Here is a 110,469-nt window from a genome sequence, read left to right on the forward strand (position 1 = left end):
GTAGTAGTTGTGTGTGTGTAAGTATATGTGTATGTATGTATGTATGTGTGTGTGTATGTATGTGTGTATGTATGTATGTATGTGTGTATGTGTACGTATGTGTGTATGTGTGTGTATGTATGTGTGTGTATGTGTGTATATATTTGTTTATGTGTATGTATGTATGTGTGTGCATGTATGTGTGGGTATGTGTGTATGTATGTGTGGGTATGTGTGTGTATGTATGTGTGTGTATGTGTGTGTGTGTGTGTGTGTATATATATGTATGTATGTGTGTTATGATGTTCTAAACATGTATCCCAGGACCTCAGTTACATTCAGTGAGTTCTCTAGTCATATAGGAAAATCTTTCTATTGATTTCAGTCTGTGGCATGACAGAGCTAACTCTACTTCAAGTTCAAATCAGTTGACTTGATCTCCAGTCTAGGGCAGAGCAAACTTGGATCAAAGAGATACAGTGAGGATAAAGGCTGAGGGCACAGTGATGCATCCACAAACTGAGAGACACCAGAACTCCCCCAGAAAATCACCAGAAGCAAAGTGAGGGGCAGGGGAGAGAGGACCCCCTCACAGCCCTCAGAAACTGCCAACACCTCTCCCAGAGAGGCCTTGAAACCAGAGAATTGTATAGCTGTTGATGCTGTGAGACACCATATCACGGCTGCTTGCCTGTCAGTGGAGCACAGAGTTAGGAAAGCAGAAGTTAGGAAGATAAAGATGGACTGGACTCTGAGAATGTTGCCTTTCCTCGGTAAGATCTCAGTTTTCTGGGGCTATTGTACCATGTGCTACAAGCTGACTATCTTCGATGGAGTCTTACTAGGTAGCCCTAGCTGTCCTGGAACTTGCTATGTAGATCAGGCTGACCTTAGACTTTTGCCTCTGTTCCTCGTGTTCTGGAACTAAAGGCGTGCAACACTACATACTGTCAACCAGGGCATCTTAAACAACAAGAATGCCTTGCTCCCACTGCAAGCAGTTCACTGTTGAAATCTGCAGGTTTGGTGGCTTCTGAGGGCTCCAAGGGAGGCTCCGTTCCCTGCCCTCCTCTTGCTTCAGGTTTCTGTAGATGTATCACTCTGTGCCCTCTCTTTGTGCCGGCTGCATCTCTTTTCAAGTTCCCCCTGACCTCTATTGGGACTGTCCTAAGGATCTCATTTTTAGGTCTATTTTCTATTAAAAACGGTTTGCAAATAAGGCCACACACACAGGCACTCCACCCTGTGACATTCTCTGTGGCTGAGAGCCTTCTGCATTTAGTTCTCTAAAGCAAAGCCTGTGTTTTAGAGAAAGCCAAAGAAAGGGTGGGAAGTTCCACTATCTTGAACACGATCTTTCCATAAGACAGGAAGCTGGAGACCAGAAACAGAACAGAGTGGATGTGGAGGGAAGATAGCATGACACTTGTCTCTGTGTACACACACAGTTCCAGCAGTCCCTGTGCAGAGTTCATTTCCTTCCTTGGCACCTTCCCTGACTGATGGTCCAGGCACCTATTGGGTGCCTGCGCTTTTTTCAGTTGTTTTTTTTGTGAGACGATCAAAGACCAGTTATTCTAGGGTAGTGATTCTCAACCCGTGGGTTGCAATCCCTTTTCGTGTCCCATATCAGATATCCTGCATATCAGATATTAACGTTATGACTCAACAGTAGCAAAATTACAGTTATGAAGCAGCAACAAAATAATGTTATGGTTGGGAGGTCACCACAACAAAAGGAGGAACTGTATCAAAGGGTCGCCATGTTAGAAAGGTTGAGAACCACTGTCCTAGGGGATCAGGGGGCAGCACAGGCTTGCAGATTAAGGGACTTGTTTTCCCTCTAGTTCAGTAGGGAGAAGCCAGCCCTATTTTGCAGAGCTCTGGTCCCACATGGTTTAAGGTGTGGAGAAAGCGTTGATTGCCCTGTTGCTCTCTGGGTTCCAGGTCCCAGCTCCCAGCCTGGCCTCAGAAAATTCTCCATCAAGAAAACTCCAGTTTGTGCTGTTGCACATTAAAACAAATCCCAGACTCAGCTCTGTACCTGGCGAGGGTATGGGTGGCATCCTCGCCACACTAAGGCCTCATCTGAGCCCGTGAGGAGGAGTGAGTATTTGCTAGAGTATGTATAGTTTGAATCTGCCATACCTTCTGAGGGTTCATGGTTTGACTAGCTGGTTCCTTGTACATAGTATTAATTTAATGGTCGGGGTGCTTTAGTGGGTGAGATCTGGATGGTGGAAGGTGCTCATGTAGTTTGGGTCTTTGAAGATTTTTACTTGTTCTTCGTTTTGGTTTTCTTTCTCTTGTTCATGTCTGTTACCATGGGAACAAGCTGACCACCCCATCCTCCTGCTGCCCTGGCCCGAGTTGCCTACCGACAGACCTTCACTGACATAATGGATTGAAACTCGGCTGACACAGGAGCCAGGGTAACCTTTTCCTCTGCTAAGCAGCTCCTCCCAGGTGTGTTGTCAGAGCCAAGAGCTTGTGAGCAAGGGCAGTGTCCACTCTGGTGTCCCTGTCCCCACGTGCTCTCCTCTGGATTTCATTTCAATAGACACTTGTCTGAAAGGCCACAAACCCCAGGAACTGTGGTTTTCAGTTTTTGGCTTTGGTTGCCATGGCTCCCATGCTCCAGACAGTTCTGGTTATTTCCAGTGTTTTAGTACCTGAATCGACATGGACCAAGTGAGCCCCCGTATTCCTTCAGCTGCAGCAGGCTTCACTCATTAAATGGAGCACATACAAAGAAACGTAATGGATGTCTTTATTTGGGGCAGTTTTGAGGCTTTCTAGAAAGAGTTTTAGGCATCAGGCTGGGTGGAAGCTGATTCCTCAGAAGGGAGTTGGGCTTTCAAGAGGATAGAAATGACCTCGGTCCTGTTCCAGAGATGATGGCCCTCAGCTGCTTTCCACCCAAGGTGGAGTGAGGTCTTGTAGAGCTTTGTCTGGGTTGTGGGAAGGTGAAGGGTGGCTTTAGAACCGACTGGGATTTGGAGTTCGGTTCTGCAGCCCTCTGATAGAGTCACCATCTATCAAGATAATCTTTGTAAGGCATTTAGCACAGGGCACACAACACATCTTAAAATAAACGTTAGCTTTTAATATAATTTTATCTGGAAATAAAATAGCTTATGACCGAAGAGGGCAAACAGAGAGTCACATTAGAGTCAATATTTTAAATAATTAGAGATCTCAAAATAGCATTAAAAGGATGTTATATTTGCAACTTAAAAAAAGGCTTAAAAAGGGGGTCATAGATGTCCAGCTCATCACACAATAAAATTAGCTTGCCTGTCTCTCTGTGCCCCATCACCTCCTGCTTCCTATAGCATTGGCCATGGTCTGTATCGACTCTTTTTGGCACCTAAATGGCAATGTTCTATGCTCCAAGACAGGCTCTACATACACAGTAGAATCTAATAGCAAAACTTGTCCCTCTGCGTGGCCTGATAGGCATCCTCAGACCATCCTTTCAGTCGGGACTTGTTTGGGAGTAATTCAGATGTCACCACTGCTCCCTTTAGGAAGGAAGAAGTCAGACACCCCAAGAGGAAAGAGATTTTCCAAAGGCATGGAAGTTTTAAGAGGGCAAGTGGAACTTTGCAGCCTGCTGCTAGTGTGTAGAACAGGGAAACGGAATGCCCAGGCCTAGGAAATACCAGGGAGAGATACTGCGGTTGGAATCACTGCTCTGTGGTGAGTCAGTAGTCAGAGATTTGCTCTATGGGTTAAGTATAGACATCACATGTCCTCTAATGGAGCCAGCAAAGAAAAACACCAAATCTGTCTCCTATGGAAAGCCTGCTAGCTTCAGTCATGGTCTCATCCTGAAGTGACTGATCAGGGGTTATTTCTTGAGTATTTTCTGTGTAAGGCTTTGATGTTCACAAAGGCAAGAGAAGCAGGTTCCTGGAATTACAGAAAACAGAAACGAGAGATTTATGAAAACGTTGTGGTGTGTTTTTAAATTTTTATTTTAAATTTTATTTGCATGTGTCTGAGTGAGTGTAAAATGTGCATGTGTGCTGTGTGTGCATATGTGTGTGCATGTGTGTGTGTGTATGTGCACCTGTAGAGTCCAGAAGAGAATGGTGGATTTCCTGGAGCTGGAATTACAAGAAGTTGTGGATCTCCTGGAGCTGGAATTACAAGAAGTGGTTTCCATGTGGATACTGGAAACCAAACGTGAGTCCCCTGGGAGACTTAACTCTTAACTACTGAGCCCTCTCCAGCCCTTGTGGTGGTATCCTTGATGCTCATTGAAAAAGTAACGCCTACAAAGATATACAAAATGCTTTGCCATATAATGGCATTATTTTACATGAACTATAGGATATCGAGAGATGTTATCATTTAATAACACATGGCAGGAGGGAGGCCAGGCGCAGCACCAGCCCTAGATGAAGCAGTAACTGGGGGGATACTGAGCCACGGCATACACATGTGACCCACTTCAAGATTATGGGATAAGATGAAAAGGGTGTTAGGGAGGCTTCACCGAAGAGGAGGACCGCAGAAGGCTGCATAGAGCCTTGGGAGGGTTCAGACTCTCAGACTCTCAATTCTGAGAATTAGCTCCCCACTTTCTGTCTCTGTTCATGTTCATCCCACTGGGCTCTTTCTACTTCTTAGGCTCTAGTCTAGTCTTGGTGGACAGAAAAAAAAAAGTTCTTTGTTGACTTGCTTCCAGATTTCTTTTTACACTATGGAAGTGATTTGGTTTCTTTGTGGTTTCCTTTGAGCCACTTTACATGAAAAGCATCCTGAGGGAATATGTAGGAAATAAACTAATTACCACTTTAAAAATCCAACACCACGCCTGTGGCCGGGTTGCTGTGTGGAGCATGTGAGAGTGGCATTGAGAGTGGTTGGTGAAGCTGATGAGATGGGAGTCTGCCTTAAGGCGAGGTGTGGGTGCTCTCCATCGGGGAGTAGGTGGTGAGGAGCTTTGTGAAGTGAAGTGGGGCCCAGAGCAAATCTGTGGGTTTGAAAGCATTCCAGCAGGCCTGTGGGGAACCTTCCTTAGTGCTGAGAGGTCAGATGCTGTGGTCATCCCAGATTTAGTTTCCATGTCACAGCCTCTGGCATCACCCATACCAAGAGGGATGCAAGGGAAATGTGAGGTTTTGGAGCAAGAGGAGTGCAGACTTGGAGAGCTGGTTCAAAATGGCGTGGAAGACAGAGTGAAGACAGACTGGAGTTTTTCATGGTGGTTACAGAATACTGCTAAGTCTAGGGAATGGCTATGGGTAGAGGCTTGTGTGGTGCCCCTAAAAAGAGAGCATCCAGGCTTTTTTAATCACCTTGTTGCACTGAGGCAGGAGGACTGGAAGTTCAAGGCCAGCCCAACTACATGGTAGCTCCAGTAAACTGGAGACAACCTTGAGTGCATAGCAAGGTCTGCTTTAATAGATCAACCAACCACTCAACTGACCAACCAGTCAGCCACTGAACCAACTAACCAACCAAGCAGTCAACCAACCCAAAATACATGTTATTTTTCCAGCAGTTTTTGTCAGTCATGTGCCCCTGACTGTGAGATATAGTTCAAGAGATGAATCACTAGATGATTTTGACATTGTATAAATATCACAGAGTGTACTTAATAAAACTAAGATCAGTTATGCTGTAATTAGATGATATTCTATAGAACCACTGCTCTGTGTGCTATTGTTGATTAAAAGTCATGTAGATCATGGCTGTATAGATTATTATGATCACTTTGCAATGTAATGTCAGTAAAACTTGTTTTCTCCATCTAACTGAAATCTTGTACCTTTTGATCTCCCTCTTGCCCCACCCCAGCTACTGGTAAATCACCTTTCTGCTGTTCCTATGAAATTGATATTTATTTATTTTTCAATCTAGGATCATACAGAATATGTTGTTCTGTACTTGACTTAGTTAACACAATGCCTTTCGACTTCATCATTTTGACAAAATTTCTTTCTTTTTAAGGGCTATATAGTAAAGTGTGTATATATGTATGCATGTATGCTGTGTGTAGAAAGGAAATGTGTGTGTGTGTGTGTGTGTGACCACATTTTTTTCTATTGATGGAATCCCAAGGTTGATTCCACATAGTGACTCTTGTGTGCACAGTGCTTTAGTGAATATGGAAGTGCAGCTAACATGACAATTCCAATTCCTTTGATTGGCTTCAGGAGTGAGATTTTTGGGTCATCTGGTTTGGCTTTGAGTTTTTTAAGGATCCTTGTTGTCTCCGCAAATGGCTGTTCTAATGCACATTTTTGTTGGTAGCTTACAAGGCTCTCTTCACCACCATTTGTCAGCTCTCATTTGCCTGTTTGATACTAGCCGTTCCAGCAGTGGGAAGTGTGCTCTCTCTGGGATTTTAATTTTACTTTTTTCATGACTGGAGACGTTAAGTGTATTTCATATCTCTGCTGGTTATTTCTATTCTTTTTTTCTTTCCTCTTCGGATCCCTTGGTCCATTTTTAAGTTATTCTCACTGCAAAAGTAATCAATAGGTGAGTCGATGGACAGTTCAGTTCTTTGGATTTTTGTACAAGTGACACAAATTATCAATGGAAACAAAAAAGTAATTAAATAAAAATGAACAAAAACACAAAGCTCCCCAGATTGTGCTCCAGAGCTAAGGAGCCATTCTTGCTGTCAACTGTGGAAATCTGCATTTGTAACCCACCCCAAGTTATTTGGATGAACATGTCGTGGAAGTGGGAACATGGGGTTGTGACAATGAAAGGAAGGACTGTGAGACAGACGAGAGTCTGAGATCTGAGGAGCTAGGGCTGTCCCCTTAAGGATGCACACCTTTTGGACTGGATGGCATGTGACTGCATAGACACTTTATGGGTTTGGGGAGGAGAAAACAGACTTGGTCGTTCTTGAAATCCATTGCAAGTGACTGTAAGTCTGTCCGGGTGTTTTCCTGTGCATTCCCCACTGTCTGCAGACACACCAGGGAAAACATTCTCTCACTTCCTGGACTCCTCCAGCCTCCTCGCTCTGTGTCTTTCTTTCGAGCTTTCCTGGGAGTGGAAGCTTATAGTCACTTGCCAATGGAAAATGGAATTAATTAGTGAAGAGACAGTCTTGCAAAATAAATGACGTAATGTGTTCCAAAGATAAAAGAACTGCCTAGGAGATTGTCTGTGATTCTGGGTAAGGACACCACAGTGTTCTTTCTGGAGCTGAGAACTAAGGGTTGACCGGGGATGGGCTCTGTCAGGACAGCTTGAAGCTGGGGTGTTTGGTGCATACCCTAGAGAAGTAACAGAGCCCACAAGAAGGGGTGAAGCAGCATGCCTGGGTGGTGCTCTGCTGTTCTCTTATAACTTAGCACCTTCATGGTTTGTCAGGAATCATCTGTGCTCCCAGGTTGATAGTTACACAAGGGAAGACATGACAAGAGAAATAAGCAAACATCATTCTGTAAATTTACCAACTAGCTCCCTATCCAGACAGATGTACACCTAACTAGTTTTAAAAAGGGGTTATGTGTATGTATGTGTATACATGCATGTGCATGTGTGCAAGTATCTGAAGAGTCCAGAGGAGGACATTGAATCCCTTGGAATTTGAGTGATAGGCAATTGTAAGCTGCCCAGTGTGGATGCAAGGAACCAAACGTGGTCCTCTGGAAGAGCATCAGATGTTAAGTGCTGAGCCATCTCTCCAGTCCCAATAGCTAGCTTAAACAATTTTTAACTTAGTATGAAATATAATGTTTTTGTTTGTTTGTTTGTTTGTTTGTTTTGAGACAGGCTCTATGTAGCCTTGGCTATCCTGGAACTGGCTCTGTAGTCCTGGAACTAGGCTAGCCTCAAACTCACAGAAATCCACCTACCTCTGCTGGGATTAAAGGCATGCACTGCCATTGCCCAGTGCAAGATAAACTGTTTTAGTATGTCTACCATTGTTCCTTGCTCTTATCCCTCCCCTCAACTATCCTTGCCATTTCTCCTTCATGTCTCTTGCTGGTCCCCTTCCTCACTCCTGAGTAGTTCTTCTCCTTCTACTTGCATGTTACATATATGAATATGTATACATATATATTTCATACATATATATATGTATATATATCACATATGAGAGAAAACGTGCAATATTTTGCTTCTCTCATTATCTTCATTTCTGTTCCCTTCTCTTTAAGACTCTTCTTTCCCTCATCTGGCCTCCTTTTACCTTCATCTCTCTCACATACTTGATGTGTGTGTGTGTGTGTGTGTGTGTGTGTGTGTGTGTGTGTGTGTGAGAGAGAGAGAGAGAGAGAGAGAGAGAGAGAGAAATGCCATATTTTATATTTGTATTTCTGAGTCTGGCTTATAGTGAGCCCCTGATCACTCCTTTTCCTACAGGTGACATAACTTCCACAGTCACCTGCTGATGGCCCAGTTAACTATCATTGATGTCTTTCATTTATTCTCTTCCATCTTAGCTTTGGCATGTATTAGAACACAGTCCAATAAGTTCTTGAAAAGCCTCATTGAAATAAAATCTTCATCCCATACAACTTTCCAGTTGAACACATACATTTCACTTTTTATGTTTCTAGAGATTGTACAGCCATCATCACAAACAATTTTAGTGTATTTGGGTCACCCCAACATGAACCCCATATCCTTTAACCATCATTTTCTAGCCTTCCTGCCTCCCCTAAGCCCTAGACTCATCTACTCTGAACATTGCATATAAATGGGATCTGAGGCTTTTGGGGGTCACTGGCTTTCACCTAGCCTGATGTTCGTAAGATTTATCCACATGGTACAGAGTAGGACACCAATCCTGCCTTTCCCACAATAATGTGCTGGCGAAGTGGGTAGATTCTGGTGTCAGACTGCCTGCATTCAAATCCAGCTCTGCTTATATGCCCCCGTTGACTGAGCTGGAGCAAACTAGTTTGCCATCTTGGGTTCAGTCTTCTCACTAGAAAACAGAGATAAGAAATCTGTAGCTTATTTCCAGGGTGCCCATGAGAGGCAAATAAAAGCATGGCTGTAAAACTCTTGGCCTGCTGCCTAACCTCTGACAGAGTGTCAATAAGGCTGGCCATGACTGACTTAATTATTTAAAGAGCTGTGGGCCTAGAAGGCACGTGAGTGACTGTGGTAACGTTGTAAGCTCATTGGAGGACTATGGAGGGAGGCCATGGAGACCAGCAGGAACCTCATTTCTGCACGACAGAGTTATTTATTTATTTATTTATTTATTTATTTATTTATTTATTTTTATTTATTTATTTCGATTGCAACTAAAGCCCATGTCCACTATTGATTTTTGCAATACCATTGTCCTTTTCCCAAGACTTTGGAAATTCACTTTAGGCAGATTAAAACCTCTACCATTTCCTAGCGACTCAAACCAGTTTTCTTAGAATATTTATACCATTGCTTTAGGCTCTGTGCTACATGTGGGAAATGACTTTTGACCTAGAGCATATAGGTTAATGCAGAATGTATCAGTCAGGGAAGCAAAGGGTCAGGAGAGGGTTTCATATTTGCTGAACTTACTTCAGAGTGTGCACAGTTACCAGCTGTTTGGTGTCACTTTTGGGGGACTTCTTCCTTCTTGAGGTTAGCTTTTCATAATGGGGAGGCTGTAGTGACGTATGGAACCGTTCCTGTGATGTGCAAAGCCTGCCTTCATCTCTGGTGGTCTTCCACTTCTTCCCCATTAGTTACAGTAGGGACCTGTTTGTACTCTAAGAGCCCTCGTGCACATTTTAAATGCACACTTTAAAGCACATTCCAACACTTAAATGTATACATGTTATACTTCCTTCCACAAGCCAAATATTTTGGACTTTTTTTTCCCCCCAGTGACAAGAATGGGACATTGAACCTCTTGGGCTAGGCAAGAATATGTTTTACCATGGAAACATATTCTCAGTCCTGAAAAATGTTCTTACTAAAAAAATAATAAAAGAAAGCACACATATAAGCTAAAAACAAAGCTCAAATTCATGTGGTTTTATTTGTATTTTCATTTTGATTCCAGAGTTTTCTCAAAGAAATGCAAATATGGAGAGGCCAATACAATGAATCCGTAGGCAGCTTGACCTCCAGAGTTGTCATGTTTTGTCAACTTCCTTCCTTTGTAATCTGCTTTATTTCTATGTAGTCTTTGGGGCTGTAGCCTGTTAAAGCCCATGGCATTTTTCTCTCCCACAGACAGCTTTACATTTTTAGATTAAAGAGGCATAGAATCTCTGTTATGTGAGCATTTTATATTTTAATCACCCCCCCCCGCCTTGATCAGCATGGATATTTCCAGAATCTTGACATTATCTCGCCATCTACAGTGTAGCTTAAGTCTAAGTGGTTAGTTTGAGGTATTCATTCCCTTGATGTTGATGGTCTGGTAGAATTGGTATCTCTTACTGATGCCTCTAACTCCAGCATAGGTTCCCAAAGTTGGTTTCTGTGCATCTTGATAGTTGATTCTGTTCCTGTCTTTAGTTCAGGAAATGCTTACACACTGACTGTAGACTGGAAGGCTCGGGATGAGGAGAGGGAAAGCACTGTGCTGCTTCAGGGGACATTAGGCTCACTTGTGAGCGGCAGAAAACCTGGCTCTCATGGAAGTATCCATCCGCCTATGGTCCAGCGTGAGACTGGCTGGCCCTCGATGTATGGTACAAATGACACCAGCTTCGGCCATTGGGCCTGCATTTCATAAGTGAGAAAGGAAAAGACAACACAAGGCACCCTTGCCCCTGCCTTTAGGAACCTTCCTGAGAGTCGATTCTCACTCACATTTCCATGCTAGATTTTAGTTGTAGGTGGAGGGAGGTGTTTCTGATGCTCTGATCAGAAATCTGTGTGTGAACTTTGAAGGTCCTGTTCCCCAGCTGGTTCTTAATTAATTCATAAAGATGCTAGCAGCCAATGGGTGGAATAGGTGGGACTTTCAGTTTCCCCCACAGGCAGGCTAGCAGATGCAGGGAGGAGAAAAATTTCTCAGCAATTCAGAGAGAGGAGCAGCCACTGCCCATGTGAGCTTTAGGGCAGAGTGGTCATTGGTCACTTCCCTGACTAGGCCTGGGGTAGCAGGCAGGTTATTAGAAACATAATTAAGGGCTGGGGAGATGGCTCAGTGGTTAAGAGCAGCGACTGCTCTTCCAGAGGTCCTGAGTTCATGGTGGCTCACAATCATCTGTAATAGGGAGCCGATGCCCTCTTCTGATGTGTCTGAAGATAGCTACAGTATACTCATATACATAAAATAAAATGAATCTTTTAAAAACAGAAAGGAAGATAATTAAACTGGGAGCAGATTTAGTGGGGCTAAACAAGGAGAAGGTAACTGGGCAAGTAAGTAAAGGTCAGAATTCGAGGTGCTGGGCTGGGAGTGAAAAGAAGGCTGAGATAGCTGAGGAAGGCTTAGAAGAGCCTGGCTATTGAGCTAAAGCATATTAAAATAAGTTAATTCGTGTGTGTGTTTTATCCATGGATCTGAGGGAAGCTGGGCAGGACTGGTAGCATGGTCCACCCAGAGCTTAAAGCAGGGTAGCCAAAACTACACACTACATTGTAGGGATAATGTACTGTGTGTGAAGACACATCTCTATCTTTCTTTGCCTGCCTAAGGCACCCTCTGATTGGATAAAATAAAAAGCTGATGGCCTATAGCAAAGGCAGAAGTAGAAGGTGGGAATTCTGGGAAGAGATAGAAATTCTGGGAAAGAGTCAAGGGCACGAGACTCACCACCTGGACTCCAAGGAAGTCGGATGTATGAAACTGAGAGAGGTAACCAGCCATGTGGCCGAACGTAGATAGTATAAATGGGTTAAAATAAGTTACAAGCTAGTTGGGAACAAGCCTAACTTAAGGACTAAGCATTCGTTTATTAATAAATAACCCTCTGTGTTTATTATTCAGGAGTTGGGGGTGGGGTGGGGCTTAGAAAAGCACCAACAGTTACTCTTAGTTTTAAGCCAGCTGGTGAGGTCCATCTGGGTGTTGTCTTTATTCCAGGTAGCTCTTGAACTCAGCTATAACCAGTCTCCTGCTCTTGGATATTGGGTGCTCAAGACTTAAAGTATTCCCAAGAAAAGGCTGTGAAACAGTTGTGGGATTTATGTAAAATAACCAAGCAACAACGGGGGAAATCTATAGAAAAAAATTGTATTTTTTTCACATCTTCCAAACTTTGTATGAAATCTTGGGACAGCTGTGGACCTTCACAAGGGTGCTGGGAATTGAACCCTGGTCCTCTGCAAGAACACCAATCACCCCTAACCACCAAGCCATCTCTCCAGCCCTCATGTAAAGCTTTGGAAATATGTCTAGGGTCATTCTACTGTTTACATCATATGAGAGTTTGATTGTGTTAAGTTTAAAAGTGCTAAATAAAGCCTCTTGTGATCAATTTTAAAGTGTTTTTGAGTAGATAATGAATATACTCAATTCCTACTTAAGTAGGAATTGTTTGTTGGATAATGAGTAAGTGACCCATGGACAAATATTCACAAGTAACAGTACTTTATGAAGACAGCCTGACAGTATGAGAGCGGTTAGTCTCCTATGGTGCCCAACTTGCAAGTTTAACTGTATCACTAACTGTAGAAAAGAGCAGTGCTAAGCTGGCTGAACACTGCAGATCCTAAGTGCTTGGGAACAAGGAGGGTTTGGGATTTGGGATTTCTGACTTGGAAGTATTTGCATGCATCATGAGGTCTTGGGAATGAGTCTAAGCACAAAGTATGACTGTCCATATACATTGTATGAGGACAGCCTAAAGATAATTCTGTATATCTGCATTTTGACTGCATTTTAACTTTTCACATGAAGTCATGAGTCAAGTTCTCTCCTTGTAACATGTCTTCTCTCAAGAAGTTTCAAGTTTGGGAGCATTTCAAACTTCGGGTTAAGGATGGTCCACCTGTCTTAGTCACTCTTCTATTGCTGTGAAGAGACACCATTATAGGCAACTCTTATAAAAGAAAGGAGGCACCCAAAAGCCTCAGTAGAAGCATGTGGTGAGGCCACATACACAGCATCTGACTTGTGGGGAATTTGCTGCCCACAGAGGAAGGAAAAATGCATCTCCCTGCAGCCAGCAGCCAAAGGCCAGGCAAGCCCTGTGGGAGGCAAACAACTCAGGCTACAGATTTTCTTTTCTTGGTTTGGAGTCTGGCCAGGAGTGACATAGACATGGACCAGCTGAGTGTCATGGCCTCCTAAAGTACTTTGTGCATGGGCAGGCATCTCTCTAGCCTCTCCAGTGGTCTGTCTGTCCTAGGTCCTGTGCCATCTCACATGATCAGTATCTATACTATACTATACTATACTATACTATACTATACTATACTATCTATACTATACAAGCAACTGAGCGTCCTTTACTCTACAGGAGGCTTATGGATAGGGAGTTTGGAAGTTTTGGGGAATCCTATGACAGTTACCTCCCCATCTGTTGTACTTCCAACCAGATCTGTGCTAGACACAGGGATGCCCACCAACTTCCCCAGCCTGGCTGGCTCAACACAAATCCCGCCCTACCCAAAATCTGAGCCTCCCTGCACCTCTTCACATACACCTTCTCACAGGATTCGTACTTCCTCAATGCGAAAAGGGAGGAGCCTGTTAGAAACACTGAGTGAAGACACTCGAGGCTGGAAAGAAGGAGCTCGGTGAATCTGTGGTGTAGCTGATTCAGGCAAAAGCTGATGAAAGAGAAGGCACCACCACTGAGGAGGGACTAGAATCTAGAGGGAGGCAAGAATCCCAGCAGGTAAACAGAATAATCATAAGAGCTCTGCCTGGGCTTTGAGTTGGAGAAGCCAGCATTAGAAAATGGTGATGGTTCTGAGGAAGGCCAGGTACTTGCTTTGCAGACAGATCACGTGCTTGTTTGAGTCTCAGAAGTGCAGCTTCAGATCCCTTCTGGACAAGTTGAGGGTAAGCCTGAGAGCAGAGGAAAAGAAACATGGTCCCATCAAGAAACATTTGACATAAAATTGTGACTAGGGTTAGAGGATTAAAAGCAGAGCTCTCCAGTCTGTCTCCTAAGTGCCGTCCAATGTCTTTGAAGATAAAAATTCTCTCTCCAATTTCTCCCAAAGTACCTTGTTAATGCAACCAATTCTTTGTTTCCACTGCAGGTCTTGGAGCCAGACTATCATGTAGGGTGTGGCTGGGGAGAGGACCTAGTCATATGCACCATTATTGGCTTTCTAGTTGATCTTGGCACAAAGGATTTGAACTCCTGGACTCACTTGTCTTCAGAACTGGTCAGGTCTGGTTCAGAGTAATTTTGTTGGAAGTGAGATTCAAGCCGGTATCTTCTTCATTCTCTGAGTCTGAACACCCCGAATGAGGTCATTTATGCAGAGTGCCTGGTCTTGGACTCTCTGTCTAGGTCAAGGATGGGTTGCCCTAACATTCACCTTTAATGACTATGTCTTCGGCCAGTGAGCTCCCTGAGGAGAAGATTCAGGGCAGGGAAACCTGACAACTGCTGATGTCACAATGCCTCTACTCACCGTGACAGATGCCTGGCTACTGAACCACCTCAGGGGAGCAGCAAGACCATGGCTGACTGCAACAGACAGAGGACAACAAGGGATCTGGGACCTAGAGTTCAGGGGGCTGCAGGATACCAAAAATGATCTCTAGGCCAGAAAGCAGCCTCTCTGGGCTAGAAAGTAGCCAAGAGGTCCAGAAAAAGACGTGGAACCCCAGGAATTATTCAGGTACCATTGATGGGTCCCCTCCTTCCAAGTCAGACACTTGTGTTGACAAAGAGGGAAGGCTAGTCAGGAAGTCAAAGGTACACACCCAAACTCTATGGGTCATGCCCTTTTCAGGACAGTTCTTCCACTTGGTTAAAGGAGTTCAAGATCACAGTTCACATCACCTGTCACCTGAGACTATCCAACACACACTAATGTTTAAGGTCTACCCCTGGGTGTTTTGCCTGTATGTACATGTGAGGATGTCAGATCCCCTGGAACTAGAGTTATAGACAGTTGTAAACTGCTTCAGGGATGCTGAGAATCGAACCCGGGTCCTCTGAAAGAACAGCTAGTGCCCTTAATCACTGAGCCATCTCTCCAGCCTGAGGCTTACAGTTTATAACGATGGCCAAATGAGAGCCAAGTGTGGTGGTACACACCTTTGATCCTGCACTTGGAGTCAGACACAGCCGATCTCTCAGTTTGAAGTCAGTTTGATCTATATAGGGAAATCTAGGCCAGTCAGGGCTATACAACAGACTTTGTCACAAAAACAAAATGTCCAAATGACTGTCCTATATAGTCAGGGTTAACAATGTCATGTAAATATAAGTACATACCAAACCACACAAAAGCATCTATGTATGTATGTATTCCATGGAGGCTGGAGGTAAGGGCTTTTATCATTTAAAAAATATATTTTCTACTCATTTTAAAGTTTTTACTATTATACAAAGAAATGGGTTTATAATAGTGCTTTCATACACATACACATCTATATTTATATCTGTACATTTATATTTATATTGATACCTCATTATATTTTATTGTTCTTTGGAAGGGCATATACTAAGATATCCCACAGATGCATAACTAAGTCTTAACAAAATGGAGAACCTCCAAAATGTCCAATCAGGCCTAGCTCATGTCTTTATTACTAAGTATCTATAAGGTTAGACATGGTGCTATACATCTGTATGCCCAATACTCTGGAGGCAGAGACAGGAGGATTGCCATGAATTTGAGGCTTGCCTTGGCAACACAGTGTGTTCACCAACCAGAGCTATGTAGTTAGAGTTTGAGGCAAGCCTGAGCTACATAGAAGGGAATACTTCCTAATCCTCTATCCCCATCCCCAAAGATAATGAATCTAAAGGAAAAACAAAACAAAACAAAACAAAACAAAACCAAGAGCCAGCTACACATCCAAGAGAGTTTCTTCAAAGGATTAATTAATACCCAGGTTGATTATTTAGGAATTATTTAGAGAAAGGATCAAAAAACACTAAATACTGTTTTCTAATAGTGAGAAACCTTATGATTGACAAGGCACCTTAATATGTAGATCAGGATAGGGAAAGATGAGGGAGAAAAGACTCCCATCTCTACACATAAGGAGACCCACACTTGGGTTAGGTTAAGACAGAGTCTTGTACCCTACTTGAGGGCATGTTTATGTGGGTCCAGAACCTCAGGGTCCCCCAAAGACACATCTCCAGGTTGACAGCTTCTGTTTGTGTGCACTTAAGCTGAGCGTGAGTGTGAGAAGACTGGGAAGTGTTGCTGGCCAAGAGCCTGGGAAGTCAGAGCTCTGGGTTCAAATTCAGATGCTGCAGCTTGTCTGGGAGATGCTTCCAACTGGGTTGGGGTAGACAGGCCCTGGGGTATCCCTTCTTTCTTCCTGCTTGAAGATATAAAGCTGGGGCATCATCCAAGTGCCTGCCCTTTGGTGAGTGCTAAGCCTCCTGTCCTAGGACCTGCGCTGGGCAGGAAGAGGCCTCTCTTCTGAAATACAGAATAATCTGCAGGTCCCATGACACCTTCCCTCCCACGTGCAGACCTGAGATCTTCATTTCCTTCTGTGCTGTGAGCATCTGGGCTTGTGGTCATAGTGAATGGCCTTAAAATTCCCACCTTATCTTCTCCTAGCAAATGGATTAGTGTGTGTGGTGTGGTGTGGTGTGTGTGTATGTGTGTATTCCAGTGTGTGTCTGAATATGGGAGTTCTCTACCTGTCTCTGTGTATATGTGTTTGGTGTGTGTTGGGGTCTGTCCGTAGGTATTTCCGTTTCTGTATCTGTGTATATGTTGTGTGTTTCTAGGTGTGTGTTCATGTTTGTGTGTATCAGGATGTTGGGTGTGTATGATGGTTTGCCTGTGTATGCCCATCTACACTTTTAAAATAGTTCTGGAGACCACATGTTAGACAAGTGCTCTCCCACTGAGCTGAAACCTTGCTACGGTCTCACTAAGTTGGGCAGGAATCCTTCAACTCATACTGTAGTTCCCTTAGCCTTGAATTTGCAATCCTGCCTCAGTCTCCAGACCTGTGCCTGGGATGAAAGGTTGGTTCCCTTCTGAATTTTCCCTCAATGGCCATGCTCTCTGTTTAACTAGTAGCGTGCTATCGACGGGGCCCTGAGGATGGACAGCCGGCATGGAACCTTGCTTGATGACTTTGGCAAAGTTAGCAGGTGGTATCACCCATCCACTAGTGGGTTTTGGGCAGAGAACGGGAAAAAATGGAAAGAAAGCTTGGGATCAGGAGAACGCTTTAGAGGAGATGTGAGTCGAAGGGAGGGTTAAATGCAAAGGCATGGAAATGTTATTGAGAAAACCAGCGGAGAGGGGGCTGGGAGAAGATGAGGATCCTGGGTCAAGAGTGCAGGGAAAAGACACAGAAAATGGATGCTGGTAGCTTCTCCTTTGCCGAGGGCCCTTCCTCAGCCATAATTGGACAATACTGTAAGCTACAGGGCTGCCATTCTGGATAACTCCCATAATCCCAATAGCCCAAGAAGGGACAGAAACTCCTTAGAAAAGCAGCCAGTACTTTAGTAGACTGATGGCACAGAGCACACGCTTATGAATATTCATTCCCTCCTGGGTAACAAGGGCCAAGTTTAGGTCAGGAGGCAGCCTCTGCTTTTGAAAGGCTTAAGATCTCCTTGGGACACAGAGAAATGACTCTCTTAAACCTGCAGGCTTGCTTGGCCTGAGACTTTCAGTCCCCAACCTCCCAAATGCCACCTCCATTTTATCCCTATCCCCACACTCCCTGAGCATGCCACTAGAGAAAAATGAGGACAGTGAGGACAATGCCTTGTCTTAAGGTCACAGAGCTAGTAGACTGAGGACTTGAACCCAGGACCATCTGACAGCAGCATTCCAGCAGGGAACATGTGATGTGTTTGACCTCCGACTCTGGCATGTTTAAGCTTTGAATATGGCTTGGCCTGTTCCTCTCCGACTGTCTCACATGTACATTAGCCAATCAAGCCAGCCGGCTTTGCAACTCAACTTCAACTTTCTGGCTACCTCGCTCCCCCCCCCCCCTCCCCCCCCCCCCCCCCCCCCGTTTGACAGACACACCAATCTTTCAGATGCTTCCCAGTTGTAGTTGTCCTCAGGCCGCTTGTATATCCCCCATGGCAGAACAGTTTAGGAAGGGAAGCACCCAAGTGGAGAGGAGGCATTTCAAGTGGGATGGACTACATGGTCTCTGATGTTCTCCAGTTGCCTCCTCCACAGTGACCTCCCCTGTCACCATCCACTACAGCCCATCGGAAACCATGTGGCCCATTCCACCTTGAGAACTCAGAGGGTGGAGCCATTGTGGAATGTACTGGGAAGTCACTGAGCAGGGAGAAAAAGCAGGGCCAGGTTCCAGCCAGTGCCTGGCTGAAGCCAGACAGCAGGAATGCAGGGCCGGCCAGGCCTATGCTTGCAAAATATTTGCCTACTTAGAATTGGTTTTCATTGTTGATTTATAAAATAAATGTTTGCTTTATCTTTGTAATTGTAAATTTTGGGAGAACATGGAAAAGAATGACTTTGTTTGAGGTTTAGGAATGTACTTTGGGCCTGGGGATCCTTCCATGTCAGTGGCTCATGCATCTTTGGGTCAGTGCAGGTGCCTGTGGCCCATCTGAAATCTTTGTAGTCTCACGTGCCAAGGACCGTCCCTCAACCTGACTCTTTGTCAGTGGCCATGCCTGATCTTCTCCCTACTCCATTCCACGACCTCTGCCTGATGCTAATGAGGCTAGCCGACAACACTAACTCCCACCCCAACCCTGTAACCCCGCTCTAAAGCTGTCATCCTACTCAACAGTGGCTATTCTATACAGTCTTCCATCTCTCTCCTGTTAGCAATTTTTGTTCTATTCTTTTCCACTCCCAGTCTTTTTCCCTTCTCTGCCACCCTTGTATGTTTAAAAGGAAAACATTTTAAATTAAATATATGGCCCAGCAAGATGGCTCAGTAGGTCAAAGCACTTGTTGCTAAGCATGAAGATTTGAGTTTGATCTCTGGGACCCAGGAGGCAGAAGGAAAGAATTTGCTCCCTACTGGGAGCCTCCCAACCTGGAGAGGGTAATGGCAGGGTAAGGAGTGGGGGTGGGGTGGGGGGGGTGGGTGGCGGTGGGGGGGGCACAGAGTAGGACTCTGGTGTGGTTTTAAAGTCTGAGGGTCTCCGGATATTCTAGCTCTCTAACTATACTGAATTGCTGGTGATAACTTCTAAAAAAAGTCCTAGAAACTTTCTTGCTCTTTCTGAGGGTAAAAGGCTGCTAGCTTAGGTGATTGACACCCGTAGCCTAACAACGGGGTGGGGTGGGGTGGGGATGGGGGGATTAAGTAACGTGGCCTTTGTTCTATTTCAGCAGGAACTTCCTGGCTCTAACTTTCAGGCTGCTAGTGGGAAGTCGCAGGAAGAAAAAAAGGAAATTTTGAAAAGTGATTATAGTGTTTATTACTAAGTTGTAAAAAGTTTCCTATTAAAGCTATCTAAGAAAAAGGGGAAAAGCAGAAAGATCCTAAGAGGAGCAAGGGAAAAATTCTACTCTAAGAGGGGAAAGGGAAAACATTTTTCTAAGTGGAAAGGGAAAAAAATATTCTCCTCTAATCTCTTTGTCCTCAGTACTTATACATCTTTCAGAATACACGATCACATGTTAAAAAGTTCATCACACATTTACACAAAAAATCAAATCATAAATTGAAATAGAAGTTTACAATGTAGAATGTTCACATGAATATTCATTAGGAGTAATTATATGGCTAAACATCCATCACCTGAGCAGGTTCATTGAAAGTCAAAAACCATAACTAAATTATTAAGTTAACTAAGTGAAGTTTTGTATATGTAAACCCAGTCAATATTTTATCTTCTGTCCTAGCACCTATACTAAATCATTAATTCCCTTTTTATGACCTTTGGTTAATTGTTTTACAACCTTGGAATGTGCTCTGAGTAGGAGAAAGTCTGGTGACTAAGAGCAATTAACTGGTGACATATCAGAGACTGACAGAGTTCTCATTGCAGTTTTGACTATCAGAAAAGGACCTAATAGCAGTCCCATTATAAAAGAGATTAATAATCACTGTTATAATTTTAGGAATTCTTTAAGGATCATCATTAAGACTTAAGAAGTTATCTATTTGTCTATATAGCATCACTATAAGACAGTACATCTTCATAGAACTGCAGAGATCTGCTCAAAAGGATGAGCTAATACCTAGTAATTGTTATATATGTTTAATAATAACAGGAAAAGCACATTAATAGCAGGAATCTTTGCTAAAGTGAATTCTCTTAGGGCCTTGCCAATAAGAGCAAATCTGTCACGGATTAATCCGAAGGAGACCATCTCAGGAAGATCGCCTGCTAGTTACTAGCTTGTCCTATTATGGCTCCTGACAGCTCCCAAAGTTCAATGAGTTCCTCATGGCTTACATTCTGCTCCTGAGTTGGGGTTAATCTGTCTCTTAAAAGTCTAGAAAAAGCCGGGCGTGGTGGCGCATGCCTTTAATCCCAGCACTCAGGAGGCAGAGGCAGGTGGATTTCTGAGTTCGAGGCCAGCCTGGTCTACAAAGTGAGTTTCAGGACAGCCAGGGCTACACAGAGAAACCTTGCCTCAAAAAACCAGAAAAAAGAAAAATGATGATGATGACAAATTAAACAAAAGAAAAAAAGAAGTCTTGTTTTGTTTGTTTTTCAAGACAGGGTTTCTCTGTTGTAGCCGTGGCTGTCCTGGAACTCACTCTGTAGACCAGGCAAGAAAATACATTTTAAAGTGTGGTCGACTACCTTATAAGAAGGCCAAGAGGGAGCAGCAGAGTGATTGACTCCCTTGGTTCCCTACCTCCTTCCTTCCCCTTAAAATCTGCTGGCTGAGACACTGTCTCAAAAATAAAACAAACAAACAAACAAAAGGAATGAAGAAGACAGTGGAGAAAAGGTTTAGCAGTTAAGAGCCCATACCACCGGGCAGTGGTGGTGCACGCCTTTAATCCCAGCACTTGGGAGGCAGGCAGATTTCTGAGTTCGAGGCCAGCCTGGTCTACAAAGTGAGTTCCAGGACAGCCAGGGCTACACAGAGAAACCCTGTCTCAAAAAACCGAAAAAAAAAAAAAAAAGAAAAAAAAAGTTTAGAAAAATGAAACAGAAATTGAAACTAAGACAGGCATTTAACATATTGCTTTCATATTGCTATCTGAGCGATGTAACAGCATTTACCTTGAGAGCTGGTGTCTTTCGGGCTTTCTATTCAGTGACCTTTGCCTGTTTTGCTGTTCTGTTCTGTCACTGTCTTGTTATGACAGCCTCATAGCAGACTTTGAAAGCCAGGCACAAGTTCACTCACCCTGTGCCCCGCCCCTCCTCACCTTTTCCACTCTCAGCTTTTGCCATGACCATAAACAGTCTAAGACAGTTTGCCAATTTCTCCATAAAGAACAACAATCCAAGTATGATTTTGGTTGGTATTGCACAGAATCTTTGGGCCACATGCAGGCGAATTGACCTTGTTTTGTTGTTGGGTTATGTTTTTACAACAATCATGACCCATTTCTCTATTGCGATATTAGGTTTTCATCTTGTCTTTCAGTTAATTTTATCCTAGTTTTTGAATTCCATTCTATCACTGAATGTCTTTCTAGAATGTTTTTGGTTGTTGGTGGTGGTGGTGAAAAAAAGGAAAAAGCAAGCATTTTAGATATGTCAGCCTTGTGTTTGCCGGCCTTGCTGAACACACTAATTCTGTTTGTAGATTATTTTGTGTTTCTACTTAGGAAGTCACTGTGTACACATTCAAAGCCCCATGTTAGAATCCGACTGACCCAGATCTGACTTTTAATTTTATCATTTACTAAATGTACCACTTGGGGGGAGTGACTTGCTTTCTTCTAAGGCCCATTTTCTCTGTCCACAAAATGTGATTTGTAGTGAAGTTTAATGAGATGAGGGCACAGGGCCTCATCCATGTTTGAATTTTCTTGTTCGTTGTCTTTGTGCCCTCAGCTGCCTTCTGCTCTGGCCTTGTATTCTAGCTGCATTCTGCACAGATGGCCCATCAGCAGCAGCTTCAGTGGACACCTTGTCCTTGGATTTCATGACAGATCTATGGCCTTTACACCTGTCCCTTTGTGCACCACTTTTGCTTGACTTCTTGAGATGACATGCCTGACTCTCCCCCTGCCTCCCTGGTGGGCCCCACTCAGTCTTTCCTCATGATTCTCCTCACCGCTCATGCCTAAAAAGCATCCATTTATGACCCCTCTACCACCTGCATCCAACAGAAACAAGAGATAAGACAATCTTCATTTTCTACCAAGTTTATAGGTCTGAAACTATGACCACTATCCCAAGACCCAGGTTCATGGAAAGCAGCTGCTCACCAGAGCTTGCTGCCTGGATGTTCTACAATGCTCAGTGTGTAACTTAGCATTCTGTCTTGGAACCTGCTTTTCCCTTTCTGATACTTATTCCATCATCTAAGTCAGAGACCTGGACCCTCCTAGGGCCCTCACACTCCTAATTAATGGCGACCACACTTTGTCCCTGTCCTTCTTTCTTAGACTCTTTCCCTTGTTGGGAAGTAGCTTTTCAGGTGCTTCTAGCCTTGCCAAGGTCTCTGTTATATTGAAGTTAAGATTGCATTGATTTGTAATTAGACCGGAGAAATCTTCCATATATGCTGTGAAAACTACTTTCCAGATCTTGGGGACTGAAATTTACTTCTCATTTCCAAATTCACCTGGCTTTGAGATGGCCTGTCTTGAGGTGACTTCGGACTCTGGGTACCTTCCATATGGTGGCTCTTTGATCTCTTAGGGATCTTGGATTCCTTTGCTTCTAACCTATGAATGGAGAAAGAAACACAGTGATGGTTAAAGATTTTAATGAGACCGGTTTGCAGATAGGGAGGGCTCAGACACAAAAGTTGTATCTAGTCAAAGAGGAGGGGGTGGGGACGTGCTGGGAACCAGCTCTTAGCTTCCTTGCAGGATACTGGGTGGAATTCAGGAGGTAGATGCTACTACTCTTTAATGGACAGCTATAGGTCTCTGCTACAAGATTTTTCTAAAGAGAGCTGACAATGCCAGTCCTTACTTAAATTCATTCAATAACCTCCACAATGTCTACAAGACACAGACAGAATTCTTGAGTGTAAATGTTTTAGGCCAGTGGTTTTCAACCTGTGGGTCACGACCCCTTTGGGTGGTTAAATGACCCTTTTGCAGGAGTTTATTGCAGATATTTACATTATGATTCCTTACAACTATGAAGTAGCTACAAAAATAATTTATTTTATGGTTGGGGGAGGGGTCACCACAATATGGGGAACTAGATTAAAGGGTCACAGCATTAGGAAGGTTGAGAACCACTGTTCTAGGCAGAAAAAAAAAAAACAACACAAAACCCCAACAATGTAAGACCCTTCATGGTTGGCTTTATTTTTTTACAATCCACTTCTTCATACAGCCCTTCATACACAGCTCAGGTGTATCCTGTGTGTTAGCATTCCTTTTGAAGTTACTGCTTTGTTCTTTTCTTTAGATTTTCCATCATTTGCTTCTTCTTCCTTTATCTCAGTCATGCCTGCTAATCATTCAAACGCAAACAGGGTGTCTGTTTTTAAGGTCTTGCTTCTTGTGTCTCTTTCTGGTGCTATCCCCACACATCATTGGAAGAAATGGCACCCTGACATTGGGAGCTACACTTAGGGGTCTTATGGTGTTCCCAAAGGAGAAAATAGTGTGTTTTGGGAGTTCTCAAGGACTTAGACCAATGATACTCGTTTTCACCTGGGAACTTGTTAGAGATGCATCTTCTTCTTCTTCTTCTTCTTCTTCTTCTTCTTCTTCTTCTTCTTCTTCTTCTTCTTCTTCTTCTTCTTCCTCTTCCTCTTCCTCTTCCTCTTCCTCTTCCTCTTCCTCTTCCTCTTCCTCTTCCTCTTCCTCTTCCTCTTCCTCTTCCTCTTCCTCTTCCTCTTCCTCTTCCTCTTCTTCTTCTTCTCCTCCTCCTCCTCCTCCTCCTCCTCCTCCTCCTCCTCCTCCTCCTTCTTCTTCCTTCTCATCTATTTACTTATTATTTATACAGCATTCTGCCTACATGTATGCCTGCAGGCCAGAAGTGGGTATCAGATCTCATTATAGATGTGACCCACCATGTAGTTGCCGAGAATTGAACTCAGGACCTCTGGAAGAGCAGCCAGTGTACGCTTAACCTCTGAGCCATCTCTCCAGCCTGAGATGCAAATTCTTAGCCTTTACCCCAGATCTATTGAATCGGAGGTTTGGGTGAAGGGACCCAGCGGTCTGTGTTCTCATAGGTGCTCTAGGAACCAAACCACCCGACACACTTGTCTCTGAGACTAGGCAGCTCTGCTCCAGAACATCTGTTAAAATGAAACGAATGTAGGTCATCTAGCCTAGGAGTCGTTCTTAGCTTCCTTGGCTGTGTGAAGAACCAGTCCTCTATGTCCTCATGACACCTTACGTCTCCTTTTGTCCCCCCCCCCCCCATCATAATACAACTGTGGACAGTGACATCCTGACGGGTGGAGATTCTATGATACTTACCTTACCTTTCCATGTCTGTACCTAACAGAGAAAGTGCTTACATGGCCTTAGGCTCTGACATTTATGTGAGGGAAAACCAGACAAATCCCTTGCTCCTAAAGAATTAAACTTCTAAGAGGGGAGTCAGGAAAAACATAAAAAACAAATGCATCAGGGAGCTGGGGAGGTGACTTAGATGTTCAGAGCACTTGCTGCTCTTCCAGAGGACTCGAGCTTGGTTTCTAGCACCTGTGTCTGGTGGCTCTCAGTTGCTTCTAATTCCAACTCCAAGTGATCTGATGCCCTCTTGCAGGCTTTGTGGGTACCTGCACACACATGGCATGCACTCACAGACTCACATAACCATAAATACAAATACAAAATAAATCAGAGAATAAAATCCTTCCAAACACTTCCAGACAGTGATATGTACTGTAGGACAATAACATGGGGTAACAGAACAGTGAGTCAAACAACCCGAACCCAGCCTAGCTAACACCTGCAGGGGTTGTTGAGCTGGGGAAGGGAGACCTGAGAAGTGTAGACAGAGGCAGTCATGGATGGATGGTATTTGGAGCTTGGATTTCACTCGCAATTGTGTTGGAGAGGTCCCTGGGATGGATATCTAGGTTGAGGAATGACACACACACTAGTGCCTACTTTTGAAAGGTCACTCTCACTGCCGAGTGTATAAAATATGAGCGTAAGGGGAGAAAGGGGGAAGCCAGCTGAGAGGCTGCAGAATACCTAAGTGGACACTGAGGAAACATTGGGAACTCATGTTTGACCACATGCTCCTGGGGCCAACTCCTCAGGCTTCAGTCTTGAGCAAGCCACTGAACCTTCCTCTATCTCGACTGTAATCTGTAAGAAGCGATAACATTGGCACATAACTCCAGGTTTATAGGGAAGACTCAGTAAGCTAATGCAGGCAAAACAGACCCATCTTAGGGTATTTTTATTACTGGTGTGATGTTAATAGCAACAACAACAGTTGTCATTATTAATAAAGCAACGAATTTAGGGTATGTTTGCTAGCTGAATTGACATGATCTACTGATAAATTGAGTCTTGAGGGGTGTAGGAAAGATTTCTAGGTTTTTAGTAACTGATCAATTAGTGGTGCTTTAATAAAAGCAAGCAATGCCAGTACTTGAGAGGCAGAGGCAGGTGGATCTCTGAGTTTGAGGCTAGGTTGGTCTACAAGACCAGAGGTACACAGAGAAACTGTCTCAAACACACACACACACACACACACACACACACACACACACACACACACACACGTGGGGAGAGAGAGAGAGAGAGAGAGAGAGAGAGAGAGAGAGAGAGAGAGAGAGAGCAGGTTTTGTGGTGTGATGAAATGAGGTTTACCGAGAGTTCAGCTGATCAGGGAAGGCCTGAAGTATTTGTAGAATACATCTGAGATGTCTGGAAGGGGAATAAGTGGACAGGCCTGAAGTTCAAGGATGATCTAGACTAGAGGCCCAGAGACACACCTCTGAAAACCTGTGCAGATGGGGAAGACCAGGGTAGAGTGTTGAGTCCTTTCCTTTAAAGGTAGGCTGGGAGAAGAAGCCAGCTGTATCCCAAGATGACCTCCCTGAGAGGTGAAACGCAGAAGAGGCTCAGCATGTGTTCCATGATGAACACTAAATGTGAAGCGGATAGTTGAGTCCCCACAACATAAAAGATATTTGTAGAGAGCAATTGGATTTTACATTATCAGTTGGTGCTTAAACCCACTCGATTAGAAAGGTCTGCTTCTATACACTTCTTGATGCCAAGAATTAATAAGAGGAGGGCTCACTCCTGATTTGTGAGGAGAGCAGTACAAACAGCCTTCTCAGCGTGTCTTGCAACAGGATACCAAAACATGTAGGACAGTAGTTCTCAACCTGTGGGTCCACACCCCTGGGAGGGGTGTCAAATGACCCTTTGCCTGAGACCATTGGAAACACACATATATTTACATTATGATTCATAACAATAGCAAAATTACAGCTATGAAGTAACAACGAAAATAATTTTATGGTTGGGGGTCACCCCAATGTAAGGGATTGTATTAAAGAGTCGAAGCATTAGGAAGGTTGAGGACCACTAGGGAGAGGTTGCTGCGAGCCAAAATAAATCCCACCTGCTTAACTACTCAGGCTGAGGAGAGGCTTCCTGCCTCCCTGTCAAAATAAAAGTCAAGAAATCACCACTAAAGGTTGACCAAACTGAGGTGGAAAATGCCTGAAACTGTGTAAAGATTTTCCAGTGACATCATAGTTTGGCATAGCTGTTCTAGGTCCTGGAGCATCTAGATACTCGCTCCTCTGACCGCCCCACACAGATCATTATGCATTTTCATTTAGGAAGTACTTAAGCTAGAATACAAAGTGAGGGGTTTCATTATGACATGAAGAGTTTTAATTAAAACATGACAGCATCACTTCTCTCCTTCCCTTTCCTCTCTCCAACCGCTCCCATGTTCCCTCCCTCAGACTAGACCCTCTCATATCCTATCCCTTCCACCCCCCCCCAAGTCTCCCCTACTCCCTCTCAAACAGATGCCCTCTTTTATTTTATTGTTACACACCCTAACAACACACGTAGTATATGTATATATATATGCATATACTATATGTAGTGTATGTATATATATATATACATATACTACAGTGTACTGCATCCCTTAATATTGCTTGTGTGTTCACAATTTCAGGGCTGATCACTATTGGAAAATCAATTAGGATTTTTAGTTTTATGAAGTTCTACTGTTCAATTGTTGGCCTTAAATCTTGGACAAGTTGTGACCTGTTCTGGAAGTCCCTTCTTACACCTACATGTAGGTTACTGTCCATGTTTTCTTCTGGCAGTTTTAGAACCTTGGGTTTGGAGTTGAAGCCTTTGGTCTACTTGGCATTAATTTTTGTGCCCCGTGATAGCTGTGGGCCTGATTTCATTCTTCTGCAAGGGGACACTGTTTCCTAGTACCATTTGTTGAAGATCTGCCTTTTTTCCAATGTGTGGTTTTGACATCTTTGCCAACTATCAGATGGCTGCAGTTGTGTGTGCTTGCGTTTGGATGTTTTGTTTTGTTCCATTGGTGCACACGCCTGTTTTTGTGTCAGCACCACACTGTTTTATTACTGTAGATCTATCATATACCTTAAAAATCTAGAACAGCAATTATTTCCATATGACTCTGTTTGCTCAGGATTGTTTTGACCGTCTGGGGTATTTTCTAGTTTCGTGTATATTTAAGGATTTTTTTTTTTCTATTTCTGTGAAGAATGTCATGAGGATTTTTGACTGACATTGCATTGAATCTGTAAATTGCTTTTGGTAGGATAGCCATTTTTACAGTACTAAGTCTACCAACCCAAGAGCATGATAGTCCTTCTATGTTCTAAGCATTCTTCAATCTCTTTCAGGAATTTGAAGTTTTCATTGTAGGGGCTTTTCACCTCCTTGGTTAGGTTTATCCAGTATATTTGTCTTTTGACAAATTGCCTTTGAGTCTGTAAGTAAATCGTGTCTATGGTCTTCTCTCTTAGTTTGTATGCTGTTAGCATATAGAAAGGCTACTGATTTTTCTGCAGTTGTTTTTCTGAGGGTCACTGTGTAGTCCTGGCTATCCTGGCCCTGGCCCTATAGATCAGGCTGGAGTCAAACTCAAAAAAGGACCACCTTCCTCTGCCTTCTAAGTGCTGGGATTAAAGGTATGCACCACTGCGCCTGGTTGGCTACTGATTTTTATAAGTTGACTTTTATCCTGCCATTCTGTTGAAATTAGTAATTGTTTCTAGAAGTTTTCTGTTGGAATTTTTGGAATCTCTTCTGCCTATATTATCATACCTCTGCAAACAAGGATGAATTGACTTCTTTTCCTCTTTATATCCCTTTAATTTCCTTCTCTTGTCTCACTGTTCCAGTTAGTACTCTGCACATCACATTGGAAAGGAGCAGAGAGAGTGGACAGCTCTGATTCCCAATTTGAATTAGAATTGTTTTGATTTTTTTCTCTCTATATAATGATGTTAGCTGTGGGCTTGTAATATATAGACTATATATGTCGAGTTATGTTCCCACAAGCCCCACTCTCTCCAGGACTTTTAACATAAAATCATGTTGGATTTTGTCAAAGGATTTGTGCATCTGTTAAGATGATTGTGCACGTTTTATAGACGACACCACACTTAACTCTTAACTCTTATTCATCCCCTTCTGCTTTCATGGTCCTCTTTCTCCCTGCAAACACTCCTCCATTCTGCCTTCAAATGACTGTGTCCCAATCCTGCCCCTTTCTCCCTGTCCCCTTGCCCTTAATATCTCACCTTTCCTCTTCTTGGTCTCTTTTGTGCCTAAATGGATTCATCCATTGTACACAAAAACATACGATCTATGATATATATGTGTGCATCTGTGCACATGCACAAGTGTAAGTAGCACTGTGTGTGTGTGTGAGAGAGAGAGAGAGAGAGAGAGAGAGAGAGAGAGAGAGAGAGAGAGAGAGAGAGAGATATTAAAGGACAATCTTAGGTAATTGGCCCTCTTCTATGTTGATTGAGATATTGTTTGACGTTGCATGCTCAAAGCTAGCTGTCTTTCAAATTTCATGTAATACCGTCCATTGATTCTCAGGATCACTTGCTGTGCTAGTAGAGGCTTTGCTTCCATCTGGTGATGTAAAGTCTTCACTGACACCTTTGATTCGCTTTGCAGGTATTCCTATACAGTCTACTTTCATTCTTCTATGTGGGCACTTAGTTTCCCCAGCTCAGTATGTGTCTATAGCTGTGTGAGTGTACTTCTGGGCGCTCTATTCTGTTCCATTGCCTTGTGTGTCTATATTTGTACCCACACCAGGTCCTGAACCCTGTCCATCATGGCAGAGAAGCCGTGCTATAGTAGCTTGGGGCATCAGGATCCATGGTTAAGGAGGTGGACGAATGCTTGTGTTTATCTTGCTCATTCAGCCCTGTGCTGTCCACAGGGGGTGAGCCCCACCTCCACCTCAATGAGTCTAACCAAGAGCATCCCTCACAGGCATGATCTGATCCTAGGCAAATCAGGATAATCTCTCAGGTTTGCCAGAGGCTTGTCTCCTAGGTGATCCTTGAGCCTGCTAAGTTAACAATATTATTGACCATTATAGCCTCAAACTGGGGATTAAATCCTTCCCTTCCTCCCTCCCTCCCTCCTTTCCTCTCTCCCTCCTTCCCTCCATCGCTCCCTCCCTTCCTCCCTTCTCTCCTCCCATCTTTTCTCTCCTCTTCCTGCCTCCTCCCCAACTTCCAGAACTCCCTATGCAGTTCAGACTGTCCCTTAACTGACTAAGCTCTTGTCTTAATCCCTCAAGTGTGTTGTGTCATCAGTCCCCCAAAGGCTTGAATTTCAACCTGAGCTTTTTGGAGGACTTTCACAACCCAGAAATGGCCGCATGAGGACCTGCATCCCTCACAAATCCTTCTTCACTGTGAAGAATCTTACAACCATTTGTTTCAGCTCTGCATCTGTGTGAGGGGGAACAGAAGGCAGTGCTTTAGGCCGAAAGACACAGTGACACAGATGATTAAACATGAACCCACTTTCTGGAATCCATTTTACAGCCCTTGGATAAAGCAGTTCTTTCTTTCCACTTTCCAGAGTCAGCGGAAGTGGGGCGGGGACCTTGGCACAGGATTTCGGAGAGATGGAATTAGTTAAGGCGCAGGGAAAGGGAAGCGCATGTCCGTGGCCCTGTCCTGTCCAGGGAGCACTCACACATGGGCAGGAGACTAGCTCCTTCTCTGCCACAGAGCCTCCTTTCTTCTCCAGGAAAAGCGACTCTTTCACAGCTCTTGGAAGCGAAGGAAATGGAAAGTCCCACTGCATGCTGAGCCCCTCTCCCCTCCTGGTGACTCTTTGCTTCTCACGGACAGAGGCAGAATTTGCCTTGGCTCGCAGGCTATGCAGAGGATCCCCTAGTTCGAGCTGCTCACCGCACTGCTTGTGTGGAGAGCCGGGTGCAGGGCACTGATTGGGTTTAGCAGGGGCTTTTCTGAGAAGCTGCTGAGCTCAGACCCTGCTGGCTCCACATTCCTGCATGATGAGGGAGGGATTCCAGTGTTTACTTTGAACAATGTTTTCCTGTGTTTGAATCCACTACGCGTTAAATTCTTCCAGATTTCTGGCTCCACACTGCAGCTCCAGCAGGACAGAAACAGGTTTACGGTCGTTGGCAGAGGCGCGAACGCAGGGTCAGTCTGGACACTTTCTGCATCTAGAATTTCCACTCGGTGGACAGGAAAGCCACAGCGTCCCTGTAGGCGCAACGCCTGGGAGGGGCGTGTGACCTGGACAGCAGCAGCTCGCTCTGCTAGTGCCTTTTGCATTTCCCACTCTAGAGAGCAAAAGTCAGCTTGTCTCCTCTGAGCTGCATCCGGGAACAAGAACAAGAGAGTTTTGAAGGGCTGGCAGTGTTCTCTCGGGTAGGGTAAATCCAGAAGGAATGCTTGGTGGGAATGTTTGGTGGGGTGTTAAAGACCTACAATACTTTCCAGTTCTTGGGCCTGCTCCTGTGTGAGGAGGGGCAGAGACAGAAGAGAGACAGGTGCAGGGGAGCCCCCCTCTTCCTGCTAGTAGCCAGGAGACAGAGAGGCAAAGTGACTTGGGGTTGAAAGCTGGGGTAAATGTGGGTGCCCACCACAGCAATTGAAGACTGTCGGGGTGGGGTGGGATGAGACAAGGCCTTCTATGCAGTAAAAGTTTATTTTTGTGTCTGAGATGATGAACAATTCAGGGAAAATTCTCATGGGGCCCTTGAGGATTTAGGCCCCGTGGAATCATGTGGCAGGCAGATCTTTTAAACCCTCTGTTCTTGAACCTGTGCTCTCAGATGATGGAAACCTACCCCGAAGACCCCTTCATAATTATGGGTGGGTGTATATGTGAATATGTATACTCACATACAGACAGCAGAGGCAGATGGGCTCTGGCCTTGAAGGCCTAGGGAGAGCCCAGATAGTGTCTATGTAGCCATATGGAGAAAACAGTCCCACAGTAAAATCTGTTGTTTTGAACCTGACCACTTTGACCCCCCCCCCCTTTAAATATCATCCACATTCTGTTTGATCCTTAGAAAGAAAAATGACAAAATATCGATTTTTTTTTCCATTTTTTATTAGGTATTTAACTCATTTACATTTCCAATGCTATACCAAAAGTCCCCCATATCCACCCACCCCCACTCCCCTGCCCACCCACTCCCCCTTTTTGGCCCTGGTATTCCCCTGTACTGGGGCATATAAAGTTTGCAAGTCCAATGGGCCTCTCTTTCCAGTGATGGCCGACTAGGCCATCTTTTGATATATATGCAGCTAGAGTCAAGAGCTCCGGGGTACTGGTTAGCTCATAATGTTGTTCCACCTATAGGGTTGCAGATCCCTTTAGCTCCTTGGCTACTTTCTCTAGCTCCTCCATTGGGAGCCCTATGATCCATCCATTAGCTGACTGTGAGCATCCACTTCTGTGTTTGCTGGGCCCTGGCATAGTCTCACAAGAGACAGCTACATCTGCGTCCTTTCAATAAAATCTTGCTAGTGTATGCAATGGTGTCAGCGTTTGGATGCTGATTATGGGGTGGATCCCTGGCTATGGCAGTCTCTACATGGTCCATCCTTTCATCTCAGCTCCAAACTCCGTCTCTGTAACTCCTTCCATGGGTGTTTTGTTCCCAAATCTAAGGAGGGGCATAGTGTCCACACTTCAGTCTTCATTCTCCTTGAGTTTCATGTGTTTAGCAAATTATATCTTATATCTTGGGTATCCTAGGTTTGGGGCTAATATCCACTTATCAGTGAATACATATTGTGTGAGTTTCTTTGTGAATGTGTTACCTCACTCAGGATGATGCCCTCCAGGTCCATCCATTTGGCTAGGAATTTCATAAATTCATTCTTTTTAATAGCTGAGTAGTACTCCATTGTGTAGATGTACCACATTTTCTGTATCCATTCCTCTGTTGAGGGGCATCTAGGTTCTTTCCAGCTTCTGGCTATTATAAATAAGGCTGCTATGAACATAGTGGAGCATGTGTCCTTCTTACCTGTTGGGGCATCTTCTGGATATATGCCCAGGAGAGGTATTGCTGGATCCTCCGGTAGTACTATGTCCAGTTTTCTGAGGAACCGCCAGACTGATTTCCAGAGTGGTTGTACAAGCCTGCACTCCCACCAACAATGGAGGAGTGTTCCTCTTTCTCCACATCCTCGCCAGCATCTGCTGTCACCTGAATTTTTGATCTTAGCCATTCTGACTGGTGTGAGGTGGAATCTCAGGGTTGTTTTGATTTGCATTTCCCTGATGATTAAGGATGTTGAACATTTTTTCAAGTGCTTCTCTGCCATTCGGTATTCCTCAGGTGAGAATTCTTTGTTCAGTTCTGAGCCCCATTTTTTAATGGGGTTATTTGATTTTCTGAAGTCCACCTTCTTGAGTTCTTTATATATGTTGGATATTAGTCCCCTATCTGATTTAGGATAGGTAAAGATCCTTTCCCAATCTGTTGGTGGTCTTTTTGTCTTATTGACGGTGTCTTTTGCCTTGCAGAAACTTTGGAGTTTCATTAGGTCCCATTTGTCGATTCTCGATCTTACAGCACAAGCCATTGCTGTTCTGTTCAGGAATTTTTCCCCTGTGCCCATATCTTCAAGGCTTTTCCCCACTTTCTCCTCTATAAGTTTCAGTGTCTCTGGTTTTATGTGAAGTTCCTTGATCCACTTAGATTTGACCTTAGTACAAGGAGATAAGTATGGATCGATTCGCATTCTTCTACACGATAACAACCAGTTGTGCCAGCACCAATTGTTGAAAATGCTGTCTTTCTTCCACTGGATGGTTTTAGCTCCCTTGTCGAAGATCAAGTGACCATAGGTGTGTGGGTTCATTTCTGGATCTTCAATTCTATTCCATTGGTCTACTTGTCTGTCTCTATACCAGTACCATGCAGTTTTTATCACAATTGCTCTGTAGTAAAGCTTTAGGTCTGGCATGGTGATTCCGCCAGAAGTTCTTTTATCCTTGAGAAGACTTTTTGCTATCCTAGGTTTTTTGTTATTCCAGACAAATTTGCAAATTGCTCCTTCCAATTCGTTGAAGAATTGAGTTGGAATTTTGATGGGGATTGCATTGAATCTGTAGATTGCTTTTGGCAAGATAGCCATTTTTACAATGTTGATCCTGCCAATCCATGAGCATGGGAGATCTTTCCATCTTCTGAGATCTTCTTTAATTTCTTTCTTCAGAGATTTGAAGTTTTTATCATACAGATCTTTCACCTCCTTAGTTAGAGTCACGCCAAGATATTTTATATTATTTGTGACTATTGAGAAGGGTGTTGTTTCCCTAATTTCTTTCTCAGCCTGTTTATTCTTTGTATAGAGAAAGGCCATTGACTTGTTTGAGTTTATTTTATATCCAGCTACTTCACCGAAGCTGTTTATCAGGTTTAGGAGTTCTCTGGTAGAATTTTTAGGGTCACTTATATATACTATCATATCATCTGCAAAAAGTGATATTTTGACTTCCTCTTTTCCAATTTGTATCCCCTTGATCTCCTTTTGTTGTCGAATTGCTCTGGCTAATACTTCAAGTACTATGTTGAAAAGGTAGGGAGAAAGTGGGCAGCCTTGTCTAGTCCCTGATTTTAGTGGGATTGCTTCCAGCTTCTCTCCATTTACTTTGATGTTGGCTACTGGTTTGCTGTAGATTGCTTTTATCATGTTTAGGTATGGGCCTTGAATTCCTGATCTTTCCAAAACTTTTATCATGAATGGGTGTTGGATCTTGTCAAATGCTTTTTCTGCATCTAACGAGATGATCATGTGGTTTTTGTCTTTGAGTTTGTTTATATAATGGATTACATTGATGGATTTTCGTATATTAAACCATCCCTGCATCCCTGGAATAAAACCTACTTGGTCAGGATGGATGATTGCTTTAATGTGTTCTTGGATTCGGTTAGCGAGAATTTTATTGAGGATTTTTGCATCGATATTCATAAGAGAAATTGGTCTGAAGTTCTCTATCTTTGTTGGATCTTTCTGTGGTTTAGGTATCAGAGTAATAGTGGCTTCATAAAATGAGTTGGGTAGAGTACCTTCTACTTCTATTTTGTGAAATAGTTTGTGCAGAATTGGAATTAGATCTTCTTTGAAGGTCTGATAGAACTCTGCACTAAACCCATCTGGTCCTGGGCTTTTTTTGGTTGGGAGACTATTAATAACTGCTTCTATTTCTTTAGGTGATATGGGACTGTTTAGATGGTCAACTTGATCCTGATTCAACTTTGGTACCTGGTATCTGTCCAGAAATTTGTCCATTTCGTCCAGGTTTTCCAGTTTTGTTGAGTATAGCCTTTTGTAGAAGGATCTGATGGTGTTTTGGATTTCTTCAGGATCTGTTGTTATGTCTCCCTTTTCATTTCTGATTTTGTTAATTAGGATTTTGTCCCTGTGCCCTTTAGTGAGTCTAGCTAAGGGTTTATCTATCTTGTTGATTTTCTCAAAGAACCAACTCCTCGTTTGGTTAATTCTTTGAATAGTTCTTCTTGTTTCCACTTGGTTGATTTCACCCCTGAGTTTGATTATTTCCTGCCGTCTACTCCTCTTGGGTGAATTTGCTTCCTTTTTTTCTAGGGCTTTTAGATGTGTTGTCAAGCTGCTAGTATGTGCTGTCTCCCGTTTCTTCTTGGAGGCACTCAGCGCTATGAGTTTCCCTCTTAGAAATGCTTTCATTGTGTCCCATAGGTTTGGGTACGTTGTGGCTTCATTTTCATTAAACTCTAAAAAGTCTTTAATTTCTTTCTTTATTCCTTCCTTGACCAAGGTATCATTGAGAAGAGTGTTATTCAGTTTCCACGTGAATGTTGGCTTTCCATTATTTATGTTGTTATTGAAGATCAGTCTTAGGCCATGGTGGTCTGATAGGATACATGGGACAATTTCAATATTTTTGTATCTATTGAGGCCTGTTTTGTGACCAATTATATGGTCAATTTTGGAGAAGGTCCCGTGAGGTGCTGAGAAGAAGGTATATCCTTTTGTTTTAGGATAAAATGTTCTGTAGATATCTGTCAGGTCCATTTGTTTCATAACTTCTGTTAGTTTCACTGTGTCCCTGTTTAGTTTCTGTTTCCACGATCTGTCCTTTGAAGAAAGTGGTGTGTTGAAGTCTCCCACTATTATTGTGTGAGGTGCAATGTATGCTTTGAGCTTTACTAAAGTGTCTCTAATGAATGTGGCTGCCCTTGCATTTGGTGCGTAGATATTCAGAATTGAGAGTTCCTCTTGGAGGATTTTACCTTTGATGAGTATGAAGTGTCCCTCCTTGTCTTTTTTGATAACTTTGGGTTGGAAGTCGATTTTATCCGATATTAAAATGGCTACTCCAGCTTGTTTCTTCAGTCCATTTGCTTGGAAAATTGTTTTCCAGCCTTTCACTCTGAGGTAGTGTCTGTCTTTTTCCCTGAGATGGGTTTCCTGTAAGCAGCAGAATGTTGGGTCCTGTTTGTGTAGCCAGTCTGTTAGTCTATGTCTTTTTATTGGGGAATTGAGTCCATTGATATTAAGAGATATTAAGGAAAAGTAATTGTTGCTCCCTTTTATTTTTGTTGTTAGAGTTGGCATTCTGTTCTTGTGGCTGTCTTCTTTTTGGTTTGTTGAATGATTACTTTCTTGGTTGTTCTAGGGCGTGATTTCCGTCCTTGTATTGCTTCTTTTCTGTTATTATCCTTTGAAGGGCTGGATTCGTGGAAAGATATTGTGTGAACTTGGTTTTGTCGTGGAATACTTTGGTTTCTCCATCTATGGTAATTGAGAGTTTGGCCGGGTATAGTAGCCTGGGCTGGCATTTGTGTTCTCTTAGTGTCTGTATAACATCTGTCCAGGCTCTTCTGGCTTTCATAGTCTCTGGTGAAAAGTCTGGTGTAATTCTGATAGGCCTTCCTTTATATGTTACTTGACCTTTCTCCCTTACTGCTTTTAATATTCTATCTTTATTTAGTGCATTTGTTGTTCTGATTATTATGTGTCGGGAGGAATTTCTTTTCTGGTCCAGTCTATTTGGAGTTCTGTATGCTTCTTGTATGATCATGGGCATCTCTTTTTTTATGTTTGGGAAGTTTTCTTCTATTATTTTGTTGAAGATATTAGCTGGCCCTTTAAGTTGAAAATCTTCATTCTCATCAATTCCTATTATCCGTAGGTTTGGTCTTCTCATTGTGTCCTGGATTACCTGGATGTTTTGAGTTAGGATCCTTTTGCATTTTGTATTTTCTTTGACTGTTGTGTCGATGTTCTCTATGGAATCTTCTGCACCTGAGATTCTCTCTTCCATTTCTTGTATTCTGTTGCTGATGCTCGCATCTATGGTTCCAGATCTCTTTCCTAGGGTTTCTATCTCCAGCGTTGCCTCGCTTTGGGTTTTCTTTATTGTGTCTACTTCCCCTTTTAGTTCTAGTATGGTTTTGTTCATTTCCATCACCTGTTTGGCTGTGTTTTCCTGCTTTTCTTTAAGAGCCTGTAACTCTTTAGCAGTGCTCTCCTGTAAATCTTTAAGTGACTTATGAAAGTCCTTCTTGATGTCCTCTATCATCATCATGAGAAATGTTTTTAAATCTGGGTCTAGATTTTCGGTTGTGTTGGGGTGCCCAGGACTAGGTGGGGTGGGAGTGCTGCGTTCTGATGATGGTGAGTGGTCTTGATTTCTGTTAGTAGGATTCTTACGTTTGCCTTTCGCCATCTGGTAATCTCTGAAGCTAGCTGTTTTAGTTGTCACTGTTAAGAGCTTGTTCTTCAGGTGACTCTGTTAGCCTCTATGAGCAGACCTGGAGGGTAGCACTCTCCTTAGTTTCAGTGGGCAGAGTATTCTCTGCAGGCAAGCTCTCTTCTTGCAAGGCAGGTACCCAGATATCTGGTGTTCGAACCAGACTCCTGGCAGAAGTTGTGTTCCACTCACTAGAGGTCTTAGGATCACGTGTGGAATCCTGTGTGGGCCCTTGCGGGTGTCAGGCGACTCAGCTGGCAAGGTAGCCGGGGCTCGAGTGGAGTGGAAGGGGTTTGTGCCCCAGATCAAGCCCGGGTAGCCTGCTTCCCTATGTACCGCAGTCTCAAGTTCCACGCGATTGGATTGGGGTAGGCGCTGTGTTCCACTCACCAGAGGTCTTAGGGTCCCGTGGGGAGTCCCGTGTGGGCCCTTGCGGGTGTTGGGCAAGACTCTGCTGGCAAGGTAGCCCGGGGCTCGAGTCTCGAGTCGAGCGGAAGGGACTTGTGCCCCAGATCAGGCCCGGGTAGCCTGCTTCCCTATGTACCGCAGTCTCAAGTTCCGCGCGATTGGATTGGGGCAGGCACTGTGATCCACTCACCAGAGGTCTTAGGGTCCCGTGGGGAGTCCCGTGTGGACCCTTGCGGGTGTTGGGCAAGACTCTGCTGGCAAGGTAGCCCGGGGCTCGAGTCTCGAGTCAAAATATCGACTTTTTATATACATCTAGTAATGTGTGAGGCAAACGCCCTGACCACTCAGAGCTCCCCCTCTTAACGCTTGCCCCATCTGCACTCCAACCCTGGTCCCTCTGGCAGCATGTGTGCCTCTACCAGGTCCACATAGCCATGTCAAAACCAACCTTGCTAGAATCGCACCTTCGTTTCTAGTGACACCATCTGGGTCACCACTGGACACAAAGGAGGCTTCAACTCCTTACATACTGGATTAGGTGGTCTTCTCATTGCTGACCCCCCCCCCCAAGCAGCATAAGGAAGGGGTCTCTTTTGGCCCAAGGTTTGAGAGCACAGCCTGTCAAGGCAGGGCGGCATGGCCGTATGGCATGAGAGCAAGGTGGCTGGTTACACTGTGTCTCCATTCAAAAATGTCTGTTGGTGTCCAGCTGACTGGTTTCCCCTTTCTCCTTTGTGTCCAGTGGTGACCCAGATGGTGTCACTAGCATTCAGTGTGAATCTTTGTCCCTCAGTTAAATCTCTCTGCAAATGTGAGGAATCTCTTACAAATGTGCACAGGGTGTGACTCCTAGGAGATTAAAACCCAGTCAACTGACCATCACACATACATAAGTTCACTTCTTTTGGTAGGAAATTCTAACCGTCTCTTAGAGATGGTGGTGGATGAAGGAGGAACTGTCCAATCTGCTTTCCCGGTGCTGTCAAGAGTAGGAAGCTGTAGGAATCCCCTCTTTGTCTGTCACGTAGGGCTTTTTTTTTCTTAGACCACTGGGTAAACGGCCTTTATTGGTTATATCTTGAAGTTACTCTACATTTAGTTAGTTTAGTGACTCTACATTAGTTACTCTACATTTACTTAGTACTGTGATCTCGTCGTCCATGGGTGGGAAATATGAAGGTACTTTCACTGTCTGCCTCCATCTCCAGATTGCTCCATGACACAAGAGTCATGGCTTTGGCTGAGGGCAGTAGCATGGGAATCCACCTCCAAGTGATACACCTGGCTATTCTCATTGGAAAGCTTAAGTTCCTTATAGGCAATTGGACTAGGGGCCTCAGTTCCTCCTTGCTGGGCGTGGGCTAAAATCTCCCAGGACATCTTAAGCACACAGGGCAACTCAACATGGCAGTATCTGTCTCTTATTCTGCACAGATATAATGTGCAGGAAATTGATAAAGCTGGAAGCCAGGGAGAGCGCTCAGCAGTTAAAGTGCTTGCCTAGCAAGCTTGAGGACCAGAGTTTGGATCGGTAGAACCTGTGTAAATGACGAGTGGGTGAAAAGGCCCACCTGGAATTCCAGTCCAGGAAAGCAAAGACAGGGAACCTCAGACCAAGCTGGCTAGTGAGGCTAACCACATCAGATCTGAGTTTGATTGAGAGACCCTGCCTCAGTGAATAAGATGGGAGAGTCCTCAAGAATGAGTCATGATATCAACCTCAGATCCTTATGTGCACCCACCCCCCAAAGCATGCCACTCACACACACCTGAAAATAAAACCAAAGTACAGTTATAAATTAGAGAATATAGTTTGTACCAGTAGCTCAGGGCTTTGGTTTTCAAGAAAGCCAGGAACCAAACCTTTGTGGGCCAGCATGATGTCCTCCCATCAAATAGGATGATGCATGTCTTGAGTATGAGGAATCTGAGGGTCAAAAATATTCAGGAAGTTGTTCAAGGCACATTTATAAAGAGGCATTCTATTCACTTGCATTTTTGTTGCTGTTGTAAAATACTCTGATCAAAGTAATTTGGGGGTGGGGGGAAAGTGCCTGTATTTTTAAGTCATAACCCATAATTGAGAGAAGTCAGGTCAGGAACTCAAGGTAGGACCCTCAAGGAAGGAACGGTGGAGGGATGTGGCTTGCTGGCTTTCTGGCTGGCTTGCTAACAGGCTCATACTCAGCTTTCTTACACAGTCCAGGAGCAACACCTGCCCAGGGATGGCACCACCCACAGTGGGCTGAGCCTTCCTATGCCAGTCAACTATTGAGACTGAACCCCATAGACCAGGCTACAGGCCAGTCTCACTTGGGTAATCCTCAGTTGAGACTCCCACAGATGAATCCTAGGCTAGGTCAAGTCAACATCCGAAACTGACCAGAACAAGAGGTAAAGCTGGATGTTTTTCCTTATGACGTCATTATCAATGTTCTTATACAGAAGCCCCAGGCTTTTTCCAGTAGGAATATGATGCTTGTTGGCCTAATTTTGCTTATAAAAAATCATTCTAGACGATGGCTCTAGACCCAAGAGGAGAAGATCAAGAAAGTCTAGGACTGGAATGAAGGATGTCAAAGGTGTGAGTGGGGTGTGTGTGTGTGTGTGTGTGTGTGTGTGTGTGTGTGTGTATGTGTGTGGAGTGTTACAGACTTGACTGGTGACTTACATAGGTGTGTATATATATATATATATACATATATGTATATATATGTATATATATATATATATATTCATGCATATGCTGGTGTGTGTTCATGAACACATATGCACATGACTCATACACTCTTATACCAAGGACTGTGTGGGTGTTCTGCTCAGAACTGTGTGTGGTTAAGTGCATGTGTGTATCTTTGTGGCTGCAAGAGAACACAGATACCTCCATCCTGGCTGGGCTCAGGGATCAGCTCCAGAGTGTGTTATTTTGGTTGGCAGATGGTGTAAACAGTGCTTTTGGCACTTAGAAAGTCAAATGTGTGGGCCAGGATTGGTGATGGGGAGGACCAGTGTACTGAAGGATCCCTCACCAGATCTTTTTATAAACTACTTAATGGTTTACTTCCATTTTTTATGTGCAGTGACTCATTTTTTAGCAAGATGAATTTTGTTTATTTCTCAAGCCTGTACATTGGGTCATCTTGTGTTGGCACGGTGGGAGGCACCCCTTCCTGAATATTAACTATGATGACAACAGCCAACCCAAAAGGTCCATAGCATGTGGTTAAATCTGTGTTCACTTCTTAATGTGATGTAGCTATTAAGTCTTCATGACAATCCACAAGTCCTCGCACTGCCACACGGTGAGAATCACAAGTTTCTCTGTGTGAAAGGTGAGAACCCCACGGCTGACGAATTCCAAGTATCATGTTTCCGTTTCAAGCCCTGTTCCTGGCCTTTCTTGAACTCACACTGTTGCTTTTGTGCTACACTTTATTCAAAATGAATTGCTCAATGTGCGCTATGACCACAGTAGGGACATTGGCGAATTCTGTCAATCACCCTCTGGACCATCAGGGAGAAGGCTGGGCTCTCAAAGGTCAGGCTTTTGCCAGGGGCAGGACACCCACATGATGCCACGAAGGGCTTGTTCCTGGGTCCTGGAAGTATTTGATACATCCCTCCACCATGCCAATGAGACACATTAATATCTTTGTTGTTTAGTTGGATTTCTGACCCAACAAAAAATTCTTTTGTCAGAACTCCCAGGTTTCCTGGAATGGCACCCACACATATTTCTTATGTGGTTAGCATTTCTGATCTGCTGTGTACTAATTGTGTATATTCATGCCTAGAAAGATTCCTGTAAAACTACTGGTTACAGATCACTTCCCAGTTGGTCTTTCGGAAATTCTCTTTTAGCTTTTAATCGAAGGTCATGGTTTTCTGTTCTCCCAGGACTATACACCTCAGTTACATTATATCTGTATTTCCAGGGATTTGCAAGATCTGGGAGAAGTCAGGGCCCTGGAAGGGGTGGATAGGCTCTTACTACAAATAAAGATATACACTTGGATTTGGGTTTTTATTTGAAGTTTGGTGGAATGTAGAGCCAAACAGCCGTTGACACACTGGGGAAGTGTGGGGATGAAATGGGGAAGGTCTGCAGAAATAATCAGTGGAGACTAAGCTATGTGGGAAGAAATCCGGTCTGCGTGCTGTCATGAAAGCTAAGGGGGGAAATAGTTCTAGATTATAAGAATGCCCAGCTCTACCAAAGACTATTCCATTTTGAGAGTTCAAAGTGCAGAGGCCTGGGACATAAGTGGAAAGCCATTCTTTGATAGCAATCGGGCCGAGGGCAGAGTGGCCAGGAACATATGATGGCAAGTTAGTACAAACTACAGAGGGAAGTGAGAGCATTCCTGAATCATGGATTCTTGGATCTTTCTGAAATCGGAAAGGACAAGTTGCTGAGGGTGATAGGGGTGGGGGTGGAGCAGATGACAGGAATTTAAAATCATTTCTTGGAAAATAAGCTAGCAATGGGACATGCGTCTGAGGCAGAGGCAGTAATAAAGTAAAGCCCTCGGCAGCCAGACAGCCTGCTCCACAGGCTCTAGTTTCTTTGCCTGTGAGAGGGGGATAAAATTGACTTTTGTCAGAATTAATTAGCATAGGACGCTTAGAGTGTGCTTGGTAGACAACATAGGAATGCCAGCTACCAGCATTCCATTTGAGACCTGGCATGCAGTCAGATCCGTCTCCTACCAGGTCTAGTGGCTGAGATGGAGACACTTAGGAAGAACCAGCTTTTGCTTAACTGGTGCTGGGCGCTTGTCCTGCAAATGCGGTAGACAGAGAGGCAAGGTGGTGTTAGGTCCTTTCTTAGCCAGATGAAAGCAATATGGCAGGTCTGCTTATTTAAGTCTTGTGTTGTTTAAGGCTCGTTGTAAATGATAAAAGTTGTGTGCCTTTATCTGAGAACTGAATGATCAAAGGTGGGGTAGAACCCCTGGGTTGGGATTAAATTTTTCTACAACAGGAAGTGAGGACACCATAGAGAGGCATAGATAGGTCGATGGACAGACTGTTGGAGGTGAGTAGTTCCAGGGACGTTGAGGCTAGATGTTTGCACGGGGCTCTGAGATGAAGGCTTACTGATAATGACAGCATAACGCTCGAGAACCGTGGTTCTCAACCTCCCTAATGCTGCGATCCTTTCATGCAGTTCCTCTTGTTGTGGTGATCCCCAACCATAAAAATAAATTGTTGCTACCTCATAACTATAATTTTGCTACTGTTATGTATTGTATTATAAATATCTGTGTTTTCTGATGGTCTTAGGTGACCCCTGTGAATGGACCATTTGATGCCCAAAGGGGCTGTGACCCACAGGTTGAGAAAGGAAGATAACATTGTCAGTGACTGCAGGTCTAGTATGGTGTCGAGGGCTTCAGAGAAACAAGGAGTAACATGACTTGAGAATCCTAGGGAATGAAGAGATCAAGGACCTGCTTTCTGGCAGAAACCCGTGGACTTGGGGGTAGAAGTGGGGGTGGGGACATTCTGGGCTTCCTTTCAAGGATTCAGAGGACTCTCTGTGTTATGGGGGCCAGGAGACAGGGTATATTCTTTGTTCTGATCTGACAAAGTACTGGTAGAGCTTCCTGGAAATCTTTGTGTGTGTGTGTGTGTGTGTGTGTGTGTGTGTGTGTGTGTGTGTGTGTGTGTGTGCGTGCGCGCATGCTCACATGATTGAACACTGGTGGTAGTAGTGGTGGTGGTCATGAGTATCTCCTAATTTCAGCCTCAGTTTTCAGATTTGACTTTAATTAGATCAGGTCACTGAGGTCCAGGTGCAGCCTGAGCCTTTTAATCCCTGATGATTTATTCACTATCATGTGTTAGTGCATAATGGGAGTCATTTCCTCTGCCACCAGTGATGGATGTTGAGAGTGTGAAGTATGGATCTGTGTTTGTATATACATGCCCGTGTGCACGAACATCACCATTTGTGTGTAAGTGAGCATTTGTGTATAAGCGCTAATGTACATACATGGACCCAAGTCTGTACTAATTTGTGCACATGTATATGTTCATATATATTCACTCATATGCAGATGTGCATGTATTATGCATGTGCTCATCTATGTATGTATTGTGTGTGCCGGGCAGACTTAGCTATAGAAGTCAAGGTGCGGATTGTCTTAGTTAGGGATTCTATTGTTGAGCTAAAGCACCATGACCAAAGCGACTTGGGGAGGAAAGAGCTAATTTCATCTTACAGATTGTTGTCCATCATTCAGGGAAGTCAGATCAGAAATCCAAGGCAGGAATCTGCAGGCAGGCACTGAGACAGAGGCCACAGAGGAATGCTGCTTACTGGTTTGCTCCTCATGACTTGCTTGTTCAGTCTGCTTTCTTATACAGCCCTGGACCACCTGCACAGGGGTGATGCCACCTATGGGGAACTGGGCCTTTCCACACCAATCATTAATCAAGAAAATGCCCCACAAGAAAATTTGCCTATAGGCCAGTCTTACAACAGCGTTGTTTCAGTTGAAATTTCCTCTTCCCAAATGACTAGTTTGTGTCAGGTTGACATAAAAGTAATCAACATGGAGATACTTTTCTGGGGCGTGGTATTGAGGAGTTTGTAATCCCAAAGCTCTGGGAGTTTTGCCTTTTCTATTTTAGGCAGTATATAATGAATTTTAAATAAGAGTGTGACATAATCAGATATTGCTCATTTTCTTTCCCTGCTCATGCCTGGTTAGTGTTTGGCACTCAGTGAGCATTGGTGCATGTTTGTAGAAATGAATGGATTTATAAAGGTTTCTAGTTGTAGCTTTCAAATGGAGATTGAACCAGAAAGAGAATAGTTTGGGGAATAGACCCTAAAACTGGTGTACAGTAGGGAAAAAGGAGTTTCCACTTGGGCGAGCAGGAAGCATGGCCATGCACTTAACAGAACTGGGCATGGAGACAGAGGATGCGTGTTTTCAGACGTACAGCATGACAACAGACACAAGGCTGGGCTTTGGACAGGTTTGATGAGATGCGACAGCACAGGGAAGAGCTTGTTCAGCAGATAGTAGATTAGAATTACTTTCAGAAGAGAGATGGCTGGAGAAATGTTCTTTGGTAATCTCCAAGTGTCAGTGATACTGAAGGCATGAAGCGATAAGGTTGCTAGCGAGCCCCTCTCCTTTCCTCTCCCGTGGCTCTTGGCAACTGTTTCCGTGGCCCTTGGCAACTGTTTCCGTGGCCCTTGGCAACTGTTTCCGTGGCCCTTGGCAACTGGTTCTGTGAGTCAGGCTTTCAAATACCGCAGATAGTGGAGTCCTATGGTGTCATTTGACACTGGCTTATTTTGCTAACTGTAACTTGAGTAACAATTTCTCATAGCCTCAGGAAGGGCCTCTGCGAGGTGTGCTTTGTATGACAGTGTTGTGATAGCCCCTGCTTCTCTGGGAGTGTGTGGTGCTGGGGGTCTCTTCACTAAGCAGCTCATGCCCACAGTGGTTTTGGTTTGCTTTCTGTGGCTTCTTGGCCTGCTCGGCAGTCACCTGGCATCCTGCCAAATGAGACTTCCATAGGCTTTGTGCTGAGAGACTCAAAGATGGCTCTTGGGTTCCATGATGCTCCCGAGGCTTGGGCTATTGGGCCCTGTTGCTCTGTCCCTGTCATACCACAAAGCATCCAGCTTTCTGATTATCTCATGAGAGCATCACTTTGCTCTGTCATCTCCCTACAAAAACTGACTCTTGGGGTCCTTTTATTTGTTGGTATCAGGGGTTGAATGTAGGTCTCTGTGCATGCTTGGTAGGGCATATAACCTTCAGGAAGTTTTTACTTTGTTTGTTTGTTTGTTTTTCGAGACAGGGTTTCTCTGTATAACCCTGGCTGTCCTAGAACTCACTTTGTAGACCAGAAATCCGCCTGTCTCTGCCTCCCAAGTGTTGGGATTAAAGGCGTGCGCCACCACCGCCAGGCAAGTTTTTACTTCTTAAATACTTTTTTTTTTTTTTAAATTAAAAGTCAATGTCTTACTTGGCTATTAGGCTGGTCTTGAAGTTGTAACCTCCTGCCTTAGCTTCCCGAGTTGCTGGGATTATAGGCCTGGGCCACCAGGCAAACTGATTCTTCCCAGATACTTCTTTGGCCCTCTGTGACAGGAATGATGACTGAGGGCTTTTACCACACTATCCTTCAGCCTGAAGGTCCTTCCTGGAGGCCTCTGCCTTGCTTTGATGAAGGTCTCAGAATCCATTGTGTCTCCTGTTCTTATTCTTGTGTGGTTGTACTACAATGAGGGGGAGACCTGGAGCTGGTAATATGGAGCCCTAGAGTCTACCAGGCAAGCATCTCACCTGGTTTTTTATCCATGAATATAAGAGAGGAGGACGACAGAGCTCAGCTCACAGCAGAGGGGAAGTGGCTTTGGGCATGTAGAAATCTTTGCAGAGGAGAAAGCTTGAGCAGGCAGTGTTTGCTGTGCCTCATGAAAATCAGAAAGCTGTTTGAGGCCTGCAATTTAAAAGATGCCGCACATCACTTATAGTGGCTAAACTGGAAACACCTTAAAAAATCCTCAAACAGAGATATCATTAATAATAATTTGTTCCTTGGATGGATTGCTGAGTAGCCTCTGAAATAATTATGAGGAATACTTAATGATATGAAAAGATACGAATAATGGCAGAGCAAAAGCGACAGTCCCTGAGGAGTAAGTGTAAGACGGTAGTTGCCAGATGGCACTGGGATTGTGAGATTTAAAAATATATCACCCCAAATCAATGTTGATATATAATGTCTATTATAGGAGCACATACCAATGCAGGCGACAAAATACATACTTAAATTTGGGAAACATAAACAAAGAGATGGCCAATCTCCCCACCCACCCACCATGGCACATGTCTCTAATTGCTTTTCTAAGGGGCTGGCAATTTACTTCCTGTTCACAGCTTTCTAGTGACCCCAGATGGAGAGAAGTAAGGAACTGCACTTACAAGGCAGAGTTTAAACTAAGCTTTGAGCCCTGTGCACTTCCCTCCATCCTCTGGTTTGCACCATGCTTAGGTCCTGCTCGGAGCCTGCCTTCCCTGCCAAATGCCGCTGTGTCTTTCCGTTTAATTTTTATCCCTCAAGTTGTGTTAGAGTGACAGTTACTGCTGGGTATGAAGGGCCTTTGTGACAATGTGAAAATCCTTCAATTTTTAAAATGACAGTTTGGATTGTGGCTCATCTGTAGACCATTCACCTCAGACAACTGGGAACTTGGTTCAATCATAATTTGGAGTCACCTGTGACCTGAGAGTTGAGTGTGTTTAGTGATACAGTGCTTTGTCACATTCTGGCATCAACTGGGACCCAGCTGTCAATAATGCTAGAATAGCGGAATCTAATCGGAGTGAGTGGTTACTTTAATTCGTTGCTTCTAGAAGGGTCTGAAGGGTCAGTTGCTCACTCTCTCTAAAGTCTGGGTTCCTACCCTCCATTCAGGAGTTCTGAGCATTTGAGAGGAGGTTGCCTAGACCTCCTCTGATTGAGATCAGCCCTGGGAAATTCTGGCTGCTTCCCCCATGTGTTCTCTGGGTTCACAATACCTGCATTGTTCCAGCGGGAACAGGACTTCCTCTTTCTGATTGATTAGTCATTGTGTGGCCATTTCACGCCTTAGGAGCCAGCTGTCAGGCAGTAAGGGGGTCTCTGGGCACGGATTGCCTAAATCTTTTCATGTTTGTTTCCTGGGTATGGGCTGTTAGGGTTGTTCTTCTATATCTTTCCTACTTGACTAGTTGATTAATGTATGAGTCTACCCAAAATGCCCATGCAGGAAAAGGTAGAAAGGCTCCTTTGTACCTGTTTGGTTTGTTCTGGAAATTTAATTTTTAAGTTGGAACTTGATTTATCGATAATACAGCCCATGTATGCTTTATGTCTAATGGGTCTTTCGTATTACCTCATCAAAGGAAACATTATGTTAGATGGAGTATTTCTTGAGTAAATATAATATTTGTGTTCAATGATTGTTCCTGAGAGCTGTGCAATGCTCAGAACTTCTTCTGGTAGGGAATTTGTGAAGTGTTGCTTCGACCAGTTCAGCATAATAATTTGTGTGTAAAAGCAGCCATTTGGAGGCAGTGATGGTCTGCCTAAGGGAGCAATATGTCCTGAGCAGAGAAGTGGAGAACATCAGGGCTGTCATTTAGACCCAGAGCTGTCCATCTGTCCATTCGAGCTGTCCATCTGTCCATTCGGGTTCAGCAGAATGTTTTCCTTCCTGATTCTTGATTCTGTTCCATCTTTCCCCATCCAAGGTGGTTTGCTTCCTTGCAGGGCTATAAGCAGCTTGCTCAGTATCTGGTGCAGACTGGGATACTGGGATTTATTTAGACTTTTATGTACATGGCTTTCTTGGCTTTTCTTTCTGATGATTTGAAAGGCATATATTAGTCTTGTTTGATCTCTTATAAGTATGGGAAACCTACTTTGCAGATCCTGTACACTGAGAAGGGCAGACATTAGAGCAAGAGGTAAATGTAAATGCACTGGGCTCTGAGCCAATGTAGGGCACTGTTTAGAAGTGTAGTCTTTGAAGTGCATTGTAAACTCAGTGATGAAATCATGCTGTATGTTTACAAATAAAGACTGTTTCCATGCTTGGAGAGCAAAGCACCTGAAAGTTATGACATTGTTAGTTAGAGAACACATGTACCATGTAGCCATATTAGCTGGAAGCATGGCCTCTCCCACACACAATAGGTGGAATCGAGACATGGCAGGCTGGTGTTAGAAAATGGGAAGCTCTGATTAGATTCTGAGAGGTAACACCCCACTTGGAGTAGTGATTATTGGCATCCCCCAAAGAGGCCTGTTCTGTGTCAGAACTTGCCACGATTAAAGTGGCCCAGCATTTGGAAGTTGATTCATAAGAGAGCGCAGTAAAGGACTTGCATCTCTTCTTGAGAGGCAGTGGTGAGGAAGAGAATGTGGCTCATGCACTGTCATACAGGGAGAGGAACAGATAGTGCTCTTCTTTCCTGAAAGATCAACTTGTCCCTCCCCATTCTGTCTTCACAGTTCCAGGGTAGCCAGTGCTCCTCAGGATATCTAGTGACTCTCCAGAGTCCATTGGGGTTGATAGGAGGTGTTCATGAGATGGGGCAGGCGGAAAAACAGAGAGAGTGGAGAGGAGGCAGAGGTTGGTGTGGTGTGCACTCAGTATTTCCTCCAGGTGTGAACTGCAGGGACTCTGTGAAGGCCCTGTTCAAGGGGAGAATGGTGGGCTCCCGGAAGGTCACTCTGCCTGAAGATCAGCCCTGGAATGCATGCACGACACGGGGTTGATTCCCACTCTGGTACTTCAGAGATCAGCTTTTCTAAGACACTTCTGCTCTTAATGGCAGATTCCTCCTCTGCCAAAAGTAAATTGGGGAGTGGCTAGACAGTGGAAAAGGATCCAGGGCAGGGAAGGAGATGGACAGGAAGAGAAAATGCAGAGGTTGAAAGTGATCCCAGCCAAACAAGTGTGCAGACAACAGGGAGGGAGAGGGGAGGAGGGGGGAGGGGGAGAGAAAGAAAGGAGAGAGGAGAGGAAGGCAGAAGAGAGGAATGTGGCCATTGTGCCGGCTTGCTCTTGTACATTTGCAAAGCTCTGTGGGCTTCTGAGGATGATTTCAGAAAGGTCCAGTAATGACAGAGCCAGCTATGCTTTGAGCATCTCTACCCTTCTGTGCTCTTCTGGTGTAGCATTCTCTGAGGCATGCAGTCCCAAAGGCTGGGGAAGGACCTTCTTTAAAATTCTTCATGCATGTTTTAATGAATGAATTGATTTCTAGTTGCATGAGATTCCCAGTCTAATGAATGAATGATCCATATGCCAAAGGAGATCGATTATTCTACATGTTCGTTCTATTTCTTGAAAGGCTACAAAGCAAGTCAACCTAGAAGAAGCCCTGAGAAACACTGCTGGGGAGGTGTTTACTAGGTGTTTAAACAAACTGGGTGGGCCGTATTCATATGCCTGCAATCATGTCTAAAATAGATCCTATAAATGGCGACTCTTGGGCTAAGTAACCTATTTGATCAGTGCTCTGATCCCCTTTCTTTTTAAACAGCGTCCTTTAGCATCTTGAGAGATTCTTGTATCCTATGGGAGACAATTTAGGCAACATCAGACAAAGCTAGTACCTCACTCCTGAGCATACACTATCTTACAGTATCAGGCCAAAAGCCCGAGCGGAGTTGACTTGTACCAATGTACTAATCCATTAATCCTGCCTGGAACCACAAAATCCTTTTGTAAGATGGCTTCCTGAGATAAGGGCAGACAGTGGCCAGCCTGTGGCAGACAGAGAGTGAGGTAATCAGTTTAGGAGAATCCCATCCATCCGCACTGCCTGCCCCCTCACCGCAGCACTCTAAGCCACTGGCTAGCTTCTGCCTTTGATCTAAGTCCACCCACTATTGTCACATGGTTCTGGAAAGGCCCCATGACCCCATTAGTGTCTGGAAGGGTACTGAGAAACAGCACATAACAAGCAAATACTGAAAGAAAGCCAATGTCTCAGACAACCTCCTGGTCCTGTTTTCTGTCTCTTGAGTAGTTAGTATCACCTTATAAATCCTCAGCGATTGGGTGGGTAGACTCACAGGCACCCAGTCACAACGGGTACCGCATGTTAGAATCACCCGGTGTTCATCTCCTCACTATTGCTGTGATGAAAATACTCTGATCAAAAGCAAAAGTATTTATTTAGCTCACATGTCCAGGTCACTGTCCATCATGGGGTGGGGTGGGGTGGGAGAAGCAGGAACCATGGAGCCACTGCCGGCTCACCCCCACACTCAGCCCCACACTAGCTTCCTTACACAGCCCAGGACCACTTTCCCAGTGATGACACTATACCAATTAAGACAACACCCACCCCCACACTCTTCCCAGGCCAGTTGGATCAAGGTAATTCCTCAGTTGAGGTTTTCCTCTCAGATGAGTCTAGGCTGTGTCAAGTTTACAATTCTCAAGACGTTTCAGCTAGTATGTAATACATGCACTATGTTATTTGTGTGTAGTAATGGGATTCAATGGGCATACTTCAATACAAATACTCAACAGAGCACTGATCAAATCCACCTCCTGTTACCTACCTTCCTCAAGGCCTTCACCCTTCTGGGAAGCTTTAATTCCAAAGCCTGTGCTGCCTCTCCTTCCAGGCAATAGAAATCCTAAGACACTTTCTAAGAAAAGCTGGGCTCAATTCGCTGCTGTCTTCATTTCCTAAGTAGCAATTGAGACCTTAACTTAAGGATCACAGTCCCTGCCACCACAGTCATGCCACGTTCCAGGTCAGTGTCACTCCTTTGAATCTGAGCTCAGGATCTCAGGCTAGATTCTAAAAATGGGAAACTGAGTGGAGACTGGGGAGAGCTGAATGTGGACCTTGGTGTCTATGGGAGAAACAGGAAAGCTACTTCAGTGTGGGCTCCCCACCCCCATTGATGCTGTTTCTGTCTGGAGACTGTACGGCTTTGCATTTTATTTATGGGAAGACCAAAAAAAAAAAAAAAAAGAGAACCCTTGTGCTAGATTTGAGGAAAATTATGAAAGGTCTCAGCTTGTCTTCTGACTTATGTCAACTCTTTATCGCTTGTTGTTTTCAACGGACAAGTCCTCCTGGTGCGTTTTGAGACTCTCTTAACCATTTTGAACAGGGTACACTATGAACCAAGCCCCCCAGACACTTCAGATTTGTTAACTGGGGATTTAGAAGCAAGGAAAGGGGATTCTCAACCCCCTAAATATCAACTCCAAGTGTGTGTGTGTGTGTGTGTGTGTGTGTGTGTGTGTGTTTCCAGTGTCTGGCACTATGTGGGGGCACAAATTCCAACAGCTCTATAAACATGCATGGTAAGTTGAGTACTCTTTCATTGAAGGTAGACAGGCAAGATCTGGGTGGCCACTTGGATGCCCTCTGTTTGAGGGCACTTAGAATGGATGACCTTAAAATTTCAGAACCTATGACTGGTCTTAGAAGAAAAAAAAAAGAAAGCCTTAAATTTTACTTTAAAATAAGTCTCTGTATCTCTTTCTATGTTAGAGGACCATTTTAGCATGATATGTTTTGTAGCCTCGAAGAACTATATTGATATTGTATTTTAAAATGCCTTGTTGTAGAGTATTGCCGTTGAAACTCAGTGGAGAATCCTGTAAGACCTGGATCACAAAGATTTGACAAAAATTGGATTTTGATTTTGTCTTAGTTAGGGTTTCTATTGCTGTGGAGAGACATCACTACCATGGCAACTCTAATAAAGGGAACCATTTGATTATGGCTGGCTTACTGTTCAGAGGTTTAGTCCATTGTCATTAGGGCAGGATAACTTGGTGGCATGCAGGCAGACATAGTGCTGGAGAGGTAGCCAAGAAGCCTACACCTGGATCTGCAGGCAGCAGAAAGAGAATGAAACACTAGGCCTTGCTTGAGTTTCTGAAACCTCAAAGCTCCGCCCTCCCCAGTGATGCAGTTCCTCCAACAAGGCCACACCTATCAGTAGGGCCAGTCCGTATGAGCCTATAGGTCCATCTTCATCCAAACTACCAGTCTTTTTCTTTCTAATATGAACACATCTCCAGGGTGCTATCATTTGTAGGAGTTTCAGATTTTAAAGTTTCTATAATTCCATGACAGTTCCTTGATTGGGAGAACAAAAGGTATGCAAATGTGGTACCTACGTTAGAGGTGGATGGTCCACACAAGTCAGCAAACCACGGCTCACTTCTGTCGCAGCTGATAGACTTGGCACCGCTACTTATGCAGAGGATGCTGTGGTACTCAGTGCGGTCCATGCATCAAGAGCATCATCATCCTTTGGGTTTATTTGTAGAAGCAAGTTCTCAGATTCTCGAAACAGATCTACTGAGTTGAAGCATCCATCTGAGATTCAGGCACAGCTAGTCTCTGCAGGTGATTCTAGGGCTATTAAAGTTGGGAAGCACTGACCCTAGACCAAGAGTTCTGAGTGTGGTTCCCAGTGGCACTAACATCTCCTGGGAACTTACTGAAAATCATCTTCAGCATGCTTTCATGGGGCTTTGGCAGGTAAAGGCTGAAATATTCCACGACTCTTTTAAATACTTAGAGGCCATAGAGATGGAAAAACAGTAATAAATAATACATGGAGGAGTGATGGTTCAGCCTGTACACTTCTTGCTATGCAAGTGTAAGAACTTAAATTTTATCTCTGGCATCTGCTTGCTTGGACAAGCTCTCCAGCTAGATAGGCCTATGAGGTTGCGAACCATTGACTGTGGTCCCCCCCCCCCCCCAAATCATCCACATTCATGAGCACATGGAACAATTTGACTTTCTGGTTTCAGCCTGTCTTCAGCCTGTCCTTGGGCCACTCTAGGTAAATCCTGGCGGTTGTCTGGCCATCTCTGCCACTTATGTCCCCAGCTGCAGGCTGAGAAGCTCAAGTCAGAGGGTGAGACCTTGCCATACTTAAAGGAACCAGACAATACCTGGAGCCTTCAGGGTCTGCCCAGGACTCAGACTGTAAATCCAGGAGATCTGAAAGCAGGGCCCTGAAGAGCCACTCATGGCAACCCAAGGAGCTGGAGCAAGGCCACACAGCAGGCATTAGGACTCATCCAGTTCTCCTGTGAGGGACAGACCACAGGACTTAGGATCCCCAGAGTGGCTACTGATCACTTGTCAGATCAGCATGAGGAGGCCCTGGCTTTCCAGTTTTCCCAAAGCCATTTGCATCTGTGATATAAAGAAAGCTGTAGCAATGAGAGAGAACTGGAGCAGAAGCCTACAGGAGGAGTTGGGGGATGGGAAGAGGGACCTGCTCTTGAGCTGACAGAGAGCACAACATGTTTAGCAGACTCCATGGATACTGCTTGCTGTGCTTCAGTCATGGTCACGTCAACGTCTACCCTGCAAGATCTTGGCACTTGCCTTGAGGATACAATGAGGGGACATGGAGAGGTGACATCCAAGTCTGTACTTGGAGCATCCATAAGTCTTTCTTAATGAGAGGTGATGTCACGTGTCTTCTTCAGGCAGTGGAATACATGACCTTTGCAGGGGTTTGGAACCCTTCTTCAGCACATTCTTTATTGACAGATCTGACCCCAGACAAACTCCAGCTTCTCAATGTCCCCAAGGCAGCACAGCTGTCTACAATAGTTCCTATTCCCTAGAGGACTTTTCCCAAGACACCCATGAAGGCCTGAAACAGTGGCTAGCACTAAACTTTCTATCTCCTATGTTTTCCCCTATGTATGAGTATCCATGATGAGGTTTGATTTAAAGTTAAGCTTGCTGAGATTAGCAATAGTAGTAACTAATAATATAGTAGGATATGAGAAAAGCATTAGTTAGTTATTTCTGGAACGTTCTCCTTTATCTTTTCAGGTAACTGGAATCATGGGAAGTAACACAAGGGTTTAGGAGCTACCTCTCTTGACCACCAGTTACCATGTTTGTTTGAACTCAGGTTAGAGATGGCAAGATGAATTTGTTGAATTCTTCTGCCTCATAAACTCCCACTGAAATGACCTAAGGCTATAAAACCAGGGAAAGGATTCACTACCAGAGAAAATGGGGACAGTGCCAGATGCAGAGGAGGTGCTTGACATTTCTGGAACACAGAGTGCTACTGGGATGAGAGAAGGGCCTGCCATGCCCCTAACTCGATAATGGCAAAGGGCCAAGCAAACGGGCAGGTAGACTTCTCACCAAGCTCCCCACGGTGGTCTCAGATGTCAGAACTTCTGAGCAGTAGCCAGAGGAAAGAACGTGTTCAGTTTAGGCCCACCGTTAGAATGCTGTACAAGCTTACCAGCTGCAATTCTGTCTGTTGAAGAGAGAGAATGTCTGCATCATAAGATGTAATAAAGACTTGAGACAAGTTACACATCTAGAGAAATAGCTGGAAAGTAATAGCTGTCCTTTAACAATTACTGCCTGTCACAGACTGCTAAGGTTTTGGAACAAATATATTGCTAATATTCAAGGAAGCTTTCAGAACATAGACTCATTCTAACAAGACAATGCCTCTAACGAGGCAACTGGAGTTCATAAAGGGCGAGGCACTTGTTCAAGGTTCATCCTCTTTTGGGTATAGTAGACCGATGCTCTAAGTCTTAAACCTACTTTGCTAGTGCTTCTGATTTGGTTGTTTTTATTTTGTTTTAGTTTATCTTGTTTTGTTTTGTTTTGTTTTGTTTTGTTTTGTTTTGGCAGTGTCTCGTATATCTCAGGACAGACTCCAACTTCTGATTTTCCTGTCTTGACTAAGTTATACATTTAAGCCTCCACACTCAGCTAACACTTCTCTTTTTAGCAGTGCTGGGTCTCAAACATGGGCCTCATACATGCCGGGGAAGCATTACACCAGTGAACTCTAGTCCTCTAAGCTATATTCTTCCAAGCTGTAATATATCATTAACAGTATGTATGCAGGTAGTTACAAAGCCTTGAACACAATCAATGGTCCATCCAAAACACTTAAAAACCTGCCACTGTCTTTTACATAGTACAGTATAATAACCAGTCATACAGCTTTGGTTGTGTTAGATTTTTGTTATGTAGAGGTAATTTTGAAGCACAAGGGAGGATATACTTAGTTTCTATAGAAACACTACATCTTGGTTTTCCTACTTAAAAAAAAAATTTTTAGAAACAGCCTATGTAGCTCAGGCTGCCCCCAAACTTGTAATCCACCTGCCTCAGCCTCCTGAGTTATTATATATTACAGGTACGAGCCTCCATGCCCACCATATCTTTCAATAAAGAGCTTACACATGCATAGAGTTTGGTGATTGTAGGTAGAAGTCCCTGGAGTGAACCTTCTGTAACTACTCAAGGACCACCATGTTACAGGCTTTCAGCAACTTCTAAGCAGTTCACTGAGGACAATAGAGTTTGGGCCTTAAGCCACTTGAAAGTGACCCCGCACACACACACACACACACACACACACACACACACACACACACACACACACAGCATTCTGCTGCTCTTTAGTCAATATAGTCTGTAGAATATTATTCTGTTTGGGATTGGATTTTACTTCTACTAGATACCGGGGGAAGACTTCAAACTATGGTCCCAGCCCCCTGGTGTTCCGTGATAACGTGGATTACCGAGCATTCGAATGCTTCTAAACCACTGCATTTCTCTTCCAGCAAGACTCACGGAAAACATTGGACTCCCTCTGATACTGCTTGAAAAACACAACCCGTGGCCAGCCTACGTCGCTTACATCTCCCCGGCAGTAACCCGAATCACCGAAAAAGGCTGGGCCAGGGACCTAGAGTACATTTATGCTGCTGAGAAAAACGGCAAGCCAGTAAAGCGCAGCAAACATAGTGCCGTGCTGCTGAAGAGGAGGAAGCCGTCCAAGCCCTCAGAACTCATGCTGAAAGAGACCCTGTCAGAGACCATGCTACCCACGTGGGAATGCTCCACCATATATGTGAGTCCCACATTTGTCCCAGAACCTGCACAACTCCAAATGGATGTCAGAGAGGGGCCCACATCAAACTACAACAAGATCATTTTCTCCAAGAGGCCTGCGATGAGGAAACTTCCATTTGGCTTACTACAGGCCAGCAAGGAGATGCATACCAAAGATTAGCAAAGAGCCCTGTAGCCATCACCTGAGAATAACAACAGTTACTCTCCATTTGCTACAAATTACATCATGTCCTTGAAACTTGAAGTTGTTCTTGTTTATACAGAGGTTGTCAGACAGAGATGTTATCAGAAAGTGGTCTGGGGGAGTATTTGGATAGACAACCCCAACACTGGAGTCTGTTGAAGTGGGACAGCTATAGATTCTGAGGGTCTAACTGTAGGCATGTTTATCCACATCCAGACAGCAGACAGAAACCACAGCAGTGACTTTAGCAGTCATAACTTAAAAGGCTCTTTAACCAGGCAACTTAAGAGGGCAGAAAGGTAAAAGAAACCAGTTACCAACAGAGGGTCGCCCCTGTGTGAAACCAGTTCTGTTCCTGGATGTATTGAGTGTTAGATGTTTGAAGAAGGGAGATATGGGATGAAGCTCAGACTTCCTGAGGTGGGGACTGGGTGTGCTCAACTTGTACTGCTGCCGACTCAGTGATGAGAAGAGCCCTGAGAAGAGCCCCTGAGGGAACACATCCTCCCCTCTGAGAAGGGGGTCTCTGTTCACCTGGCACCACTGAGACACATCTGTGAGGCTGGTTCAGTTGAGTGTTAGAAACTCAAAAACTGGGTTCAAATGGTCCTGGAAGGCCTTGCCCCTGGCTGGCTGACAGAAAGGGATCTAAGGGAAGCTGACAGAGGCAGAATGGAGTCAGCAGAAACCAACAGGATGCAGCTAGTGAGTTTCTTCATCCCCTCTAACCAGGCAGACTCTTGCTAGTGTGTCCTCTGTGGACAGGGTTTCAGGGGCATAAGAAGAGATGTGGTTGGCTGATTTCCAACCCTAGCATCTCCCAGGCATATCTAGCACAAAGTAGAGGATGATTTTTTGAAGCCAACAGAAAATTAGCTCAGTAACCACCAGTGTGATGCTCGCTGTGGCACCTGAATCTGGCATTGGAGAGCTCCCCAACCCCCTTAGAGGTTGTGATGGTTTGAATGTGCTTGGCCCAGAGAGTGGCACTACTAGGTAGGATGTGTGGCCTTGTAGAGTAGGTATAGTCTTGTTGGAGGAAGTGTGTCACTGTTGAGGTGGGCTCTGAGACCTTCCTTCTAACTTTCTGGAAGTTGGTCTTTTCCTAGCTGCCTTCAGTACGAGAGTTAGAACTCTCAACTCCTGCAGTGCTATGCCTGCCTGGATGCTGCCATTCCTCCTGCCATAATGATAATGGACTGAACCTCTGAATTCGTAAGCCAACCCCAATTAAAATTTGTCCTTATAAGAATTGCCTTGATCATGGTGTCTGTCCACAGCAGTAAAACCCTAACTAAGAGTTTGGTTCCTGGAGTGGGGTATTGCTGTGATAGGCCTGACCACATTTCTCTTTGGAAGTCTAGGTTGGGATACTGGGGTCTGGCCATTTAGGGGCTTGAGCATCTCTTGCTATATTTCCAAGAAGAATTGTCCCAGGAAAGTGACTGCTGGGCAGGACTAGCTGGACATGTAAGAAATTTGTTGGTTATTGGTTGGAAGATGATCCTTAGCCTCAGTGACTTACAGTGTCCAATGCTTTGATGTGTCAACTGGTTCAGACTTTCCCAAGGGTTATGAGGACATGGACCAATGGGTCCATCTCTCCAAAGGATGCTGTGACTAAAGTCCTGGAGGTCCTGGAGTACCAAGACAAAGAGGAAGAGCTGCCTTTGATTTCACAGCCCACTAGCACACAGGTCCCATTACCCTAGGTATAGCCCTGAAATCTTGAGGTCTAGGAAAGCCCAGATCATACTTGTTGGGATTAACTTTGTTCATCTCTGATGTTTCCAGAAATAAGCATGGAGCCTTTCCAGGACCCTGACAACCATCTGGAGCAGTCAGGGCATGCATGAAGTGGAATGTGGATTATTTCCACGTAACCTCATCTGCTTGTTCAAACCAGGGAGGCCTGGAGTATCTCAGGTTACTCTGAGCACAGTTAATGGCAATCTTGAAGAAGGAACTGGCTTTCTTTGATGTCTCACAGTCTATAGCCACCTCTTATTTATCTCCTCCCTGTGTGCTGTGTTTTGCTTAGCAGAGTTGCTGCAGTGGTTCTTGTTGCTTTTGTAGTCTGTGTAAGAATCAGAACGCACACTTTCTTAGCCTATCTGTGTTGCTGGTAACTAAGGCCACATTCTGACACATTTCATTCAGATTTCATACAGATTCCTTGGCTTCCTGTGCACAATATGATATTGACCATTTGCAAATTCCGGGGTGGGGTGGGGCAGACAGTTGACCTTTAACCTCCACAAGCTGCTGATCGGATTTGCTTTGGACATCAAGCGGTTCTGCGTTCTGGAGTTTCCTTAGCTGTGGCCTGGGGGGAACATCTTAATGGAGATTAGGCCTGCCCCAATGAGAAGAGGCTGCAAGAATCTGCAGGGAAACTTCCAGAGCAGAGGTTCTGGTAGAGGTGTATACATTTGGGGGTTGCCTGAGCTCTCTAACTGGAACGAGAGATAGAGATGGGACCTGAGCGGATAGAGTAGATACTTTGTGAGCCATGCTGAAATGAAGTGGACGGAGCATGCCCAGTGTGCCTTTTAGTTTTTGCAGTCCAGGGTCCTTATGCAGGAGGGTTAATGTCACACAGTTATACAGCTTCCTCCTTTAGGATGTGCAGAACACAGCGAGCTCCTGAGCCAGAGGATTTCTGGGTCTTGTCAGGGCTCCTTCAAGGTAGCTAAGCAAACATGGGAAATAGAGGAGCCAGCATAGGGAAGAAACCTGCCCCCTGCACTGTTACTGACCATGCATCTGTGGAGATAAAGAACAAGGCTTAAATGCCCTAGCCCTCCAGCTGCTCCCTGTGTGAGTCAGCAACTGTAACAAAAAGATTACAAAGTGCTCTCTAAGCTTTGTCCAAGCCAACAGGGCCTTCTCCACCACTTGGTTCTGGCTTTAAGTTAGTTCCCACCCCTAGACTCTTAAGGAATCTGTTTGTTTGTACAGACCAAAGGACACTTTTTTTTTTTTTTTTTTTTTTAGAGCTTTCAAGTTATTTGTGGCAGATAGAGCACAGACTGAGAAAGCCACGGAAGGGCTGTGGGGGAGGGGGAAGGAGACAGATTTGATGGAAACTCAAAGCTGACTTTCTGTTTGTTGAAACACCTCTTCCTACTTCTTACCCCTCTCTGGCTCATATCTCTTTTATCTGGGACCCAGGGCCTTAGCCAACTACTTGGAAATCACAGGCTGACATTGCTAGATCTCTAGGGGGCATGGTTGGGTTTTTGGGAAGAGCCAGGAGGCAATATAGAACACCTGTATTGTGTCCGCACAGGGCCCTGACACTTGGCACACACTGTAGGGTGCTTGGCCACGTACTGCAGACATGGAACAAGAGGCAAATTAACTATGAAATTATGTTGCTTCCCGTAAAGGTTACAGACTACACTTGGAATTTCATCACCCCGTATTCTATGCCACCCCACACTCTGTACCTCACTCTAAGCATGGCTGACTTTTCCATGTAGAGCCTCCTTGTGGGTACACAAACTGAGTGTAGGTGGTATGACCTTGACTTTATATTCCAGAGGCAGTGAACATTCCCTCCCCACCTCTGGCATTTCTAGGTGGTTCTTTTACTGACTCATGCGCTTCCTGTCTCCATTCAACCTTTCAGCGACCCAGAGCGGCCCAACCCATTCTTTTCAGTAGAGAGAGGGACCTGAGATGTCGCAGGATTTCAGACAAGTTGGGAACTTGACTCCTGGCACTGTTTCTGCACATGGGCCAAGTGGGCAGATATTTTTTGTAGAGAACAGTCAGTTTGAGAGCCAGCAGCAGCTGGAGGGAAGTTGGTCTGAGTGTGGCTGACTCTTTATTTATACTTTTGCACACTGGAACCTGTGCATATTCACTTTACTGTTTAGAATCCTGAGACAAGCTTACTTTGGTAAGTGGGTGATAGTGGAAGTAAGAGAGCCTTGGTTGGTCCTCAAGTAGTTCAGTACCGAGTGTGGGGGTCACTTTTGAACTCAATACTTTGCCTGCTCTCAGATCACCTCAAATTTCTATCGGTGATAGTTCTGCTGGGTTTGGTCTGCAATTGCTGAGCCCAGGGTATATTGTTAAGCAGCTTTCCCCGAAACTCTTCTTCATGTGGTCAGATTGCTCTGTGCCTGTGGTCCCGTAGGTATTGAACAAGTCTGGCCACATTCTCCTGTGTTCCCTGGAGTGTGGTATGTGTACTGGGCCAGAATTGGTGCTCAAATATTGAGTAGGGAGTTTTTAAGAGCAAGCTCTAAGACTCAAAACAGAAAGTACCAAGAAGAGACTACTTCAGTGACAAGAGGTTAGTAAACACACATTTTTTTTTTTTTTTTTTTTGTAGGTGGGAATAGGCTGCCTTGCCGTAAACTCTACTCCTAGTCTTAATTCTATTATCTAAATAAGAATAATGGACACCTTTTATGTACTTTTTCTTTTAAGGTACTGGGAAAACAGAAGGAACATGAGACACAAAGTCATACATAAAACACATGGTTAGTCTGTCCCTTTAAAAAAACCTTTCAAGCCTTCATGAGGAGATTCCAAGCTTATTTTTCTTTCTCTAGCCTTTATCAGAAGGGACATAATTCCACAGCCCTAATGCAGCATGCTGACAGGCATCCTGCAAGTGCACACCAAGTGCTTGCTTGTGCCAGGCAGCGTGCCAGGGCCTTGGGTGGACATGGCAGACATGCAATTCTATTTTTGTGGTAGAGACAGACACTGGACACGCATACGGTCCGGGCAGCATAAGGAGTGCTTTGCAGAAGCAGGGGGCACTGTAAGAGTGGATTTGCCGAGGGCTCATGACCTCCCTTCCTCATGCAGAGGGGATGATGGGAGGAGGCAGGATTAGTCTCAGGACAGCTGCTCATAAAAGAGAGTGAGGTCATGTTGAAGCTGTGGCCAAATTGAATTTTCGTGGCTGGGTGAGTTTTTAAAACTTTGCAGAGCTGTCTTCAGTTTATATTCAGCCCCGGTTTCCGTGTTTGTTTCTGTAGCACCATGGAGCCGATCCCTAGTTCAGGCTGGCTTTTGGTGACAGCATCTCCCTTTCTGGTCCTAGTGACAACACGGAAGAAGTGCCAAGCGTTTGCCTGGTGGTCTGTCCTGGACAACTGGGCTGGACATTGACAAAGGAGACCTTGAGGACTCTTGAGCGTTCATGCCAGACCTGGGCAGGTGCCAGACCCCAGCCTCCAGCAGCCTTCAGATTCCAACCTCCATTTCCCTAGCTCTCTCATGCAGAAATGCCAGTTCTGGCCTTCATGTTTTCTCCCCGCAGCCTGCTTACTTTCCCAGATCTCTGTAGTGAGGGCATGGGCTGCATTTTAATCTTGACATTACTCTTTATTGTCATGGTTCTTTCCTTTTCCTCTGTCCCTTCCTCTCTTTCCTTTCTTCTTTCCCTTCCTCCTTATCTACTTCCTGCTTCCCCTTCATTCCCTTTTCTCTTTTTTCATTACCTTTTGATCTCCATTGGTGTGTGGGTGTGATTGATTGATTGCAAAATAAAATGATGCTGCTTGTAAGTAGCTGGTTTTCTTACAACCTGTGAATACAGATTCTGACCTCTGCAAACTTTCGGAGGGCATGCTCTTTTCATATGCAGTTATCAGGAGTAGGAGTCTTCATCCCAAGGACAGTGGGAAGTTCCCAAGCCTTTCCTGAAAAACTCTGAGGGATGCTTGCATAGTCCACAAAATTGTCTCGATGGCCACGTGTCAACCTGGCCACCAGTATCATCCCAGAAAAAGAATTATCTTCCTTTACTTTGACATAGCCATTGGGGCTCTTGCAGACTCCCAAAGCATAGCGCTGTGTAGGGCATAAAAGCCAAACCTTGAAGGCTTAGGGAGAAGAGCAGCAGAATGCTAGTTGCTGCACGACAGGGTGACTTTCAGGGGCCCACAACCTAAGCTTGATTTCTGTTCTGTACTGAAGGCCAGCTCCACTTTGAACATGGATCAGTACAGTACCCTGCAGTGCCTCTGTTAATCCTAGAGACAAAGCCTCCTGCAGCCCACTTTCTCCTACCAATAGCTTCCTGATTCTCTCCATCACAGACACAATGGCACTGGTAACACTGTCACTTTATTCTTCTGTTGTGTCTAGTTCTGTGGCCCGGAAAAGACAATGACAACATTCAGCAGGGTACTTCCTATTGCCTGCCTTGCCCCATCTAGCATAACAGAACAGCCAAGGCTTCATATCAGCTGAGCAGAGCAAAGGACTCTAACCTGGTCCTCTATCTACTTTATATCATGTCTAGATTATAAATATGACAAAGTGAAGATTATGTAAATGTTATTCTTCTGTGTGGTTGATGAATAATGACAATAAAAAGCTCTGTGTGTTCAATACTTTTTAAAACGTTCTTTAAAAATATTGTCAATCAAGTTTGTTGACTCTGGACACAGTACCTATGGATATGGAGGACTCTGCTTATATGGAAGGATACACAATATGTATAACTTTCTCACTTGTTGCCAGTACTGAAGGACAGCTACTGAGGGAAACCTGCTCTGAGATTCAGAGACCTACTGAAACACGCTACAACTCCCACAAGTAAAGAAAAGACGCCATCCTCCTAGACCTCAGCCTTTTTCAGTTAGATGCATGATCTCACAACATGGGTGCCATGATCTTCCCAATTCCAAAATCCTCACTCTGGATCCTCCTTAAGTTGGCAGATCACAGCCCCTCTGAAGAGGGCATGGTGCAGCCACCACCCAGGACACGTGCCCAGCAAGCAGCCATGGAATTCTGACCTGATTAGAAGTAGAACTCGCAGATATCAGTGTTGGCAGCTGTGGGGATGCTCCATGCAACTTGAAACATAGTGAACTGGCAGATTTGGGCTGCAGGCCCATGTGGGTGTGGGTGTGGGTGTGGGTGTGGGTGTCTCCCACCTTGAGGCTCAGGACTGACAAGGGAGTTGGATAAGGTGAATCGTGGGGCTACTGAGGCAGGGCTCTAGTTGAGACGTATCTGTTTCACATATCACTGTTTCGTATCAGAGTTCTGAATTGGACTGAACTAAAGGGATTTTGGTCATGAGCTGAAAATTGTTTCAATAAACATACACATTTACAGTGACATGAAGTAGGTGATGCGTTGTATAATCACCACATCGGCAGCTATGCCGGGACCTCTGAAAGGAGACACTTTTTCCCTTGGTGTGGAAGGGTAAGAAAGATTCTGTCTGGTGCGTGTGCCCAATGGAGACATTACACTTAGAAGAGCAGCACTGTGGGGCTGGAGAGATGACTCAGCAGTTAATAGCGTCGGATGCTCTTTGAGAATGCAGGTTAGATTTCCAGCAGTCACGTGGTGGCTTCCGACAGCAACCCTAGCTAACAACTCTGCAACTATGAGGTTCTCTTAGCTCAGTGTGTTGGCCACTATTTTGTAGCTGTGACAAAATAGCTTTCCAAGCTTAGAGGAGAATGCCCATGGTTTCAGAGGTCTCAGTACACAGAGGGCTGTTTTCCTTGCTTCTCTGAGTCTGAGGAAGCTCATTAGTTACCTTGTGGTGGCCAAGAGTCAGAAAGAGGGAAGGGAAGAGGGGAGAGAGACATTCTTCCCAGGCACAGAGCAATGACTCACTCCTTTCAACCAGGCCAGTCAACTGGGAACTCATCAATAGCTTCACCTATTGATGAGCTGAGTATCCTCATGGTCTCTGCAGCACTTGGGACAGGGGGACCAAGCCTTCAACATGGGAGCCTTTGGGCACATTCCAGCTTCAGTCCATTACAGAACCACTCAGAGAAGTTGCTACCATTGGAAACGGAGTGTTTAGCTGGTCCATGCTGGTGCATACCTATAATCACAGCATATGAGAGGCAGAGTCAGGCAGATCTCTGTCAAACCCAACCTAGTCTACAGAGTGAGTTCCAGGACAGTCAGTACTACGAGGAGAAACCCTGTCTTGAAAAACAAAACAAACACAAAACAAAGAAGGAAAAGAAACAGTGTCTCAAGCACCCTAACCTCGGTAATTTGTTCTGCAGCGGCAGCGGCAAGGGAAGACAGGTAGGAGGTACAGTCAGCTCATTTGAGGAACAGATGTGAGCAACAAGTGAATATGCTTGCTGAAACAAAGAAACAGGTTGGGCGATGGCTCAGTCAGCAAAATGCCTGGATGCAAGCGCCGATCTCCAGAGACATGCATCTGAAACCTCGGGCTGCTTAGAGTGTGGATGCGAGGACAAGTGGATCTTCCGAGCTCATTGGCTAGCCAGCCTAGCCCAGGGATGGGCTCCAGGTCCAATGAGAGAGGTCACAAAAACCAAAGTAGAGTCTTAGGTAGACCCTTTCCCATTGGATGGCTCCACATCACATCGTGTATATGGGTAGCACTCTGATTATTGGTAACAAAAAAGAAGGGATATAGTTGGAAGGTTGATGGGGTCGGGGATACTAGTGGGTGTTGGAGGGAGAGATGATGCTAGACGGACATGATCAAAATAGAAAAGTATGAAAAATTCAAAGAATTTGAATCTCAAGAATATGAGAGATGCCTGCCTCTGGCCTCTATAGACACTGACACATGTGTGCACATGCACCCATGTGAACACACACACACACATACACACACACACATGCCCAGTAAATAGAATACAGAATCCCCAACCTGCCTCCCCTGAGCCATATTCAGCTTCCTAAAAGCTACTTTCATTAATGGGTCAGTGTACACATTTTGGGATGTGCTCTTAGTCTACTTGCAGAACTCTAAGATTACTTCACATGTCCTTTGAGGTGAAAGACCAACCAACAACCAGCCGGCCTCTCCACCTCTCTTTTACCTCTCTCAGCTCCCTTCCAGTAGCTCTGCCCGAGCCCCCGTGACCTTGCTGAGCCTCACCCACACCAACAAGCTCCCTCCTCACGCTTCCCTACCTGCCCTCCTCCTCACTGGAATCTCTCTCTCCAGCTGCCTGGTTCTCTTGCCTACTCTCTATGTCTCTGCTCATGTGTGCTGCTATTTCCTGAGTGTCTTTTCTAAGGTGCCTACCTTCTTACTCCATACCCCTCCCCCCCTGCGCGCGCACACACATACCTCTGTACCGCACGGCACAGCAGAGATTCCACCTTCTGTTGACCGTTGTTCTCCTTCACTGAATGAAGCTTTACCAGAGCAGAGCGTTTGTCTATTTTGTTCACTGTTGTGTCCGTACTGCGTGGAACAGTGCCTGCCACACAGTGGTTGCTTAGTAAAGTGTAGACCGATGAACACACACATGACCCTCACCCATCCACATACTAACATATTCTATAATACAGGGTCCTGCTCTTGCTTTTCCAAACTCTCTGAGATCTCAGAACTTGTTGCTTGTGGAACGTCATCTTATTCTTCCAAATGTCTGTTAAGGGTATAATGGTGTTAGTGTTTAACTATTAGGCCTCTTGATGATATTTGGATATCAGTTCCCTAGCCATCGTGAACAGTGCAGTAGAGTGCCCTAGAGCCTGCCTGGCCTCCTTCCTTCCTCTTGTGCAGCAGAAGGACCCTGTGTGCTACATCCACTCCAGTAGTGACTTGCTTGGCAGGCCTAAAGGCCTGGAAGCAGTCATGAGGCAGAGAGTTTCATGGAAACTTAGCCTCCTGGAACCTTGGCATTCCCATAGCTAGAATGCCCCAGATTTGTCCCTGTGATATTGTGGAGGGTCTTCCATGCTTTCTTACAGTATTTTACTGGATAAGAATTAGAAATCTCAGGGCAAGCTTAGCAAAGTATACTTAGAATCTTCACTACAGTCAGGCATTGCAAACTACATCACATATTAGAAGAAAGTTGGTGAATTCTTCTGACAAATGGAGATTCCCTACAGATACTTAAGAACAGCCAAGTTACTCTCATATGCAAGAATTTACCAAAGCCTAGGAAAAAGGGGGGCTGTGGTATTGCATTATTCAGGATAAGGTCTGCTCCAGCAGAATGCCCCTGGTGCTAGCTTTCACAAGGCTCAAAGAAGTAGCATAAATTGTGACTAGGGTGTGAAATCCTTACCTGACATTAGCTGACTCTACCCAGGGCTGTTTTATCTTTACTGTAAACATTGCCTGGTTCCTGCCAGTCCTTTGAAGTCATTCCTCTGTTTTGTGTCAGATACTTCAATGTACCTTGCCTGTTGTGATACCCTACTCCTTTGTTTTCTGTATTATATAAAACTGATGCTAACTTTGACAAAATTACATCCAGATACAGCACTCCCTGGTGTCCTGTCTGTTTGTTACCCCCCTTCTCGCCAACTCCTTGCCCACCTGTAACCAGAACCCCGAAATTTCTTCCGCAGGTGGAGGGAGGTGGATTGGGGCTGGCCCACAGCAGAAGATTTCCCACAGATTGAGGGGGGCCGACTGAGCCCAGTCCGTGGCACCTGTGTATACTAAGCAAATGCTTTGCCTGACCCTTTTGTTTTTTCATTTTTATTCTCCCCTTATTGTTTTGCTCATTAACATAATCGTCTTTTTTGACCTTGGCTTGAAGGTGATATCTACTTCTGATTCTGATCCCTGATTTGCCTGACAAAATGGGAACAAATCATGGCTGCAAACCCCCACCACAGTGGCCAAAGTCATGCCAGTCACTTGGCTTTCCTTGTCACCGTGGACCCTATCTACTAGAGCTGTGCACCTGAATAAAGCTTTCCTCTCTAATTGCTTCTGTTGGGTAATTTGTTACACTGAGGAGAAAAGAAACACAGAAAGTAACAACCTTCTTCCAGCCCTCAGTTGTCCCAGGCCACATCGCTGCGTAGGTATGATAGGAAGGGCCAAAATTTGAGCTTTCCAGCTTAGTAGTTTCAAAATACTATCTTTAAAATAGGAAGGAAGGAAGAAGAAAGGCAGAAAACGCAAATCAGAAGAAAGAACGTTCACCTTCATTTTCTTGGTGATTGGCTGCTCAGGGTACACTGGATAGGCTGTGGGGCCACCCTGTGGCCCAAGCTAGAGCCTATCCACTTCCTTTAGCTCTTCTGCATTGTCCAGGCTTCCTGTGGCCCTTGTGTACAGTGGGAGGTTGGTATGAGGTTAATGTTTGGAGTGGGTGAGTGTAGGAAACAAAAGCAGATCTTTACACATTTGTCCTTCTCTGCTTCTTTCTAATAGAATCTTGAAGTGTCCACGGAAACAGGCTCCCATTGTGTGTCTCTGACCAGGGCCTTCTGAGCTGCTTTGAGAGATCCGGGAAGTAAAACTTGGCTCCTTGGAGAAGCAACTACAAGAGAGCCTGACTCTCGGGGACCCTTTCCTGGGAGTCATTTGAGTCATGTATTGGATACCTGTTCCCCTCCTCCAAACATCTCTGTGTTTGAATTCTGATACCACAGGCACTACAGGTGCTTAAACTTTGTTTCTTGTCCAAGATGTGCCCAGTCAGCTCCAAACAACCAGTGGCAATGCACAGATCCTGGACCCTTGCCTCCTATTTTTAGAGACCATGCTGACATTCAAGGAAGGGTGGCTGTGAGCCTGGGAGCTCTTCCATTTGGGTGAATGAGCTATGAGTCCTGTTCAGAGGAGAAGAAAGTCACCTGCCCTCATCCCAGTGCCACCTCAGCATCCTCCCTGGGAGTTCAAGTGTCAATCACAGCTCCCAAGCATCTGCAGGACCTGCACCAGGAGCAAGCCTCTTGGCCTGTGGAATATCTTCAGGGGTTGTTGGTGTTTGCCTTCCTCGGTGGAGCAGCTGGAGGATCTTGGCTCCACCCACACACGCCCACCAGGGCATGGCTCCTGTCACCTGATATCTGCATCACAGGCCAGAGGCAATGAGAATTATGGCTGCGTTTACTGAGTAGCAGACACGGCTGTGGACCATGTGTATTACATCACAGACTCCGTGAGGCGGCTGTTTATATTATCCCCATTTTTATCACAGCCATGTGTAGGGATTCAGTGAGTCTAAAAAAGGTCTTTAGCTCACTGTAAAATCTCAAGAGTGTTGGCAATTGCACACATCAATCAGGGACATTATGTTAGTAGTTTAAAATTACCCACTCACTAGTGGAGTAGTCGCACTTCAGAAACTGGCCATCACTGCAGTTCAGGTGTTTGTGTGCATGTGTGCATGTGTGGGTGTTTTGTGCCCTCCTCACTTTTATAAAAATAAATTAAAATTGGCCTCTCTATTAAAATCAATGTACTTAAAGAGGAGACCCTTCCAAAACTCTTTGATAGAGGAGACATCTTTTTCTGTAGCTTGCTGTCACCATATGGATCATAAAATCCAAGGAGAGAAGAGTGGGCTGTGCCTGCAACAACCTTGGCAGGGAGGCAGGAATTGCAATGATGGACAAGAGGGCCGAAGAATGCTAAGGTGCTGCCTAGCAAGCCAGTGGGGTTTGGTATCCCTGGAAGTGGGTGCCTGTGTCCTGCCATAACACTTCTGACTAAATTCTCAAAGGGAGCTATAAAAAGTTCATGGCATCTCCAAGGGATGCTGGTGTGGGACAGCCACTGGGCAGACTGGACTAAGTTTGAGAGAACAGGTGTCTCCTTGGTTTCAGGTTTCAGTTCTGTGTGGACTTCCCTGTGGGGACTCTGGAAAGGTACCAGGAAGCTTTGCTATTTTGGGTAAGAAGACGTGGTGTGATGTACAAATACCCTATGTAGTCCATCCTTGCCCCACACAAATGCCTGCATGGAATGCCACACCAGTGCCATTGCCACAACTTTCACAACAAAGTTTTCTTAACATAGCCTAAAACCAAGGTCTGTGTTGTATGGAATGAAAGTCAAGTTAGCATTTGTGTGGACCAAATCAAAAACAAAGGAAAAATTATTTTGTGTGTTTGTCAAGCAATTGAATGTTTGTGGAAGGTTATCTATCTATCTATCTATCTATCTATCTATCTATCTATCTATCTATCTATCTATCCAATCTATCTAATCTATCATATATCTATAATCTGCCTCTATCTATCTATAATCTATCATATCTATCAACTACCATCCATATCTATTTATCATCTATCTGCTTACATATCATCCATCAATCAATCATATATCTGCTTATCATTCATCTATCTATCCATCTATTATCTATCTTATGGTACTGGTTTTGGAATATAGGGCCTTACACATAATGGCAAAATTCTCTACCTCTTAGATGCATAGTAATCCTGGATGGCTTGTTCATAGTTCTGGGGTTTGGTTACAGCTATAAGTTGGGCATTTAATCTAAAAGTCCCAAATCCATAAGATACCAACATTGGAAATGTTTTGCATGTTAACGTGACTCCACAGGCAGAAGACTCCATGCTTGACCTCATATGATAGACTACCATTAAAATACAAGTACATTAAAAATATTAGGCAGGGTGGGGGAAAAAGAGAGGAAGGAAGGAGGAAAGAAAGAAGAAAGAAAGAGGAATGTACACAAACGAGGCAACTTATAGAAGAGTTTATCATGTGCTTACAGAGCCTCCATGACCATCATGGAAGAAGGCGTGGCAGCAGGCAAGCAGGCATGGCACTGGAGCAGTAGCTAAACTTATATTTTGATCCACAAGCATGAGGCAGAGAGAACTAACTGGAAATGGCATGGGCTTTTGAAGTCTCAAAACCATTCCCCGGTGACACACCTCCTCCAACAAAGCCACACCTCCTAATCCTTCCCAAGAAATCCTGCCAACTGGGGACCAAGCAGTCAAAAACACAAACCGATGGTGGCCATTCTTATTTGAGCCATCAGGGTCCCATCCCTTAGATATATTATCCTAAATGCGACTGTTCCAAACTTACAGGAGATCTAAAATTAGAAGCATCAGTGACTCGAAGTGTAACTAGCATCATTGCTCACCCTCTATCGGCGATAGCTTTGCAGTCTCTTGGAGTGGGTGAGACAGTTTGGGACAAGGCTCAGACTGCATCCATTTCCCAACAAGCATACACTGAGAACTACAGTGTACTTCAAAGGAAGCCTTCCTGCTGGGGGTCTGCCAGAAGAACACATCAGAGAAGAGCCCAAGGCAGGTTAGGGTGGTGTACTTAGAAATACTCACTGGTAAGAAATGAACTGAATACCAAAGAAGTTGATAAATAGAGTGGTCTATAAAGAACAGGAGTTGGAAGAAAGATGGCAGTGACTTTACAGAGAGAAGATCAGTATATTTCCAGTGACGTTACAGAGAGATCAGTAGAGACAGAGCTCTCATATTTCCATGAATTAACTTTCAATGCACTTTTAATGAAGGGGACACCCCTGGACTGGGGTGAAGGCATACATTTTTTCAACCTACTTTTGATAAGGGTTCAACCTCTCCTCTAGCCCACCACCCAGCAGAGGTAGTGGAAGAAAAAAGTTATTAGGATATGGAAGAAGTTGAGCTGCTTAGCAATAGTTCTTTGGGGGTGAGTTCGATCTTCTTGGGCAGCAATTCAGTCCTGTAGCAAATATCAAATACGATTCAGCAGCTGCAGACCAGTCCTCTAGGCAGGCAGACACCAGGCACGAACCAGCAGCTACAGTCCAGTCCTTGCAGCAAGCAGACTCCAGGCACCTGTAGTTCAATCCTGAAGAAACCGCCAGATTTGCCAACTGGCCTGAGGCAAGGCTACTGAAGTGGCAAGCTGCCACAGGGGCCTCACTAACAGTTCATTGGTGAGTTTCTCTCAATAGTGGTGTTACCACAAGTTGAGTTCAACAACACTATGTAAGGTGAACCAATATATGCGTGTCATTAGTGAAGAACAATTAAGCAGAGCAAACCAAACCAATGCTCATTGCTGGTCCTCCACTATCTGTAGGGTCCTATTTATACTCCTTCATCAAGTGTCCTTCCATGTGTTTGCTACATCTAAACATCCTTTCACCCGTGTCTGCTTCAGGAAAACAGTCTTTCATGTGTCTGCTTTAGTAAGACATCCTTTCAGTTGTGTGCCCCAGCAAAGCATCATTTGACACAACTAACTTTCCAAAGAACTAGAAGTTTCCACTTCACTGGGGGGAGAAATGAAAAGTAATGCAACTGAACTGAAAATCCTCCAAGGGTGCCAGTATACTTATGACGGCCTCTCCAGAGCTGACAGAGGCAGGGCAGCCCAGAGCCCCTGCTAAGGTTGGGTGACCACAGACTCCTCACTGGAAGAAGGAGCTGAGTGCTGAGGAAACTGTAGACTTTGACCTGTTGGCTCCATGCCTCAGAAAGTACATGCTGTCCCCCAAGACCCTATTCAGAGTGACTGCCAGCAGTTGGCTGCTTGGGTACACCACTGACATGCAACCCGAGGCTTTGGAGTGCCCAGGCTTGGAGCCTTAGGTGTGCTGAGCAAGCCGGACACAGAATATCACCCCTCAGTCTTCACACTCATCAGAGCTGGGAGCAGGCTCAGAATTACAGACACCTCTCATGGGAGTCCAGAAGTTCTTTCATGGGATAATAATGTCCTGTCTTGATGACAACCAAAGGAGCCATTCAGTGAGTGTGCCTCAGAGGGGCTTTAACTGGGCTAGTGCCCAGATAGTTGGGGGTGGTGCCACCCCTGGGCAGGTTGTCCTGGGTTCTATAAGAAAGTAGGCTAAGCAAGCCACATGGAGCACGCAACATTTTTCCATGGTCTCTGCTTCAGTTTCTGCCTTCAGGTATTTGAGCTCCTTCTTTAGCTGCCTTCCATAATGAATTGCAAACTGTAAAATGAAATAATTTCCTCCCCAAGTTGCTTTTTGGTTGTGTTCTTTATCACAGCAATAACACTGCAAAGTGCAATATCTAGAAGTGGTAAATGTGCACAGAGATGTGTGTGAATTACAGGTAAATACCATGTCTTACAGAGGGGCTGAAACATTCATAGACTTTAGTGTCCTTAGGATATCTGTGAACTCATTCCTAAGGGACAGCAAGAGAATACTGTATGTTGAATGATTTTATATGCACGGAAAACTCATTATCTATCTATCTATCTATCTATCTATCTATCTATCTATCTATCTATCATATGTGTATTTACTTTTCGTAATTATGGAACTTTTCTGTCAAAGCAATATGTAGACAGTGGTCATACTGAATGGGTGAAAGATGGGTACCTGTGTTTGGGGCTGAGGGTGGGGTGGGGTGGGATAGGGTGCTGCTGTGTGCCAAAGGGCCACTTGCCTTCACTCCATTTCCCTCTCCCCTTTCCTTGGAGACAGCTACAAGCAACTATATGAGGCTGGACATGTGTGAAGAGAAGGGACAGATTCCCCCAGGAGTGACCTCTAAGGTGGCAGCTGTGAAAATGAAGTTGAACCCAGGCTCCATGAGGGTCCATTGCTTCCCCAAATTTGTATGCTCATGTCCTAACCCCTTGTATGTCAGAATGTAACCAGATTTGGAGATAGGGTCTTTATAGTGACAACCATGTCAAATGTGATCATCAGGGTGGGCCCTAAGCTGGTGTAACTAACAGGAAGGGGGAGCTTGGATGGGGAGGCAGAAGCCCAGGGAAAACAGCATGAGAATGTGGAGAAAGCTGTGCTTGTGTTAAGGGGAGGAACAAGGAGGAGACTCCTCAAGGTCCCTCGAGCAGCAGTTCTCAGCCTTTCACAGGGCTCACCTAAGACCATCGGAAAACACACAGATTTTATATTATGATTCATAACAGTTGTAAAATTACAGTTATGAAGTAGCAATGAAAATAATTTAACAGTTGGGCTCACAACGTATTAAAGGATTTCAGCCTCAGGAAGGTTGAGAACCACTGCCCCAGAGAAAATCCCTGCCAGCTGTCTTGATCTAGACTTCCAGCCTCTGGAACTATGGACTCAACAAACTCCGGCTAGAGTGTTTCTTCCTTTGTGGATCTCTGTACAGCAGCCTTAGGGAAACCTGGAATCAGGGCAGCAGATGATTTGAAGCACCTATCCAGAGTCTCTCAAGGAAGATGGTGGGAGCCCTTGGGGCCTCTGGGAAAAACGGATTTTGGCTGCTCCACAGTACTCAGCAAAGAAGAGATTGCTGCCAAGTTCTGCCTGGTGCTGCCTGGGGCTGTCCAGGGCTGCCCGGTTCTGTCTGGATTCTGCCCAGGGGTTATCACTTTATCTTCTAAGCCAACTGGATTTCCAATCTAGCAAAGGAGGAGAATTCCTGAACTGGCTAAGTTTGGGCCTTCTAATTTTAGAGGTAGGTCTCACATCCCAGGTAATCTATCCCAATGAGGTATATAGCACCGAATCCTAAATCTTGGAGAGGAATATAACTGTTTACTGAACGTTTTCCAGAAGCCAAGTGTGTGGGATGTTGAAGTTCCTGATTAATGTGGCCTGCTCTTCTCTCCACTTCTCCATGTCTGCCTGCTCAAGGACACAGCAGCTGTTCAAGCAGCTTTGTGCTGTGTCCTCCCTCCTTTTGAAAAAACAAACAAACAAACAAAAAGCCAACCCAACAACCCAGCTGTACTGACTTTCTCCGCTCTGCCACTTCCTTCCCCTCGTCTATTTCCCCCTCTCGGTAATATCATGTTCTTTCACATGGCCATGAATTTAGCTTCTCTTAGCCTTTTCTCTGGGCTAGTTATCCTGGTAAAAAAACAATAAATGCAGAGCCTAGAGTCAGTGGCCAGGTGGAAGTCTTCTTGCTTGTTCACTGTCAGTGAGCTAGCAGTAGTATCTGATTAACTATCTATCTATCTATCTACCAATCTGTCATCTATCTATCTATCTATCTATCTATCTATCTATCTATCTACCTATCTATCTATCTATCTATCTATCTATCTATCTACCAATCTGTCATCTATCTATCTATCTATCTATCTATCTATCTATCTATCTATCATCTATCTATCTATCTATCTATCTATCTATCTATCTATCTATCTATCTATCTATCTCTACCATCTATCCCTTCAGCTATCCATCCATCCACCCACCCACCCACCCAAATGCCTGACTATCTATTTTATCATATTACATCCATCTATTTATTGTCCAGCTCTTTAAAATTTCTAATGTTCTACAGTATGGTGGGATGTCTCCAGGGCCATATTAACCCATCACACATTTTCTGAAGAATGAGAAGAGAGGACCTCAACAGCTGCAAACAAAGTAATAGAGTGATGGGCACGCTAACTGCCTTGATTTTATCAGTACACATTGCATGCATATATTGAAATAGCACAATTTCTCCCACAGAAACATGCTACTATTACATGTTGGTTAAAAAGGAAAATCAGACCTAAAACTTTATAATTGGGGGGCTGTAGGTGGCTTGGCAGTTAAGAGCACATATTGCCGTTGCAGAGGAACTGGGGTGGGTCCCCAGTATTCACACGGTGGCTTGAAAACATCTTTAACTCCTGCTCTGGAGGCTACAGCATCCTCCTCTCACCTCCACAGGCACTGGACACCCATGTGGTACACAGTTAAAACACACCAGCACACAAAATATTTAAAAAGATGTATAGATTAAAATGGATACAAGTAGAGACTTGTACACATGCATGTATCTTCCCCCAGTCACACAGGACAATATAAAACCTACCCTTCTGTGGAGATCTCTCCTCGGCATAGGCCTGAGATGTTCATTCAGAGAAGCCAATCATTTGAATCAGAATTCTGAGCTCTCCAAACTACAGACAGAAACGAATCTCTTCCAGGGACTCCAGCTCCATCACAAGCTCCTCCCAGCTACATTGCTACCCCTTAAGATATTTTCAGTTTCAGATCCATTACATAGTTACTCCCCAAAATATGCATAGAGAAGCTGAAGGAAAAGAAGACTGACTCTGTTTCTTAGACATCATTGTTAACACTTTAGCATGACGCTTGTGGGCTTGCTTTACTGTGACACATCTACTGACCATACATTATATATTCAAGGATGGAATTAAAATTAGTGCATCACCAGATCCCTAAGGGCAGGTGTCCATGAAGTAAATCTTGGATAGCGTAAAACACTGAGGAGAAAGTTTTCTTAGGGATGGATGAATTATTTGGAACTATTTACAATGGTTTTCTTAGAGGGCTTGTAACCCAGCAGAGCATTGTTTCATCATCTGCCAACTCAGGCATACCTACTCTCTCTCTCTCTTTCATCTATCATCTATCTATCTATCTATCTATCTATCTATCTATCTATCTATCTATCATCTATCTATCTATTATCTATCTATCTATCTATCTATCTATCTATCTATCTATCTATCTATCTATCTATCTATTATCTATCTATCTATTATCTATCATCTATCTATCTATCTATCTATCTATCTATCTATCTATCTATCTATCTATCTATCATCTATCTATCTATTATCTATCTATCTATCATCTATCTATCTATCTATCTATCTATCATCTATCTATCTATCTATCTATCTATCTATCTATCTATCTATCTATCTATTATCTATCTATCACCTATCTATCTATTATCTATCTATCTATCTATCTATCTATCTATCTATCTATCTATCTATCTATCCATCTATCTACCTACCTAAAGTTTAAACCTAAAGTCTTTCACTGAAGAGTCAGCCACCTCAACTGACTAGAACAGAAATTCCCGTGTATGCCCTAGAATATTTTGGGGCAGAGTGCTTCAGTGGGGGAACTTAACAGTTTTATTTTATGGACAAGGGCTATTTAGCAAATACTAACAAAGCTGAGGAACCACCCACAATTTAGGGAACTCAAATTATAAAACCAAACTTTCTGGGATTTATGCATCATCACACAAAAATTTCTTATGGCATTATACAGCCAAGAGGAAACAGTGGTGTTTTTCATAAACAGTTGACTCTTTTGGCTCTGGAGACAGTGGTGGTGAGAAGAATCCTGCAGCGTGGTCTTTGTCAGGATCAGAGGGACAGCCTCGAGCTGCTGACTGGTGATGGCTGCAAGGCTTAAATGGAGGGTGGAGAGCCACTGCCTGTTGGAATAAATGCTTCCTGGCCTGAGATGATGGCTGACATAGCTGGTGTTTTAAACACACTTCTGGACAGGATATGTGACTGTAAGGGGACAGACAGTTTTCTATGGTAATGACCCCATTACCCAAACAGACCCTTGCCTTGCATCCTTGCTCATCTCCTTGCTCTCAGAATCCCCCAGTAACGCATGCCAAAGTCATCTTCCTTGGGTAGTCACCCAGAGGTGCAGGCAGCTCCTCCATCTTGCTTAAGGTTTTGTGTTTGTTTATTTGTTTGTTTTACAGCATTTCTTTCAATTAGAACATTTAGGACTACTTCAGTGGTGAGTTGGAGAGCTCACCTATGCATCAAGCCCATTTCACAATATTGAGAATTATGTCTAATGGTTCTCATTTCTCTCTGTGTTATAAAGTATGACAGATTTGCCTGCCCCAGCTCCACTAGGTGTGGGCACCTTCACACAGACCTTGGGCTTCCTGAATTCCCTAACATTTTTGATGAACGCTAACTCAGTGACAGAAGTTATACTGTCTATCATCTTTGAACAGCAAAAGAGAAAGAGCCATCAGAATACTTCCCAGTGTCACAGTGAGGCTTAGGCGCTGCAGATCAACCTTCCTAACCCCCTGGATCATGGATCTGTGGTGTGTCCAGCCTCTACCTCCTTGCAGGTGTCTGATCCAGGAACTGGAGGCCTGTGTAGCTGAGTGAGCATGTTCAGTAGATTGGCGGCCTGTCTTCTTTGAACAAAGGGAGCTGTAAAAGCAAAGTAAGCTGTCTATCTTTCAACTCGGATGGTTTTAGATTTCAAAATACATTAAAATTTGCGATAAAATACATTTATCACTAAAATATTTTTGTTAAGATAGAATGCCAATTAATGGATTTCATAATAGGATTTTCATACACTCATTTTGCGCTCTGTCTGTCTGTCTGTCTGTCTGTCTCTCTCTCTCTCTCTCTCTCTCTCTGGTTTTTTGAGACAAGGTCTTTGTGCTACCTTGACTGTCCCAGAACTCACTCTGTGGAGGAGCTTGGCCTCAGACACAGAGATCTGCCTGCCTCTGCCAACCCCCGACCCTGAGTGCCTGGGTTATAGGCGCGTGTCACCACTGCCAGGCTTACAGTTTATTCTTTGCTCCTCTTTCCCATTGCCCTCCCCGTCTCCTGTTGCCTCTTGCTGGTCTCCCTCTTTCCTGGTAGCCCTCCTCTCACTTGGATGTCACATGTATTCCATTACTCCGTTTTTCTTCTCCACTTCTCCACTTCCATAAGATCACTTCCTGGTCACTCTCCTGCTCTTTGAAGTTTCATGATACAGGGTTACGTATTTGTAATTATAAACATATAAATCTAGGATCCCCATGTGAGGTTTGTCTTTCTGAGCTTGGCTTATTTCACTTAACATGGCAATTTCCAGGATTATCTGCTTTCCTGAAAAAAAAAAATCTCATAATTTTATTTTTCTTTACAGGAGAATAAAATCCCATTGTGTAATTATATCACATTTTCTTTGTTTAAGCATCTGATGATGGACAGCTAAGCTGGCTTCATTTCTTATCTACTGTGGATAGTGTGCATCAGTTACCATGGATCTGTAGATCTTCTTGGTCTGTTGGCCCAGAGCCTTGGCATATGCCCTGTAGTGGTAAGGCTAGGTCATGCAGTAGATAGATTTTAAATTGTGTGTGTGTGTGTGTGTGTGTGTCTGTGTGTGTGTGTGTGTGTGTGTGTGTGTGTGTGTGTGTGTCTGTGCATTGAGGGGTTATGTGGACATGAATGTGTGTGCCCCAGAGAGCAGAAGTGTTGGGGGTCCTGAAGCTGGAGTTAGAGGGGACTGTGAGGTGCCTGATGTGAGTACTAAGAATCAAACTTGGGTCCTCTGGGAGAGCCGTGCTCTTAATGGCTGAGACGTCTCTTCAGCTCCTATTTTTAGTTTTTGAGGAACTTCCATACTGACTTCCATGGTGACTGCACCAGTTTGCAGTTGTATCAGCAGTATAAAGGGTTCTTCCCCATACCCTTGCCAGAATCCCCCATAATCCTATCAGCATCCCCCACACCTTGCCAGCATCCCCCACACCCTTGCCAGCATCCCCCACAATTCTAACAGCATCTCCCACACCCGTGCCTGAATCCTCCACACCTGTGCCTGCATCCCCCACACCCCTGCCTACATCCCCCACACCCCTGCCTACATCCCCCACACCCCTGCCTGCACCCCCACACCCTTGCCAGCATCCTTTACACCCTTGCCAGCATCCTCCACACCCTTGCCAGCATCCTCCACACCCTTGCCAGCATCTCCCACAATCCTAACAGCATCCCCTGCCTGCATCCCCCACACCCATGCCTGAATCCTCCACACCCCTGCCTGCATCCCCAAACTCCTGTAACCATTCCCCCACAACCCTGCCTGCACCCCCACACCCCTGCCTGCATCCCCCATACCCTTGCCAGCACCCTCCACACCCTTGTCAGCACCCCCATAATCCTAACAGTATCCCCCACACCTCTACCTGCATCCCCCACAACCCTGCCTGCATCTGTTGTCACTTGTTATCTTGATGTCATTCACTCCAACTGCAGTGAGATGGAATTTCAGACTGGTTTTGATTTGCATTTCTCTTATGACTAAGGATGTTGAACACCTATTAAACTATTTATGGCCATTTCTATTCTTTCTTTTGGGGACTGTTTGTCTAACTCCTGAATCCATTTACTGATTGAATGATTTGAATTTGATATGTAATTTCTATATTTTTAAAAATATATATTCTGAATACTAACTCCTCGGTCTAGGGTATATTTGGAAAGGACTTTTTTTCTTCCCATTCTGGAGACTGCTTCATCCTCTGTGACTGCTCTGCTATGCACAAGTGTTTCAAACTCACATGACCTCATTTTGGGTCCCTAGGGTTACATCCTTTGCTGTTGGAGCTCTTTTTAGTAATTTCTTATCCACGCTTTGTCTTGATGTGTTTTCTTGTTGCAGTTTCAAAGTTTCAGGCCTCGCATTAAGATCTATGATACATTTTTAACTGATTTTGTGCAGATTGAGGGCTATGGGTCTGGTTTAATCTTTCTATGTGTAGATGTCCTGTCTGCCATGCACTGTAGACTGATGAAGTGACTTTTCTTCCAGTTCTAGAAATGCAACTTGAAATCTAGGGATGAACACATGGCCTAAGAATACAACAGTTCCTTCTATGTCCTATTTCAGTGGCGGGTATATCAACTTACACAGATTTTTAAATTTTTATTTATTTTTTGACACCATTGCCAAGTATTAGGTTGCTCTAGCTATATATTTCTGAGTCCTCTACTCTGTCTGTTTCCCTCCTCTGGTTAGCATGTTTTGCCACTATGGACCTGTAGAATAATTTGAGATCAGTTGTCTCGATATTGCCAGCGTAGTTCTTCTTGTGTTGAGTGTTCATAGTCTTTGTGTTTCCAAGTTGAGTTTTAAGATTTGCCTACCCCAATTTTTTCTGAGTATGAATGATACTGTTGTGAATTTGAGGGAGATGGCATATACTCTGTAGATAGTGCATTCAGTAATATAGCTATCTTTACAATATTAGTTCTGCCAAATCTAGAGCAGGGAGATCTTTCTATCTTCTAACATTTTCCTCAGTTTATTTCTTCATCCTGGTAGAAATCGGTCTCCTTTTTGTTTAGGTTTATTCCTAGATACTAAAAAAAAACTGTTATGAATGGGTTATTTCCCCAATTTTGCTCCTGGCAAGTGTGTTACTAATATATATAAAAGTTATTGACTTTTGTATGTGTGATAAAAGTTATCATCTTAGCCATTTTAACCGTATGGCTTAGTGGTATTAAACACGTTCATATTGTTGTGGAACCATCAGCACCATCTATCTCCATCTTCTCCAAGGGAAATGCCACAATCCTTACCTATTCCTTGTCTCCTTTGTCCTTTGCCCTCAGACTCCGATGACCACAGTATTATTTTTTTGTCTCCATGAGCTTGCTACTCTACAATCTCATGTAGGTGGGATTACATAGCATTGTTTGCTCTTTGATACATAGTTTCACTTAGCATGATCTCAACACGGTTCATTCCTGCTGTAGCATGCAGAAGAATTTCATTCCCTTTTAATGCTAAACAATATTCTCCATTATATGCATATATATATATTTCATTGGCCGTTCATCTGTTGATGGACACTTAGGTTCTTTTGGCTGCTGTAAACAATGCCGCTGTGAGCATACAGTGCACCAATTTGGCCTTAAACTTTGAGATGATTATATATCCACATGTTTTTGTAGGCAATAGTAAATGTATAGTGCGCGTGAGCGCACGCACACACACACACATACATATGCTCGTGTGCGCACGTATTTTGTTCTACTCAGCTTTGGCATCTGTGTAAGCTCATATACCTACCACTAAAGTAGGACATGGAACAAGGAATCATTGTGTTGTTGGGTCATGCATTCAGCCCTAAAGCATGAGAGAGAAGCTTTGGGCCATGGCTTCCAAGAGGGTAAAGGAGGCAAGGGATTGGTCTGAAGCCAGCCTCATGTCTAGCAGCATCTCCAGACCACACATATTTTCACATCTTATCCTGATCAGTAACCAGCAGCCATAATTATGCCATCCATTACCACATTGCTAATCCAATCCAAGACAACACCAGTGAACTTAAATCCCGGGCATTGGCTCCTTAAATGGAATGCTTCTACAAGAACTGTGGTGTCTGATAGGGGAGGAAAAAACCACATTAAAATGAACTTTAATGTCTACTTTATTAAATCCAGCATAAGACTAATATAATCATCTCATTGTGTAAATTATTTCAATTTTAATGTAAGCATTTCACTCGGTATTTGCATTCTGTTTGTTCATTTGTTTGTATTTGGTCTTGGATATCTGTATTTTGTACCTACAATATGTCTTGATTTGGCCTAGCCCATGTGGCCACATGCTGTCCGTTAATTAAGAGACCGTTAATGCTAGCAACATGAGCATCTGGCTTGATAGGTTCTCAGAGAGGCCAGCTGGTTGCTGGCAATATAACAACTTTGCCTGGGGGGCTCTGTTACCTTGGCAACCTGCTCTCCATCAGCCCTGTTGGATGTTTAGTAAACTGACATGGAACCTGTCTTTGGGGTTCAGAGGTGGAGCGCGTGGTTCTGAGATGCACACTAAGATTTCTAGAGAAGGTGGAGGCGAAATCAGCTGGAAGCAATGTTTTAAGGGAATCCCAGACTGTTGGGAAGGACTGGATTCCTGGAACTTGACAGCCCTGGATGTCGCTCTAACTCCCCGAGCCAAGGGCCTTTGGCATTCCACTTGGGTCACTGGGCTGACCACTTACACCCTGCAGTGAGAGGCAGTCTCCCTACCACCCTGGGGAACTTCTGTTCATCATTCCACCCAGGAGTTGGCAGCGCTGCCCACGTCTAGCCACCTAACAGATAGATGGAATACCAGCTGCCCACAGCCATACTGTGTCAGCTAAAAGCACCTTCAAAAATGAGTGGCTGTATAACAAAGTCCTCTGTCTGTTGCAGGCTGGGACAATGTCTACCCCAGCCCACACTTTGATTGTGGGAACATTTCTTGCTATAGTAACACTCTGGAGAGACTATTATAGAGTTTCTGCAAAATGTGTAGCCTCGTGGGCCTTCAACTGGTGGCTCTCTTTGGAGAAGCTTTTCATGGTGGTATGCAGAGTCTGCCTCCTACCCACTGACCCTTGCCCCTGACGGCTCTTCTCAGCCAAGCCTAGCAAGCACACAGAGCATCTACCTTAGCAGCTTGAAAGGCACTAAGTTCTCTTCAGCGTAGAGCAATCTGGTAAGTTTTACACATAGTGGATTTGGATTCAACACCACCTGTTGTTTCTTCTCCCCCTCCCCCCACTTTTGTCCTGTGGCTCTCTGAAGGTTTAGAACTGCATACATACTTCCATTGGGTGGGAATTCTCCAGTGGCTGCTATGATATGATGTCTGGTTTCAGAGTCGCAACATTCAAGTTCCAGTGTCACCTAAGGCATTGAAGCCCAGAGGGCTTCAGTTTCATCCATTTACAAAGCATCAAACTACCCAATGGCCAAACTGCTAACAGCTTGCGACTTTTCTGCTAAGCCAATAACCCGGACAAGCTAGAGTAAAAGTACGTCTGTACACCCTCACCCTCCGTGTTCACACAAAGATGAGGCTCCTGAGGAAGCCACCTTCCAGTAAGCTACACAGCAGGCCCTGTGTGAATGAACAGGGGCAGGATGCGGGATTCTGACGTAGGCATCCATACCTCCTGGTTGAGCTCCCTGAGGCCTGAGGTCTTTTCAGAGACCCAAGATCTCAGCACAGGACTCAGAAGGAGGTGAGCTGGCCTGCTATTCAACAATTAACTGCAGGGCAAGTGAATGTAGGTATTAACTGCCTCTTCCAGGAACACTCTCACAGAAAATCTCTTAAGAGCTAGCCAGCGGATGCCCTGCACTTGGGCTCCTGCATTGTTTATGCATTCAGCTACTGAGATCAATATTTCAGACGAGCAGGCAGAAGGGCCAGGCTTGCTCGCTGGTCCCTGGAGCCATCACTGCTCTGTTTCCATCCCCATTTCCTAGTTTTCAGCTTCTGGTTGGTCCCTTCCTTGCCCTACAAACCTTTTAACTTTCATTTTTTTTATTGCTGCACCCCATTCCCACATACCCACTGAGCTCTGTATGGTATTTGATGCATGTAGATACTGTGTAATGGTTACAGATCACAAGAGGGTTGCTCTTTCCACGGGAGCAGAGCCTAATCACATTTTTGTTTTCCTCTTTGCTCTACCCCACCCTCTTTCCCATCTCTACTCCCCCTCTCCCCTTCTGGGTAACTTGTCTCTTTCCCTGTAGCCCCACCCTACTGCAAGTCACTGCCTGTCACTGCTTTCCTTGTTTTCTGTATCAAAAGGCTCCTTCCTCCACCCCCACACCAGTCCAGGTACTCCACATGTCTGCCCCTACTGTATCTGGATCTGCTTGCATCTTCTTCATCTAACTTCTCTATGGAGTGACTCTCACTCAGGAGGGGCACATCAGAGATATGGACCTAGCCACCCCATGCTCGAGTTGAAGGAATAACTCCAGGCTAGCTTCCTTGTTCCTCAGGGCCCATCTCCTACCCTTCCATACCCATTGCACATTTTGCACGTCTTTGCTAGCACATGTCTAGAGGTCTGCTTGGGCTGCTCTCTGCAGTGCCACAAATGAGGTGACTTAAATGGTGTCAAAGCATTGCCGTGCTCTGGAGAAGTAGTTTCTTCCCACAGTCTGGGAGGCTAGAAGCCTGAAACCTACATTTGGACAGGATTCTTTTCTTAAGACCCTGTCTCCTGGTTTGTTGATAACATCTCTTCCCTGTGACTTCAGATGTACTCCCCTCTGTGTGGGTTTGTGTCCCACTGAGCAGTTCTTATAGTAGCACCAGTAATAAAGAACTAAGGCCCACCCTCTCGGCCTCACTCTAATTTGGTTGCCACTATAAAAGCCCTTCCTTTAACTGCAGGCATACTGAGGTGCTAAAAGGATAAGGCTTCATATAGGAAGCTGGGTTCTGATGAGACACCGGCTGCTAGCCCTGTCACTAGAAGAGTATCAGAGACCTAGGGGTCTGACAGCTTTTGAACTAGGATCCAAAGAGAGGAAGCAGATGAGCAGGCAGACTGAGCTGCAGACCGGATGCCTGGAGACAGTCTCAGAAGCAAGGGTCCTGTGGTGAATTTGCAGGCTGCTATGGCCCCCAACACAGGCTTGTTTGGGAGTCCACAGCACTGAGAGAGGCTCACATCCCACTCCATTAGTGCAGTAGGGCTCAGTCTGTCATGCTCTGGAAACCCATCTGGAGATGGGTTTGCTTGGCTTCCCCTTGTCTGTGGAGATGAAAAGAGGAACTGGGTAATGAAGTGCTAGTGGGAGGAGCTGAGAAAAGGCTGATGGAGCCAAGGTCCAGCTGTGCCTTCCTTGGGTCCTGGAGGGTGCTATCCCTCCCCCTCCTGTGTGTGAGTGGCTGGCTGTTTCTTTGTGCCTGTCTATCTCTAACCTCATTCCAACTCCCCCCACTCCTCCCACACAAGTTCTCTCTGTAGCCCTGGCCTGGAACTCACAGGTTTAAAGGTCTGACCCAGGCCTCATCTCTCTCTGTTGCATCTTAAATAGAGAAAATCTGGCCGAGCATCAGGGCTGTTTTGGCACATGCCAGCACACAGACGCCAGCAAGAATTGTGCTCATCGTCCATACTCTACCCTGCCCTTCACCTTAAATAAATTAATCACCAAAACCTACCTTCCTTTTGAGGACCTTCGTCTTATATTTGCTAACCAGAGACAGTTCCCTGTGAATAGCAACTCTGTCCCAGGTCCAGCTGTTTGTGTGACCTTTGAACCCATGCAAGGCCTGGTGTCTCTCACCTCCCATTACTCCACCACATCCCTGCGGTTTGGCAACATGAAACAGGGTGAGAATTCTACATGTAGTTTGGGCCTTTCCCTGACCCTGGATTTACCACAGTCTCAGTCATGATATAAATCAAAGATGTGGAGGTTAATCTTGGTTTGGCCACATGGAACAGGGTGAGAATTCTACATGTAGTTAGGGCCTTTCCCTGGCCCTGGGTTTACCACAGTCTCAGTCATGATATAAATCAAAGACGTGGAGGTTAATCTTGGTTGTCAGCTTAGACACATCTGGAAAGTGGGAACCCTAATTGAGGAATTTCTTACATCAGCTTGTCCTGTGGGCATTTCTTTGAGGTTATTTTCTTGACTACTGATTGATGTGGGAAGGCCCAGATCACTGCGGACTGCTCTATCCCTAGGCAGGTGGGTCTGGACTGTAAAGAAAAGCAAGCTGAACAGCCAGAGATGGGGAGAGCCAGTAAGCAGTGTCTGTGGTTTCTGCTTGAGTTCCAGCTCTGGTTTCCCTCCGTGACAGACTGTGACCTGCAAGTGTAAATTTCCCCCAAGTGACTTTTGGTTATGATGCTTATCACAGCAACAGAAAGTAAGCCAGGGCGAGACACTGCCTTTAACAAGAGCCATCCTCTATCCCAGAGATGAAAGCTACTCTTTCCCAGCCTGGCATATGCTTGCTGTGGGGATGGTACCCATTTACCTGGTCACATATTCTGTAGATTCTAGGCTCCTGTAGGGCAGGACAACCTGTTTGCTTTCCCTTGCACCTCCAGGTCTAATCCTGAATTCCATAGGGCAGGACAAACTGTTTGTTTTCTTAACATCAACTCTTGTGCCTCCAAGTCTAACCTTAACCCAGAGTTTGTACAGAGAAGGCTCTCTATAACTCCTCTCAAATACGCAATAGGTTGCACATTCCTCTGTGAAAACTATGTACATGAGGATCAGTCACTCTGCTTCTGTCTTCCTAGGATGGACTTTGAGAACACAGCCCTTCAGGGACCTATTGAGATCAAAGACCACAGTTCTGGTTATTTGAACCAAGACCTCTTACTCTTCACCAGTATGACTAAATCCAACAATACCAGTAGGAAGGAAGGAACCACCAATGTGCCTAGATGGGTTCTTCCTTTTCTCCAAGGTGCTTGGCAGATGAGAGTGCCATTCAGGAAAGATGAATGAACCTAGACATGAAGAAGCTCAGAGGAGAATTGGAGTTTGCTAACTCCACCACTATTGGGAAGTAACCCCCTTACCATGGTGTTTTCTGGGAAGGTCGTATGGTGTGAGGCTCTGACTGTTGTATTACAACCAAAAAGGTTTTCTGTTTTCCCCTTTGGGTACTGAGAACACCTAGTAAGGGCTGGGTTTGCCTTGATGACAGTGGATGACTACAATCCAGCAGGAGCCACAGACCCAAAAGGAAATTCATGGCATGGCAGAAAGTGCAGCTCAATTGACCCCACACCTTGCCCATATACACACATTGAAGGGTTCAGCCTCTTGGTTCTGTATCATCAGACTAATCGCATTCTACAGGGGCAGGCAGGCATCGTGATTGGTTGATTGACCTGAGTTCTATAATATAGCTGGGGTATGACAGATACAATCAGGTACAAAAAAAACCTTAGCAGCAAAGGCCAAATGACCAGTTGGGATGTCTGTCTATATAGACAGGTGGAAGCTGGGGATGCAGCTCAATCGTAGAGTCCTTGCACAGCATACACAAGGTCCTGGGTTCAACCCCAGCACTGAGAAAAAAGGGGCGGTATGGGCGTAGGTCATCATGTTTCATGAACATTAGTTAGGAGAGACTAAAGAAGATGGGAGAACACTGAAAGAACAAAGAAAATGGGGGGGGGGAGGGGTGCATGTATAGACAAATAGACAAATAGTAACATTAAATTTAGTGAACTTATTTCTAATCTTGGGGGTGGTGGTGTGAGAAGAGCCTTTTTTTTTTTTTTTTAACCAGAGAACCTTCCAAACATTCTGGAAGTGCAGCAGTACCACACATCTCTAGAAGTGAGAGTCAAAGAGAGGAATACCCCATGAGAACCCTTTTAAGAAGTAGAGTCCTCTGCTCTCCCTCATCACCCCCTCTCTGCAGTTAGGTGATTGGCCCGCATGCTGATGGAAAACCAGAACATCGTTGCTCTGAAAGAGACTGCAGGTCTCTGGACTGAGGGACACTAGGACAATGAATTAATACTCAAATGGCTATTTTGGAACATCTCCTGAGGGCAAGCTTCTGGGTGCTGCAGGAGGTGGTGGCCTCGCATCGATGGAGGTTTGGTAATGGGAGACATGAGTCATGACAATGCAGATGCCAAAAAGGCCAATTGCCTGCCAGTTCTTGACGAGATGGGCTTAGCTAGTGCTTATGGGAAATAGTAAGAGTGGACAAGAATGAGAAATGAAGAGGCAGAGAGCTGGGAGAACAATGACAATATCAGAGGGCTCGGATTCAAAGAGGCAGACCCTTGCCAGGTTGTTTGGAGGATGAGACACCAGATGTTGTGTTTGCAAAAGGCTCCTGCAACTGAATGTCTGGAGAAGTTGGGACCAGGCAGCGGGGGAGAGGGTTCCTGGGCTTTATCAGTAACTAAGGGGTCTGTTAGTAAGGAGCTAAGACAATGGGAGGATTCAGTGGGACCGAGACTCACAAAAAAGACCCTTCCCATGTCCAGGGCAAGGGCTTATCAATTCCTATAGCTCTGCTTTCCCTCACCAAGGACTGTGGTTCTTTATAAATGCAAACACTTCGGGCAACTTAGGACCCTGGATTTACAACAGCCAAGTCCCAGGGCTTTGAATTCTTGTGGGGGGAATCTTAATTACAAAGCAAACTGGACTTTAAATGGAAACACACATTCTTTTAAGCAATTTCTGGAATGTTATCAGTCTTCAACCATCCACAATCTTGGACTTACTGTTCACTGTGAGGGGGACCACCCAGGAAGGCAGCCAGGCAGACCACTGGATAATCTCAGTCCTGTAGTCTTGCTGCCCTGCCTTGTCCTGGCTCCTCCCTAAGGCTGGACCCAGCACTTCAGCCCTATCATCTGAGAAGTGCAGGGCTAACCATTGGCGCCTTGCAGGGAGCAAGGGCTCAGCAAATGCTAGCTGTTATCTTTAATAATTACGATTGGTGCCTGGGTGAACCAACCTTTGACCATGAAGTGGCCTGAGAGTTCAGAGCTGGTCCTATGGGCTCTGGGGGTGGGCAGAGAATGCTGCTGCTGGATTTCTCATTTTCAGCCCTCTTCAATCCAATTTCAAGGCATGCCTTCCTGAAACAGAGATATTTCTTTTGCCTGGAATCTAAAGGGAGATCCATAGCATCCCACTGATGGCATTGGATGCCTCTTCTGTTTGAATTTATTGTTTTATGTCTCTTCTACTGGCTTTGGTATAAAATATATGCACTAACTTAGTAATTTTTAAAGGACAGTTCAGTGGCATGGAATACATTCAGATTATACAATCAGGTCCCACCTGAGCGCCTAAACAGTGCCTACTGTCTCATTGACTGAAGAACTACTATCCAGCTTGTTATTCTGGGGCTCTGAGAAACTTAGAAACCAACCTTCAATCAGATGTGACAACTTGTCTCCTGACATCTGGTCCCCAAGCTTTTTTCTTCTCAGTCTGACTCCCCCACCCAACCCACATTCATACTGCAGGGAGACCCCAGGCCATGTCTAGGCTGTGGAAGCCCTCAGCCTCTGGGTAGCAGCTATTTTGCACTCCCTGCTCAGCTTAGGTGGGCACATTCAAGAAGGTGCTTTGCTATTTCATAGGAAAGTTTACAGGACCTTGTAAAGATTACCAGGAGCAGAAATGCCCCTGGTGTTGTAGGCAGACAGATCTAAGGTCAGATCTAACAGCATGTGAGACACGAGCTGTGTTTTCTGACCTCATTCCTCTTTGGTAGACTGGGGATCAAATCCTCAAGTTAGTTATATTCAGAGTGAGACGAGTTATCCATGGAATAAAATACAACTGACTCTAGAAAATCATCTCCATGCAGACAGAGGCTCGAGCTCTTGACCTACATGTCAGCATCCCCCTCAACTTCTACCATGTAACAGGTTTCTATTTGCTCAATAGAACCAACCCATTCTTCTGCAATCATTACATGTGAACCCACTCAACAGTCCATGTTTTATATGTCAGAAACTGTTCAGCAGTAATCCTGACCAAGATCCAGACAGCTGGCAAATTGGAAGCAATCATTATCCATCCAGCCAATGTTTATCACACTGCATATTTGCACAGAACAAGAGGCTTTGGGTGTTGTTTATATTATAGTCTACGAGTATTTATGTGACAGCCTACGATTATGCAACTTCTTACAAGGACAAGATGAAATCCAGAGTAGTCTGTGTGTGAGGAAGCAGTGAGCCCTGAGGAATACAGACTTCCCAGAGGCTGAAAGGCACCCTGGGAGGGGCCTCCTCTTAAGGCATAGCGAGCCATATACGATGACGATGACGCTACCTCTAACTGTTGGAAGAGAAGGTGATTTTGTGTAGGCATTCTTTCAGTCCGCACCTCCTCCCTTTCATGTGTTGTGTGAAGAGGACAGCTAAGCCCCACAACATTGCTCTAACACATCTCCCTAGGAAGTTAGCTTTGAGAAGAGTTTTATTAGGAAAGAAAGAATAAGGAGACCCATTAGACCCTGAGCACAGGAACAAAGTGAGGAGAGGCACCTGGAAGAAGGTAGGACAGAGAAAACGGTGACCTGAGAACACACTATTGCTGTCCAGGCAATAGACTATGATTTGATTCTTCATACGTGACTGGTCTTCATGGCTGATGCCCTGTGAGGCATTAACCTGCATTCACTAAATAAAAAAAGAAATCAGAGAACTCTGGCCCAAATTCATCAGATGAGAGAAGCTAGCTGATGCTTGTCATCAAAACGTAATAATGAGAAGATTCAATCAGCTCTTACGGAAGAATCTTACAGAAGGATGCAAATAGAGTCATTCCAGTTGGGGGCAAATGATTCAGTTGACCAGACTCAGAGTGCCTGATGTGTCAAGGGATATAGGGTTATAAGAGTAGGCCTACTCAAAAGACCCATAGCACCTTTCAAGGAACTTCTGTGTTACTTTCAAGGACCCTAGGGCATAGTGGCCAGGAGAATTTTGTGGAGCTGAACCCAGAATGGTGAGAATTAGCCTTGCTGACTAGTGACAGGTGTGCTAGTGGGCCATTGCTATATCAGAAGGGTTCTGGGGGACTTGTCTGTCAGTTGCATCTCTTCCCTGCTCTCCTCTCCATGGCTGGATGAATACAGACAGACTTTCTAGATGCTATTCGGGCCACCCATCTCTGGCTACAGCACAGCTCTCCTTGGCTGGGACACAGTTCTGAGCATGAGTCACACTGTCGTGCTGGGTTGACACTTCCTCTCTAGCCAAGGGCGAGCCGAGCCACTTCACCCTGAAGTCTACTTTAGTTCAAGCACTCTAGCACGTTACCAGCAGATCTTACTGCCGAGAGCCATCCAGATAAAGTACCCTTTGCCCAGTACTAGATGCAAAGGAGCACGAGGCACTGCCAGTGCAGACTTAGGGAGCTGAGTCAGTGTTACGCCATCCTCCCTGAGCCCAGGGACACAGCCGCCAGGAGATGTCCTTGGCAACAGCCACTTTGACAGTTTTCTGGGAGAGATGACACTGTTTTAGCCACCACAGCCAGGACACTCCTTGATTTTGGGCATCAGCCCAGTCATCCAGATTCCAATGGCTCCCTTAGCTTCTTTCTTCTCTGTTAACAGATTTTTCTGAAAACAGATAGATATACCCAAGCCATCCACACCTGGTCCTCTCGATGTGTGTTCATGAAGCAGCATAAATGGCTAATTATCTCAGCATACACTGTGTTCTAGCTATTTGCTGCTACACTTAGCCCCCAGCTTCTTCTTTCCAGGGAACATGGGCATATGAAAAGCTACCCCAGAGATTGGTCTGGTAAAGCATGGATCTGGCCCAGGTAACTCTTTCTGTGGCTCTAGTTATTATGCATGTGTCTGTGCCCCTCTCCTTGCCCCTGAGTCCAGCTGACACTTTCTGGATTTGTCTGTTTGATAGCAGTGTGCTATCCTGGAATCCTTTTAGTTCACGGGAGTAACATTTTTCTCATCCCTTCTCCTCATGCTCTGGCATTTATATGCTGGGCCTCCTCTGATGTTCAACATGTTGACCAAGATGTGATGGGGCATCTGCTGGCCAGGAGACAAGTGTCCATCCCCATACTTCAGAGATGCTCATGCAATGCCAACTGCATACGACATGTCTTCTGCTCTGGGCTCTCATATGAAAATGAGAGGTTAGCATGGTCTCGGGGCACTAAAGAAGGCTGAGGTCACTCTGAGTTAGCATCCTGCTGGGTGGGGCAGGGGTAGGGATGACAATGGAAAACAAAGAGTTAACATCTCCCCTGTGCTCAGTCTTTGCTAGGCATTGCCTGTGGCTCAGGAGCCTGTTCCCTCTACCCATAACCTCATCTCTCAAGAGAGTTAATATCAAACAAAAGCGGGGATAGCGGAGTGTCTTCCACCTCAAATTTACCAACCACACACTCTGTTTAAGAGCCCCAACTATCACCCATGCTCACTAGGCACCAAGTGCTGCTGTCCCCAGGGCCTCACTGTCTCCTCTTGTTACTGCCTGCCCACTCCTGTCCATCATGCCTTCTTGCCCCAGAGTTTGTCCAGAGCTTCTCTTCTCCCCTGTCCTCCTGCATCCTCTGTGGTCCTGCCAGAGTTACCGGCCTAGAGCAGGTTAAGCGTGGGCACTGCAGTGTGTCACCAGCAAAAACTGTCCCTATTAGCAATCTATCTGCAAGGGAAAAGGCCAGACTGGAATGCTGTGTAGGCTGTCCAGTCTAGCCTCACCTCTGAGCACCCTTCCCCCATGGAACAATAACAGCACACACTCAAGGCCTTCTAGGGCATTTCTCAGCCCATTCTCAACTGCACAGTACCCAGCCCTCCCTCATTCTCCAGGTGATCTCTGCTTGTCCTCCAAGTGCCAGCACCACACCTTTACTCCCCAAAACCCTGTACCGACGGCCTCAGAATTCAAGTGTTTCTCCTTTGAGACTACTTACTGTGTGTGGCTCATGAGCACATACAATGGCTATCCAAATCATGCCCAGTGTATATCTCATACAGAAACTCTGCATGTGATCACAACTTATTTTTATATTCCCAGCTGGTGCAAAGTGCCTGCCATTTACCGGAGGAATTATTTTTATTAAGTAAGCTAGGCTACAGGAAAAAAATAAAAGACTAAATTCAGCAGAAAGTTCAGAGGTGGTGGGATGCGTGGCTGCTGAAAGGGTAGGTGGCGGCCAAATGTTCTCAGAATTTTGGATGCCTCAGGTAAATACAGCTTTGGAAATGCAAGGAATAAAGGAGGCGGGGTGGGTGCGTTTCTCCACCCCTAAACTTTTTGTTGGTGTCTGAGAACTCAGAAATGTAACTGCGCTCTGCCTAAACAAAGCCCTGACTTTGTTTTCTATGAGTGAGGGGGAAGGCTCTGGGTGGGTGTGCAGAGTGCCAACAATGGCTGTTCTCACCCATACTTTTGATCCTAGCTAGTTCAATTTGGCCATCAAGGGGAGTCCCAGCCCCTGTCACCATGAGTTATCTATAGAGAGAAGAGTTACTCCAGAGACAAAGAGCACAGAGTGTGCCAACTCCTGCTAGCTTCTGAGTCTTCCCTTGGAATTGTTTCCTGTAAACATGCAAAAAAAAAAAAAAAATTAAATAGGTGCCTGCTCTGTGTTGGGAAGGAAGGTAGGAGGTATCTGAGGAGGACTAAAATATGGTTCCTCCTTCACCGAATTCTCAGCCAAGGGAGAATGGGAACATAGAAAGATAATCCTAGCAGAATGCAGCAGGCCACTGAGGGGTCATGGGAACAGAAGAGAGGGTAAGCCAGTTCTCTAGGGCCCGGATCAGAGGCACAGAACAAAACCCTCAAGTCAACCGTGACTCAGGGAAATCAGAACTGTAATTTCTCTTGCAAGAAAAACATATCCAGAAGTGGGCAATTCAGGCTGGTCTGGTGGATGACTCCTGGTATCAGGTTACCAGAACATAGGGCTGCACATGTCTTTCTCACCACCCAGCCCTTGACCTCTGAAGCTCTGCTGAACCTCCTCATTCCAGGCAACAAAGGGGACAGAACCCCCTCTCACCCACCCTGTAGCTGTGTCAGCAGCCTTCATTCCAGGAAGTCCCACATGGTGTTCCTGCTCTTGTCTCAGTGGTCACATCTCTGTTTCCAGGCCATTCCTAAGGTCGAAGAGGTCAAAAGGACCCAGGTCAGCAGTAGGCTCAGCTAAAAGTCAAGGTTCTTCTCCCAGGGAAGGAAAGCAGAGTACGTGACTTTCCTTTCACTATGATAGATGCAGCTTGTGGATGGGAGAGTCCTATTGGTTCACGGGGTTAGAGGGTGAAGCCCGTTGTGTGAGCATAACGTGGTAGCCAGAGTGGGATAGTCTGTAGCCGAAGCTTGTGGTGCAACATCTCGCAGGGCCAACCAGGAAGCAAAGACTGGATGGAAGCAGGGAGGGGCTGTTACCCTCCATGTCCACTCCCACTGACCTACTTCTACCAGTCAGGCCTCACCTCTTAAAGTTTCCACAGCCTCCCACTCAACATCACCAGCTGGGGACCAAGCATTTAAACATACAAGTCTGGAGAGTACATTTCACATCCAAATTGTAGTGAGCTAATAGTTTTTGCCATGCTAAAACCACTTGGAATGGTAGGGAGCATCTATCTCAATTACCAATGTCTTCCGGTAAGAGAAGGGCTGCATGAGGAGGTGGGCTGTGGCAGAGCATCTGAGATGTAGTGTTAGGGACCTGAAAAGTGGTTTTAATGCTGGAACCCTGATGCCAGAAGGGGAGGGTGAAGGGAAGATCAAGAAAAGAGTTGTCAACTCCAAGAGACTCCCACAGAGAGATGTAGGAGCATGAAGGGAACTTATGTAGTGACTATTAAATGAGTAAATGAAAAAGAGCCATGGGGAACCTAATCTGGAAGACTGAACCAGGAAAGTCTAGGGTCCATTGATGAAGATGAGCAAGCCAATGGCACACAGCCATGGTATTACATTCCATAGTTCTGTGGAGGTATAGTTGGCTTACAATTAATAATTCTATATTGTTTTCCTTAGATATGTATATATGTGTATTAGCCAGGGTTCTCTAAAAGAAATGAACTCATAGAATTGTGTATATATGTATATATATTCTTATATATATATTCTCATTTATCGCTAATAAATCCCTCCTCATTTATATGATATATGTGATATATATCCCTCCATATGTATTTATAAACACACACATATGAGGAAGGATTTATTAGAGTGGCTTACAGGCTATGATATGGGTGGTCCAACAATGATTGTCTCTTGAGGAAAGGTGAAGGATCCAGAGCTTGCTCAGCCCATGAAATTGGATGTCTCAGCAGTGGCAATCTGGTGCTGGAGTCCCAGGGAAATCCTAAAGAGCTACTAGTTTTCAGTCTACATTGAAATCCTGAAGAAGTAGGTGCTAACACCAGCAAAGGGGTATCTCAGGATAGATGAATGTGTTAGCCAGAGTGAGAGCAAGCAGGCAAAACCCAAAAGCTTCCTTCTTCCCTGTCCTCTTAAACGGGCTGTTACCAGAAGATATAGTCCAGATTTAGGAAATTCTTCTGACCTCAATGATCCAACCAACAAAAAACAACCCCCACCCCGCCCCCACTTACGCACACAGGTGTACCCATATGCTTGGGTTTTAGTTAATTCTAGATGTAGTCAAGTTGACAATGAAGATCAGCACCATAATATGTGGCTATGAAACAGTCACCACAGAAAGATGAACATATTGGTCACACCCTCGTATTTCCAGGTCTTCCATCTTCCCTGCCCTAACTCTAGTGATCTGCTTTCTATCACTAGATTTGTCTGCATTGGTTCGTTTTATACAAAAGAAGCATGCCGTGTTCTCCCGTTTGTGTGGCATAAGTTGCTTTAAACTTTACCCATATTGTCTGTGGAGAGGTAGTTAATTCTTTTCTATTGTTGAATTATATCCTGTCATGTGCTCTTACACAACTTCTCTGTACTCACTTGTTGATGAAACCAAGATTCTTGGTGCTGCTTTGAAAGTTTAGGTCATGATACTTGACACTGTTATACATCTTTGAGCACAAATTTGTATGTCTTTAGTGCTAGGAACAAATGCATAGGAATGTAATTGATTAGGCTATATAGTCAATGTATGCGATATGCTCTAAGAGTCAAGCATTTAATTGTTAGAAAACTATAAATCCATGTGAAATTTTAATGAAAAAAAAACCTTACTCAGTCTCACCCAGTGGTAACATCTAGCAAAGCTATAGTTCAACATCACAGCAAGGATACTGACATTAGATATAATTTTATCATATTTGTTCATGTGGCCACCACCCAAGGCAAGATACAAATTAGTTTTCTTACCATGAGAGACTTTGTCCATTTATATCTGTGCTCATTTCCTTTCTCCACATCTACCCCTGTTATTAATTCATAATATGTTTATATTTCAAGAATACCATATAATTGGAGTCTTACAAACTTTTATAATTTTTCACTTAGCATAAACTTCCCTTACAATTCACGTAAATTGTGGCTTCCTCTTAATTACTGAGTAGCAGTGCTCCATGATAAAACCATACTGACATTTGCATAGCCATATATTATAGAATAATAATTATTTACCTACATTTGCACAGCCATACTTTATAGATTAATAATTATTTCTATCCCTGTTGGCTTCCATATAAATGAGACTATGATTGATTGATTGATTGATTGATTTAGCTTTAGCGCAATTACTGGGCAAATTACCTCTAGTCTAATTTTCTAATGTTAGACTGGCTTCTTCCCCAGTTGTGCTCCCTAAATACTTGCTGTTTGCATTTCTCCCCGGCTACTTCTGCGCCACCAGCCTGTCCTCAGGGTCCATTTCACTCAGGCTCCTGCTCCATCATCCCTAATGGAGACCTCTGTCCTCCCTGTCATCTTCCTCTGTGCTCCTTCCCTTTTTCTCTCCTTCCCTCTCATGGGCCCAGTGAGTTACAGGCTGAGACTTGCAGCCCTGTAACTGACTGAAACTCCGCCTATTTTATTATTCCCAGTAATTGGCTGCTGCCAGTTTTATTTAACCAATAGTTTTAAATTGGGGAGCAAGGTTTACACAACAAAGTCTGATGTAATTGGGAATTTGCTCTTCTGAGGCAGCCAGATCTTGGGGTACAGAACTTAGCATTTGAATACGTAGCAGCACCAGCCCAACCCCCATCAATATATCTGTTGAGAAACATCTTGACTACCTCCAATATAATCTATCACGAATGAATCTGCGAGGAACATTTGTGTACAGATTTTTGTGTAAATACAGGTTCTCATTTCTCCAGGATAAAATTTCAAAGTACAATTGCTGGGCTGTATGTTAGTTTTATAGGACGCTGTCCTGCTGTCTTTCCGGATGGCTGTACCATCTTCTGTGCTCACGCTAGGCATAAGCAGTTAGGCCTCTCGGCATTCCTGGAAGCTTTGGGTGCTGCTGTTTTTGTACTTGTCATAGTTGTTTTATCTCGTGTCTTCCTACTTCCCGCCACTTTGAACACCTTTTCATGTGCTTATGAGCCATCTCAAAGCCTGTTGTCAAAGGCCTGTTCTTATGTTTTGCCCATTTTATAACTATATTTTGTGCTTTTTTTCAATTTTCCTAATTCGTACAGTAGGGTCTAGATGCCAATCCTTGGTCGACTATGTGGCTTGCGCTGATTTTCTCCCAGCTTCTGCCTTTCTTTTTCTAGCTCCTGAATACATGAGTTATTTGTGAGACGGATAAACTCTTTCCACAGTGGTTGTCGCATTGGGCAGGATGTCCAGGAGCACTAGGAGCCTGGCTGCTCTACATCCTTGCAGCACTTGTATGTCCGTTTCTTTCGTTGAATGCTTTCTAGTGGATCTGTAGTGATGGCTCATGGCAGTATCGCTTTTCCTTACGGCTGATGGTGTTGAATGAATTTCCTCATGTTTATTCTTTTTTATTTCTCCTCTGGATGAATGCTTTGCCCATTTTATTATTGGCTCACTTGTCATCTTCTTAAGTTGCAAGAGACATTTACATATGTACGTGTGAATTGTTTGTCGTGTATTTGCATTGTTGATACTTCCTTTTTGTCTATGGTTAACAAGATATATTTTTAGAGAACATCTTTTCCTTATGGGAACTAGATTTCATTTTATTTCTTAAAAGAAAAATGAGTTTTCCTATTCTCTTGACTGGAATTAAGACACGAGAGATTGCTTAACCAGCAGAGCAAATAATGAGAAATATTTATTTCCACATCACCAGAGTGACTGTGAAAGGTGACAACAATAAACAAAATATATGAGGTGATTTTTAACACTAATAATTCTACTTAAAATATCACTTTCTATTTCTCACTATGATTACTATTTAATCATTCAGTGCTTATCACTTTGGTTTAAATTTAATTATGAGCAACATTCAACTTTTTGTAAATGGATCTAGCCATTTTTATTTTAAGTATATATTTGCATTTGCTCTTTGTTTATATACTTATCTATAATTTCGCATATTTATATCATACATTGTGGTTACATCTATACCCATTCTCTTCTCTTCTGTCCCTCTCTCTGAACTCCCTTTTCCCAAGTAGTCGCCTTCATACCTTCATGACTTTGTCGCTTTTGCTTTTTTTCATCGAGTTTTGTTAGAGCACCCTGCTTGAGCTTGGGTTGGGGGATTTGATGGAAATCAGGCAGCTTACCACTGTCTGTACCACTGAAGAGAATGCCATAGCCCTCCTCTATGTTTTCTGTGAGACCATATATGTATGCTATATGGTGGTGGCTGTTTATGTAAATACCTACATATCTGCAAATATGTTTGATAGGTTGTGTGCTGGCTAATTTTATGTCAACTTGACACAGGTTGGAGTCATTGGAGAGGAGGGAGTCTCAACTGAGAAAATGCCTCCGTAAGATTGGGCTGTAGGCAAGCCTGTGAAATAATTTTTTTATTAGTGATTTATGGGGGAGGGCCAAGACCATTGTAGGTAAGGTTACCCCTAGGCTGATGGTCCAGGGTTCTATAAGAAAGCAGGTCAAGCAAGCCATGTTGAGCAAGGCAGTAAGCAGCACCCTCCCATGGCCTCTGCATCAGCTCCAGGTTCCTGCCCCGTTAGAGTTCTTGCCCCAACTTTCCAAAGTGAAGAACTGTTACCTGAAAGTGTGAGCAGAAGAAACCCTTCGCTCCCTTCCTTCGCTCTGGCCATGTTGTTTCATCACAGCAATACTAATCCTAACTAGGACAGACAGGTTATCTTCTTTTTCTTTTTTCTCTCTCAGTTTTAACTTCGTGAGCAGATTGTGAAGGGTGAGAGATGGAAGACAGATAACCCAGATACTTGATTGAGTCCACACCATTCCTTCTAGTTCTGGGGAGCCACAGCAACAGCAAGAGAATTCTGGTATTAGCAGACAAGATCAAAAAAATACCTGTGCTTGTTGAGTGAATGTGTCTGGGAGATGAGGTGTCCAGGTTCAAACCCCTATGTTGCTGTCAACTATCACAGACAATGGGGCCAGCAGCCATGCCCTGGAGCCCCCACCGTCTGCATTTTAAAACATGAAGGATTTGGAGCCAACAGGCCTGGCTGTTATCCTAGCTCTTCTCTCACCAGCTGTGTGTGCCCATGGGTATGCTACTGACACTCACTGGGTCTGTGTTTCCTTCTCTGTGCAATATTCCTATCTGTTCTTTTCTTGCATCATTGGAGAACATCACTAAATAAATACATAGTTTCTACCCACCAAAATCACTCAGAGCTCAGAGAATACTAATGTGCTATATTTAACCAAGCCCTTGAATCAACTAGGTGGCTAATAAACATTTGTTGGTTAAAAGAATAGGCAGCAAAGAAAATGGGGGTAAACACTGTCAGTTACCATTAGAGGAGTTTCACACTGTACTATACTTTGGGAGGTGAATAAATCACCTAAGAACCATAAAATGTAATTTGCTGATCTAGTAGTTCAACTTTTACATCTTTGCCTAAGAACATAAACTAAGAATGTATGGGGAGGGACACCATGTTTCCGCGGTGGAAAATCTGGCAATATTCTAAATGTAGACACACCCGAAGATTGGCCCCATTCTAGCTCAGCCACAGTATACATGGTGGGCACACAGCCAAGCCACTGTAGTACAGACCTGGGAGCATGTAGCTTGGAAAGCAGGCATAGCTGCCTGTGGCGAAACCTACCTTTGCTGCCTGTGGACTTTGGCAAGTTTAGTTAAGCAACCAAAATGTTAAGTTTCCCATTTTAAAAGTAGTTGTAAAGATGTCAGCCTCACTGGTTCAGGAAAACTTGACAAGTTTTTGGGGTGGCTGCTGGCAGGCCACCAAAAGAAACGTACAGAAGATGCAGCCTACCAGATGAAACTTTCGTATGATTGATTTTCCCTGAGGATGGCTGACTGGGCCCAATGAGGTCTGACTCAGTCTCATACAAACTTATCTAACAAGCTAGCTCCTTGCCTCTGGATGAGCCTCATTACTTTCCTATGAAGGGACTTTGGACATGGACTCTTTGGGTGGGACAGGGAGAGTAGCATCGGTCATACTACCCACAAAGCACCTGGAAGGACAATAGTGGCAATAATCAACTCTAACGTCCTTACTGAGCATTTGCTGTCTGCCACACACTGTGCTGAGCTCTTCCCCCTCACTGCCCCTCTCAGCGGCCGTGTGACGTGGATTCTTATTACCTTCTTTATGTGGATGAGGAAATAAAGGCATGGAAAACTTTAAAAACATGTCCAGGGCCCATGGCAACCAAGTAGCATAACAAAAAAAAAAAAAAAAACCATTAAAGACAAATGAGTTGTCTTCCAGCCAGAGGACTCCCAGCTGATAAGATACTTTGAGGGCACCTGAAGACATTTACCATGAACAAGTTTGTCAAACAAATGTACAAGTTTCGTCAATAAAACGGGGGCCAGAACAGTGCTCATGGGGGAGATAATGAGCTCCAGCGGCACTTTCACAGCCTCGGGAGAAGGAATCAGACTTGGAGTCTGGCATCTCCTCCCACAGAGCATTATCTTGGTCACGAGGCTGGGGGGTGGGGGGGTGGTGGTAGGGGGGTGGCCATGACCGCCTACAAACTGGACTTGAACTTGATAAGGCAGATTCAGGTTTTCTCCTTGGACCTGTGTGATCTAATGCGATAACTTTGATTAAAAAAAAAAAGCAAACTATAGAGTGTCACCCCAAACTTCTATAATCTTGTACCAACATGTAAACATCTTCTCTCATCTTCTCCCTGGGAACCTCTGACATGAGATTGGGGTCTGACAGACACAGGAATAGCTCAGATACTCATAAAGGTGACCATCACAATTCTTCCACCTTCAAGAATCAGCTTGTATGTTAATACTTGTATTGACTAGCAATTCATGATTACATACTGATGGCATTTCAGTGTGATGCTTTGACACATGTATACTCTGTGAAATGACTGAGGCAAGCTAATTAGCATATCCTTTGCTTGCCTTATCTGTCACTTCATTTGGTGAATTATTTGAAATATTCTGGCCCCTGCTGTGGATTGAACCCAGGGCCTCATACATGCTAAGCATTTATTCTACCTCTGAGCTACCCCCAGTCCATACACCCTTAGTTATTCTTTTAAACTTATGAACTTCTATCTATCATAACATGTGTGGGGCACATGTAGATAAAGGACTTTGTGGCATTGTTCCTTTCCTTCCACCTTTATGTGGGTTCCAGAGATCCAAGTTGAGTTTCAGGTTTATTTGGCAAGTGCCTTTACCTACTGAGCTGTTTTGCTGGCTACAAGTTTACATTCTAGACTATAGTTGCCTTATTGTACAATAGAACTTACTCCAGTCCATTTAAACTTTGGGCTATTTGATCAATTCTTTAATTGTCCCCCTTCCCCATCTTCTGTGACTTCAATGCTATTAAATATGAGCACTGTTATCTAGCAGCAAACAAACTTATTTATTACTATTTGACCCTTTATTGCTGTTCCTGAGTTAAATTCAGCGTGGATCAATCAACTGATACATATCTTCAAGGGATTGGTTTCAGGAACCCTCCTCATTCTCTGAATCCTCAGATGCACAAAGCCCTTGTATAAAATGGCACAGAATTTGCCGATTATTTACCTACCTACCACCTCTCGTGTTTGTTAAAACATCCCACAACATGTACTGAGATATAAACATCAGCCATGCTGTTCTGTTTAGGGAATAACGCCAAGAAAGAAGCCTGTTCACGTTCAGGACAGCTGAAGTTAGGAATGGGGCGATTACAGACCTTGCTATGCTCTCTTTCATTTTCATTACTGATAACAACGTGTCTTATTAAGAATACGTTGTGAAAATATCCACGACAACAGCTGTCTTAGGGGAACACTTACCACACCTCACAAGGGGTCGAATCTGCAGAAGCTGGTGGATGTACAGGACTCTTGGAAGAGGGACATAGCTCCAGGCATGGTAGCATGCTACTGTCATCCCAATACTTGAGAAATGAAGGCAGGAGGATCCTAAGTTCTAGGACACTGGGCTGTAGAGCAAGGCCCTCTCTGTAAATTGAGAAAGAATAAACAAATAAATATAGAGAGATACACATCCACTAAGATTAAGTACTTATTGGTTGGCGAAAATCACAAGCAAATGATAAAATTTGGCCATCTCCTGTCTATGAATACACCTGTGAAAATAAATAACTTTAGGAGCATTAAGATGTTACATCACAGAGGCTGGGGACATCACTCTACCATAGAGTGCTTATTTTGATCCCCAATGTGGAGGTTTCATCACAAGTAAAGCTCTAAAGCAGACTGGGACTATGTCTCCATGCATTGGGCTCCACCTATGACCCTTCTCCTTTGCAGGACTCTGTAAGGACATCGTGAGCTCCTGGAAGCTGGTGATCAATGAAAGACAGCTCTGGTGATGATGTCGGTGATGAGGATGACAGCATTCTGAATCACATTGGGTAGGGTATGGGCGAGCAGAGCGGTGATTTCCACTGTAGGCATGAAACCCACACCTGTCTCCTACCTTATAATAATGATAGTTTAAACTTCATAAAAATGAAGCTATAAGTCAAAGTCCAGTGGCTATGAATCACTGGATTCACTCACAAAAAGACACGCTGTGCTGGGCAGAAAGTGAATTCCCTGCCAAGGACTTACATGTGTCTCACTGTATTTTGTTATATCATTTTATGACGGTTGTTTCTACTGTTCGAGGCTGGACAACGCACAGCCTTTTCAGTTCAACATTCAAAGGCACTGGTTTGCTCATTTTTATGGTAGTTGGCTGGAGTCTGGCTTTGCAACAGGTGGTTAATTTTCACAAGGAAATGAAACTTCACAATTCTACTATTTCTAGATTTGTAAGGAGACATCACTGTGAGTTTAATTACCCTCCTCTCTCATGCAGATAAAGATCCAAAAGTCTCAGGCCTTGAACCTGTTCTGCCTTCGTGGGGCAACTTCCATCCAGGGCACATCCACTCTTTCAGGGGCTCATTTTTCATAGTCACTTCAAGGTGTTCCACAGACTCAAAGAACAAATGATGTCTTCTTGGAAGAAGGAAAAAAACAAGACTGGAGTGTTGCCTACTCATATGCTCCACTCTGTCCACAAGTGCTTAGCAATGAAGGCATGTATTAACCAACACTAAAACATATAATAAGCCCGTTCTTCTGGCCACCACCTTCTCATGGTCCCCCTGTGAGTGCTGAGAGCATCCGAACAAATCCTCCTGGCTGGAAAATCCTCTCAGAGTCTGTGCAACTGGGGTTGCTCACCTGTGGCCCTTGGTAGAATTGAACTTGGTACATTTACTAAGTGCCAGGGACTGCTTATTCTGAACAGGTCACATCTTCTGTCATTAATGCTTCCAAAGCCCCATGAGGGAGGTATTGTCATCATGTCCCTCACAAGGCAAAGGAAAGCAAAACACAGAGCTGTGCTCATCTGATGGCTTATAGGTAGACAAGGTCAGATACATCTCTGGGGCTCCAGGCTTTCACCATCTGATGTCATACGATGTCGGAAGATGGGATAGAATTCACTACCACCAGGTGACTTTCACTCAGTCACACTATGTCATAGGTCTTTATTTTGTTCAGGTTTGAACTAGGGGAAATGATATCTGTCTAGGCAGTAAGTCTTATCCATATATCTATAGTTCCTAAATGATAAACCAGCTTTGCAATTATTTAGCTGTGAGTCAAAGGGCCTAAATACACACTTCTCAGGGAGTACCACGGACCAGGAATAGGTATGGGGAATGAGATTAAGGGAGGGAAGAAGAGGCCTTTTTCAGCTGCCTCTTAGGTTAGTAAAGAAAACAATTTGACAAACTAGATAAAGACCAAGTCCTTAAAAAGTAAAATCCACAGCATGGTGAAGGGGCTCCTCTCATTGGGGAGGTATTTGTTTTTCTCCCCCTTCTACAGACCACGATCCATGAAGTCCTGGAATACTTTCACTGTAGAAGCCAAGATCTGGGGCATCTACAGTCTACTCTCTGGAATATGTCTGTGTTCACTCCCACTGGCTGGAATTTTTTTATGGGAGTTCGGACAAAGGGCATTTTGTGGCTACTCCCTCTGCCCCCTGCCCAGAACTGGCTCTACCGGAATGCGCTAATTGCTGCAGAACAATAGGATGCCTTATGTCCCCCTCTGCCCCATGGCTGTGCATTGATTGTTTATGGCACAAGGATCAAAACTGCCTGTGTTTCCTCTCACAGCAGTGGCAGAACAAGGTGGCGGCGGCCTCCTGCACGCCTGGGGAATTGCTTGTGAGGCTGGGGCATGTAAGAGGCTGCAGGTTTCATGTACCTAGCAGCCGGTGAGAAGGCACCTTTGCTGGACACAAGGGTTTCTTTTGCCTGGCTGGGAGGATGCTGCTGTGACTAGCCTGGCAGTTCCCACTCCAGAGTGGCGAGCCATTCAGCTCCACTCAGAAGCATGCAATCCGCAGCCGGGTGTAGAACTAAGGCAGAGTGGCCCTACCCAGAAAAGCTCGTTAAAAGTCCTTATGAATAATGAGTGTAGGACATGGTGAGTAGGCAGGCTGAATATTCAGTAACAACTCCTGAAATAGTAAGGCTATAAACCCATTTAAAAGTAGGAGTTGGTGCTGTCCATCAATAATGATAGAGGACCGGTCCCTACAGATGAAAGAAGCAGAAGTAAAGAAGAGCCAGAGAGGAGGATGTCCCAGGGTGAGGCGCCCTGCTGCTGCAGTGCTGCTGGAGGCACCAGCACACGGTCTTCAGGCCCAGGTGACATTCCTGACTGCTTGGAAGGTTATATACCTCATAGGTCAGAGGTCAGAGGTCATAGGCTACTCCATTTCTTTCTCCAACTTCAAGTTCTGCTAAATATCATGATGCCTCGATGGAACGAGATAAGACAGAGTGAGGGCTTGCGCACCAAAGAAAGTGCCCCTGGGGGCCCAGAACCCCCAACACACACACTGGAAGGTGCCTATTCACCAAGAGCAGTATGCAGGGAAGACATGGGACATCCAAGAAGTGCAAAGGGAAACCCTGATGAAGAGAAAGCACAAGGCCTTCAGGCAACCCAGAAACCACGGGTGCAAGGAAAAGAGGCTTCCTTCTTTGTGCAAATGTGGACAACAGAAAATATTTTTTTTAAAAAAAATAAAGATCATTAACATATTGTTATGCGTTTTGCAGGGTCATCACAGAACAAGAAGGATTGGCATTAAAAAAAAAAAAAAAAAAAGAATCAGGCAGGAAATTCCTAAATTTGAAGGCAGATGATCTAACTAAAAGTCAAAATTACATCCATTAGTCCGCCAGATGTAATGACACGTGCTGTTAGTCCCAGTACTCAAGAGACAGAGGCAGACAGATCTCTGTGAGTTCCAGGCCAGCCAGAGTCACATAAAGCAAGCTGCCGCCCCCACCCCACCCCCAGTTAAGCCAATGAATCATAATTTAAAACTCTGTTATTCTTAAAGTTTAAAAATTAAAAGTTTTCTGTTGTCACAGTTCACTGGCATTGCCGTCTATCATAAAACCGTCCCTATCTCACAAACTCAAAATTATCTACTACGTAACTCTGCATTCCCTTCATCTCCCAGCCCCTGGCAACCACCATTCTGCTTCCTGCCTTTCCTAAACTGTCTAATATATTCCCCTCCTAGAATCAGAATTGCGCAGGGTTTGTACAATCGTCTTGCCTATTGATTTTACTAAGTAGAATTTCCTCCAGTTTAGTCACATTGGAACATATAGCAGTTTCTTTTTAAAGCTGAGTAATATTCCACTGGGCACGTCTAGGAACTTAGTCCACGTTCCATATTTGCATGGGTTTGTAAAGTAATTCCAAAGTTCAAAAACAATTTTATCTTTCAACAGGATAGTTAAGTAAATTTTATACAACCAATAAAAAGAATGAGATCACTTTATACATATTGAAAGAGCAAGCCTGTCACTCTGTGTGGGAATAAAAGCAAGGTCAGAGGACAGTGTATCCGGTATGCTAATATTTTGTAAAATTCGTGAACACATGCATGTGTATTTTATTTAGATATTTAGGTGTTATCTAGTAGGGAATAGAGCTGACAGGATGCTGTTCTTCACCCAGCTCAGCCATTAGGCAGCGAAAGGTCATGTTTTGGATTTAGTGCTGTTTGCATTCATATCATTAATAGAGGTCATTTGAAGACATGGAAAAAGAAAACAAATTGTTGACAGCATTCATATTTGAGGGAAACTGAAGGCAGAGGGTGGAAGGACTCACTCATCCTGAATTCCTCCAAGAGTAGTATTGTGTTCTTTGAGTTTAATTTGCTAAAAATAAAAAAAAATCCTACAAGTCACATGACCATGCTGTTAGCAATAAGGCACCCCGAATCTGCCCCTCAGCAGCCCACTCCAGTGCCTGGCATAGCTTTAACCTTCTCTTGGTATAAGTTCCTTATCTCACTGGTATTGTTTCAAAGTGATTGGATGTTTCACCCTCCACCAATTTCAGTGGGTTGTAGTGTGTGTATGCTGATCTCTTTTGTGTGTGTGTGCACACACTTGTTGGGTGAGTCTTTTATAACAAAACCTAGAAGAGCATCCCGAGTGTCCTGGTTTGCTTCCTATTGCTGTGGTAAATACCACGACCTAAGCCAGTTCAGGAGTTCAGGAGGAAAGGGTTATTTCAGCTTACAAGTCATCATGAAGGAGAGTCGGGCCAGAACTCAAGGAGGAATGAGGAGGCAGAAGTCACGGAGAAAGAGTTCTTAGTGGTTTGCTGCCCATGGCTCTCTCAGCCTGCCTTTTTATACTGCTTAGGACCACCTGCCCAAAGGTGACACTACCCACAGCAGGCTAGGACCTCCCATATCATTCATTGATCAAGAAATTGTCCAGCATTCTAGCCTATAAGCTAATCTGATGGAGGCAGCTTTTCAGTTGATGTCCCTCTTCCCAGATGACCCTAGCCTGTGCCAAGTTGACAGAAAAGTCATGATACTAAAGTGAAGTGCCCATGTGCTGTGTGTGAAAACCCCATTGGCTTGGAGCAGGAAATGGCACACAGGCTCTGAGCACTTTTGTCCTGATCTAGATTCTTGAAGTCCTTTGACTCTGAGCGCCTTGTTGAGCTTCAGTAGGCTTCGCTCTGAGTGGTTTCTTAAGAAACGGGATCATTCTGCTCACTTTTTTAGTTTTAGTTTACTCTGATTCCTGATAGTCTCTGTTAAAAAAAAGATGGAAAATAGTCAGAGATAACTTTTTTAAAAAAGGAAAGAAGGGAGGAAGGAAGGAAGGAAGGAAGGAAGGAAGGAAGGAAGGAAGGAAGGAAGGAAGGATATTTTTCATTTCTTCAGGCACTGGAACATGAATGTATGAATAAGACAGAAACAGAAACAAAGCGACTTTTCCTCCTTCCTAGTCTTAGGTCTCTTTATTATTTTATTGTTTGCGTGGATAAGTAGTGACACTAACTATGGGCTGCTCTAGTGATGTGGAGCCACAGTGAAAGTGAACGAAGCAGAGGAAGAACTGCTATTTCTAATGGTCTTTACTTGGTGTCAGAGTTCCCAGGAGGACCTAGCAAAACCCAAGCCTTCTCAAACAAGCATGCCTTTATCCAAGAGTAGCTTGTGCTTGCCTCAGGGACATGTTTTTAAATCTTATCTTACTTTTTGTCACACAGTCAGTCCTACAAGAATAGAGAAACAAAGCCTACTGGTCTCTCAATCTCTAAGTACCTATGGCATTTTATAATGCATGCTCACCTGTTGCTTGGTGTTACCATGTGGAACATTGTGTAAGAAACAATGTTCAAACAGCGCTGCCATCTTTAGCTTCTAGACACAAAGGATGCTGACATGACTTCCTTTGTCTCTGACACCAATGCCTGATGCTTTGTGCTGAGACAAAAGACAAACGTTTCCCATCACAGCTAGCCTGAAATAAACACCATTTTGTTTGGGGAAACAGCGTAAAGGGTCAGAGAAGCATGAATTCAAGTCCTAGCGTAATCACAAACTTAAGTTCTGGATAGTTAATTAATTTTATAAGTCTCATTTTTTGCACCTATAAAGTGGGGCTAAATTATAATACCCTTGGTGGCTGAATTTTGATGACATAATACAAGTTAAACATGCTGTCCCATGGCACACAGGATGGGGGTGGTGGCAGCACAGTGACCCTACACATATACAAGCTGACATGTAACACTTGTTTAGAACAAATTCAAAAAAAATTATAGGTGTGGAAGATTTCACAATATCTGTGCAAACAAAGTAGTTTGGGTAAATGGGTAAAAACATGAAGTAGCAAATACTCAGAGACATCTGCACCCTGATTCCTGATTGCAATATTGAGTTGAGAGATATACTAATCTATGGGTATAATAATAAGTTACCAGGAGTTGGTTTAATATGACGCCCATTTAGCCGAGTAACAGTGATAGGTAATTTCCTAGGGTCTATGACCTGTCTGGCCACAGGTTCTCAGTGAGATAGTGGCCCCAGGTTTCTTCTTATGAAATGGGACTTAAGCCCAACTATGAAGTGACTGGTTACTCCCGTGGTATTCATGCCACTACAGCACTGATGAGCACTTTTCTCCGCCCACAGGATGGGAGCTGGCCAGTAGGGATGAAGTGTCCGGGTCAGTGCCAGCCGGGCTTCTCCATGTTCTAGGACTCAGCTATTTCAATTATTTTTAGTGTGGGAACTGAAGTGGTCATATAGCCTTTTTGTATTTGTTTTTATTAATGTGTGGTGTTTTTAAAAGGTTGAGTCCTCCTTGAATCTCTGCAACAAATTCTTGATCACTAAAGAATTAAAGGTGTATGAACCTTTCAATATACTGTTGGATGTGTTTTTTAGTTTTTTCGTTGAGGCACTTTTATGTCCATATTTACAAAGACGATTTGTCTGTAGTTTTGTTATGATTACACACACATATTACACACTTTAAATGCTTGTATGTACATATTTTTACACACAAATGATTCACCAGAAATCCATGCTGTTTTACAGATTCAATCCAAGTAAGTCAACCGACCCCTTGGGACCATGAGTGGGATCTGAGAAGGTTGGCTCCAGGATCTCCCTCAAATACTAGGACTCAGATTTTTCAAGTTTCTTATGGAAATTAGCATAGTATTTGCACTGAATCTATGCACGTCCCCGTGTATGATGTAGATATCTGTAGGCTACTTACAATGCCATATACAGAACAAATAATATGTAAATAATTATTATAGGGCATTGCTTAGGCTCCTGTGGCTTCTTTTTGGATATTTATTTTTTTACTAGTTAATGCATTTATGTCTTTGTATGTACCTGCCAGAGTTTATGTCTACCACATTAATGTGAACTTGCAGAGGCTTTCCAGATCTGTTTCTAGCACTCACATCAGGTAGCTTACAACTTCCTATAACTCCAGCTCCAGGGGATCCATTGGCCTCTTCTGGACTCCACAGGCACCTGAACTTACATATTCATATATCAAAAACAGATAAGCAGGCAGGCAGGCAGACAGACACAGAAAGAATAATGAAATTTTAAGATAAATAATTGCATTCACTTCATTAGTGCATAAATTTTCTTTTATCTCTAATAAATGGTTATATATATATGTTATTTTAAAATAAATTTCTTTATAATTTTCAGTAAATATTTGGTTTATACATATTTCACATGCCTATTAATCTAAGATCATGCAAAAATTTCTCAGGCAGAAAAGAGGCCGCGAGTGAAAAACTGTGAGAAGTTTCGGGAATATAGGGCTAGGGAAAAGTCTGTGCATTGTGAGTACAGGGGCAACATTTATTCCGATATTTCCAGTGTTGATTGAATCTACTGATGTGGGGCTCTTGGAGGCAGATGGCTGACTATATATATATTATCACGACAGCCGAGAAGGATGACATCTAAGTTGCACAGCAGGACTCTGAGCTTTCCCTGCAGGGCTGTGCCAAGATCTGGGTCTCAGTTCCCTAAGCAGGGTTGCTGCTTCTCAGTAAACTTTCTGATGAATGACTTGGGCAGGCACAAGTTGCATCATGTCCACCCTGTAGAGTGGATGTCTGGTGTTTCTCAAACTCAGTGCTCCTGAAGTTCATCTGGACCTGCTGTCTAACTTCTGAGTCTTTAAGGCTGTGCATCTTAGGGACTACCAGGACTACTGAGCTAGGGACCACACTTAGAGTAGCAAGATAGAGCCAGGGGACTGATAGAAAATCCAGTAGTTATGACAGAGCCGGTGAACAGTCCTAAACACAGGGATGTAAGCAGGTATTCCAAAAAGTTTTCTAATATATCCAGGGGGAAATCTGTCCTGTGGTTTACACTAACATTTAGAATGCTTGGATTTCCCAACACTGTGATAACTGAATTGCTAGTGAACAAAATTCTCTAATCATGAAGGCAGCCATGTTAAGACAATAATTCTCCGAAGTCATGGCAAATGCGCACATATGCCTGTGCACTGAGAGAGAGCACGCACATGCTAGGTCATGTGCCTGTGATGCTGCCCGTGACCTCAGCATCGCTCACCATATGTACTTTCAATCTACTTTTACCCAGTTGAAGTCATACATGCCAGCCCTCAGCAATGCAGCTGACCAAGCTTTCCTCTATCGGGGCTAGCTTCTGCTTTTGACAGCCTATTCTGGTCACGGAAGGCCCCTCCCTGACCTCACGAGGTTTAGGGCCTCCTGATTATAACTTCCTGCTCCTTTCTCAATCTTGAAATGGATCTGCTGTCCCACTGCTGCCTTAGCCCCAGTGTGTGCTTTCTAGCAGTCGCCCATCTTCAAAGCACATCCAGGCCTGTTTTGTATGAGGAGTTCCACCATGGACCCAGGTTTCCGTTGGCAACCTCATCAGTTATGGGATCTGTGAGGATAAACAGCTGATCCCGAGAATCAAGAGGAGATCTTGATCCCTATGACTTCTGAGAGAAAGAGAGCAGGTTCATTTATAGATGCCAGGAACCTTCAGAAGGGGGAGGGGGCAGGTGTGCTTTTGGTCCCCCTCCTCCTTTCTCTGTTCTCTTTCCTCTTGTTCCCTGCCAATGTTAGTAAATGTCCTCGCCTTCCTTCCTGCCCCAGGGCGGTCTCCCTTCAGCCTCAGATGTAGTGTGTGATGAGAAAACTGCTCTTGTTTCACAAAGCATCTGGATTGCATTTTGATCCTTCCCTTATCT

General features: G+C 44.4%; 1 protein-coding gene and 4 long non-coding RNA genes across 7 annotated transcripts in view, besides 2 other annotated features; 3 read left to right on the plus strand and 2 right to left on the minus strand.

The window, feature by feature from the left end:
- Positions 1-2,876, plus strand: part of Gm36614 — a 6,338-nt gene extending 3,462 nt beyond the window's left edge. For 2 of the 3 annotated variants that reach the window (XR_388726.2, XR_001780232.1), the window contains 2 exons: positions 1,927-2,085; positions 2,315-2,876. This is a non-coding gene — a long non-coding RNA (predicted gene, 36614). Of the gene's footprint in view, positions 1-1,926; positions 2,102-2,314 lie in introns of all 3 variants that reach the window. The other variant, XR_001780233.1, reaches the window with a different exon arrangement.
- Positions 2,877-12,083: 9,207 nt separating this feature from the next.
- On the minus strand, positions 12,084-14,665 carry Cdrt4os2. The gene is made up of 2 exons (XR_388729.3): positions 14,041-14,665; positions 12,084-13,879 (listed from the first exon to the last, which is right to left on the minus strand). It is a non-coding gene; the product is annotated as a CMT1A duplicated region transcript 4, opposite strand 2 (long non-coding RNA).
- On the plus strand, positions 14,479-56,381 carry Cdrt4 (CMT1A duplicated region transcript 4). The gene is made up of 2 exons (NM_025496.1): positions 14,479-14,667; positions 55,848-56,381. Exons 1-2 carry the CDS (start codon positions 14,580-14,582, stop codon positions 56,297-56,299), a joined length of 540 nt encoding a protein of 179 aa, NP_079772.1. The 5' UTR covers positions 14,479-14,579; the 3' UTR covers positions 56,300-56,381.
- Positions 29,064-31,566: an enhancer, noted in NCBI's record as "VISTA enhancer mm1530". NCBI's record gives its function as "enhancer in: ear[9/9]" and the evidence as "EXISTENCE:transgenic organism evidence [ECO:0001131][PMID:17130149]".
- Positions 46,690-50,236: an enhancer, noted in NCBI's record as "VISTA enhancer mm62". NCBI's record gives its function as "enhancer in: neural tube[3/5] | hindbrain (rhombencephalon)[5/5] | dorsal root ganglion[3/5]" and the evidence as "EXISTENCE:transgenic organism evidence [ECO:0001131][PMID:17130149]".
- Cdrt4os1 (CMT1A duplicated region transcript 4, opposite strand 1) lies at positions 53,739-67,420 on the minus strand. Its single transcript, NR_126547.1, has 3 exons — positions 67,215-67,420; positions 65,391-65,523; positions 53,739-54,514 (listed from the first exon to the last, which is right to left on the minus strand). It is a non-coding gene; the product is annotated as a CMT1A duplicated region transcript 4, opposite strand 1 (long non-coding RNA).
- On the plus strand, positions 57,612-63,426 carry Gm46284. The gene is made up of 2 exons (XR_001780234.1): positions 57,612-61,254; positions 61,392-63,426. It is a non-coding gene; the product is annotated as a predicted gene, 46284 (long non-coding RNA).
- Positions 67,421-110,469: the final 43,049 nt, after the last annotated feature.

Source organism: Mus musculus, chromosome 11, assembly GCF_000001635.26.
Source record: "Mus musculus strain C57BL/6J chromosome 11, GRCm38.p6 C57BL/6J".
NCBI classification, from domain to species: domain Eukaryota; kingdom Metazoa; phylum Chordata; class Mammalia; order Rodentia; family Muridae; genus Mus; species Mus musculus.

Coding starts and splice junctions, on each gene's coding strand:
- Cdrt4 (NM_025496.1), top strand. CDS start 14,580: ATGATCTCTAGGCCAGAAAGCAGCCTCTCTGGGCTAGAAAGTAGCCAA. Junction 14,668..55,847: donor GAACCCCAGGAATTATTCAG/GTACCATTGATG, acceptor TTTCTCTTCCAG/CAAGACTCACGGAAAACATT.